General features: G+C 43.5%; 7 protein-coding genes across 9 annotated transcripts; 3 read left to right on the top strand and 4 right to left on the bottom strand.

Moving 5' to 3' along the window:
* Positions 1 to 846: 846 nt before the first annotated feature.
* Positions 847 to 7806, bottom strand: LOC306734079 (uncharacterized protein). Its single transcript, XM_079215409.1, has 10 exons — positions 7781 to 7806; positions 6835 to 6971; positions 5488 to 5644; positions 5290 to 5392; positions 4967 to 5133; positions 4703 to 4833; positions 4446 to 4587; positions 3533 to 3623; positions 2858 to 2942; positions 847 to 2772 (listed from the first exon to the last, which is right to left on the bottom strand). Exons 1-10 carry the CDS (start codon positions 7800 to 7802, stop codon positions 2674 to 2676), a joined length of 1134 nt encoding a protein of 377 aa, XP_079071535.1. The 5' UTR covers positions 7803 to 7806; the 3' UTR covers positions 847 to 2673.
* A 2212-nt stretch (positions 7807 to 10018) lies between these two features.
* dock11 (dedicator of cytokinesis 11) lies at positions 10019 to 57692 on the bottom strand (the record flags this gene model as incomplete). The annotated part of the gene is made up of 53 exons (XM_079215648.1): positions 10019 to 10416; positions 12883 to 13021; positions 13183 to 13283; positions 13815 to 14005; positions 14112 to 14322; positions 14687 to 14833; positions 15300 to 15413; positions 16096 to 16218; positions 16662 to 16768; positions 17222 to 17279; positions 18409 to 18624; positions 19421 to 19534; positions 19941 to 20123; positions 21072 to 21209; positions 21419 to 21534; positions 23318 to 23463; positions 23718 to 23765; positions 24321 to 24387; positions 24509 to 24629; positions 25227 to 25315; positions 25989 to 26064; positions 27646 to 27759; positions 28690 to 28871; positions 30572 to 30683; positions 31359 to 31442; positions 31604 to 31750; positions 32204 to 32275; positions 32523 to 32648; positions 32737 to 32806; positions 32888 to 33009; positions 33819 to 33908; positions 34668 to 34751; positions 34858 to 34970; positions 35094 to 35217; positions 36803 to 36895; positions 39022 to 39087; positions 39203 to 39387; positions 39705 to 39781; positions 40021 to 40143; positions 40301 to 40383; positions 40499 to 40621; positions 43623 to 43904; positions 45066 to 45206; positions 45417 to 45500; positions 46593 to 46672; positions 47607 to 47790; positions 48728 to 48862; positions 49155 to 49250; positions 51179 to 51245; positions 51861 to 51943; positions 52648 to 52737; positions 53222 to 53338; positions 57591 to 57692. The coding sequence occupies 53 exons, from the start codon at positions 57690 to 57692 to the stop codon at positions 10327 to 10329; spliced, it is 6246 nt and encodes a 2081-aa protein (XP_079071774.1). The 3' UTR covers positions 10019 to 10326.
* A 1771-nt stretch (positions 57693 to 59463) lies between these two features.
* On the bottom strand, positions 59464 to 63253 carry haus4 (HAUS augmin-like complex, subunit 4; the record flags this gene model as incomplete). Its single annotated transcript, XM_079215503.1, has 9 exons — positions 59464 to 59764; positions 59991 to 60059; positions 61311 to 61441; positions 61573 to 61718; positions 61806 to 61902; positions 62027 to 62167; positions 62456 to 62587; positions 62895 to 63034; positions 63187 to 63253. The coding sequence occupies 9 exons, from the start codon at positions 63251 to 63253 to the stop codon at positions 59578 to 59580; spliced, it is 1110 nt and encodes a 369-aa protein (XP_079071629.1). The 3' UTR covers positions 59464 to 59577.
* A 2874-nt stretch (positions 63254 to 66127) lies between these two features.
* On the top strand, positions 66128 to 77513 carry fxr2 (FMR1 autosomal homolog 2). 2 transcript variants are annotated; one of them, XM_079216309.1, is made up of 17 exons: positions 66128 to 66250; positions 69009 to 69061; positions 69902 to 69995; positions 70347 to 70418; positions 71764 to 71912; positions 72023 to 72116; positions 72352 to 72468; positions 72607 to 72777; positions 72885 to 72963; positions 73100 to 73257; positions 73680 to 73766; positions 75189 to 75408; positions 75522 to 75701; positions 75893 to 76081; positions 76211 to 76318; positions 76491 to 76579; positions 76706 to 77513. In XM_079216309.1, exons 1-17 carry the CDS (start codon positions 66200 to 66202, stop codon positions 76814 to 76816), a joined length of 2022 nt encoding a protein of 673 aa, XP_079072435.1. In that variant the 5' UTR covers positions 66128 to 66199; the 3' UTR covers positions 76817 to 77513. The 2 variants fall into 2 exon arrangements, with proteins under 2 accessions (XP_079072435.1, XP_079072436.1); XM_079216310.1 differs by having other exon boundaries at positions 76636 to 77513.
* A 3601-nt stretch (positions 77514 to 81114) lies between these two features.
* On the top strand, positions 81115 to 86001 carry LOC306733693 (RNA-binding protein 4.1-like). Of its 2 annotated transcripts, XR_013770953.1 has the most exons (6): positions 81115 to 81126; positions 81613 to 82039; positions 82196 to 82862; positions 84367 to 84444; positions 84696 to 84785; positions 84871 to 86001. XR_013770953.1 is itself a non-coding variant. In XM_079214974.1 (4 exons), exons 2-3 carry the CDS (start codon positions 81631 to 81633, stop codon positions 82840 to 82842), a joined length of 1056 nt encoding a protein of 351 aa, XP_079071100.1. In that variant the 5' UTR covers positions 81115 to 81126; positions 81613 to 81630; the 3' UTR covers positions 82843 to 82862; positions 83115 to 83739. The 2 variants fall into 2 exon arrangements, 1 of the variants encoding a protein (XP_079071100.1); XM_079214974.1 differs by lacking the exons at positions 84367 to 84444; positions 84696 to 84785; positions 84871 to 86001 and adding an exon at positions 83115 to 83739.
* tifa (TRAF interacting protein with forkhead associated domain) lies at positions 86002 to 87221 on the bottom strand. The gene has a single exon (XM_079214976.1). It carries the CDS (start codon positions 87160 to 87162, stop codon positions 86575 to 86577), a length of 588 nt encoding a protein of 195 aa, XP_079071102.1. The 5' UTR covers positions 87163 to 87221; the 3' UTR covers positions 86002 to 86574.
* Positions 87222 to 89844: 2623 nt separating this feature from the next.
* Positions 89845 to 93368, top strand: LOC306733694 (RNA-binding protein 4.1-like). The gene is made up of 4 exons (XM_079214975.1): positions 89845 to 89917; positions 90459 to 90877; positions 90987 to 91645; positions 92005 to 93368. The coding sequence occupies exons 2-3, from the start codon at positions 90469 to 90471 to the stop codon at positions 91622 to 91624; spliced, it is 1047 nt and encodes a 348-aa protein (XP_079071101.1). The 5' UTR covers positions 89845 to 89917; positions 90459 to 90468; the 3' UTR covers positions 91625 to 91645; positions 92005 to 93368.
* Positions 93369 to 113074: the final 19706 nt, after the last annotated feature.

Raw genomic sequence — 113074 nt, 5'->3', positions numbered from 1 at the left:
TATATATATATATATATATATATATATATATAATATATCCTCTAAATTAAAGCTGCGAGCAGCTGTGAGCAGCTGTGACTGGGCCCGGGTCGCCGACTCTCCCGGCCTCGAACATCCGCCTGGCAGGCGAACGTTCTCGGACAGACGAGCCGGCGACCCTTTGGCTTACCCCGACGTGCTTGAAGCGAGGGCCCAGTCACAGCCGCTCGCAGCTTTAATTTTAAATATATTTTTTATTCTCACAGAGGGCCTTCACATACCCCATTTGAGAACCACTGTGCTAAATAAACATATATGTAATTCATTCAATGAAATAAGGAAAATTACTCAGAGGAAAAGTTGCTTTCTTCTTAAAGGTACAGATTGGAAAAGAGCATGCATGGCTATTACCATATGCATATATGAAAGTCATATACAATATAGATATTGAAAACAAACGCAATCACTGCAAAGGTGAACCAGAGTTGATAAAACAATTTTTTACATTTACTTAAAATAACAAGTGTCACACAGTTTGAACATGATAAATAGAACATTTGTGGTAAAGTTATTGATTCAATATAGTCAATTGAATATCAAATAACAAAAGTTCCACCCAATGTCTGACTTTAAATAATATCTACATAAGACTTTCAAACTTATAAACACCAAGAAATTAGATAAAACTGTCAAATGTATGGTGAACTCTTTAAAGAAGAAGGATGTGCTTTTGGTCTTATAATTTCATATATTTTTGAAGTTTCTAGCTCCAAATTCAATATATATATATATATATATATATATATATATATATATATATATATATATATATATATATATATATATATATATAATACATGTCTGCAATATTTAATCTTTTTTTTTCAGTAAAAAAAAGGAACCTGCATTATAAATGTTGATAAATGAAAGCCAAATGGTTTGTTCATTATTAGTATTATTTGCATTCACCGTTTTATAACAGATCTATAAAGTATAATAATAATAGTATGATTCAGTAACATTAATAAAGCCATTAGCTGAAATTTTTTGGATTCAGGTGAGTCTGTGACCAAGCAAACTGATTTCCCAAAACCTGCACTACGGGTAGGATATTTCAAAAGACAGATTGTCTATTGCGTCAACCATTTCCTGATCACTAGATTATAGAAGTATGTGCTTCCCACTTATTGCTTCCTGCCCATTGTTGGATTTCCATGACATCGGTCACTTTCTTGTCATTTCTTGGATGTGTGCAGCAGCTGTCCAGGGACCACCAGCTCCTCTGAGGACAGTCCCCAGTAAACACAGGCTGCAGTCGAATAGTTCTCTTTGGTTAGGAACCTTCCTAACTGAGTGAAATGACCTGGAAGTACCTAAGTGGCTGCAATGATAAGTGCCGGTCAAATTCTCTAAACGCAAAGGAAAGGCGCTTCATGCTTCCTAACTTAGCTCCTTTAGCATAGGACCCACTGGACCAGCCTTTACGAAAGGAAAGGAGATAATGCCGACCCACAATTCCTTGCGGCGGCAACATTTAAAGTGATGCATCATTTGGCCGTTCACGAAAACAATCGATCATGACCGAGAAACAAAGATCATGTAAATAACTGTTGCTATAACTTGGAAATACTTTCAATAATCTGTTAAAACTGCTGGCAAACTATGAACGTTACGTTGCTGAAAACTGCTTTATAGTGATCAAACTGACGTATTTGATATTCTCTCTGGTGTTGAACTGCAGCTTCAGCCCTCATTCTTTTATTTTACTTCAGTTACAGAAGCTTTAATGAAAGAGTTTAACTGGATGAGCTCTTGAGTCTGAGAGTCATGTTTCTGATTATCATCTTTTGAGTCAACTATTTTGTCACATTACAATAAAACACTATCAAGTCAACACGAGTTGTGTGGTGTTTCATAAACGGTTGTCTGCATATTCTTATGATCAGATTATAATCTGCATATAAACCATACAACATAAAGGGATATGAGACATTGTTAGTGGGAGATGGTATTTAATTCAGCATGTTTGAAACTAAAGAGACAGTTTAGTAGCTTTGTACTCTGTGTGAAAAATAACTTGGTTTCACTTTCATATTCCTTCATTCATTTATATTCCAACCTCGTTAGTAAAGTAAAACCATGAAGCTAAGTGAAAGTGGAGTCGGATTCTCTAAACACCGCGGTTGTCTTTTCCTAACTCCTCATGAATTCTCCTTCCCAATATCAAAGTGCTTAGGGTTAGACATTAGGAGGTCATTTTTTGACTATTCGACTGCAGCCACAGCCTCCGCTGGCCCACTTGCACACTGCTTCCTGCTCCACTCCACCCGCCCACATGCTGGTCTTCCTCCCCCGGGATTAACAGGAGGATATCAGCACAGTGCAGGCATGGAAAACCCTTTCTTATCCCTGCTGCTACTTCCGGGTCCGCAGCCTGGTGGCCTTTTTGGTTGTTGTTTGTTTTGTGTTTGAAGGCCTTTCTAAGGTTTTAGCAGCGTACATCTGCCTGAGAGAGCAGCAGCTAGATATCCTGTTATTTTCCGACCTCTAGTGGTGGAAGTTGTTCCCTGGCTGCAGCGACACAGTCCGGTCAGCACAGTGGCCTCCTCGCCACACGGGTCAGATGTGCAACAGACGTCATAAAAACGTTCCTCGGTGGATTCCAGCTACACGGCCAGCTCGGCATGTTCCATGTCAGGAGTTCAGCGGGACGATGACGCTATCGGTTACGGAGTCGATTTTGCAGGATTCAACGGGCTCTGGCACCGGCGTGTACAGATTCCCTGTTGTGGTCTGCAAAAACAGAACGTGTCATGAGTGTTGAATGTTTCTTTTAGCGTATCCAGGTTGTTGTTTTTTGTTCCTCCTTAAAACATACCTTCAGTTCTTTGTTTCCATTCATCATCATTTCCTTGAATATCACTGAAGGATCCGGGATGACGGGGCAAAGGATGGAGCTGTGCCTGCAAAACAGACACGATGGCAGAGATCAGCAACAGCAGCGCACAATGTTTCCACCACAATGTAATATCTCGAATATGGCAACGGGCAGGTGTTTTTTAAAATTATTTTTTTCCTAGAAAAAAGTAAAACAAAAAAACGCAACATTGCTTTTCAGGATTTCATGTGGAAAAACCATTTCAAATGCAAATTATTCATGAAAATGGTCCATTTTCATGGTTCTTAAAACATGTCTGCATGGGATATTTTTCAAAAGCATAAATGACTTGCAGCCCAGTGGACATTCCTTTATGACACTTATCTCTTTATTGCGGCTCCACCCAAAACACTCCTTACATGTGTGCCTGAGGGTGAGGCAGGTTTGTTAGCGATGTGCCACACACACACACACACACACACACACACACACACACACTCACTCTCACCTCTCATAACACCCTCCAGTGCAGTGCTCCAAGGAAGTCAAGTGAGATTAAAAGTTTAATAATCTCAGTGGCATGTCTCCAACGCTGCGCTCGCTCATAAAATCGCCCACAAATGACAAATGCACTTTTTCACCGTCGGCCTGTATAGTGCCGTGTGCAAAACATACCTCCTGAAGCAGTAGCAGGACAGCAAGATGCAGACGGACAGGATGATGGGGACGACGATGGCGACCACAGTAAGCGTCACGTCTTTGTTTTCTGGTAAAAAATACAACGGTTAATCATTTCAGCGTGCGGTAAAACAACTTCTCAGCATCAGTGGTGGAATGTACAGTACTTGAATACCACTCAAAAGGTACTTTTACTTTACTTGAGCACAACCATTTTTGCACCTTGATACCTGTACTCCGCTACAGCTCAGTGTCGGTAGCTTTTCAGATTTCTATTTTCCCGTCCTGTCCAGTGAAAACCACGGAGCTTCTGATGGGTTTATTTTTAGCATATTCATTTTATTTTTTTAAGACAAATTGAAAGATAAGTGTTGATGCAGCAGTAATATTAACCCAGAACCATCACTTATAACAGTAACACACTGACAGGGAACATTTTACTACACTATGATTACTTTTACCTTTCATACTTTTAGTGTATTTTGCTGCTACGTACTTTTATTTAAGCCAGATTTGAAAGCAGGATTTATGGTGTCGTATTTTCACAGAGTGGCATGAGTACTTTTGTTTAATAAAGGATAGGAATGCTTTTTCCACCAGTGCCAAAAGTGGCTCTAATAGAATATGCAAAGCACACAAACAATAAGACAATATTAAAGTGCAGTCGGGCATGATGAGGAACATACTGGCACTTCAGTCAGATTTTCTGACAAGAGCAAGGGGAATAAAAAAAGACCTGTATGAGTTGATGTCTGTTCCATTTTTTTTTTAACAACGTGAAAAGTACCCGAAATCAGGGGATCCTACGACAAATATACTCAAATCCACCTCGATATGCCATTCAGTATTGAATGACCTGTTGTGGGTCTTGTTTTAGTGCACTTCATGCACTGAGTGGTTGGACACTTACCATAAGATACGACTTGGCCAAATTCGCTGAATATTGGCGTGATGTAGGCACTCGTCCTGACACTGGACCAGAACTCGTAGCGGCAGCTTTTATCATAGGGCAGGGGCATGGACTCTCCCTTCGTGGTGAAGTTCAGGCACACCTACAATAGCAATAGCAAGCGCACAAAAGCACAGCGTTGCGAAAGTGTGGGTCAGGTGTGGAGAAACTTTGTGAATTCTGTATTCCTGGCAAAGCGGTTGAAATGATCGACTTACTTCGGCGTCACTGCATTTCTTATAGCAGACCGTGAATATCCGACTGTGTTCTTTTAAGATCTTTGGACGCGTCCAGCTCAGTTTGAGGTTATCTCCGTCTTCTCCGATGCTCAACTTTGGTGGATCTATCACTGAAGAAGAGTAAAATGACATGTGCAAATAAATACAAATATATAAATAAAAGTATTTGAACAGCAAATGTGCTACATTTATTTTCACAGCGCATCATGATATGAATGATAAACTATTGGAGGTAAAACCTACTGCGTGCAAGTTTAAAGGTGCTCTGTCCAGCTTCAGATTTGAAAAGCATGCAGATGTCTTTGGTGATGTCGTCAGTGTTCAGGTAGCATCCATTCCTCATCGCATCGCTGTAAGGCCGCTCGCACATCTTTAAAGCCATATCGGTTTCATTGGTATGTCCACAAACCCTGCAATGACAAGACGGGCATTATATAAATTATTTTTATTATAAAGCTTCATGACTTCACCAATGCCTTTATACGGGCAGGTTAAAAACTATTAGCCCCTCAGACCAGCCACCCGTAACACTTTACTGCACATCACTGTAATCCTGTAATCCTCACCTATAGGAGAGAGTAAGAGCCTGATTCTCTTGCACCCAGGAACAGTTCATTTCATAAATTTCATTTTTCGGGTTGACGAAACATTTGATGTCCTTCACTTGGGCTGCGCAGGGCGAGAACAAAGACGGCATGTGAGCGGCAGGATTCAAATGCAACTCTGCGGGCATCGGCATGGACATCAGCTTTCTAACTTCTTACCTCTTGGCTTCATGGTTTTAATGGTTTTGGACATCTTGGTGCTCTCTTCCAGAATATCACCAGTTCTAACAGTCCAAACGAGGTAAGTCCAGCTACCAGAGCCCTTCTCTTCTGTGAGGAGGTCCACTGTGAAATTTCTCCATGTACACTGTAAAAACTGGGATTTGCATGAATTAGTATCTGCTACATAAATAATAGTAACCTTTAAATAATAATAAAAGACTATGTACCGTTTTTAATTACATTGAGCTGAATTCAAGAAATGTTGTTTAATTATTAATTACATTTTACTTCATTTTGTGTGAATAAAATCAGCTATAAATCACTGAGTAGACTTTAATTCAAAGATCAAAGATGCAGGAAATTGATGAATTTTACTCCTTTGGAGGTCTTTGTTTTTAATCAACGTAACCTTCCGCCTAACGCATTCTGCACCACATGGACATCTTCTGCCACGTGTTGAAGGGGCTGCCGTTTACCCAAAGGTAAGACCTGTTTAATTTTTGTTAGTTAACGAACAAATTATAACCAATTTGTTGCAGTAGTTGAACATTGTTTTGCGCTACTGAAAAGTTAACAAGCATGTAAACCTTACTGTGCTGTGACTTTATTTAACTTAAGTCATAAATAAGCTAACGTTAGTGATTTTCTTTTTTTTAAGTCGGTCTATGTTGTCTTTGAGCCGCTAAAGACATGGCAAAAACTGAAACGTGGTGAATTCAATGCCACAATTTCATAACTTTCCTCATTTATAATAGCATCCCGTATATTATATATATACCAGCTCATCTACTGTCACAAACCTTCCTGGCCTCAGACCAAGGTTTCCACCCCTCCCCCGCCGTAACCAGCTAACGTAACAAGCTAACCCAACTAGCTAGCGAAAAAGCAGCAGAATTTAAGAGAGCGCATTAAGGTTAATGCTAATGTAGGAACAGACATTCTTGCTCCCAAAGGTTAGTAATAAGGCATACGAGTTATATTAATATCGCTGCATTTTATTTAGTCGAGTAATATAACCTAACGTGCTGTTAAAAGCAGTTGGGATAGACCATGCGGCTTAAATGGTAAGATACATTTCTGGAGAATAGTCTCTTAATATTCTCACTCATTCATTGTTTGTGCACGCATGTCAACATTTTATAACCTTGTATATTTAATCCTATTTCCGTTTTTAGGTTTGCTTTTTTAACGTCTGCCTCTCAGGACTACAGATGAAAAATAGCCTCTTGGCCAACTCCGGCGCATTTACTGAAATGTTTCTATTAATGTGCACTGTCCCTTTATCAAATAAACCATGCACGCACGCGCGCGCGCGCGCACACACACACACACACACACACTCACATTGTCCTCCAGGCCGTGCCTGTACTTGATATGCTTGATGTCCCCCGCCCGCAGACCGCGGGGCTCCTGCCAGAAGACGTTCACAGTAAAGGCGTCGATCCACCGATACGACAGGTTCCTCGGTGGAGGAAGGCCTTCTGAAGATTTAATTAAAGATTGAATTAATGACACTGTTGAAAGAATATAATCACAACATCTGGTAAGAAACTTAAGCCGGTCCCGCGCACCGCGGTCACGCGGACTGAAATGCAGACGAAACGGACGCACTATATTTTGTTGTGCGTCTATTTCAAAGGTACTGTACTTGATTGGTGCGCTGTCACTAAGAGGACACGTTAACTATCTCATGAACACTCTTTCTATTATTATTATTATTATTATTATTATTATAATTATATACATATATATATATATATATATCGTGATATTTCTCAAATACAGTGTGATGAAGTGAGCAAATATGCTAAATGATTGTTCAACTAACTAGAGAGATTAAATGTGATGAAAATGTCTGTGTACAGGTGTCTCCACTGTCAATAACTTTCTTCTTCTTAAAAAAGAAGCGCAACCACATCTACACAGACTGAAAGTGATTTGTTTAAAAATCCGCTGTTGCGCACCGACATTTATATTTTTCATTAAAAAAAAATCGACAGAAAAGTTTGGTCTCCGGTCTAATTTTTTTAATATGTATCTTGACTCTGCATAGACGACACAGCAGCATAGAGAAACGAGAGAACACCCAGGACGAGTAAACACGGGTGATTAGTTATGAAAAAGAAAAGAACAAAGACACAATAACTGCAGGTCAGAAGGACTCAAGGTGCGTCGCTTAAAGCTGCCAATTAACCGTCTCTAACAGCTATATTATCATTAAACCCCTTTAATGTATCACACTCAATCACGGTGTAATTACGACGGGAATGCTGGGCAATGAAGTAGTTACCTGCTTTACAATGGCAAACCATTAAGACGGCGGTAAACGTCAGGAAGGCAAAAAGCTCCGCAGGAGAAGTCATGTCGTCTTCCGCGCGTTATTCTATTTTACAAAAAATATCGGGACAGCGAATGTCACAACACAGGCAAAAATAAAAGACGCTATGACGTGTTTTGTGGAGGAAACAACTAAACACAAATGGGAAGCGACCTGGACGGTCGGTCTCTCTCTCTCTTTCTCCCTCTCCCTCTCTCTCCCTCTCTCTCTCTCTCTCTCCCTCCCTCTCTCTCTCGGCTTCGCGGTGTCTACTGGGAACGGGAGTGGGCGGAGCCTCAGTGGGACTGGGAGGCCAGCTGTGGTGACAGCGAAACCAGTAGGAAATGTCCAGCCTCGTCCCAACAGCACCTGCGCGTCCCATGCAAAAGACGTCAAACCCGGCCAAACATAAAAAAAACACCCGAGCGCTCCAGAGTGCGCGCGTGGAAACGACTGTGGCCCCGCGCGAAGGCTCTCGAGATCTTTAAAGTGTCACGTTAGAGAAACCACAAGTGTCCATCCGCGTCTCCAGGAAGTCGTCAGGGCTCCAAAATGAGTCTGTCAATCGATAAACTGATTAACTGCGTCTGCTAATGGCTTCATGCAGCAGCACAGAATGAACTGATGAGGACACGAGGAGACACACACGTCTTTTTGTATTACTTTGCAACACCTTGCTATGAAAGCCCGTTTCCGCCACACATAAAAAAAGGATAAATAATTATGAGATAATAAAGTCGAAATGATGAGATAAAAGCAACTCCAGGAATGTAGTTTGACGTTAGTCATAGTATTGGGATTGGCTCACATGTCACATTATGCTCACAGCAGCAGAGGGGAAGATGTCCTCGTTTTTATCTCTCTAGTAGAGTCAAGTAAAATAAATGCTGGATCCCACACTACCCATAATGCAACACAACGTTTTCGTATGCCTAAAGTGCTGCAAACGTGACACTGGATGGAATTTAGCTTGTTTGTTTGTTGGGGAGATGGGAGCTATCGGGAGACAGATGGAGTTGTCCAGATGTCATGGAAAAGAGCATTTTAAAGATTCCTGGTTTACGTTGGCTTCAAAGTTTGTATTGAATTCCATGACAACGTCTTCAGAGGAAGATCTGGTGAAAGGTGGAGAACACCGACTGAATGGAGCTCGTGCTGAGGCTGGTTTGTCACCTGCTGTCTCCGAGGTCGAGAACGAACTGATCAGTCGACACAGCTTTTTGTTTTTTTCCCCCAACAGGTTTTATTGGAAAATGTCTTTACAAAGTCAGTTTGACAAGGAGCACAGTATACAATGCAATAAAAATGAAACAAAATGCAACTAAAGGAAAAATCTCTCGGTTCGGACACATTTGGACGGAGGAGTCCAACATGTTACAAATATAGATACAGTACGTACAAACATACAAGGATGCAGAATTCACTTTACAGCATGGCAACACGTTATGTACATTTCTCTTAAATATGATTAATCTATCTGCTAATTACAGTGTAGCACTTGTGAAATACTGTAAATACCCAGCGCGGGATGAAGGTCTTATTACTTGGAGTGAGGGAGTCTTTTTTCAGACGGCAAAGCACAAAGGCACTGGATCTTAACCTCAACGTGAGAGGAGCTCTGAAGTAAAGATCGTCCCACCGCCGTGACCGCGTCGCCTTTCCATGAGACAAGCCCGTGTAGAGAATTAGGTTCCACTGATTGTTCTAAAGCTCCGACAGGATTTTTAATCTTCCCTGGTATGACATTATTTATTACTTCTCATACGACATAGCCAAAAGATTCTTTGTTTTTTTTTACATTCACAATGTAATTGAGCCGTTTTTTGAAGTCAGACAACCCTTCTGAAGAGCAGCTTCATCACACAGCGTCGCTGCGAACCGTCTTTTCTTTAACGTTGGAGCACACTGAGAAGGTGTTTGTCATTACAACAAAACTTTGGGCCTGCAGCTCGCTTTAAGCTGCTGCTCTTTAGACGTCACTTATCTGTTTATCACAGCCCGACTGGAACGTGCAGGCCGCCTATAAACCCCCCAAAGGCTTGGTTGAGTACTGAGGGATTCTGCTCAGCCGGCTGGCTCGACTCAAGAGGCCTGGCCAAACGGAAAACACAGCGGTACAAAGAGGGCATGCTGCTGTCTTCTAAAAAGTCGACTCGACTAGCAAAAAAAAAAAGAAAGAATTATGGAGGCAGTGTGATGTCCTGCATAGATCTGAAGGGCAACGTTTAAAAGAGAAAGAGAGGGAACAGTGGGGAGACAAACTGCTTTAGCACAGTGTCTCCCAAATAACAGTCAATCCTGCAGTTTGTTGCCTAAACCTGACGTGCTGACATTTAGTTGGTGATGCGATACATTCTCCGAAATACTGCTGCTGCGGTTTGAATAGCCCGATCGGCGTCCTCGCCGCGGGTTGGTTTTGGCAAGCGAAGCTGGGCGGACGTGCAAACCTGGGAGACCCCCCCCTCATCCAGTTCAGGTCCTCAGAGGAGAAGTGGGAGCGCGTGCACACGGGACGGAGGTCAGCCCAGGTTGGCAGACGTCCCGCTGATGGCACGGAACACATGGAGGGAGTTTTGTAACAGCGAGCGCATCATATCTTCCTGGTAGATCTGGAGTCAAAGCAAAGGACAGGTCACACATGAATGCAGAGGATACACACACACCCACAAACACACACGCACACGTAAAAGGAAGTTGGCACTTGAACTTGACGGCCCATCTGAGGGCGGGACAGCTATTGAAACTATGCAGGTCACAGATCATTCGATCTGTTCGACGCCGACACTTGCAGGTTTCACTTGTCCTCATCCTTCCAAAAAACACTCCCCCAAAAATGATCAGCATTAGGATAAACAACCAACATGGCTATATATAGAAATATATGATTCAGCTGTTTAATCATCGGCTGTTCGGTCAGCAGTTGGTAAACCCACTTCAGTCTATGGCTGCCTTGTGGTGACACAGCAACATCCTGCAATTAATCTGCTGCCGATGTTAAACGGATCGATACCTAACCCTATACCTCCGATATACGCAGAATATTTAGATTCTTCTTCTATGCTTCAAACGAGAGACAGAGAGAGAAGGAGGGAGAGACAGATAGAGAGAGACAGACAGAGAGAGAGACAGAGAGAGAGACAGACAGACAGAGAGAGAGAGAGAGAGAGACAGAGAGAGACAGAGAGGTTTTGCAACTGCAACCTGACACAAGGCAGCCGCCCTGGTTTGTTTTGGAGTAACTGAGGTAGCAGTAGATCCGTTGCCAGGATGTAGTTTTTGCATGTGGGGCCGTGCAAATGTCCAGACACTGCTGTGTAATCAGACATCATTTGATTAGCGGCATTTGTCATTTGCATTGTTTTCAACAACAAATGTGATGCCAGTGGTGGCCACGATCGGGTCTAACTTTCAACCTCTGGACGCCTTGTTCTTGCAATGCATTTTAAATTGCTGAATTTACCCGACGCATTCTCTTTCATTCTCACTCGTGTATTATCAAGTAATTAATCCCCTATTTCTGCAGAATCCCCATTTTGATTGGCACGTTATTTTTTCGTGTCCAGTTGAATGCAAGTATTCAGATTACCATTTAACCATAACATATCTGGAAGAATTGAACTAAGAAGGTGCAAACTGAGAATTAATGGGTTTAAAAAAAATGAGGACAAGAAGACAAAACGGAGCCTTAAAACACTTTGTGATCACATTACCTGTTTTTCCTTAAAGCTAAATACCAGCATAATGGAGAGAAAGAGGCAGACCAGTTAGTCGAGTAATTTCAGAGCAGCAAAAGTGATATCAAATGTCAACAACACTGCTGCATTACAGCTGTAACAACACATACTGCTGATGGGAAGAGAACAAAGTACACAATGAGCAAAAGTGGTAGTATTTCCTGCATATTACAGTACATACAGACACGATCAGCCAGCTCAATACTGTTGGGATGGGTTTTAAGAGCAGATGAGTGTGTGGTGATTTCTTTTACAGGAAATGTTGAAGAGGAAATTTAGTTTTCATTTATTCCAGGATGGCAAACGGCTCCCGCAACTCATTATGAATCACTCCACATCAGGAAGTATCAGTGAGTTGTTCTATTTTTGACAGCCACAACTACATTAACGTCGCTAAAAGCTTCTTGAAGCATTAGGCCAAAGTCTTTAAGAAAATCAGGCCAACTTTTATGAAATGTAACCAAAAGCATTACAAAAAGTCAACGCCAATTTGTGTGCATGTGCAATTTGATCGGTCTCAGTTTCCACTGTTTGCATGTTACTGATTCCTCGCACGGCTCAGTAGATGATCATCTCATAAACATGTTTTTTGCATGAAGCACAGCTGAGTAGAATGCAACAGTAAAAGGTTCTAACTTTGCCAATTGTCACCCTAGTAACTTCACATATGATAACGTCCGCCCTCAGGTGCGTAAACACCGTTTGCTCCGTCAGCACTGCTGCTGTTGTTTGCACTGTGAGCTTCTAGCCACCGGCTCAGTCTAGCCATGTTGAGAGCTGTGTGGAGGCAATCCCTCAATCGTAGAAATGCTCTGAAATTTGGAATTCAGCACTTTTAAAAGGTTGCTCCACCCAAATAAAATAAAATTAATAAATAAAAAAGAAATATATATTTTGTCACTTATTGCTTGAAGTATCTATCCATACAGATGGTTCTGCTTGTATTTGTACAGATTGTGAGATAGCTTAAGAGACTTCGAAATAGCAGATCCAATGATAACTGTTTTATAGTAATCGGCTTGATTTAATTTCTGCTGAACCATGTGTCTTGATTCTGCTTTTAGACTTGAATGTTAAAAGTAGGGATTAACTGAATATGATTACATGAGACTGAAAACTGGAGCACAGTATGCTAGACCTCTAAAGCACAACATACGGCATCACCACAACAAATGATTTCACACAGACCAATGAACAAAATACTTTTTTAAAATTAAGCAGTAAGAATGGTTTTATAGTGATAATGCTCGAGTGGCCACACAGGTGGACACGGCAACGACCTTTGTGACCAACTGCACGTCCCATCAGAACTAAACGCTTGTGTAACAGGGGGGTAAGTACCTGCTCGTGGATGATGTCAGACAGCTCCTTTACCATGTCTTTGAAGTTGGCCTTCAGGCCCTCATGGTACTCAAACTGGTCTTCTTTGATAAGACGCTCATTTATGTCCAGAGCTATACTGCACGCCTGGACAAAGCACCTGCAATCATCAAAACATAAAATGACGAATTTAATAACAAACCTAAATGACTACTTATCAAATCCCTCATGAATAATTGTTGACCAGAAATGAGGAAGAAGGAGCAACACAGGAAATGCACAGAACACATTCAAATGAGAATCAGCTAGGTCAAACGGTACCTGAAAATGTCCTTGAGGTCTTTCACTTTCTTGATGCTGGACTGGTTGGATTTACTGTCATCCAAGAATGCTCTGGCGTAGGCCATGGGACCTGCATTCACCTGCACCAAAACATGCATGAGAGTGTTAAGCATTCCTAGATCTGTGCACAGATTACAGTCGGCAGTCGAACCTTTGTGCTTTGCATGACACTCAAATGCTGATCCCTGCCCAGCTTTGCACAAAAACAGCAGTTCATGTTTCCTGTTCTTACACAAATAACATGTATGGCCAAGTTTGACTAGTACACATAGAAAGTGATATGAAAGTGGGTGATTGGTACGGAAACCTGAAAGGCAAGTGAGAGAAAAAAAAACGACCCATTGATCCATTTTCTCAGTCTGATCTTAATAGTTTTCTCTCCTGTGTTTATGAGTCAACAGGTGTGGGGTGAAAACAATTTTCACCTATTTTCCCAGGTGAAAGACAACTAACCTAGATACATTATGGAGTCAAATTGTTTTCCCTGTTCTCATCATAAGAGAAAAAGAGAAAACAATTTAGATCAGACTTAGAAGGTGGATCACCAGAATTTGCCAGTGCTTTACTATTTGATTTGATCTTTCCCGTCGCTGACTGACGGGGACCTTTACCTGCACAGAGACGCAGCCCTGCAGTTTGAGCTGCAGCTGAATCATGTCCACCTCCTGGCTGGAGCAGAGCTTGGTCAACTCTGCCGTTCGCGCCTTCATCTCATCGATGGCCACGTCCACCGGCTTGAGCTCCACCTGCTTCTCCCCCACCACCTCCACGCGCTTCTTCACGTACGGGAAGGTGTTGGCAGCTGGAGGTGAAGGGGGCAGGCAAAACTAGTTCGGCTATCGCACGGCAATGTGACAGAAACGGCGAGCGAACGCATGTGAATTTGAATAATTTTAAGAGTTACGTACTTGTGAGCACACTCCTCCTCTTGCACTGCTCCTCCACCCCACCGTGCTTTTTGCCCGACAGCGTGTACGGCGCCTCGAACACGAAGCGGTTGATGTTGTGGCACTTCTCAAAATCGGTCTTCTTCTCCGGCGCCTCCTTCTCCTCAAAGTACGACTTGACGAACGTCACCTGGACGTAGGCGAACTTGGCGTCCAGGTCTCTGGGGTTCACCTGGTGGGAAAGCAGTCAACCGGATGAGATGACTGAGATGATCGAGGCTCTTGTTGAAAGTCAGTTGCTGAGCAATAATGTAAATGTCATCCAAAAGAAACCTTTATTTTCCCTTATATCGCCATGGCGAGAAAACATCCCTCTTCTACTACACACGTCATCAACCCCCACGGACTCGCAACAAAAGTATTCGGAGAAATCTATTTTCAGCTTTCAGAGACTTCTCGATGAATCCATCGAGAGCAGACTGAACATTTCCCACTTTATTGTTGGACAAATGATGTTTTCTCAAACACACAAGAGCGGAGCTGCGATACCAATTGCATTTCCATCATCTCATTCTTCCTCAACTTATGTAATGCACCTTGTTTGAGTCCTGAATGATCTTGATGTTTTCCGGCCCAAACTTTTCCCCGTAGAGTGACAGCAGCCGCTGAGAGATTTCGGACAGGCCAGTGAGTTTGGGCTCCTTGTAAATGTACTCCTTCCCGTCCTCCTCCTCGAAGAAGCCCTGCAAAAAGCACAAATGTTCACTCAATAAACATAACATAACATAACATTTGCATACCAAACCAGTTTCTGAAAGTATCTGTGTACTTCTAACGTCACTGCAGCTATTTGTTACACAACTTTATTACATCCACGATGTTGAACCTGCGGGTTCAGGTTCTATTACAAAGCTCTAAAAGCAACCTTTGCATGGTGAGTTACTGTGTTGCAGTTTTCTCTCTCTAATCTTTTCATTTTGAAACACGCCGCTGCAATCACAACAATCAGATTCAAGACATACTGAACATCTTGCTTGTTCTTTTTGCACAGCTCCAGCAGCCTAACTGTTATTTCTCGCCCGACTCCACCAAAACAAATAATTCACTATTAGTTCACGATTACTTCCTTAAAGGATTTTTTGAAGTTGTGATATCAATTGCATTTGAGCTTTCAAACAAAAGTTCCGTGAAGCTGTTTGCCGTCCTCACCTGTCCGTAAAAAGCCACTCTGAAGTATGTTCCGAGCAGCCTGCGTCCTGATTGTATCACCTCCATTATTTTGTTGTAGGCTCTGTGCAGAGTGTCGTACAGTCGACTTAGTTTCTGGGGAAAAATAATAAATAACAAAGGTGGGTTTATTTTCTGACTGTTTGTTTCCTTAAACAACTGAGCCGTGCCTGCAGGAACATGTACATGCATTGCAGTTATGCAACATCCCGACAAACAACAATGAAAGTACATTTCTATGTTCCCATTAGACAAGTATATGTCCACCAACACTAATACAGACGGGCGACCTCGTTTCTCCTCCTGGTGTAAGGAGGCTCAAGGCCCCTGTGACCCCTGACCTCCCCCACCTGGATGTTGAGCAACAAGGAAGAGCTATTTAAAACGCTCGATAACAACCAAGTTGCATTCTCAAGGGGTGACAGAGTCCAATTAAATGTAGTTAGAATGGTCGAACTGGTTTCATGTTGTGTAAGAGGTTACTTTATTTGCGCTATAGAGACGCTAACAATCCTGTGAGTGCCAGTTGAACAAGTCTAAGAAGTCCGGGAGTTTAATGATGAGTGGGAAGTTAATAAGGTAAACTTTACACACGCGTATTTATATCAAGAAAATGTTTCTCCAAACAAAAGTCTCTACATTGGGGAGGGGGCAAACGGGGCCTTCGCAAGCATGAGGACACGGATGGATCACTTTGCAAGGACAGGCAAGAAACAGTGGATGCATGTTTATGTTCGTCATGATATCGTTTGAGCTTGCGGCCATGATGCACCGGTACCTCATACTCGTGGCGCTTCTCGTAGATGGGGATGATGAGTTTGGCGATGTGCGTGATGAGCTCATAGCGTTCGGCTTTCCACAGTGCCTCCACACAGACCTCGAGATGTTCGACCAGGACTTCCTGAAAAATAGAACGAAAAAAAAAGGGTTAAAAAAGGAATAACGTATCTCTTTTTATCCACATTAACAGTACCATTAGCTCAAACAAATGTAATATAAATTCATTCTGATTTTAAACCTGGATTTCATTGAAATTGAAAATACAATGCTCAAGTGACAGTACCGATACCAAAATGATGCATTTTTACTTTACTTTGAGAAAGCAAAATTGCTTAAAGGTGATACAATTATGAAGCTGGCATTGAAGCTTGGTGCTACGGACACATTTCTTTTTTTAAATCACTACCACATTAAAGTGTTGCGTTTAGACATCTGCCCTATTTAGGATGAAAAAGTACCAAGCCAGTTCCCGTCTGTGAGGTAAAATATGGGTATCTGGATTGACTATCTATTGCTTAAGTCACTTCACAATGTCATATGCAACAAAGCAATTCCCGTGCCGACCTCAGTGTAATAGACATCTTGCATTCCGGTGTCTTCCCTCATGGCAGCTTCCTCTTCAATATTCAAGGTAATCTTCTTAAACGCTGCGAGGCCACTGGGGAACAACTCTAATCAACAGCAAAGACAAGGCACAAAAAAAATGTAATTTAATGATTAAAACCATTTGTTTTGTTTTTACTTGATATCACTGTGCTGGTATGATGGTATCGGCCTGTGGAACGTTTGCATGTTGTATCAAACAACGGTCAGTGAACTCCTGGAATGTCTTTTATCACCGGTGCAAGCAAGTCTTCCTGGAGAACCACAAAGCTTTATAAAGAGTGAGAGTGTTTTCTTGGTGAAAGTAATGTGGGTGTGTGTGTACTGTCGTTAGTCACGTCCTAATGGTGTCGGTTAAAGGGACAGTTCAACCCACAATCTAAAATCTAGATTGATTTATATAACTGGGACTTATATTAATGCTGCCCACACTGCTTGGATGTTCAATTACAATATAAGTGTGAGGCACAAATGGAGGTAAAAGCAAAACTGTGTCCAGTAGGTGTGCGGAGGGGCCTTACTTTTCCTGTTCAGGTATTCTGCAACCAGTGCAGCCACATGAACGTAGCACATGGCCGCCTGCGGAGACAAAAACAAACACCAGCAGATTTAGAGAATAATCCTAAAGCAGACCCAGAGTGGACACATGCAGCTCTACTGGAAACTTGAAGGGCAAAACCCTGTCACAGAGTCAGAGAGATCAATGTGAGATTGCAGTCAGCAACTCACTAATGTCATTACATATCACTACGGTGACTGGTTTATTGTGTTTAGCCACACCTTGTGTCTACACTGGCACCTTATCATCAGTGAAAAAACTCCCAACAGCTGCCAAGCGAAAAGTAATGCCAATAAATAAAGAAAATAAATCATAAAAGAGTAAATTAAAACAAACAGAATAATTAAATCAGATAATTAAACCAGTAAAAATAAATAAATAGACCTGAACTCAAGCTAACAGTATATCCACTGGACCCCCCCAGGTTCCATCTCTGTAAAGTAGCAATAAAGTGGTGCATGATATTTCTTTAGTGTGCACAATATAACTATGAAGTTTAATTACTTATCTTTTACTTATTACTTATCTTCTAACTCAGTCTTCTTTGTTTACACAACAACAACTAGAATGAAACATTTATTTATTGTATATAGCAACCAGAAATAAACGTATTATTGCAGCTTTACCAAAATAAAAAGGACAAACATTGACCTGACTTTTCTGTTTCGTGTTTGATATTGTAAAAACACATTGACAAAACACACCAGGTTGTTTTCATACTGCATTGTGGGCAGAGGTAAAACATGTATAAATACATATGTATTAATGTGTTTAAATCAATCAAGAATTCTTGCTGCATTTATGGAGGCACCAGGAGTGACGAGGTGGTGAGTAATGCTTCTTTTAAAACTGAAGTGGACTGACTCACTGTGTACGACTAGAATGTACTGTCGGTCACACACTCTTCAGGTGTTCGCTTTGGTGTTGCCCCTGAGCAAGGCAGTGCTCGTGTCACCAGCGCATTGTTGTAAGTGAACCAGGAAGGAGGTAAGATTGTATGCAAAAATGTGATGACAGAAACCTGGTCATGTTGGCGCGCATTATTTCCATAGAGACTTATCTAGACAAAGGCATACATGACCAGACAAAAAAGAAGAGGTCGATGAACACATGGCACGAAGCGAACATTCAAAGTCGGCCTGCCGATACCTCAGAGAAATCTCCGTTCTTGAGGTGTGCCCGGGCCATGCTGTCCAGCCAGGTTCGTCTCAGTTCCGGGGTGCTGGCGTACGACCGGGCCAGGCTGTACTGGAGGTCGAGCAGCATCTCCGGGTCTCTCTCGTGTTCCCTCATCTGGGCCGTCGCCATCAGCACTGTGCGGATCCGCTTGGTCAGACCCTTCACTTCATTGGGGAAGGCTGTGGACTGCGTCGCGCAGAGGGGAGATGACAGGCAGAGAGAAGGACAGACACAAACACACTGACTCGTGAAACCATGAATCTATTTGACAAACAAATCCGAGCTAACGCGTTGTTGGCAGGCTAAAACGATCCTGCTTATTCTCACACTAATTGGAATTCATCCAATGGCTGATTTGTTAGTCTTAGACAAAGTTATCTTTAATCACAGCACACTGTCTGTTTTGAAATACGGACAATATGAAGAATCACTGATCGCTGCTGTGCTGATCAAGTGATTGCAGCTACTTGAGGTGGGCTTAAGGGAGGACTCCCAGCATGCACGGGGGGCAGCAAACTCACATGCATGAGTCTCTAAATATGCATTGTTAGCAGTGTTTTTTTTATAAAGTCTATATATATATATCAGTCAAACCTCTACAGAGTTGGAACACTGAACCTCTCCATGGCTCTTTGTAAAAGAATCTGTCATCCATCATCTCCACCTCATACATATTTACAGTCAAAACAAAAGTATTGCAAACATATTGCCAAGCCACAAAATTAATCTCCCATCGGGACACTGCTTTTACAAATGTGACGGCAGCGGCTGGTGTAAATAAGACGCACACAGAGAGTTGGATCACCGATAGGCTTTCTGACGATTTTGGGTTGAATCCCTACTTAGCTTGGATAGCGCAGCAAAGGCTTATATAGTAATATTTCAGCCAATCATTTAAAAAATGTTTTCTCAGTTATTGGATTCAGAGCTGTTAGGGTTTCTGGTTTTTCCCCTACGCTTGTCTTGTTGACTTCTACCGTACCTTCATGGCCTTGTCGCTATTCGCAAAGTTGTTGATGATGGAGAGAGACTCCTGGAAGCGAGAGCTGCCAGTCAGCGCTACGTCGGAGATCAGCTGGCTCACAGCAATGATGATCTGGACGAAAAGTAAAAGGAGAAATAGGGTGGATGAAGAGGTGAAGAAAATGAAAGGCGGGTAAACACAGATCCACATGGTGTACGTATTGACAGAGCCCGGTGAGAGCTAATGGAAAGCTTGACGGCCTTCTGCTACTGTGTTAGCAGAGGAGCCGGAAACTCAGCACGCAGTCTGTTTAAACTGTTTAAACACTCCTAACATTCTCCACCGGCCTTATGAAAGCATCTGAAGTACTCTGAAGAGTGTGCGTGTGGGACAAAAGGCCAAAGATCAGGGTGAACAAGTATGGAGATCATGAGAGAGTTTGTTACAGACCACCAACTGTGTTGACAATATGGCAATAGTTCAGCAAGTATTAAACACGTGTGTACATGTTTCCTCTGTACAACACTCTATACTCTACCTGCAGGTGCGTGCGTAGGAAGGTCTTCCTCTTGGTGTACTCGTAGTTGTTTCTCATCAGCAGGTAGAGCAGGGCCGACACCTCGGCCCTCAGAGATCCCAGCTTGGAGACGCAGCACTTGAGCACCTCGCAACACAGAGCCTCGCAGAGCGTCACGCGGCCCTTAAACAGCACCGACGGGAACTGTCGGGACAACGCGTTAGAGTATTAAAGGGCAGAGATGGGATTAGAAAAATACTGGTAGCTTTTTTTTTTTTTTTTTTTTACTGGTTGTTTTTTATGATGGTATTTGTTTGAATATTGCAATTATTACACATTAGAATCAAAGTGCTTTAGTGAAATAATGAATGCGCACGTCTTCCTCTGAATCAATATTAGGTCATGCTTATAATGCCTCTCTGAATGTCTCCCAGTTTTACTGTAACCGAAACAGAAACATGCCAGAACAGAGCCTCTCCTGCTGCTCGCCTCTGATTCACCACACAAGCAGCATCACCACCATCGATACTGCTGATGCTATCAGAGGGTAGTACGAGGGAAGTGGGTGCTACATGACTATTCCCCTAACGAGTACGAGATTATGTCGAGTTAGACCTGAATGAAATTTGTGAAGAAAAAAAAATAATCTAAAAATACATAGGATAAAGAGCAATAAGTAATTTTTTGACAAAATATTTTGTTGTCTAAATCGGCGACATCCTCAGTTGAACCGATCATGAGACTTTTACCCCTGTAGTAAAACGGTGTCAAGAGTGTGACTCAGGGGTTTTTACTTTGGGTTTTCTAAAAACCCTGGAAAAAGAAAGTAGGAAATGTGAACGTGGGAACGAGGCAGCAGCAAAAGCAACAAACACAGGAAACTGATGTTTATTCCGTGCATCCGCTCTTTTTGTCAACGAGTCAAACAGTGACCGACAGTGTGTCCATGTTTTGGATTATATAAATAGTGAAATGAGAGAGAACGACTGTCGTTCCGACACGTAGGATGGATAAGTGATCCTGTTCGCCAATTGTGGTTGTTCGCCGGTGGCGGAAACTTGCTTTCAAACAACGGAAAGCATTGCAGCAGCTTTTCTCAAACAGAGCCAATCTCAGCCGTGCCGATTTCAATATCGCCGCGTGCCGACGTACCTTGTTGATGAAAGCCCTCAGCGCGGCGAAGACGTGTCGGAGGGCAGCTTCTGATTGGCCGACTTTAAGGAAGGTCAGGTAGATGTCAAACACCTTCTTCATCAGGGGGTTGTGACCGTCGCTGTCCAGCAGTTGGGTCTGACACACACACACACACACACACACACACAGACCCATTTCATACTAAAGCCAAGTTAATATGGAACGACTTGTAGACAAATCTAAAAAGAGGATCTTGGGGTCAGCGGCTAAGCTTAAGGTTAAGGGAATTAGTGGTTTTGGTCAGGGTCCATGAAAAGAACTTAAGTCTCAAAAAGTGACCTAAGTAAACGTGTGTGTGCACTCACCTTGAAACACTGAGTGAAAAGAGAGAGCACATCCAGGACACTCAGAGAGACCTCGGTGGAGATGTTGCCCTCCAGCAAAGCCTGATGGTGGATCTCTGCTTCTGATGGTCCCGTCCCTAGAACACACACACACACACACACACACACACACACACACACACACACACACACACACACACACACACACACACACACACACACACACACACATTATGTGATTTTAATGACACAAATAATTGTACAATAACTGGTTTAATATTCTCTTCAAGGGGACAATATGTTACTCGACATCCTACACAATTCAACTTTTCTGTCTTCCTAATTTGGCCATCATTAGCATGTAGCTTGCCAGGGTCATAAACAACTTGTGAGTCCAGCAAGGTAAAAAAAAAGAAGAAAAACACAACATGTAATCTATCTGGGACACACGGGTGGTTTTGGTGAAGTAAAGTTTCAATGTGGATTTAGAAGCCTCTGAGCTTGACACAATGCGGTCGGTGGCATTTAGTAGGTTAATAGAAAAACTCCATTGACTGCGAATCTTTCAACAAGTGCGTTCAGGAAGTTTACTATTCGCTGGTGTCCATTCAGGTGTAAACATGGTCTTGTACCTTGGCGTGAGTTTGTTTTGTCTGGGTCTAACAACAGCTCACTGTGAGTGTCTCTATTTTAGTGCTTGGTTTTCTCCAGACCCAAGTTTGGTTATGTGAGATTCACTTTGCATTTACAGTCTGGCAGGCTCTTCACTTATCTAACTGTCAGGTGTAAAGTTCCATGTTTAAACAAAGCTGTCTTCCAGGTTCCAACACCGAGACTGTGGTCGGTCCGGGCTAAACCATTAGCCTTGTTTACTTGTGGGAAAAGTGGTTGGGTAACTGCTGCTTTGCCAAAAAGCAGCGTGTTTTGACGAGAAGGAGATAGAAAAAAAAGTTGATTCAAAAGGTTTTCCTTAATTGAGTTTTTGCACTTTTTGTGTGGTATCTGGGGGATTGCTTACTGATAGGTTTGTCTATGTAACATTTCTTAAGGCTTTGTTTTACTGGTCAAAGTATTTTATAATTTACAACTAACTGGAATGAAATATATTTATATTTACAGCTGAAGAGTGTATTCATTAATTAAGTAAATAAGTGAACTAGATAACCAGATACCAAAATATTTATGGTACAGTGATGAACTAATCCACGGAGGAACTAGCAAGCGGTGACTCTTGTAGCGGTCCCTCTTGCAGCGGAGCGTGAGGAATCTGTTAGAGAAAGTGCTCCTCTGGCCCTGCAGCAGGTGGTAGAGAGGGTGGTCCAGGTTGTCCAATATGGACAAAAGTTTCTTCAACGTCCTCCTCTCCACCACCTGTTCCAGAAACTCCTGCTTGCAGCCGATATAGTAGTTATATAGTAGTTACATGGTTGTGCAAATCTGTTGATGTCCAGAATAGAGTTCTATTCGTAAATATTAAAAGGGATAGTTCTGTTTTTTAAATTTTTTTAAATGGGGTTGTATGAGATACTTATCCATAGTCAGTGTTTTACCTACAGTAGATGGAGTTTGATATTGATTTTGTGAGGCATCTTATAGGTTTTGCTTTACTCCTCTACTGGTACTCCCGTTTGTTTCACTAAACTCCATCTACTGTAGTAACACACTGACTAGGAGAAGAACCTGATACAATCCCAATTCAAAACCTTCCTTTAATGTTTGATTGGGAACTTTATTCTCAATATTGTCTTCATTGTACACTGGCTTCTAACTTCCAACTACATTGAGAGACAAATCCCTATTAGTGAGCCTTTCTAGAACGCGACAATAGAATAGCAATTCCCTTCTTAAATGGAAAGTATTGATGATCAAAATATGAAGTGTGCCCTAAAGCTTTGCATACAAACTGATGTGTGCAGTTACCGAAATTGAGAGTGAGGGAGGCTTCCATGGTGCTGAACTGGTGTAACTTAGTCTGCATGAGGCTGGCTCGGTTGCAGCGCATCGCCGGCATCGTCTGAGACTTCCTGTCGGAGGAGAACAGCTTCGACACACATATGTCCTGACTCCTGAATGAAGAAAGCGCCCAGAAAGAGAGAGAGACAGTTTTTATTTGTTTGAAACATAGATGCAAAAGAGAGGTTTTGTATGAACATAACATAAGTAACTTAACACAGCACCCATCGGAAACAATAAGCGGTATAATGATTAACCAAACCACACCAACATCTACCAAGAAACATGCAAGTGTGTGATTGGGGCGGGGTTTCAGATTCATAATATGACAGGCAAGTCAACAGTGCTGCTGGATGTTCAGCCTTACCGTCCAATGTTCCTCTTTCCGATGTAACGGAACTGAACCACGCAGGTCCTGCAGGGACAGTGAACATAGTAGAAAGATATCAGCAGGAGAAAAGGAATGTCTTGCTCAGTTTACTTTATATTTTTTCCAAGAACTGTTTTGCCTCAATATAAGGTAGCACTGCTCAGGGGGGCAACAGACAAGTTGCTAACAGTCTCATTATGAATTAATGTAATCTCATGTCATATGACATGAGATGACACCATCAGCGTTTGGATCGGTTTTAGTCGGGCTTCCACTATGTTATTCTGTCCGCCACCGGGTCGCCATCTCCTGTAAAAATGAAGGCTCAATTCACGGCACAAAGTTGAAAAACTAAATGCAGTGCTTCCTGTGAAGCGCTGCCAACTCTTTTCCAATCAAAGTCGCTAAGGCTAGCTGAAAAATTGTCTATTTCCACGTTAAATGATTCGGTTCCAGATAGCTCACTCAATTTTACCATTTTCCAAATCACTAAGAGGGACGACAGTAACGGAAGACTGTGGACTTTAACAGTATCAGTGATAAGAAAACACATGTTTTACTGCATGTGGTGAATAATTGTATTTTTTGACCACCACTTACTCGAGCAAACTGAGGAAGTTCATGATGTCTTGAGGGCCGACTTTGTTCCAGTAGGCCATGAGAGTGTCTGTGGGAAAAAAAAACAAATGACGCATGTTTTTTCTCTTCTTTTTTTATAATCAAAGTTCAGTCAAATTTGAATAAATGGTTCCTGTGGAGATGTAATTTCCTGTGTGTGATTGACTGACCCTCTGACAAAGTCTTGGCAATGTGCAGGAAGGAGAGCAGGAGGCCCTTGACCTCATACCGCCCCAGTCTGCCGATGGGAGGCACGGGGCTGCTGCTCATGGTGGAGCAACGTCTCTGCAGCTGGAACAACACAAACACACTTAATGATGAGTCAGGTGTGGCTAAGAAGTGACATAAAGTTGCATCCGTGAAAGCAAGTTATAACCATTAGACTGTTGCGTTTCAAACAACAAGCTACCATAAACCAAAGATGCTTTGTCGAAAAAGACTGTATTTACACAGACGATAAATAATCTTCTCCAGTCCGTCTACATTCGACTTCTGGGTGCATGATAAAACAGCAGCACTCTCAGCTCTGGAATCAGACCAGAGAGCATGAATAAGCCTGTGTGCTTTCCAGTATAAACCTATTAATGTGTGTCCTTCAGCATGACGGGATTGTTGTGTTGGCGATGTGTTCAAAGACAGCCGGCACTGAGGGGGGCCCTTTTCAATAGCATTATGGAGATGTTTTCTTTGTCATGAGAACATGCACTGTGGAGATTTTGACCCAAAACCCTGTGTGTACGTGGCGTGAGCTGTAGCCCATCGTTTATTAAATAATTGTACAAATAAAATAAAAAAAGGGATTGATAAATCAAAATGTTCAAACTCTCTGATCAGATCTCACTCCACTCCCGGCCCCACCGTGGTTCTGCTGGTGTAACATGTTCTCACCTCAGTGCTGTCTGGTGTTCCTGGGTCCATGAACAGAGAGTACCGGGAGTCCTCTCTCCTCACAACATGGCCATTCTGTACTGGCAGACCTGGAGCCAACACAGTGCAGTTTTAATGCCAACTGAAAGCAGCACAGAAACGCAAACACAAGCTCACTGGCAGTGACATTAGGAGATCCAGGTTGAGCTCAGTAAGAAAGGTAGGTACCGCATACCTGGCCTCCTGATGATAACATATCTGGCAGAAAAACAGATCTTAATAAAACATCTGTTAAGGGGGGTATAAAGTCTTCTGTGGCTCTGAAGAAGCTTTGAGAAGTCCCAGAACAAACCCTAGTTCTGTCACCAGGGAACAGAAATGCCTTCTGTGAAGTGTGTGAAGGACTCATACGATACACTAAAGGTCAGGGTATCTCCTTTCATCCTCAATCCGTGTCTTGTGACTAAATTGTGCTAGATTGCTGGAGAACTCTTTTGAACCTTTTCACTTTGGATTTCCTCTGTTGCTACTTTCTTCTCGTCAACGTCATCTGAAGAAACAAGTAAATGTCGCAGTACGCAATCCAAATGTCTCCATCATCCCTTACCCGAGGCACTTACCCGGCCTCGGGTAAGTACAATGATGTAGAGAGAGGGCTGCTAATGGACCGAGTCCCGTGTAACAACAATTTGGCCCGTGTGGTGATGATAATGGATGATATGTAAACAGGAAGAGACCAGATGCCATGTTTGCTGGGCAGCGTCTGCACACTTCTGAACTCACCATGGTCTCTCTCAATCGCAGTGCTGGTTCTCCTGCTGTCTGCGGACCCCGTCGATATCAGGTCATCTCTGGAGCCCTGGATAGCCACAAGATAGGAGAAGTGGAATCTGGGTTACTTGTGAAGGGATAGTTCAGATTTGTTTTTAATTGGTTGTTTTTAAATGAGGTACTTAGCCATAGTCAGTGTTTTACCTACCTACAAAACATATTTTAGAAATGACGAAAAATCAACAGCAGTTTAAGTGTATGCTATATTTAGAATAACTTATATAGCGCTTTACCTCGGCATTAGAAAGCCCTTGATGCCCTCTGATGGATGTCTGTAAGCCACAAGCTACAGAAACCACAAGGCAGCGGTAGAACAGCACCTTTCGTGTTGTGAGAGGTAATTACTGTTTGTTTAAATAAACACAAATAAAACTTAGGTCGTGTTTTTTGGAGCCAAGGAGGAACAATGACAAGTCAGCGCTCGACTTTAGACGGCAATGTTAAAAACCTCAAACAAAGCCAGAAATCTAGATTTAGTCATGGACTCAGACCTACATTTAAAAAGCACCATTGAGACAATTACAAAGTTATCCTACTACCACCTGAAGAACATCTCAAGGATTAAAGGACGAGTGTCTCAACAAGAACTCAAAAACTTCTGCATTTATCTTCAGCTACTCTCCTGGAAAAAATAAATCAATTAGACAGATGCAGCTGATTCAGAACGCTGCTGCTCGAGTTGGATACTATTGTTGGTTTATGGAGCATTACATTTGTGGTCTTATGCTACGCTACGACCCGTCCAGACCTCTCGGTTTGTCTGGGTCGGGTTCGCTTTCTATCCCAGTCCAAACTAAACACGGAGAAGCAGCGTTTTAATGCACTATATATCTACAACAAACTCCTCAAAACCTGCACGTCAGGTGCAACGTCTGTTTGTCGCTGCATTTTAATCAATATATTCTTAGGCTGCACTGTTTGACAAATTCATACCTGTCTTAATCTATTTCAGTTTGTTTTTTGTTTTATATTGTCGTGATTCATAAATCACATTCACAAAATGTGTTTCTCTTGCACTGTTTTTAATTGCCTTGTTGCTGAAATGTGCTGTATACTGTAAATAAGATGGCCTTTGCCAATAGTCTTGTGGCTTTGAAGACGCGTTAGATAACGGCTTCTGTGCACAATCAGAAAGGTAAAGGGGTGAAATTCCTGCTCCATATTTCACTCGAATAAACTGTCTGAGAAGGCTCAGACTTTATGATAAACAATACGTTTAAGTACTGACTACGTTTCAGCCTCCCCACTAAACAGTCACAGAATCCAAGGATCAGTAACTGTGAATCCTCCCACACAACTTCCAACGCAGTCATATGCTGCTCCTGTTAAACTGTCTGCTTGATTACGTTAAGAAAATCAACCATTTTTCAAGCCCTAAATTGGGAGCAAATGGCTCATCGTTATGTGCAGACGATTCAAGGCGCCTCTGTATTTCGAATCAAGGCTCCTCTTCATCTGACGAAGAGCCCGTTTAGGCCTGAATCTTTATAATTTTTCTTCATGCAATGAACACGATTGAAAGGAGAGTGTCGCCGGTTTACATTAGAAAGCAGTAACAACAGCACCCCGTAACCCTACTGTGGTAACCCAGGATTCCGAGGGGACTCACATTGAGGCCGAGCCCGGGGCTGGATGAGTACGGCTGGGCAGACAGCTGCTTCAAGTTCTGGTAGAGCAGCTCAAAGAGTGGCAGGTAGAGCAAACAGATCCTGGCCTGCTGATTCTGAAACAGTAAATATGATGAGATGAGTTTTTTTTAATACAAATGCACTGATGAAACACATGTATTATTATTACTGATGAGAAGTTATAGAGGCAGGCAAAATGGCTACACCTGTAATGAAGACCATTGTAGGTTCAAGTTAAGTACAGCCAAAAGCCAACTGTTCCCAGCTGCTATACCAATAGTCCCTGCCCGTTAAACACTGGCTGGTTTGCATAACAGACATCGGTATCGTGTGAAGGACATAAACACAGTCATACCGCAGGCTATCATATGTACAGAGGACCTGTGTCAAACATTAACAGTTTGCATGCAAATATTGAGGCTTTGATTTAAATAGGTTGCACGGTAGAGAGGAGACAATGGGTCTACTGCAGGAACATTTTCATATTCCTGTTATTCTCGTACTTTTTTCTTAGAATGAGCAAACAAACTATTTCAGACGACAGCGTAAACAAGATGAATGCCACCTGTGCGTGAAGGAGAATGGCACATTTGCATAATTAACACCCCAATTAGACCATATGGGGGGATGTATTCTGCCCCATGTGTCAGGAAGTGTTAAGAGAAGAAATAAGATAAATAAAAGCATTACACATTTGGCGGTTTTAGTCCGACTTTCAGAGATCCACAAAGGAAGATCTTTACTTTTTGCAAGCGTCAGCAGAGGATAATTAAATAACAGCAAGTTGCATAAACCTGCATGAGAAGAAGCACCAATCTGTCCCTGCAAATATCAGGACGGGCATTCTGCCTGTTGATTCCCCCCCCCCCCCCCCCCATAATACAGGAGATGAAATACGTAGTAAAGGACATTTATTAGTTGGAAAACATCACTTTTCTCTTTGTCTTCAGCGAAACGTGTTCACTTAATTCGGGTCCTTCCCGGCTCTTCTTCCTCCAATCATCGAGTGCCCTGCCCTCCCTCACCTTGAATGCTGTGTAGCGGTCATCCATGGCGTGTTTGATGAGAAGGTTCTTGAGAACGCTCACGGACAGTTGTCGGACCTCGGGCCCCTGCTGCAAGGCCTCAGCCACTTCTCTCAGCAGCAGACCCACCAGGAAGTGGTTACGGCAGTACTCCTCTGTCAGGCTGAACTCCAGACTCTGCTCTGTGGTTGGGCCAGACAGGAAGGGTCAGTTTACAAATATAGGCTGAACTGATGCTGATTCAATATGGCTTATTGGTACACGGCCTGTTACGCATTGAGGTCATGACTGGGAAAATTTCCTAATACTAAAATATGATAACCAGTCTTGTGAAATATGTTTTTAGTTGAAGATCTAACAAGTAAGACGATCTCTAAAAAAGATATGATAAATAATTATGATTGTATATTACTCAGTACATGCAAATGATCAGCATTGTTCAGTAAGCTGTAACGTTATACTGTGTCAATCATTCAAAGTGCAACGTTGAAATATGCGACAGAATCTCAAAAAACCACACAACACATTCATTCAGACGTTAACATTTCCACACCACGCCAAAAAAAGGAGGAATTAAAGAGACAGTTCATCCCAAAATCCAAAATATGTATTTTCCCTCCTACCTGTTGCGCTATCTATTTATCTAGATTGTTTGTCATCAGTTACATTATATTGGAGAGAAGGCAGAGACCTCTTTTGCAGATAAGTCCAAAACTCAGCAACTTAAACCAAAACAATCTAGACTGGTAAATAGCACTAAAGGTGAGATGAAAAACACGCAATTTTGATTTTGGGATGAACTGTCGCTTTAAGATAATATATTTCTCAATGCCCACATTGGGAAATGTATAATGTTGTACATTTCCGTGCCACCGGAAATGAGAAGTTGTGGTTTCCCCACAAACAACAGTTTCATAATAATGCTGTGTTAATATCAAAGCAGGCAAAGCAGAGCCTGGGAGTGAGCTCCCATCTAGAGCAATTATCTTCTCTAATGACGGAGACAGACTGGCGGTCTGAGAGAGAAGGAGAGGCAGAGAGAGAGAGAGAGAGAGAGAGAGAACGAGAGAGAGAACGACAGAGAGAGAGAGAGACTGAGAGAGAGAGAAAGAGAGAGAGAACCACAGTATTGTGAGAAGATGTTTACAAGTATCAAGCCACTATGAAAAGAGGGGCCGGTGGATTTCCACGACAGCAGAGCTCCTCCCCATAACAACACACAGGCTCAGGCATGTGAGGGCATTGGCCTAGCATTATCATTGTGCTGGGTGAGTGAGTGAGTGAGTGAGTGAGTGAGTGTGAATTTGATGAGGGGAAAAAAAGGGGGGGATGGAGCTGACAGGATGGCGGGGTTAGTGCAGGTCAGAGCAAGAAGGTGCAGGTCGTTTGCATACGGCAGCAAACTTGTGCGGCGTTGACGTACAGTATGGAGCGGTGAGCTTCACCTACCTACAGGGCCAAAAAGCTCCGTCGCATACGGTATAAAATCTGACCACAAGCAAAACACAAAAAACAGAGAAGGGAGGGGAGGGGTGAAAATAACGAAACCGGGAGGTGAAACTGTAAACAATCCATGCAGCATTTCCACAGCACACAGTTGTTTGCTTGTCACTTTCGCTTGTGTGTTCGCATCAATCAGCGTTGGATAAATGCGTTAAGCAGGTAGAGCAGGTGTGACTTGCCATCTGCTCTATAATAGACCTGTTTATGCATGGGCCAGACAATCAGGCAGGTTAATAGAGGGGACCAGTGTGGGTGGATGTGGGTCAGAAGGAGGGTGTTGAGGGGTTTTGGGGTTCATGTGAGAGCCAGTCAGTGGTTACATGTGGGGTAAGAAGCATAACTCAAATGGAAGGCAGGGTGTGATGTCTGACTCTCTCACCTTGTACCCGCTGCATCTTGGTGCGCCCAAAAGCCATGGGCAGGTTGAGGGGGATGAAGTGTTCGTGGTTACACACCGTCATCAGGAAATCAAATTTCATTTCAGTCAGCACCTTTAGCCAAAAAGAGGGACATGAATGAGTGAGAGACACCGACGCCGCGATGCAAATTTCTGTCAACCGCCTCGGAGCGTAAATACAATTCTCCTCATTGTTCTAATGCAATCTTTGAGTGCGCAGATGTCGCTTCTGAAACAAAGTCTGCCAGGCGTCTGCGTTGTTTTAATTTGTTAGCCAAATGAGCCTCCAGGAAGGGCGGGAGAGCGGCACGCCAGTTATGTACAAAGTATTAGATGCACAACGACACAAGCTGTCCAAAGTCCCGTATCAGCAAAATACAAAAAATATTTTTAGTTTAATATTGTCTTCTTACCAATGGTTTGTGCACTTGTTACTCTCATAATAATAATAGACTTTATTTGCACTTTTCACAAAAAAATATACAAAAAATAATAAAAGAGGATAGACATATAATGATCATAAACAATTTTAGGAAGTCATTTGAGATCTCTTGTGCTCAATTTATATTCAGTGCCAATGTGTCTGCAAACTCAGACCCTCACAATTTTCCAAACTCACAGCAGCTCTGGATTACACCGATGTTTTTAAGCAATTTCAGAACGTCTTCCCTGGGGTGTAACCTCACTGCCGCTTAAGGATAAAAAAAAAAGGAAAATCTGCACCTATTGTGGCAGCGTGCACTGATGTATATGTACACTGAGCACGTACCTTGGGATCTCTCAGACCGAAATGACACATGTAGTGGTTGACCAGGCCGAAGGCAAAGCCCCTGTTCATGACGATCAGGCACCTCTGAGGGAGAGAAAACGTGTTCAGGGAATAGACACAACAAACGCATTTCTTATACCGAGATTAAAATCACATTTTTTTTTTGTTTTGGTGACATCATGACTGTTTGTAAGCCAAGTCCCCACCGTACAGCCTTCAGTGAGTTTAATCAGATTGGTTCAGACCTTGATGAAATTGGCCAGGCTCAGGTTGATGCAGCGAGCTTCCTCTAGGATTTCCATGTGGCGGATGGTGATGTGTGGCATGATGGACAACACCAGCGACTGGAGCGCCTGGTGGAAACTGTCGGGGAAGCGCTGGGCCCGCGGCATCTGATGAGACGGTCGGTGGGACAAACATGTAATGGCAGATCGCTTGCTTTGAGGGCATCAAAAAGTCAAAATGACATCAGGATGGGACATTATGAAGACCGATTAGCATTGTGTTGATAAGCCCTCACTTTGCTTACTGCTGAACATCTGGCTTTACTGATTACAGACCTGTGGCATCCCGATGTGGAATAAACACTCGGCTCAGTGAGTCACTGAGAGTGAGAGTGTGTGTGTGTGTGTGTGTGTGTGTGTGTGTGTGTGTGTGTGTGTGTGTGTGTGGTTTGTTTAAACGTGTTGACGTAATCTGTTACACCACGTGGTATGTGTTTGCCAAATATAGACATTTGAACTTTAGGTTAGTGTCCCAACCAAAGACTCGCACTGTTAAACACAAGGAATGTGAAGGCTCCCAATTTAGTTTCCTAAAGGAAGAATAAATCACTGATTACCAACCTTGATGCGGTTGCCCTCTTGCAGGTACTGGGCCATGGATTTGGCTATGGTTTCAAAGAAGAACCAGGAGTACTACAGAAAGGGATCACAAAAGGATCAGCTTCCCAGGAACTAAATATGTTAATGTCTCGGAAAAATATGACTCAATAAATGTCACAAAGATAACATTACAGTACAAGCAGCTACATGCTTCAGGGTTTCTTCTCCTGTCACAGACTTTACTTGGACATGGTGAGCCGTCGTACAGGGAAGTATGCGGCCTGCTGTTCAATAGTGGTACTACAACGGATCCTCACGACCAAACTAGCGGATCACACACCTTGAGCAGTTTGTTGCTGGTGTTGAAATCGGCAGTTTGCTTGAGGGTGGCCGTTACAGCGGTGGCCAGCATCTCATGGGTGGTCCTTGAGTTTCCTGATGGAGGGTTGTTGGTCACAAACACATACTAAGAAGGGGGTGGAGGGGAAACACATGAATCAGTAATGTAAATCTTTAGATTTTGTATTATCCCTGTCGCAGTGTGGGCGGGTTACCTTCACAAAAGAGCGCAGGTAGTGTTCCAGGCCCTCCTCGTGGCATCTGGAGACTATATGTATGATCACACTGAAGGCACAGAAGCAGTGTTACACACGGTGAGCATCTATCATCAGCATCAAACGGCACAAACTAAGGTGAGCAACTGACCGCAGAGAGTTGACAGCAATTTCGTGGGTTTCTTTGGTTGCTGCTGTGAGCACCCCAAACAGCTGCATCAGCACCGTTGGTAGGAAGTTGATGATTACCTGAGTCTCCATGGCATGCAGGCACTGTAGGAAGAGGGCAATAGAAATACAGGAGTCATGTACAGGAAGCTCAACTTGGATTTCAGTAAACAACGAGGTCGAAACGTTTACATAAACTACGGATTCTGCTAGGTTTTCCAAAAAGCAAAACTCCGGTCACTTCAGGCAGTGAGAATAGACTGGACATACGTTAGTATGATCAATACATTGTGATGCTGAGCAAGAGCAAAGACTCAAGTAAGACTAGACGTGAGGGACTTGATCTTAAAACCAAGAAAGTAAACTCAGTCTACGTGTGAGAAAAAACCTGTACGATTCAGTAATTGATGCAACGAAATCTCAGAGAAGAATTGTGCTCTTAGTTTGACTACTACCAAAAAGCTCCCTATAAATGAGATGTCCCAGTGAATTCTCATTATCAGACATCATATCTATTCAGCATCCAAGGCACTGCAGAAAGTTATATTAGGTTTTATAACCCAGACTGTGACTGTATAGATGTATACACCGTTAGCAAGATATGGTGGTATTTATGTAGCAACTAATTAACGAACAATTAACAACTTAACATTTATTTATTTGTCTTCTACTTTTATTTTCACATTCATAGATGTATCGTCTGTTTATCAAAGCAAGCAATTCTCCTGATTTTTATGGCTTGAATCTGAACCTAAAACCTCACATTGATCACGTTTATTTCAATCTAGAACACTTTGTGTTGCAAAGAAATTTGCCATTATTGTTTTTTTAATATAATTTCCAGCAAAAATTATATATTTTATGGAGCATGTAAACTGATCTGTGCTCTAAAATGTCTGAGTGTGTTGACTCACCTTCAGGAATTTGATAAGTTCTGCTGGGTTGCCCTCCGATGTCGCCCTCATCAGCTGGCAGTGCTGGAAGAATTTGTGTAGATGCAGGTCCTGTGGGGGGAAACAGCACAATATTACTATCACACACACACACACACACACACACACACACACACACACACACACACACACACACACACACACACACACACACACACACACACACACACACACACACACAGTGTTTATACCAGCTGCCATAAAAGGACAGTTTGGATTTTATGGATTGAGGTTGTAAACCCCATCATCAGTGTATCGCCTACAGCAGATGTTTGGAGAAACAGACAGGAGAACCAGCACAGGAGCAAAGCGAGGTGCTGATGAAAACAATAGTTTGACCTCACTGAACGTAGAAGTCGCTGGTCTATCGCTGCATCGAATCGGTTATTGTGTGACTTTGGTGTTTTGAAGGGTCAGTTTGGATTCACCAAAGTCACACAATAACAAAAAGTAACTCCTGTGACTGATTTTGTCAAAAGGAGTCTTGTGTGCATATACAACTTCTTCGGCTTCCTGTAGTGAAGGACGGCCTGACAGTAAGGTCAAGCAGTAACAAATACTCCTAAATACTACTAAATATAGCGTACACTTAAACTGATGCTGCCTTTTTAAAGCTGTCTTTTGCTCCCGTCCACAGCAGCACATTACTTTGCTCCTGTCTGTTCTTCCAAACCAGGGGTGTGCTCACCGCCATCGACTATGGACAAGCAACTCATACAACCCCAATTAAAAAATAATCGGAACTATAATAATGCATCCTGGACATGTATGTAGGTGTTCAAAGACTTAATGAAGAATGAAGTGTTGTACCTGAGCATATATCGTTGATGCCACGTGGGTCCTCACTTTGAACAGAGTCTTGGCATTTTCCACCCACTTGATATCTGGCTGGGACTGTTGAGGTACACACAAATAGGAAGCATTTAGGGGTTTACTCCAGGAATGTACGTTGATGACTCAGCATTAGTGGGAGTCTTGGTTTAGGGGAATAGGACTGTACCTTCCTGGTGTCCTGACACAGGTATCCAGGAGGCAAGGTGGCTGCCACAGGCAGCTGGAGCTCCACCGACTGCATCCTCCCGTCTTTTAGCAAAGGCATCCAAGAGTAACCCACTGGAACACAGGAAAGCACCGGCGTTGGGCTTACTGGGCCTCATTCCTCCGTATACATAGCATAGCATAATATAACACGGCCAAACATTCTAAATGAGAGAGACGTCCTCCCAGCGCACTCACCCAGCGTCTCGACTCCCTCACGCCTCTTGCCACCGGCCTTGCTGCTTGACTCACAGCTGATATGGTAAAAGGTGAAGAGGATGTGGTGTTTCTCATGAACGTGGACCGGCAGCTCAATCTTCACCTGGATGGACACAGTGAAACAGCTCACTTTAAAGTTGAAGAAAGCAGCAACATTTCATTCTTCTTATCGTTTTCAGAATAGGAACATACTGATACCAATAATGGATTTAATATAGCTATGATACAGAGTACCGCATGTAATAACATACACAAGTGTCACTTGTTTTCCGTATACTTCCGTATTGTTTATTTAGAAAACAGTATCTTCATATTTCACACTCTTTCAGGGATAGTGGAAAAATTGTGTTTTTGTTGCTGGTCATTTCAATGGTATAACAACTGCGTATAAGGGACATTGTAGGTAAAAGAGCCAGGGGAGGGAGATATTACTCTATTTCTAAGATTAAAGTCTTTAATTTACGAGAACATTTTAATATTCTCTGAAATTAATTTAAGATAAATAAAATGTTGTTTTTAAATGTTAGAAAGCACATCACTGCACTCTGAAAGGTTGGATCAATTTTATCCCACCATCCCTTGCCGTGTATTATGCTGCAGTGGATGACCTAATCATACTATACTTTGATTTTGCCCAAAGTCATCATAAGCATCTGGAATTTGATTCAGGGGTTCAGTTGTTTCGCATAAATGTACCACGTTAATCTTGGGAGTTTTTGAATTATTAGCCTTCCAACCATTCTCAGTTCCATTATTTATTTATTTTTACCATCTACAATTGTCTCCCACATGTGATACAGAATTTGTGAATCCCTTAATTTCTTTTAAAATAAACTCATCCACCAGGGGGCAGCACCAGCAAGGACATGAATTTTCTCTGCATTCTGCTCCTGCTGATTTTTTTACAGGAAGTGACACATGCATTTTCCACTACTACAGATCTGGTAACCAACAATCTGCTTAAGAATGTCTTGAATGAATATTATGACTCTCCAGTATATGACAGGAGAATGAATCATTCAGATGGTGCGTTAAATTGTCTGTCTCGGGAGACCTCCACGAGATAGTGACAGCCTTTAAGGCCGTCTGCGTGTGGACTATAATTATGAAAATAACAATAATACATTTTACAGAGCACTTGTCCGCGTATTCAAAGATGCTTTGGAGGATAAAAAGATCAAGGCCAAACATGTGAAAAGATAAAGATCCCCGTTGTCCTGTTGGAGCACAGATTCTACATGATGTGACTGGAGGCTCGAGCATGTGGAGGTAAATCCCAGTGAGCATGCCTCAGTGTGTGTGCATGCGTACCTCCTAAAATCCTAATCCGTTTGATATCAGGACCATATGGACCCCCTCTGCTCCACCTCCCACATGGTATCCTGACTGTACCTCTGTCGCTGAGCTCCGGGCTTCATGTGTGTGTGGAGGGGTCTGTGACTGTTTGACCAGCCGGGTGTGAGTTCACAGCTCTACCCTGAGACTATGGGATTATCTCAGCGCTGCCTGAGGAATTTCAGAGTTTGGGTCGATAGTTTCTTCATTGTTGCACTTCTAATTTCCTTTTCATATCTAATTCAATATTGATAACCTGATGAATGAGTGCTTCCGTTTCTAGTAAAAAAGTAGTATGCTCAATGTAACCAATATGAGATTGCATCTGAGCCGGTCGGGGAAACCCTTCTCACCTCGTCGTAGAACTCGGGGCTCTGGTTGTGGTGCAGGACGGCTGCGTAGGCGGCGCTGGTGAAGAGGGAGTCTCCCGGCTTGCCGTAGATGCACTGGAAGGCAAGCAGGCACAAAACAGTCATCAAGCTGTGGCCCCTTTGAGGTTGTTTGTTTGGAGAAAAGACCGATGCATACGAGGGGCTCGTATGCATCGGTATGCATCAAACCAACGGGTTTAAACAAAGAGAAAGCATGGCATCTGACTCGACAAGAGACTCTAAACACATTTAGAAAGCACTGTTTACCTTATTATTGTAATGAGGGGACAGTGCCCTGCCTCCACTGTTGAATGATGATGACAGAAAACCAACCACCAGACCAATTACAGCGCTTTGACTTAAGTACTTTTCTTTCCAAATGGCAACTAGAGCCATTAACAGATGGAAATGTGGAATTTTTATTTCTATATTTGTATGAATGCACCCTCAAACTCTAGGAGAGACATTGCACAAGCAAAGCTCTGTTTTGTATCAAAGCAGCAGCCACTGCAGGAAGAGGTTCTGTGAGAAATATAAACCTGTGAATGCAGGTCGTGCTTCAGCGAGTCCGGACATTTCTAACGAGGGGCGACAGAAGAGAAGAAAAAGACCTGTTCCGTTGCCTGCTTTTGATACCGTAATTAGGATGCTAACAGTTGTAGTCATCTCTAATGAACAATAACGAGCAGTGCTGGTCAGAGGAAAGACAGCGTTCTGGGGCCAATAGCTTCAAATGAGACTGATTGGCGCGGGGAGGATGAGAGAGGCTCCACAGAGAAAGCGAGGACAAGGGTCAAATATTTAGCTTGGCGGGGAGGGGGGTCGCCGGATTACACAGATTTCAGCAAAGATCTGTTGTTGCAGTCACAAGGTACGGCAGGGCTGCAGGCGGAACGCATTCAAGGGGCCCATACAGCAGCAAGTACAGGTGGGGGGGGGCTGATGGGAGTCCTGATTACGTGAATCAGGATGAGGGTGGAGGCGTGGCTGGAGAAGCTGCCTTCGATCTTATCTGTCTCAGCGGCCGTCCGGTTGATACCTGCGCCGTATCAGACAGGACCAAAGAACAAGCGTTTGTCTGAGAGGCTGCACAGACTGAGCTTCAGGTCGACCCGAAAAAAGAATCAAACCTGAGATCATGACGACTATTTAGGACAGTTCAGAGGCAGCGGATGGCCAATGTGTTGTCAAAATCACAGCCTCTGGTGAAACCCCCCATCTTCTGGAACATCCACGTACCCGCTCCTCAAAGCTCCAAAAGAATTTCCTCACAGTCAGAGCAGAGCGTCTGTCTGATTAAAATCTCCTGAGAGGTGCGGGTGCGCTGATCGCGCGACTTCAGCCATTGTTTGAGACCAGATTGCAGTATCTGAGGTAGGACATGCACGTCTGGACGGACTCAATCACGGCTATCAAGTGCAAATGTTTTGGCGGTAGAAGTGAAAAAGATTTTTTTTCTGGAAAAGTGTAAAAGAGAAACAATCCACTGCACTCTGATGACTGTTTCCACCCGCAAATAATTGACATGTGTGGCCAGAGAGACGTAGCGGGGAGGAAGAGGAGGGAGAAAAACAGTGACCAGTCATTATCTCCTCCTGCCAGCTATAATAACCAGGTTGTGTAGGCGCTTCCTCTCTCCTTCCCTGGCCTCTCAGATGCACTCCGACTTCCACTTTGCAAAAAGCAGTAAAACAAATCACATTTGAGGCCACTGCTATCGATCAAATCTCACATCAGACATTCTGCCAGTTTTCATGACCTTTACACCGGGCTCCAGTGCACCAGTCTGTTGAAAATAAACTGCATGCTCGTCTTCCTCCTCCCCGACCACCTATTTATTCATCCATCTTCTGCGTACTCGTCCTTTGTTCGGTCTAAAGTTTATCTGGGCCGTATTATCTGCAAGATCATGTATATTGTCCCAAGGATGCTTTCTGACAGAAATATAATAAACTTAAATAATACACTCCTGGGAAAAAACAATGTCTGCTGTTTTTCAGAATTAAAGAGATAAAATATAGACAAATAAATATGGAATTAATATTCCATGTTTATTTATATAAATAAATAAATATGGAATTCATATTTTTTTTTTATAAAACAATTGAAGTGCCCTGAAATAAAAAAAAATCTACACTGACTCTTATATATATATTATTATTTTTTTTTATATATTTTTTTTTTTTCTTCATACAACTCACCTTTAAAAGGGGTGCACCTTCTTCATCTGAATCTCTGAACTGGATGCAGACTGCAATGTTTCTCGCCTGGTGAGGAGGAAACAGGACATCAGTCAGACAATGCACACAGCAGAGCAAATACTCTGGTTGCTGAGAGACTTTCATATGAACTTTTTATCCAGCTTCACAGAGTCACACACACCTTGGTGAAGGTCTTCTGGTTGTCGTATTTGAGCTGCAGCGGGCAGATGTAGAGCTGGTTCTTGTAGGTGGTGAAGGGGTAGTTGTACTTGGCCTCGTCGGGGAGAAACTCCTCGACCTCTACCGACACCCGTTCACAGCCATCCTCGAAGGGCTTGACGGGAACGTAAGAGGAAGTCACCGTATCTGTAGGGGAGAGAACGCTCGAGTTAGAGGACCAGACCTCCACCGCTGTGTTCCCGGTTCTCGAGCCAACACTAAACTCAAACGGCAGTGCGTAAATTTGTGAGCCAAGTACAGTGCAAATACCCAAACACACATACTGATATTGATTACAGCTGAGTCCTGCACGCTATCTTAACTAAACCGTGTGGCTTTATTTTGAAAAGATGCTTCGATGTCCTTTGAGAAGAAAATAAATGTCCATGTTGCGTGTGTTTAAAGGCCGGCACTCGACTAGACAAATGTTAGGATACTGGGAGTGTTTAGAAGTGACAACATACTAGAGAAGTCAGGTGGGACACACTCAATGGTGACATTCAGCTGTCCTGGGATGGTCTGAAGCTTGCTCTTCTCAGGTCTGTTGAGGAAAAAGAGATTCAAATCAAGAACAAGATGCAGTTAAGTCTGAATCAAGGATCCTTCTACATTTACAAAGTGCTCTTTATTTAAGGGGCGACCTCCAAATTTGTATTCTAATGTATTGCAATGCCATTTGAAGCGCAGACGTAAAAAGGCATAAATGTGCAAGGGAATGAGTGTTCTTAGCTACAGTACCTAAGTGCTGGCTAAACTAGCAGAAGAGTGTTGATAACTCACTTCTTGATGTCGGCCAGCTGCTTGATGATGTCGTCAGTGGAGACTTTGCTGCTGTCCTGGCGGTAGAGGGGAGAAAACTTCCCGTCCATGTCCAGGCTGCCCTGGGCGTCTTTGAACACCTGCCTGAAGAACCCATCACACAGCGCATGCACACAAATGGACTTTAAGGTTTTAAAAACCCAATGCATAAACTCATCATAATGATGTCTCCCATGCATTTGTACTAGGTCGTTTCAAGGACTGGGTGATATATTTGACTCATGGGTTATTCTCGTCTTACTTGGCAGCCCAGGCAAACGGCATCCTGTACTGGCCCAAGCGCTGGCATGTCTGCTTGACGGCTTTGAGCACCTTCTGAGCCGTCTGCGGAGACACAAAAAATCAAAATGGAGCAGAAAAGGCAACGACAGGGTGGTAAACTGGTGTGTTTGTGTTTTTAAATGAGGTGAAAAGCTTAAGATGGGGGGAGGCAGTGGACCTTGTTGATGTCGGAGGTCTTGATGTACGGCTCAGCACAGTGCGTGATGCCGTTCTGCAACACCTTCTCCACGCGGGCCACCAGGAAGATGTCTGCATGGGGGTTGGTCACTGAAAAGATTCCCTGGAGGAGAGAGAGAGGGAGGAGGATAATTAGAGCAGGGACTCCATGACGTGGTGCACGACAAGATCTGTGGTCGCATCGGCAGACCAACGATCATCATCAGCAATTCAAACTCGAAAGTCTTTTTTTGGTTCACAAATCCATCTGCCGCATCTCTACGAGTGCGGGGGGAAGTGGCTGCTGGTTCTACAGGAAAACCACATGGGGCTCACGTCTATGTTTGGTCTTTTGAGCTTATAGTGTCAGTTTACACAACAATCTTGAGTGGACCGAAATTACATTCGGCCAAACCGTGCTGCTCATATGAGCTCATATGAGTCTGAGGTGCTGCAACCTCCAAGGAGGCCTCTGCGAACATGAGCGGAAATCTAAACAGAAGCAGCAGGACACCAAATTTTGGAAATCACAAACATTTCTGCACGAAACTGAGCGCCTGCACCGTCTCATAGACTAATGCAGCATTACAATCAAAATAGATGGAGACTGCACGTGAAAAATAAACATCTTCGGGGGAGTGGCGCAGTACCAGTCAGACAGACACACTTCCTGGTTGCACTCCAAGCCGTAACACGGTCCCGTCCGCCCCTCAGTCCCTTCATATCATTTCAACACAACCACACAGCTTCTTCTGGTTTCAATCTTGCACATTTGTTGCCGCGCATTTAGCATGTAAAAAAAAAAGCTCCTTAATTCAACATCATACTTCCGAGAATAGCTCGCGAACGGTGTCCCAGCTAAACAACCCCTCCCTCCCGCCAAAACATTCGCACTTAGATGCATTGGATTTGTGAATTATGTAATGAACTGGAACAGCGGCTGTAGAGGAGTGTTGTAAGAGGGGGAGGCTCTGTCCTTGGACCGCACCCAATGCACCTAAATTAAACTGTGGTCTTCCGAGCTATAACAGCACACTAATCACAGAGGTGGAGGCCACTCCGCTCGTATGCACGTGTTTGTATGTGTGTGTTCTGCTGGTGCAGTACTTTCACAGATGGCGGTTGACAGAACTCAACATTACGTCCATGAATTAGACTTGGAACACCTCTTGTATTTTAGGTCTGCAGCTTCCCAACTGTGTCTGGCCTGCTACAGTCTCTGTTACACACATACGGCAGATCAGTCAGCAGTAAAATCTGCCATCTTTTATGTCATCGTTTTGAAATCAGTAGATGAATATAATTCTATAATTCTTGCATATGAATGGAAATGAGCAGTGGCACAACAATACACTGAACCATCTTCTTTGGCTCAATAAAATATCAGAAATAAGAAAAACAGCAAAATATATAATGTTTATGCTCTAAATACTTGTTCAACTTCTCACCTCTATGTTGTTTTCTCTTTTCCAACTTCTCTTATCACCGAATTAGAAAGTGAGTATGAGTGTGAGTGTGAGTGTGTGTGAGTGTGTGAGTGTGTGTGTGTTTTCTGGTCTCACAGCACCTGCAGGACTTTGCCCGAACCAAGAGTAACACTCACTCATGGCCATTATCGTTTCCAAAATAAACTCTCTATTAAAAACACAGCAAGGAGAAAGCGAGGCGATATAAAACACCGAGCACTGGGCTGATGTAAAACTGGCAGACCAAAGGGATTCTGAAAATCACCCGCAAGTGTGAGCTGATTGAGCTAAACTGAGGCCCTGTGGATCCTTTTCAAGTTTTTACAGACTGGACATGAACTACGCACCGTCTGGAGACAAACTCACCATCTGGAAAAAACACTATAGTATAACTATAGTATGAAAAATGAAAATACAGCCCAGGAAAAGGTAGAAGTCAATATGAAGAACACTGTCAGTGCGCATTTGGATATAGCGCTGCGTCATCACAGGGTCAGGACGCAAGACGAGGACGGGGAAATGCAGCATGGTCTGTCACCTCGCTGAGCTGCGCAAGGGCATTTTTTAAAGAACGTCAAGACCGAGGACGGCCTTCAACAGCAACCTGGCTTAGAAAATGTAAAGTTGTGAATAATGTTCCACTGCTGATCATTTAGTTTGAAAATCCTCAGTTCTGCTTCAGAAGAGGTACTGAAAGGTCTTCTGAGGACACACACCACACAGAGGAGTTTCCTATAAATACAACCTTTCCAGCCACAGTGCATAGAGGTTCTCTCTGGTGTCTCGCAAGTTGTCAGTTTATTGGAGTCTTTGAATGGACAAAGAGGTAATACATTCATATCCTTTTCTATTATCAAGTACTTTCAGCTGCATTTGTTATGTGGAAGGGTATTCTTGCAAGGTGTTGTTGTTTTTTAGGCAAATTGCAGAGAGGTTTGTCTTCAGTAACACCACAAACAGCAAGAAACAACACTGAGATGAATAGCTACAAAGACAAGGTCATTGACGTCTGATTCCCAGTAGCTTGATTAAAACAACGCAGAGAAAGATGCCAAAGCTCTTTTTCAGGCCTAATTGCCTTCGAACACAAGAGAACAGAGACTTAAGAATCAGTCAAACACACATCACAAAACCTCTAATCTGACAGGATGACCAGGCTGCCAAAACTCGGCCTAATAGGCCAGCTCCATCGGCAGAGTCCATGTGACTTTAGTTTGTAATTGTACAAACCAATCCCAGAAATAACACACAGCAAACTTCTCGGTATTGTTTAGACCACAGAAAACCTCAAAGTAGCTCGCCTTTGAGTACTGGGTGTCTGCGGCGACACGGTTTGGATCTCTGGGAAGTGCGATCCAAAAACACACCTGCAATTACCGCTTATCGCCACAAGTGCCGCTAAAGAAAACGAAGCGGAGATCGTCGAGGTTGGAACTTTAACAATTTGTATTAGCAAAGTTACCATCATCTTTTACATCACTTTTATAATCTTGTTTTGAATTAAACCAGCTTCCAAAAAAATGAAAATCACAAAAAGGACGGCCCATTGTTTTTCACACCTTGATCTGTCTGCATGACACAGTGACTCATCTTTCACACCCGCTTCTGACTGGCCGCTCACTATCAGTGAGTCGTTTCCATTCTGAGCCATGTTCCTACCTGAGTGGGGAAGCGCAGCAGGGCCTCCGACACCCTCTGGAGAACCGGCAGGCCGTTCCCTTTCGCCGAGTCTCCGTTCACCATGACGCCACCTCCCGCTCCTCCCTCCCTCAGTCCTCCTCCTTCTCCGCCTTCTGAGTCGGACGAAGGGGAGAGCTGGCCCGAGGCGTCGGTCAGCATCTCCCTGACGCAGGGCGGGTTGAGGTCGACGTGGAAGTCGGCCGAGATCTTACAGCTCTTGGAGACGTCAAAGAGGGCGAGGCTGATGAAGAACGGTTCCACCTGGAGGTCCAGCAGAGATGGTTCAGGGCTTGTTGTGTATAATATCACTGGATTCATTTCTCATCACATTTCACGCACCTTATATTTGGATGCACTAACTTGTTTTAGTATGGCTTTTATTACAGGCACAAATGTTTATGTAATTTGGGACAGAAAATTGAGCCAAACTATTTGAGAATTAATATCATATAATCATATTGCCTTTCTGTTTATCGGACTCTTAAAACAAATATTAGTTGATCCCTAATTTGGAAGCAAACGTTGGCTCCACAGTCGTGCCACCCACACACTTTTAAATGACTGTGCACTTAAGCCAGGATGGATGGTTCCTGCATGTTGGTCGAGCCCGACTCCATCCAATAAACATTAAATCTATCAGAGGCCGTGGAAGGAATGGAGGGAGGAAGGGAGAGAGAGAGAGCGCTGCTTTTAAACCACAAGTATGAGTCGGTTCCTTTCTCGTACCAGCCTCTCTAATGCACCAGCAAGCAACTCAATGTTTTATGACTACAGCGAGCCGTCTGACAAAGCTGGTGCTCACACATGCTCTAAACTGCTGTCTCATGCCGCCAGCGACTCTTTACATAAACCCTGTTGAAGACATTTCCATCAAGCTCAGGTGATTCTTGCCTAGAAGAACAAAAATGGGAAACACTACAGCAACATCAGTGAGTGGAATTGCTTGATGCAAACTGATTTCATCATAAACGAAATGTATTACAACAATATCTTGTGTTATCTTTTGGCCTGGAGACTGCCGTTGCTTCCAGACAAGCCACCATGAATTATGAAGGTGTGCTTTCTGGGTCAGCAAAGGAGAATCGTGTGTTGGGATTAGTGACGCTAAAGTGCATACAGACAAAATTACAGGATATGTATTTTCACAATTTGAAAAAATACATTTCAAAAACATTTTTTAAGCAGTTAAGTCTCTGCGTGCCTATTTACTTTTTTGTCTGTCTGTCTGTACGGATAAGTTCCTCATACAACCCCACCTGGAAATATTCCAACTACAATATCCGTTTAAAGTTTATCATGTGGTAGTGATACATGGCAAAAACATAGAAAGTAGTAAAGCCAAGTATTAGCAGAATCATATTAGAAGAATATCAACTTGAAAAAATTGATAATCTCTAATGTGGAAGTAAGGCGACAACATACATTCGTGAGGACGCCGTCGCCTTTCTCGCTAACGCAGCCCTGAAGACTGAAGGTCAGATCGTGGCAGCTGACCATGATGCGACGGCCAAAACGCTCCTCAAACGGCTTCACATCTGGCTCGATGCCTGAGAAGTCCAGCCTCTGGATATCGGACAGGAGAGGAGGAGAGGAAGCATGAAGGCAGGAGATAAAACAACAAGAGAAAGATTGATCCAGTGGTGAGGAGAGAAGGAGGAGGACAAAGGAGAAAGGAACGTGGTGGAAAAGGGATGAGGGATCAAATAGTCTGAATCAATAGTGAAATAAATAAATCATAGGATAAGCAGGTGTTAAAAGAAGCATCTCATATACCTGTGTCTCAGGATCCAGAGAGAAAAGCTTTTGTCTGCCTTCATTCCTGTTGAGTTTATTGAACTGGTCAGTCTCCCTGGCGTACTGCAAACACACAGAGACAGTCAATTAATGTATTAGGTATCAATGTTTGCTGATGCTTTATATAACAGTGTGAGCTCGCTTGTAGAGAAGAGGCCCTGTACTGCTGACGAGAGTTACCTCTTAGTGTCGACTCTGCTGGTAAACCAACAGAAATACAGACACAGAGTGAGACAGAAGACGAGCATCAACGGACCCAGACAAAAGGATAAGAAGGGCATCTAATGGAGACAAACATATCAAACCCCTCAGGTCACGTAAGAGCCCTAATCCATCTCCTTCCCCACTTTTCCTCCCCCTTTCTTCCTGTTCTCACTGTGACCAGCCCCGCAGACCAACTCCAGTGATCTTGTGCATGGAGAGGGAAAAGCTGCGCTGGAGTGGCCCAGAGCAAACAGCAGTGCAACAGTGGCACAGAGGGCTTTGTTGTCTGCGTACAGATCTGGGTTCATAGACATATGAAAACAGCTCGGTCTCTGTAGAATAAACACGGCTCTTCTCAGGCTGAGGAAACAGACTCAAACTAAAGACATTCATGAACAAGAGAATATAAATGTGGTCTGGTACGAAAGCTCAGATTCATTTTTGAGATGGGATTTATTTTATCTTGCCATCTTTTTTTTCATTTTCTTTTTACAACTAAGACATGAAAGAATGCCCACAAGGATGTAGACAACCACGTCTAATACAAACAATGTAGGGCTGTACCGTCATTGTTTTTTAACTTTCAAAGCTTCTATTAAGGTTTTTGAATGACGCTTAATATGTCTGTTGTCATTTTATGACATCATCACCCTAAATAAAATTGGAAATTATATATTTTTTGTAACAGTGGTTATATATATGTTGTTTATGTTGCTATTAGATTGCTGCTCGACCGCTGCATTAATACAGGTTTGTGCCTCCCTTTGTGAGCGGCAAGGAGAGCATCGAATCCACATTCGCATTCCAATGTCAATGTTATGAATGAAGCTTCGAAGCTTCAAACTATTCGGTACGTCCTGAAAAGATTAGACACTTGAGATGTGATTACCGTTTCTGTATGTCTATTTGTATATCTATATCATGGACCATCCATCCATCCTTTGTTCATACCTTCATAAGTTCAGGCTGTAAGCTCCTCCCCAGGCTCTCCAGCAGGCTCTCACCTTTACCTTGACTGGTAGTGTCGTCATCTGATGGAACGGGACAGTGAGCACACATGAGTAAAGGTCATCAGGATGCACAGAGACCCAGTCCGACAACACACAGATGATCACACATTGTTTCCCTCATGGCTTCCTATGTGACTATCTGCAAGGTTTGCTTCCCAGACGGACAAAACTAATATCTTACAGTCTACTGGCCTAATTGAAATGAGGCTATTCACTATTCTGCTGAGTCCCGGGGGACGTGTGATGGACTGAGTGAACCCTGAGTGGCCCTCCATCTTTCTGGACGGCCTCCCGGTCCTTCATCAGCATCTCTGACCGAGCTAGGCCTATTGGGTTTCACTAGAACATTCTGCAGAGAGAGTATATTATTATATAAGAAAAAAGGGTCCGTGGACGCTGGCAAGACAAAAACAAACTGCATAAAGCAGCTGGTATTCTTCCACAGCGCAGGACAAAAAACAAGTTCAACAATTCACCATAGACTGACCCCTAAAGAAACACATACTTGAGAGAATTTGGGAGAGGAAAATATTCTGATATACTTATACCGGTACAGCTGACTATATTCTCCTCAGAATTTACTGCTGATGTGGAAGCTTCCATCTTTCTTCTGGTAGCAACTTTGTGTATTATTAGGCCTATTTATTGCCTGTGTATCATTGTAATCTGGAAGCCATTAAAATGCCATAACACAGGGCTCAGACTTCTGACTGCTTTGGATTCCCTCCACTGCCAGGGAGAGGGATTACTCTAACCCTGGCTACCACTAAAACAGACTCAGAGGTTATGCACAAACATGCTATTATTATTATCATAGCTAACTGGACCATGACAATACAGCAACTTTTCAATAAGACTGTAAATAATAGGTTGGCTGAAAGATGATCTGGAGATATACATACATACGCACACACAAAGTATGTTAGTTTTCCGATGCAGGTACGGTATAACTCACCCAGGGAACAGTCCAGCGTCTCTGCACCGTTCCTCCTGTCCTGGCTGGCCTCGGTGGTGCTCTGCAGAGCCTGTCTCAGCGTGATCACCCACTCCTCCATCTCTCCTTCGCTGTCTGCAGCCAGGAAGTGGCTGTAGCGGTCTTGCATTTTCAGCTCAAAGCCATTGCGGCGCATCTTAGGGCTCTAAAGGAGGAAATATTATATTGTATATACTTTTCATTTTTATTTGACTTTCTTTCACAAACACTAACAATGAAGAGAAAAAAAAGAGAAAGAATTTCTCCTGAAGGTTGATGTCATTTGAACAATTTATTGTATTTTTCTTTCTGACCAAAAGCACACACCATACTCCACAAGCTTCACTAGCCAGAATGAGTCTACTCACTCTTCCCATTCATCAACTTCTGAATGCTTTCATCAAGCTGAAAGCTTCCTGGCAACCTCTCCTCTTAGCGCAGACCTGAATGAGGTACCAGCCTGTGCCATGAGCCAGCAGCAGCAGCAGCCCCTCATAATCTGCTAGAACAGGACTTTCATGCCCAAATCAATGGAATGCAGCAAATCCATCCAATCAAAGTGACTAAAAGGCCCTGGAGCGTCGCGAGACGAGGAAACACACTGACTTTCACGAGGATGAAAGCTTGTGCCAAAACCCCCCCCGGAAAACTCAGAGGGAGACAGACCAAAAGGAGTTCAATTAAACAGGCAGCATGGTAGAATGAAATCTTAAAGGGATAGTTCAGATTATTTGAAGCGGGGTTAAATGGTTGTCGGCACGTCCCCCCCACCAGCACGGGAGCGAAGCAAGGTTCTTCTTCTAAAAATATGTATTATTCTAAACATAACATACACTAAACGTATATGTATGTATGTATGTATGTATGTATGTATGTATGTATGTATGTATGTATGTATATATATATATATATGCTTCCCCCGTCCACAGCTGTACATTACTTTGCTCCCGTACTCCTGACTATGAATTAGTACCTCATACAACCTCACTTCAAAAAAATCCAAACTATCCCTTTAAGAGTTGGTCAAACTGAGCTTTTGCCTTAATCTCAACTGTGCATTTGATGTTTCTTTGTTTGTTTGTTTGTTTTCCAGCCCTGTATACCTGAACAACGTCTATACAGGAGTCCAGGTAGATGGATCCTTTGGTCTCCTTGCAGTTCTTCTCATCCTTGTAGGAGTTGAGGATGTAGGAGCCGTCGGGGAGTTGAGACAAGTAGAAGTACCTCCTTTTGAACACCTGTAATTCCCAGTAGCAGAAAGCAAGTCAGGGGAACAGGTTCTTAACACCTTTTGACAAAATGGGTTTTTGCCTACATTTAAGTTAAGATTACAAAATGATTGCTGTTGGTGTAGCTGATGTAACAATTGTTAATTATAATATACTGTATAGTACAATAAGATGAGTAGCCACCGAGTAGAGCAAAGAGTCATCATGTCCCTGTGGTGAAGCCTACGTTTTTGCTGTTGTTGTTTCGTTTGTTGCTGTTGTGTTGTATGAATAACAGACAGGACGTCTGGTGGTGACTCACCCTCATGGAGACAGACAGGCTGCTGTTGATGTTGGCTTTCTGAAGCCAGCCCTGCTTCATGATGCCTCCCCTCTGGGAGCACATCGATGATGTGTCCTGGCAGACACAGACACAGGAAATCAATCTTGACAGACTTTATCATGCAGGTTAATTCGGGTTACATTTTAAAGAGTTAGTTCGGATTGCTGTTCATTGCTTTGCACCCGTGCTGGTGCTCCTGTCTGTTTCTCCAAACTCCATCTAATGTAGGTGATACACTGACTGTGGAGAAGTAGTTCATACAACCCCGCTATCCCTTTAAACATCACAATAGTCACTGTGCTTGTCGACAGTATACAACCTCTACAGCTCCTTTTTTGACATTCTTTATAACATTTAGTTCCACATCTGTATGAAACATTATTCTATTCTGGTAGTGAGATATTTTCACTAATCACAGCTTCAGGGTAATAACATATTTCAGGCAGTGAAAAACGGCATCAACTCTAATCACACTGTTCGGCCAAATCAATTCATCAGGAGAATTTCTTTGGTTTCCCATAAAAAGGGGTCGATCACAACTCAGCCTCAGTCCTGTCACTGAAGCCTTTCCCTCTCATAACTACCATGGGACCTTTCATCAGCAGCCGAGGAAACACCCATGCGTCATGATGTTGAGTGAGAAAGGGTGCTGGTGTGTTTACACGTGTTTGCACGCCTGTGACGAGCTTAATCACACTGAAGTGGCATTTTGTCCTCCAACAAAGTGTACGCGCCTTCATCTTTCTCCCCAGCCTTGTCCTGTAATCTAATTGGCTGGCTGTTCCCCTCCCACAGCTCGCTCAAGTCCAGACTTCCATTAGACCGCCACGCCCTGCTCCATATCAGTGTAGTGGGGAATGAAGAGAGAAGGAAATGTAGGGTTTTGAATGCAGCCCTCGGGCTGGCTCCTCCCCCAATCAGTGCCAATATATAAAAAGGCACCTGTTGTCATGGCCTCACTCCCTTTTGGCCCCTGTCCTGGCCCTGTGGTGGATCACAGTTCACCTGTTTCTGTTATAGCTGTTTTGCCAAACCTGTTTTGGCCGTGATAACTTTGTTCTACATGTTTTGGCTTTTAGTGTCAGTTTTCATTTTTTCATTTTTATAAAACAAGTCTCTGGCCAAATATCAGTAATGAATCTGTGTCCTTAAATAAACTCTAAAACTATATCTTAGGGTTGTTAAAACTTATATTTCTCGGGGTGTAAGTCCCTAGGTGGCGTTGTCGGTTCCCCTCTTATTCCGCCTTCCCCTAAGGCCCCGTAACATCAGCAATGGTGCTGTCACTTCATGCCTAATGTCCCCGACATTAATACGGATGTATTGTTGTGGCCGGATATAAAAAAGGACATGGAGAAGCAAACATTTCTACAAGATAAGATAAGGCAAATGTATTGTTTGCCTTATCATAAGTGTAATTATGTGCATGTGGGCTTTCTCTTTTTGTTCTTAAATCGTCTCGCTACTAGCCAGCCAAGACATCACAACAAGAGATGAAAATGGCTACAATAGAATTATCTGTTTCTAGAAGTAATAGAGCCATCTCCTCCCTGCCCTCCCCCGTCCTGGCTGGCGGCAGCATTTATTTTCCTTCAATGAATCCCATTCCCTGTCTAAGTTTATCCGCATCCGGCCCGAGGGAGGATCGATGGGGGCTATTTATAGGACATATACGGCTCCTGGTTTCACTGCCCAGCACTTAAGTCTCTGAGGGGGGGTCACATTGCTGGGTGGACTGAAGGACGGAGGGAGTCTTCCAGCACAATCACCGGTTCAATGCACGTCCAAGCTGGACGTCACATTTCTGTCACGTCTCCGTGATTCAAAAAGATGAAGGGGGTAATTTACATTTCCGAGCAGGGTTTATAGCACATCCCCAGAAGCTTTGCACGTGGGCATCGGTGCAATCTGTCCATAAAGCCAGCGACTCAATAGCAGACCACTCATGCCCGCTGTGGTGATCAATGTCTGCGATCTAATGGCGCTCAGGCCCGGCTACTCACCTCGTCTTTGGCATCTTCATCGATCTCGAACACGTGAGCTGGCAGCTTGTCCGTCTTCAGGCCTTTGCTTTTGGAAAAAATAAAAACAGTGAGTGAGGGTCAGCAGTCTTCAGTAACTCAACCCCCTTTCCCTTCTGTAGTTCCTCTGTGGTGAGGTCTGCCATCTCGCTACGTCTGTCCTCTTTGTAAAACGTGCAACAAATCTCTGCTTTGCTCTGTTTGTCCTGTGTTGGGCAAATAAAGTAAATCTTGTTTCACCTCGTCTGTTATTGTTGTTAGTTTTCTTGGACGTTTGAGGGTATTCGCAAAGTCTAAATGTCTCTTTCTCCTCAATTTACTGTTACAGTGCAGTTTGCAGTGATACAAATAATGTCCTTAGGAGGCTTCATCACCATTTAACTGTGACTTCAAAACATCTGGGCTGCACCTGTTGTGTTGCAGAGGAAAAATATGGCAGAACTCTGTGCAGTTATGTTAGTTTGCATGCATTCTGCTGAAGCACCAGAGCTGCACTAAATATACGGAAACAGCGACTTGTTGCATGCCGTCACCCGGCGGACCCACGTAAACGAGCAGAGCAAATCCCTTGTACACGCTACAGATTTGGCAGCAAAGACCTCCGATGTTGTTTTGCCCTAAAAGTCTGTCTCTCTCCCCCCCGCCCCCCCCGGTTCTTCCTTACCTCGGCAACATGCGGAAGTCACCGGAGTAAGCCTCATACTTGTAGTTGATCACGTGCCAGTCGGTGTTGTACATCTTGATGCACTGCCAAACAGATCAACAGAGAGCTGGATTAGGAGGCAGCAGATCCACACAAATATGACAAGCATGCTACAGCAGCACGGGGACCTGACCGAGCACAGCTCCACGACATTTATCAACTCACAACGAGTCTGCAAAGTGGCAGGAGAGCTGACGTCTGCTTGCCATTACTCAAGATGGTTCTCATTGTGCATATTACCGCTTATTGCACGCAAAGAATCCTCTATTAAGTCAGCTGAAAAGGATCTCTGTTCAGTAGATGCTGAGTCCGTTTTCACAATTCCTCAGTTGGTTCCATGCTGTATCACGATCATGACAGCTGGCCCACGAACACAGATCCAGAGACTGGCGGAGCAGCAGAGTTTACCCATGCATCATGCCAGAGGAGTCTGTTTTTCATTGCGAAACAACAACGTGTGTTCACTACCGGCCCCTGTGCATGCTGCGTTTCTTCGTGAGCCCACTTTAAGCTGAATGTCATGAAAAGAGCTGGCGGTAGAGTCTTCAAGAAATCGAGTTGTACTCGATGCATTTCATGTTGGCTTTTTATTGAGCAGATTGTAATGACTAAAATTGAATAAAAAAAACATATGACTGAGAAGATTTCATGTCGGCTTCTGAATCCTGTCATTTTTTTGCACTCCAAAAGCCCCTTTTTGTATCTATTTATTTGTAGTCCTACACATGGAACAGCTGGGTTGTCGTACCTCTTTGGCAAACAGACTCCTGGCCTCCCGCTCAGCGTTCTGAGGCACCGAGGGAACGATGGTCCTCCTCTGCCGCGAGATCTGAGACTCCTGTGTGAGACGCACACACACACAAGAACAAATAAACAACATTATAGTGACGGTTCTTTTTTTTTTCATCAAAAAAGTAACACAACGGTTCGCCACAAACAACAGGCAAGGAGAAAGTGAATGAGAGGAAGCAGGAGGCGCAGATATGAAGAAACAGATGAAGGGGAAAAATATGAACTAGACATGGAGCGAGACGTGCCTCAAATCGACACCAGTAAGTACAGAGCAAAAGGTGGATCGTGTTTGACCCGTAAATAATTGAGCCGGCTGTGTCGGGGATGACCAGTGATTGATGATGGGGAAACTTTTCTTTAAAAAGTGATATTTTACTGCTCGTTGCTCCCATTTGGGTCGGACAGTTTTTCCAAGAAAAAAAATAAAGAAAGCCCAGAGTATGAGATAAGATAAGATAGATAATCCTTTACTAGTCCCGCATTGGGGAAATTGGACGCGGCAGGAAATGAGCGGGGAGGAGAGGACTCACCGAGACATCGTCCACAGGGCAGAGCAGCAGGTCTCGGTGGGGGTCACTGTGGATCTGGGCCTTCCTCTGAAACACCACAGCTTCATAGTCCAGTGGTTCAATAATCTTTGGCTGCTCCTGAGAGGGATGAGGACAGACAGAACACAAACACACACATGTGACTTAAAGGAAACAAATCTTTCATTTTGAGCTCACGCTCGGCTCATTGTGTCCATTCTATTACCGTGTGCTCTCACGAGCTCCACGTGACCTTGTAAAAAAAGATGTTGAAAAAGGAGAACCAACACACAAGAAAAGACAGAAGGGGGATCGGACAAATGCTGATACTTGACTTGATAGTTAAGAGCTGTCACATACAGTGCTTGGTGCACATCACATGGCATGCCTAAACATCATAACTTCCTGTTTTGAGTTTCATAGAGAAGTGGATGATATGAAATCAGCCTTTTGCCAGTATGTCTTAAAGGGGCCGACGGGCTAAAACCTAGCACTCCACAACTAGGTCAAGATGTGATCACAAGTGTGAAACTCAGACCACTTGGAAAGATCCACAATTAATTCCAAGAAAGTGCCCTTTTAAGCTCGAACTAAGCAGCAATGACAGTGATGAACGGCTTAGCTAATAAGCCGCCGTGGAGTGACACCAGGTAGAGGAAGTGTATGGTCTGATCGGCGTCCGTGCTACATTTCCGAGCCACAGCCCTCAGAGGCTGCAGGCGATGCGTGCACAGCAGCCGGCATGCTGCGTGAGTGAACAAGCACCAGTGAGGAGAGGAAAACCCTGAAAGGGGGCGTGGGGTGCAGCTGAGACGCAGAGCCGCGCTTTCCTACTGTACCACAGTTGGAGTGGGCAATAAAGCAATAAAGTAAATGCAGGAGCTTGGCTGCTCCTTTTCTTTTTTCTTCTTTTTTTCCTACCGCTTGCTGGTCTGCACTTCCTTCACCTCAAAAACTAGCACAAGACATGTCAATGTGCAGTTTTTCAGACATACTGAACAACAAGCTCTTCCACAGTGATCTCTTTTTTACAACTTAAAAAGGACCACATATTATGAATCACCTTCTCACTGCAACTTAGCTTCAAACTTGTTTTTATTAAACTTAATTACTGACCTCAGCATTATGAGCAGTGGGCTGCTGTTTCTCCCTCAAGGACACGAGACAGTAGGAGCCGAGTTTGTCCAGCTTTAATTCAGAGGTTTTAAGCAAACAATTGAATTCCCCCCGTCTGACATTACGACATGTTGTGTGTATCAGCTCGTTACGACTCCTCAGCAAAGCTATATGAGGTTTACACCGAGACAAATCTTCCAACCCAAGGCTCCACATTTCCTGAGAATTTGGAAAAATAAAGCTCTGTGGTTTTGAACACTGTTTGGCTATACAGCCAAAGAGTTGAGCGAGGTTTTAAAGGGGTTAAGATCTCCTTGAATATCCCGGTATCTAAAGGAAAGAAAGTTCTCCCTTTCCGTGTTCTCTAACCAATAATTTGGCCTGTGACATTAGCTGGTTACAAGTACGTGTCCTCTGCAGATTTGTTTTCCACCAGACCCCGACTTTCTCGGCTGTCTGCATGAAACCTGCGATTATTCTTTTTTTTCTCCTTTTCTTTACCACTAATCTAAATAAAAACTTCCCAACCCCAATGATACTTTGAAAAGTACAACATGTAGCATTTGCAGATTCCTTTCTGCGTTATGTCGCATCACTTTTATCTGTTACATCAAGGCCGACCACCGAATGAACAAGCAGCGACCCGAGCAGCAGTAAAACACAAAAGCTGCGAGTCTGTTGAAAGCATTACGCACGCTTCCTGTCATGTGCAACAAGCTGAACCGCAGCGCTGTAAGTCAGAGGCAACCGGCAGCACACAGTGGCTCCACGGCAACGCTGATCATGTTACATAGAGAGAGAGAGGGATGCAGGGAGGGGAAGCAAGCAAAGAGAGAAGGAAAGACAGAGAGAGAGAGAAAGTTGTGCTTTCATAGAAGAGGAAAGAAGCTGAAGAATCACAGGCAGGCAGCTGTGAGGCCACCGTGTCCCTGATTGGGAAACAGAGAGATGCTCAAACATGAACGGACGTGGCCTCACATCTGGGCGGAACTGTGTGACGCAAGCCACCAACCAGGCTGAAGTACACTCCAACACCAGTCACCGAGTGCAAAGCAAGACTCACAGCGTTGCTTCCAGGGGACAAAGACGATGAGGATGATGACGATGTTGGCAACTAAGGGCGCATTTCCAGATGTCTGCGTCCCATTTACAGTTCAGCAGAAGGAAAGCGCTCACGACTCCAACGTAAACAGAGGGATTTGATCACGTTGGCTGAGGAAGTTTAGATTTGAACACAACGCATGAGCGTGCACACACACTTTTATTTATTTATTTATATTTCTCGTTGCATGCACATTTAATGTATGGATAGATAAGGGATTTAAACCCCTGATTCAAAGCTAATTAATGGAATTAAAGTTTCAGTTATACAACACAGGTACAGCAACACAATACAGAGGGTTTTTATATAGTTCACTGGTTTACCTTTACATTCACATTATGCAGTTATAAGCAAATAACTGATTAGAAGTGTGTCGCTGTCCAAGGAAAACCATGTATCAATCAAAACTTTTCATAAATCATGGAGGATGTTGCTCCTGTGTCCTCTACTATACCCTATGACAACAGGGCATTCCTCTATAATGGTTCCTGTGCATCTTGTTTCTGTCATTTCCCCACTAGAACTGAAAGCACTTCCACCAAATTGAGAAGAAAAGACCCATGTGGATCTGACGACATTAACAATGGCTCTGTCGAGGAACCACTGCAACGTTATGAGTCACACCTGTTTTTGACGAGTCAAAACACCTGGCGAGAAAACGGTCACTCCACTCTTCCCCCCCCTTTAGTCATGTGCTCAATCATCTGCCATCTTCTTTTATAAAGAGTTGATTTTACTCTCTGCTTGGAAACGTGAAACCAGGAAGACAGGAAGGGAAGACCTAGAACCTAGAAAATAACAGGACTGACTTCATACCGATGTTCAGAATGAACACACAAAACACAGTCACACAGGAAGCATGGTCACAGCATGCCTGAGGGAATCCCCCCGCGCACACACACACACACACGCACACACACACACACATACACACACACACACACACACAAAACAACGTTTGTTCTCAGTTACCAAGCCAACCGTTTTTTATGCCATAAAACATGCAGCCAAAACCTGCTCCTCTAAAACAGAAGAAAAAAAACACATTAGAGCACACGTGGCCACAAACACAAACACACGCACACACTCCCACTTCTGTTGCAGGAATCAAAACCATATCACATGATTATTACACCAGGGACCTGTTTACATCACACTCCTCAGGATGCTCATCATAAGACTACAGGCCTAATACCAAGGGAACAAGAGTGGGTCTCTTATACAGACTTATCCAGCTCCAGTTTTGGGTTTGTGCTTGTGTCACACAGTGAGAAAAATAAAGAAGGAGAAGAAAGAAGAAGAAGATACAAATAAACTTATCTGCACTGACGTCCCTGGAAGTCTCACTGACATGGCAATAAGTTCACACACACACACGCACGCGCACGCAAACACGCACACGCTCGCTGTGTCAGCAGGATCCTCTGTGCTACTCATCTCTCAAACCACTGCGCCTAAATCAGCCACCAGCACTGCTATTGATTAAAAATAGGGGTGGAGGCCATTAAACAAAACGTCCATTAAAAAAAACTAATTAGCAACAGACATGCATGCGCTGCCGTCTTTTGCACAATGTGGCCATTTCCAGCAGCAGAGACACAGAGGCTCTGTCAGGAGGACGGGGAAGCCATGCTGCACTGTCCTTCTGGCGCTGCTCCTCGTCCGCCAGCACACAAAAGGAGCCGCACATGACTGGGAAAAATAATAAATAAAAACATGTGTCCCTGTGCTCAATGTCATACTATTCGACTTAACGCCGACAGTTTTTGTTTAAAGCAGAGCCAGCATATAGGAGTCAAATTATCTGCATTCAGCAGTCTTTTACCCAGAATGTAGCGTTGAAAAAAAAAACTGTTTCAGTGCTTTCGGGAGACTGTAACGTTACCGGAGCCTCGCGCACACGTTAACGCCGGGGGACGCGCAGCGAATTGAAACTGGGAGGATAAATCATGAAAGTCTGACAAACGTGGACACAAACTATGATATGAACGGTAGCAACGTAGATAACAATTAAAAATGGACATTTCCCTCCAACCCCCCAATGAGAACGGAGAAGAGTACCAGTTGGCTAACCGTTCCCCGTTAGTAACGGTATCCCCTGTTAGCTAACATGACCGCCGGTCCACAGACAGCGGGAAAAGCTCTGCTCACCACAAGGTCCACGGAGCTCTTCACAGCCTCCGACACGCTCTGCCTGACTTCCGCGGCCGTCCCGGGTTTGCTTAACCTCTTTGTGAATTTCCGCACCTCAGCCATCGCGCGCCACTGGTTAAAATCCCGGCGTGAATGCGAGCATGCCGCGGTACTGGCGCCCAGATGCGGGGTTGAGTCGGTTGGAGGTGAACCAGCCAGCGGTTCGCGTCGCGAGGCGGGGCGGTTGCTGATGAGAGGAGAGGAGAGCAGAGAGGGCTGAACACGGCGAGATGCTTCACGCGCACCTACTTCCGTTTCTCCTTAGAGGGGCAGACAGAACCAGAGACCGGCAATGTGGCGGAGACAACGTAGTGGGCGTTAACCTGACGGAGTCAACCACCATCGAAATGTTAAACACAACTGGATGGATAAATACAAATACAAATCATAATTTTAAAAAAAACGTATTGGGAGCATAGACACGTGCGATTTCTAATAACTGTGACAAAGTTAAAATGGATATGCTAGTGACAAAAGAATCATTATAAACTTCGCTTCTCAACTGTTGTGTCATGTAGGAAGTCAGCTCATTTGAAAGTTTTTAATTATACATATTATTTGTAATTGTTTTAATGTGGCTCGGGTGCTTCATGCTGTGAACCGGTTTGAGTCTTTGTTTTTTTTAGAAAGTTTTTTAGAAAGTAGATTGTATAAAGTAAAGAATAGAAACGCAATAAGGACGTCTGAGTTCATCATGTCGAGTCGGAAATATGACATGACATCTGTCAAAAAGTAAAGTATACTGCCATCTTGTGGACTAAACTGAGCATTTCTTTGCGATTCATTACAATTGTTTCCTCACATTCTCACAGAAGGTTGCTTGATGAAAACACTGAAACTGAAAGACGTAGAAAGAAGTCTCGAGGCAAACTGGGCAGGACAAATGGTTGTGCTAATCTACTATAAGGATTATCTATTGCACAATAATCAATTACTAACTTTGCCTCTTCCCCGAGTCTTTGTGCTTTCTCGCCTCCCAGGTTTCCATGGATTGTGGCTTTATCTGGACCCGCGTCCTGACTGACACACACAGCTACTATTATTATTTTGTATTATTAGTTGCATTGCTATTAGTATTGCAAATACAATTACTGCTTGTATTGTCATTATTATTCCACTACTGCTGTTATTGTTGGTAGTTTTTCATCATTTCTACTACTCATATGAACATTTTCTGTCATATGCATTGAATGCGTTGTAACTCAGTTATGTTGTTAATTCTGTACACATGACATCTATTGTACTTCCATTCATCCTGATCCTCCTCTGTTACACTGAAGGTTTCTTCCCCTTTGATCCCATTAAAGTTTTTATTGGGGGGAGTTTTTCCTGATCCGATGTAAGGTCCCGGGACAGAGGATGTGGTATATATTTTAAAGCCCTCTAGGGCAAATGTGTGATTTGGGACGATATAAAATAAATTGAATTGAATTAGATGGCATTGTATCTTATAAAAGGACAAAGCAAAAGCAGCATCAAATCGCTCAATTTAGGCTATAAAATATATGCCAAGACACATGCAAAAAAGAAAAGGCAAAAGATGAGCGTTACATGAGTGCCATCATATCTGAGAGGATATATGAATATATAGGACATCACTGATATTCAGACTCCTGCTGATGTGCTATTTTAGTTTATTCACAGGTTTTATACCCCAACATATATCGGAATGCTCACCAAACCTTTCAAACGTTTGACCATGTATCAATACCCGAGGTGAGGTGTTCAATGAAAAACAAAGACAGCAGAAATGCAGATTACCACGGTGACATTTTAAGAAAACAGAATTTATTCTTGGGAGCTGTAACGGGAGTTAGCCCGCCCACTCACTACTGTACATGCTACATAGTTCCTTACGGCCAGAAGTCCGAGCAGTTTGTGCGTCAAGTGTCCAAAAAAAAAGCCAAAAGGGAACGCCTGGCTGTTGTCTCAGCACCAGACATGACCTTCACTTTTCCTTGCACCGGGTGAACTCCTTCAGAGCCCAGTTATTCATGTCTATCTCCTGCCGTAATCTGCAGTACTCCTCGGCCAAGGCCTCAAACTCTTTGCCCAAGATCTCAAAGGAGGCCAGTTTCAACTCGACCGAATGCTTCTCCACCTGACAGGCCTTCAGCTCCGACTCCAGCTTCTCTCTGAAACAAGAGACACGACGACGACGACAGACTGTCAGTGTCAGCCGTAACGTAGTTTCTATAGGAGCTAGATACCAGGAGGTCACAGTTCAAATATTCAAAGAGCATTTCAATGTTGAACACTAGTGAGAAACGGATCAGATCAGGATTCCGTCTACTACGTCACTGTATTGCCTTTGGGAGTGTGGAGAGGAGCGATATGAATAATGGACAAAAAGCCTCTTGCCTTATTTTTCTGTGAGCAGATATTGAGTCCACTGTGTACGTGTCCAGCTGAATCTCCACCATCTCAGTCCTGTGAAAGAAGAAGAGAAAAACATATATGATAACAACAACAGAATTCATGATACTGACGATCTAAGAATTGGAGTTTATTGTACTGGTACAGGGGTCAGCAACCTTTCCTATCCAAAGAGCCATTTTGGATAGGAAAAAATGGCTATTTGATATCACAGCTTATGAAGTTGTACATATAGTCATATTATATATACAAAAACGTTAGTTTGTTGTATTTATGAAATTATAGAACAAGAATAAAGACCATTATTGGAATTGCATTGCTATTTTACCTGTTTATAACTATCAAACTCTTATAAAGAGGAGAGAAAAAAATACGGTCATGTGTCGGCTACACTTAGGTAAATTAAAAACACAACTATGCAGACCTTGACTATCTATATTTGTGGCTCATGTGGTAGAGGGTTCGTCCTGTAATCACAAGGTAGCAGGTTTGATTCCTGTCCTCTTCACGTGAGGTTTCCATTTTAAAACGCATATCTTTTGCTACGTTACACTGAGCGTCTTCACAACGCCGGACTTTTAGAGCACCGCAAACGGAGGAGTCTTTACTAACGGACGCCTTACCGTCTCATGAGCTGCCACAAAACTAGCAGCAGTAGTTGAGTTTGGAGACGTGATCCACTTCCTGAAAGTATATCTACTTTGCTCAGTTTGCTGCAGCAGTTGAGGAATCGCTCTTCTCAGCTTATCTCCAGCTTGATACTTATCAGCCAATGCTGTGTGTTTGTTCTGGAAGTATCTTTCAACATTAAATGTTTTGTTGTTTGATAATTTATCGCCACATATAAAGCAGGTAAGCCAGGATCATTGGCAGTGAAAGCAAATGAATACGCCCATGCAGAATTAAACTCTATTTTTCTCCGTGACTTTTTGTATTTATCCGTTGATAGTTTAGCGAGGGCGGGGCTCTGTGAGTCATGAGTAGTCACCTGCAGGGGAAGGTGCTTGACAGCGACGTGATAGGATGTGACGCACATTTTAGTTATAAAAATATTGTAACATTTTTTCTTATTTTCAGTGACCCAATATCACCTCAAACTCCAAGATAAGAGGAGTTCCTTTTGAAAGATATCCCACTGGGCAAAAAAATAAAACAAATAAAAGAGGGGCTAAAGAGTCGCATACGGCTCTGGAGCCGCGGGTTGCCGACCCCTGTACTACTATGTCTTTCTAGATAAAGGCACCAGTAAGTACAACGTAATATCCAAAATGTATAGAAGCAGGCAAAGAGTTGGAAACTCCTTACTTGATCTTCTGCAGGACTAAGTCACATTTCCCCTCAAAGTAGTCCAATTTCTTCCGGTCCAGATCGGTCTGGATCCTCAGCCTGTGGTCCAAGATGAGAGACTGGAGAAGCTGAATGCACTTAATCAGTTCCTGGACAAGAAAATATTTCATTCTTGAGACAATATTCAATAATTTAAACCCTGCATATATATATGTAATAATCTGCCAAAAACAACAGGAGATTGTGTCAGTGAACTACGCGCCCTTGAGAGAGCACTCACTAAGAGGTAGAGTTGAGTCTGTCTCTGCAGCAGAACAGAGTTTTCCCGGCAGGTCTCCTTCAGACTCTCTGCTCTCCTCTTCTCTTTGTCCAGCTGGGCCGACAGATGAGACAACTTGCTGTTCTTCAGGCCCTCACTCTCGCTCTCTAGAAAGTCAACGCAGAACAGTGACGCGATGCAACAGGCACATGCGGCGAGAGAGAGTGACAATATTTAGTGAGGGGATACTGTACCCCATTCAGGTTGATAGTAAGAGAGGAGGCTCAGGCATTTCTTCTTCAGATGTTTCTCCAGCTCTCTGGGAAGACCCTGCTTCATTCTTTGAACATTCTGGTGACGATAAATACACAAATGCTGGTAAACTGGTAAACAAACTACATTCGTTCCTGAAGCATCTCTTTGCTGAAGATGATCCTCAATATGTAGGTGAAATGTCTGTGCTTTTCTGACTCGCCTTCTCCGATGGCATGAGCTCCAGAATCTGTTCAGGGGTCAGACCCAGAATGGAAGGCTGGTCCTGGTTAGTAGTGCTACTCGGATCCAGCTGCCTGACACACTGTGCAACCAGCAGACACTTCTCCATTGTCTCACAGAACTACACACACACACACACACACACACACACACACACACACACACACACACACACACACACACACACACACACACACACACACACACACACACACACAGTGTGAGTGCATCACATTACATGGTAGATCTCTGGATACTGAGGTGTGAATGCTTCGAGCCGTGACCCGTAGCTGCAATTTTGGTGATGCAGTGTGCAAAGCGAGTTGCATAGGATAGTTTTTAATGACCAGAAATATGCGGCCCACGATTCACTGACGGCCGACTGTGCAAAGGAGTATTCGACGTGTACCATGCTCTGGTCGGGGGGCACAGTGGCATGCTGCTTCCGGATACAGTGGTCCTGGATCATCTCCTGCAGCCCTTTGTGGAGGCTCTCGGAGCGCAGCCAGTGTCGCCTCTGGCTCTGCAGCTTCTGCTCAGCCTGGAATAAAGCATATGTAAGTGCTCTCTCACTCCCACGCACAGACAAAAGCTAACACACTCGCACCCGTGCGGGAGGAGACGGGTTCCATCTCTGCGATTGCAATTCTTACTGGTAACCAGTGGGGGTCGGTAAGTCTTTGACTACTTAATGTGAAATTAAATATGAAAACCGTGTCTTCATGAAGTGCCCAACATGAAGGTAGCTCTAACTTCAGCTTAATTTGAATGACATCCATTCTGCAAAGCAAGAAGCCTGTATGTCAGTAGACATGGAAGGCAATATTATTGGAGTTTTTAAATTGTACCTTTTCCAGCTCTGTTTTCAACGGGACCGTGAGTCCAGTTTGGTCCAAGTGTTGTGACAGGGTGGCCAGGAGTTTACAGAACTGGGGGTTCTGGGTCAGATCCTCCTCTGTGACGTCACAGAGGGGGAAGGAGACGAGAACTGGGGGGCAAAACAATCACTTGGGTTTTAGCAATGAAGCAAGGAAATACATCTCTAATCTTATTATGAATTAAGTTTCAAGCCACAAAGTGCATTTCCTCAGAGAGTTACGAGTCTCAGCGGCAGCTAACGTTTTCAACTTGTTTTCTTACCCTGTTGATGCAAGCAGTCCCCCTTCCCAAGAGAGGACACGTGTGTGGACTCGGGACCAGCGGACATCTCTCAGCTGATCTGCGTTCCTTATTAACCAAGCAACTTAACGGGTTTTACTTACTGAAGACGTTGTTTCGCTAGCTCGTAAACGCAACATGAAATGCGTACTTCCTGAATCAAGTTGCGCGCGCTTGAAGGACGGGTTTCCCATTGGTTAAATGAGCCACGTGGTCAGGACAACCCTTCTGCCTCCCTGCGAGAACTGCGGGCTACTCGCGGGAGCGCGCACTGCGAAAGCGAAAATTATATTTCAATTATTTTTAAGGTAAAGTACCGTTTGAAAACAGTGTAATCTTCAGTGTATTTAATAATAATAAAATATGTAGGTTGTCTTGAAATAAAAAAACTCGGCATAACATGTTGCAAAATACAAGCTCATCATCAGACTGCATCTTCAGAGTAAAGCTTCATGTCAAAATCAGTCAAACAACATGATCTGTTAAGCATTACCTTGTTATCTGTCACAGCAGTTAAAATGTCAAGATAATTCCCAGGGTGTGTTGTACCTTTGGCATTGTTCAGCTACTTGACTCTAGCAGTGTGGAGTTGTACCTGAAACTTTGGTTCAGTTTGGTGAGTGCTCCAAATCCTTCCACCAGATGGACTAAGGAGACTCCTTTTCCACCAAAGAGTGCGTCATCTCAAGCGGGACACTCATGCCCACCGGCTACACCAGCCGTGCCTATATCATATTATTCATGGTGCGAATTAATTTAATCAATTAACACAATTATATTTCTTGACTTGTGCTTGTTCTGGGATAGGGTCGTTCTGATAGTGAAAAGTCACTCTGCTGTTCTCATCCAGATTGTGTAAATTCAGTCCACTGTGTCTTAATCCAAACGTGGATTTTCAGATGGAAAATCTAAGTCCTGATATCTTATTACTGTTCCAAAATAAAACTGAAGAATGTTAAAAAAACAAAAAAAGCTTTTCCTAATGATGTGGTAGTGTGGAATTTGTGATTAATGGGCTCTGGGAAAATAAATATGTTACCTGAATCACACCCTTCCGTCTTTTGGTGTCTCTCATCATGATTTAACGCTGTTCATGATTCTCTATGTCCTCAAATATAATTTTTGATCTGATATTTTCTTGCCCATGGCTCTGGCCATCAGCTGCCAACAGCATGGCCAATTGTTGCTGTCCTGTTGGCATGTTCAAGAGGCAAGTCTGGAGTTAACCAGGGGATTAGTGAGGTAGAGGGATAACATGGGGCTCTCAATCAAAGTCATCTTATGACTTATTATTATCAGCACTTGAAAGTTGATTAGAAGAGATTTCATGATACGCCTAGCCATTTATTGGGTTTTGGCTGCTGCGCACAAAGACAATCACTTTCCTGCTTTTGTATGTTGTTCTTTGTAATGTGCTGTTGTGTGACCACAGTGAGTTGTTTAAATGAATGGAGACATACAGAGGTGGAAAGGGGATTTAAAAAAACACAGTTAAGACAAAACACATGCCTCCAAAGTAGAGTTTACAGTTTTGTTTTTTTCTACCCTTTTTTTAATCTATTCTTTCACTTTTTGCAAAGTTATATCAGCTGTTTCTTGAAGACTAGATAGATATAAAACAATGAATTGAGCAGGTCATCATTACATTTTGTCCCATCCATATTGAATCTGGTTCTCCGACTGTGAGTATTCCTGTACAGTGTGGTTTCCGTGACCTCTGGCCTCCTCTATGTGCTTCTCTCAACTGTTTCCTCACAATGCTCCTGGCCCAGGTCTGGTCTTCTTGTTCCTCATTCCTGGTGCTTAGGAATCCTCACTCACTAACTCTGCCCATACAGTTTCATACTTTACTTTACTTTATTACTTTTCATGTACATACAAATAATTTGACTTAGGAGCATAAACATAAAAAACATAACTCAGTGCTGCGTTTTCCCTTTTCCCTAGTCTGAACATTTTGAGCATATGAAGTGATTGATGCTTGGTTTATTACATGTGTAGTAACTTCGCTGTAATGCTGTTTACACAATGGCTGGTGGTTCTCACTCATCAATGAGTGGGCAAAATTAGTTATGTGAGCCAGTGAATTTGAATAAAATGATAATTGACACGGAGCAAAACCAATGGATTGTGTTAGGATGCAACTCTCTAGATTGTATTGGTCACGTTTATGGACCAGCCCTTATTTCCTAAACCAATTAATGAAAGCGAGTGTTGACTGCGATAGCCTTTGACCAATCACGGCTCCGGGCTCCCCGATGGGCGGGTTTTAGCCGTGGAGGGGTGGGGTGTTTGAGGTCATTCAGTCCCACTCTGATTCACTCTATCGGCGTGTGTTTGTGGGGACGGGTAGTTGGAGTAGGAGTCGCCGGGCGGCTGTGCATCTCAAACGCTTTTTTGGGAAAGAAACGCCAATGAAAATTGCACCGCAGGCTGAAGAAACGACCCCCCGCTGACGACTTCTGTGAATTTTTTTCAACGTAACGACTGCGCCACACGCACAACCAACAAACGCAACCGGGCTATCCAATGCTAGCCAGCTAGCATCCCTGAAAACTGACGGGATCAAGGTGTTGATAGCTAGCCTCCCAGCTAATTATCCATCAGCTAGCATCCTCCTGCCGTAGCATCATTAGCTTGCTTTTCCTCCTCGCGCACGTCGAGGCTTCACCAGTGCTCGTGGCGGTGCCTTTTGGCTCCCGGGCACCAAATCCCCCTTTCAGACAAAAAACGGACAACGGAGCCACTCAACTAGCCGCTGCTGGAGACGGCGTCTGCGTTGCATTAGTTGGCACCATCACACCCATCATCTCCCCAACCCTTCACCTCTGCCCCTCTCCCTCCACCCGAAACACTGGAAATCCACAAGCGGCCGGAGAGCGCCGAAGGGCCGGCCAAGATGGTAACGTTACCGGATGGGGTGGTATCGTTACCGGACTCGCCGGGAGTCCTCACGGCGACAGACAAGCTCAGCTGTGGGGAACTACCGACGAGTATGGACGGGCTGGCCGTGGAAGTTCGCGGCTCGAATGGGGCCTTCTACAAGGTAACCTGGTCACAGTCGTAGTTTATAGTTGTCCCAGTTAAAAGTTTAGTTTCGGGAAGAGCTGTGAGGTTGGGTCTGCCCGAGCCCAGGCCTAGCTTAGCTTGAACTGTTTGACTGATATTAGCTTCGGCCCGGTTTTGACTAACAAGGATGGATTGGCGTTCCCATTAAGGTTGGCCATTGTGGGGTGGGTAGCTAGCTTCAGCTAGCTGTGAAGCTACTGCACTTGACATCACCATGTATGGCCTATATTTAGTTGTTTTTACCGATGTCAATATGCATAGAAGCCACAACATAGGAACCGGGTTCCTGTGGTTTTGACATGGCATGCAGCGTTTCTCACAGCATGTTGCTTTGTCTGGAAATGTGGTATTCAAGCATTTAAAAATGAAGTGAGCCGCTGATCAGACAGCTGTTGTGCAGTCCCTGTTTCCAAGTATGAGGACATGCTATATCAAAGCTCACAAAGGCTACCTAATCTGTTTGGTCCCTTACCCCACGCTCCAGCTACACAACTGAATCTTGGGGGACGCTTTGTGTGTATTGCTCTGCCAAAGAAGAAGTGGAGTCTCAGTTTCTGTTTCAATTCTGCCTCATTTTCGAAAGGAATTATAGTTTTATATCTAGACACATGACTTCGAGTCTTTATTGCTGCTGTGTCACAGCATGTTATTACATTTCACATTAAGATGGCAAATCGTTGACTACGAGTTTAATTATATACGCTCATATTATTTAAAGGCATCAAAAGTTTGTGTTAGTCAAATCATACGGATTTGGGTCTTGATGAACATTGTAGGTTCTCATGTAATTTAGGATTTCATTGAATATGCAAACCCCATTAGTCCTCCCCCTGCTTTATAGTCTCAACCTTTTGTGGCATATCTTATTGTAATACTCTTAGTTTTAGTTGCACTGTTATTTCTCCATGTGCTCTTCTGTCTTTTGGGTGCTCAGATAGACGAGCAACCACATGGCGGTTTAGAGATGAGCCTATATTTACTCCCCTCATGGTGCTTCACCTGTCGTTCTGTTTTACAGGCTGACAGTTTGGCTCTGGCATGAATGAACTCTCCCACTCCTCCCTATTATCTCACAGCTCTCATTTTGTGGATGTAAAATGAGACGGACATTTAACTGTTTGTGACATTCTAAATGTCACATTACAGTAAATAATATGTTGTTTTTGATGGGAGAGAGCCGAGAAAAATCTTTGCCATTTTCCTGTTGTGACCGACACATAAGTTTGCTTTATGAATCACTTAATTCACCTTGGTGTCAGAGTGAGTAATTTTTTAAATGTATTTTTACGATGGATCATGATCACTTTTATGAATCAATAAAGCATATTTATTTACATTTTTATCATAAGCAGGAAAAGCAAATGTGTTTATCTAAACTTTTTTGTTTTTGTTTTAAGAGAAGGTTGTGGGCGAGTACGGTTGCAAACCTGCCTCCTCTGCTCTGAAAGGTCCAACTCACCACGTGGACCTGCATGTGGCTACTGGTCTGAGGATGAGGGGAACTCATTACGAAGCTCACTGGAACCCCTTCTCTGCCCCCACCTTTCCACCAGTCATGTCACGTTAGAGGGCTTGCCTGCCCTTTGACGTGGTAGTATTTGGTGGAAGCAATACTCAACCTGGCATAACGTGCACATCTAGCTGGCTCCTAATGTGACATGTGAAATTGGAGGATGAGCCCTTTTTCAGTCCGACCTGTTGTCGTTGCTGGCTTCTTCTCGAGGACCGTTCATGTAGATTCAGAGCCATGTTTTGACCCTTGCCTGGGACCGTTTTAAGACAGCAGTTGGTGGTGATTGATAATCAGAGTTGTGGTAAAGAATCAACTTCTTAAAGGGTGTAGAAAAACACACACTTCACTTCCCCCATCATCCAGGCTGAAGCTCCTAGCCAGCTCTTGCAATGCAAAGGCAGCACCTTCACGGCAGGTGAATCCACAGCCAGGCATGCTTTTGAGATACTGCCTGACCACTCTGTCCCCTATAAGGCAGTGTCACACTGAGGGACAGGCCACACCCACCACTTTCCTCCCGGCTCGTTGTTGCCGGGTGGTTGGGGGTTGTCGGTCAAAGTTTAGGGCAGGCTGTGACAGATCTGTGGATGGACAAGTAACGCGTTTCAGTGATCTCTCTAGTAATGGTTGTCTCTAAGCTACCGGATAGTATGTCCATATAGGCTAGGCTGAGTGAGTGCCCTCAGGAACATGTCGCTTGAAAAACTATAATATTCCCACTTTGAACACAAATGCACATGCATGCATTTCAATAAAGAGAGAAAGAGAAAGGGAGAGAGAGAGAGAGAGAGAGAGAGAGAGAGAGAGAGAGAGAGAGAGAGAGAGAGAGAAAGAGAGGAAAAAAAAAAAAGAGAGAGAGAGAGAGAGGAGAGAGAGAGAGAGAGAGAGAGAGAGAGAGAGAGAGAGAGAGAGAGAGAGAGAGAGAGAGAGAGAGAGAGAGAGAGAACTTTCCAGGCTATTGGTGCTGTCAGGAGGAGTCGGTGTTCATCGTCACTTTATCCAGCACTGAATTCACAGCCAGAGAATTGGCTTTGTGATGAAATATCTTGGCTTCCAAAAAAGCCCCAGATAACCTTTTTCAGTCACAGTATTGGCATGGCTTACAAGTCAGCTGTCTTAGGTTGTTTACATGCAAAATCAAACGCTCGCAGCCCCACCCCTCATCACTGTCTGTCTCGAGCGTTCCCGGCAATAACATTCTGCCTCTCTGCTTTTCTCTTAGGGTTACATCAAAGATGTCCACGAAGACTCACTCACAATTGTTTTTGAAAACAAGTAAGTTTCCGCTTTCTGTTCACCTCTCCTGTACGTCTGCTTTATGATAAATAGGCCTAGGTGGAATGAAGCCTGAACGGTAGTAATTGAGAGTTACGATAGCTGCCCCGAGCTTCACCCACGCATTCAAAATTGTCCTCTTCAGCACCTGTGCTTGGCATGCAGCTGTCCATACATGTCTCTAACTTTTTCTTTTTTCTTTTTTAACCTCCTGCTCTGATCCCTCCTGCCCTTGCCAGTCTGATAGCATGTACTCATAGCCCCACCTACTGTCCCTTTCCACTACCCATCCCCCTGGTCCCTCTTTATCTCAGCTTGTAGAGCAGGGTGCCCCTAAAAATAGTGACCCACGGTATGCAGGGTGGGAGGGGTGGCTTGCTGTTTTTGGGACCATTCCCCTCCTCCCCTTTCTCCTTTTACTTTCTCTGAGCACATGGCGTAGTTGGAGTAGCATATTGAATATAATGAATAATAAGGCGCTTAATGAAAATTTAGCTTTTTAAATTTTTTTAAATATCAATACTGACTGAGCTGTTCATTTACTGAACATGTTTACACTATTTTTGAGCATTTTTGAAGTTGTAATGTAAAGTGCACGACACAATAAACAGTCACAGTTTTAAATGACCTAGTTCCATTCTTATTTTCATTATTTCTGTTTGTGTTCTGCGCAGCAGAGTGGGAAATGCACCCATGTCATTACAATCCCAATGTGACATGAGGTTAGAAAGAGCTGGAGCTGGACAGCGTGAACAACGTAGCAGTATTACGTTTTGTTTCCAGGGGTTGTTGATAAGCTGACGAGTGTTTTTGTTTTGTCTCCGTGTCGTCTTGCTGTAGCTGGCAGCCAGAGAGACAGTTGCCCTTCAGCGACGTGCGGTTGCCTCCTCCAGCCGAATACAATAAGGAGATTGGTGAAGGAGAGGAGGTGGAGGTAAGGCCCGCCGTGTTCATCCACCTGAGTTTCACTAACTCCATGATTCAAGGCCTCGGTGTCTTTGCACCTCACCAGGAGGATCATTATTGGCTAGTATTGACTTTCGACTGAATTTTCCTGACTGAAAGTTACGCACTTGAGTCTTTGCAATATTCAACAATTTGACCTCACATATTCTCCATGTCACACAACGGTAGGTAGTTGTACAATATGTATCCATCCGGTCTGCTTCTGCAGCCGAGGCCAATTCAGTGTCATCACATCTTGCTTCCCACTACAAACTGTTTTGAAGTTACTGGGTGGAATATTTAGTAGTTGTTGCCTAATTCACTAAGTATCTCCTCACAGGTTTACTCGAGGGCCAACGAACAGGAGCCTTGTGGCTGGTGGCTGGCCCGAGTCCGTATGATGAAGGGAGAGGTAAGTGGTTCCATGAAGCAAGAATCAAAACCATTTAAAGAATAGATTTGAAAAGGAGGAGATGGGAAAATAACTCAAACTGTGAACTCTACTTTGTTTGTGTCTTGGTGATGTTTTTGGATCCCCTTTCCACCTCTATATGTCTCAATTAATTTAAACAATGCTCTATGGTCACACAACAGCACATTACAGAGAACAACATGATTGCAGAGCAGTTTTTTTTTTTTTTAACTGTCTAGTTTGCCTGAAGTTCTCAGTGCCTTGAATGTGGTGGAGGAATTTTTCGGTCCTGAGTTTTAGTTCCTGGGGCTTAAATAAATCCTGGAGCTATTTAGTTCAAATTGACTAACATTAATATTGTCAGTGATGAGATCCAACTGGGTTAGCGTCCTCTGTATCTCAATATTGAATATGTAGCTACTTTCTCTTCACCATCAGTGTTTTGTTGTATTGCCAGCAACTCTTTATTGAGCCGAGTACTGCTGTCTTGAGAGTGAATACAGGCCTGTTGTAACTGCAGGGTAATGAGCTCAAAGAGCCAGTATGCCCTGATCTGGTCTGACATTGTGCCTTCAAATTACATTTCCCATACACCCAGTGCTTTTTCTTCACACCGAATGACGAAATAGATTTGCGACCAACCAGCTCGGTCCGACAGGCACCGTTGACGTATTTTATTTTCATGTTTTTAATAATCGAGAACCAGAACTGGCTCTTGGTCACCACAAGCACGAGCGGCAGGTTGAATAGTGGGTCAGTGGGATATGGCAGAGGACCGCATTGTAGTGCTGCTGTGCCAGGGGGAGTTGCTGCTGGTGGAGGGCTGTTATTTGGAGCAGTCTGATATGAGTCTGCAGGAATGTCTAGCATTGACTGATGGCTTTAATTCTGTCCTTTTGAGCATGGAGTGTGCAGTGTTCATCTCACTCTCTGGGTTCCCCCTTTTTTCTTTCTCTGCACTTCTTTTTTCTCTCTCTCTGCATCTCACTCTAGTACACCTTGTCCGTTTCATCTTGTGTTTTCTCAAAAACTGGGAAAAGGGTGTCGTGTCGCTTCATTTAATAGATGAATGGATGCATTTTTGATGTGAAATATTGTTTCTTAATTCAGCGGACATCCATTAATTATTTTTATTTGAGACCGGACGTCAATGAATCTTAAACGTCACAGCTGAGTCAGAGTTTTTATATGGATTGAATTCAGCAGTGCTGCTCAGTGTGTATCTTGGCATGCGTTTATTTTTCCCTCCCAACTCTCATTGGTTATCTGGGCTGTCCAACATTTGTGTCTTGACATGTCTGCCTTCACTATAAAAAAATCGGTATCTTTTGTGTGCCGTTTTCAGTTCTATGTCATAGAATACGCGGCGTGCGACGCCACATACAACGAGATCGTTACAGCGGAGCGCATCAGGCCCCTCAACCCCAACAGCCCTTCCTCTCGAAGCTCCTTCCACAAGGTCCCCATCCCCGTCCCAGAAGACCTGAGGGACATGTGAGTGTCAAGTTTACACCCTGAAGATAGATTAATTTGAATTAACGTGAGTGTTGCACTAAGCTTAATAACGAGGCTGACTTTCCTGCGGATTGTTTTCTTATCGACAGCTGTGAAAATGAAAACATTCACAAAGAGTTCCGGAAAGCAATCGGAGCCAACTGCATCTTCTACAGTACCCAAACACACGAACTCATTGTGCTGGTTAGTAGTCGGAATACACACTTCAGCTGGGTCTCACCTCCTTGTTGCATATCTTCTCTCCTCTTCCAGCCTCTTATTTTCTAGACTAAAGTAATACAATGACAAAATTCTGAGAGCACATTTTTTACAACTTTGTGCTTCTGTAAGAATACACTCATATTCACAAACACAGACTAAACAATTGTTGAATTGTAACTTTACCTCCCCCTTTTTTCTTTTTTTTTGTCATCTTCAGTCTACAAATGAAACCACAGTAAAGCGTGCATCTCTTCTGAGCGAAATGCATTTCCGCAGCATCCGTACCAAGCTTATGCTAATGTCCCGCAACGAAGAAGCCACCAAACATTTGGAGGTAAACCTACTTTAAAATTTGATGCACGCACTTAATTTAGCCTGTAAGTGTGGATGTTTGTCATTTAAAAATGACAGACCCTAGCCAACCACAGTTTATATATTTGCACACAAACCACAAATGTGTTTCACCTTGCAGACAAGTAAGCAGTTAGCCTCAGCATACCAGGAGGAGGTGAAGGTCAGGGAGGACCTGATGGGCCTAGCCATCGGCTCCCATGGTGCCAACATCCAACAGGCAAGGAAGGTGGCTGGTGTCACAGCGATAGAGTTGGAGGAGGAAAGCTGCACATTTAGGATCTACGGAGAGGTACGCCCCTTAATGAGCTTATGTGCTGTTGTATGTCGGTTCTAGTCCCAAGGTTTGGATAGATGTACTGTAGTGAAATGTGGTCTAATGGTTGTGTTGTGTTACAGAGCCCAGAGGCAGTAAAGCAGGCTAGAGAGTTTCTAGAATTCAAAGAAGACTTCTTTCAGGTACCCAGGAACCTCGTCGGTGAGTGAGCTACATTCCTGAAGGAAGCATATTTGTACCACTTGACGCATTCCATATCACTACACATGTACACTCGCTTAACCTCCCAACGTTCTATTTCTTCCCCTTTCTCTCTCCCTCGCTCTCTCTCGCGCAGGCAAAGTCATCGGCAAGAGTGGCAAAGTCATTCAGGAGATTGTGGACAAGTCGGGCGTGGTCCGTGTGCGGATTGAGGGAGACAACGATAAAAAGCTTCCCCGGGAGGAGGGAGGCCGGCAGGGTGCAAGCAGGGACGACACTGCCAACAGCAAAGAGGTGAATGGGCCGTGCTCTCCCAGGAGCAAAGCGTATTGACTATAAAAGTCCCATGTGCTGTCTGCTGTTCCATTCTGCTGCTTCGTCTCTTTTGTTTTGTCACTAGCACTTGTGTTTTCATTGCTTTCAATAACCACTGCCCACTGCAAAGCACATGCCAGTTATGGTGGCTGTGTGTGGGCTGTCTGTCGTCTCCGATGGGTTGATATGTTTCTGTTCAGTGTGCTTCCTGTGATGTTCAAGTATCCTAATCATTTCCAAAAAAATTCTAATTCCACTTAAAATGTTATTTCCTACTTTTGTTTCCTACTGTGATCATTTTTGTCCCCCCAATAATGGGCCTCAGCATTTAAAGTGATGAGTATCTGTTTTTTTAATTAGAAACCCAACTCCTTATCTCCCCCTCGGTGTTTTTTTAACAGGGCCTGGTTCCCTTCGTGTTTGTGGGAACTAAAGAGAACATCAGCAATGCTCAGGCTCTGTTGGAGTACCATGTGTCCTACCTCCAGGTTGGTAAATCCTCCATGGTCCCCAGTAGATAGCAGCACTAGTCTTTTTCTCTGTTCTTGTCATTAAAAAAAAAAGAACTGCATGTTTTATAGCACTTGTCTTCTGTACTTCTGCTCAGAATATCTGGAGACTCTAGTAGAGGAACAATGTTTTTTTTTAGACTGTCACTCACCTGTTCCCCCAACACCACATGAGGAAAGCTGCTGAGAGCACCTCGTTTTGTCCTTACCTCATGTGCTTTTATTAATAGCCCCTCTCTCTGGGATGGGGCGACGGGTACACATGAGTTTAGATTACCAGCTATCTGGACCCTCAGCTTCCAAAAATAACACCAGACCCCCTTGCCCTGCTTCACTTCCTTCACGCCTCCCATGAGGCTCAGCTGTCGTTGGTGGAGGCAGCTGTCACACTGTGAAGTGAGACCCCCTCCTCCAAATCATCCACCATAGAAACGGCTGTCATTGCACTGCTGCCATTAGAGGCCAAAGTCCAGCTTCCCTCATCAATGAAGATGGCAATATGCAACTTTACTGGACATTTTTTGTATACTTTAAAAATATTTTAAACATTAAAAACTGACACCTTGCAATAGTGGTTCAGAGGCTCCCCAGCTAAATGATATTAAGTAGCTAGAGAATTGTTTGAATGACTATTCAAACTGATAATTATCGCTCATCGTTATCGGTTTCCCTGGTCAACCACTGTTTGCCCCATTTTTAGGGTTCCCGAGGCAACTCTTAGCAATCGGTTCCATGTGTTATAAGTCTGGTCCAAAGAGATTAAAAAGTGAGGGGACAATGTCCATCCATACAGAACATTACGCATTACTGCCACTTAGTGGTAGAGTAATGTAATAACATGCACAAAGCCTGCCCAGACACACAGCACATGATTTTAAGACCGGGGCTTGGTCCCGACTCAGTAAATCAGTCAACCAAGTAAAATGTCAGCAACAATATCTGTTATTGTTGTGAGTAGAAAGCCCTGTAATACTGCAATTGACTTTTTGTAGATTTCATTATTTTTTTAATATAAAAAGTATCCTTGACTGCATCAAGTTGTTGCAATACTTTTTTTTTTTTTGTCCCAACGCTACCAGCTCACCAGATTTTTAAATGGCAGCGCGCATCCTTTGTTTGAAGTTAAATCTGATCATGTCTGTTTCTCAGATACTCTACATACTCTACAAAACCTTTGGCATTATTTTGACAGAGTGCAGAGTGGAACTGGACCAGGTCACCTGGTCATTCAAAGTGGCTCGGGAATCTTATGCTGACTTAATGTTGGAAGAGGCTATATGTCATACATGTGATTGGGGCCATTGGGAACTCACTTAGTATGGTGATTTATGTAGTAACTTTTCATTCTACTAAATTTGGATTAATTCATGCCTGCCCTGTTGTTTCGCTCCCGTCCCGTAGGAAGTGGAGCAGCTGCGCCTTGAGCGTCTCCAGATTGACGAGCAGCTCCGTCAGATTGGGGTTGGATATCGTGCCCCCGCTAATCGAACCGGCGGCCCCGGCGTTGAACGGGAGAAAGGCTACTTGACTGATGAGAGCACCAACTCACTTCACACCTCTCGCACCTATGGGGGCCGCGGCAGAGGCCGTAGGGCCTCCAACAGCCAGTACTCTGGATATGGTGAGACTGAAGGAGACACATCTGAGTGGTTGTATAGAATGGAAGCCACGTCTGTCGTGTAAAAAGTAATTTGCCATTGTTTTTTTTACATGCATCGTCTCCGCTTGATCCAGGCACAAACTCTGAATTGTCCAATGCTTCTGAGTCAGAGGACGTTAGCGAGCGAGAGCAGCGGCCCCGTGGCATTGGTGGAGACGAGAGAGGCTCCCGACGAGGCGGCAGGGGCCGAGGCACTAACTCAGGACGAGGCCGTGGGGGCCCGGGGGCCAAGCCTTCCAATTCCATCAGCTCGGGTAGGGAGAGCCCATGTGTTTCACCTTTAGTCCACTTAGGATGTGATATAACCTCATCATAATTAAAAAATACTAATAAGATGAGAAACTGGTAGGGAAGTCTTGTGCCTTGTGATTGTGTTGAATCTACCGTACATAAATACAAACGAGAGAAGATTGGTTGCAATACTACTTTTCTGTGGCTCATTCAGTACTGAGGGATCCAGACAGTAACCCATACTCCCTGCTGGAGGGTGAGGGAGAGCTGGCTGACGCAGACACCAGTGAAGGAGGAGAACGCCGCAGACGCTCCCGCCGCCGCCGCAACGACCAGGAGCCCAGTGTGATGGATGCTGCCACGGAGTCGGACGGCCAGGCCGCCCCCAGTGAGAATGGACTGGGTGAGAAGAAGCTCACTTAATAATTTCCTTTGAAACGGAAATGCACATTGTACGTCTCTGCCCTTAATACCGGAACGATTGTTCATGCAAGCAGACGGTAACCCCTTATTTTCCTCATTTGACCGTCAGATGATGAGGCGCGACCACAGCGCCGCAACAGAAGCCGCCGCCGTCGTAATCGTGGCAACCGCCCAGAGGGAGGTTCGGCCAGCCGCGACAGACAGCCAGCTGAAAGTGGTGAGTCACCAGGTTTCACGAGTAAACATTTTCCTCTTCAGAAGGAACGGGGTTAGATTGCTCTCTATTGGACGGCTTGATTGCGGCAGTTGCTGAGAGCCTTTCTTCAAGCAATACCATTTTGAGTCTCTGTGTATCAATTGTTCTAGCTAACAGATCTTAATGTTTCCAGTGACTGTTGCTGACTACATTTCCCGTGCTGAGTCCCAGAGCAGACAGAACCTGCCACAGAAGGAAAACCATGCTGGCCCTGAGCCCAAGGTACAGACAGGAGCGCACACATTGACCTCGGCCTCAGTTTTATTGACATAAATCAGAGACTCACCTTTTCCCACCTTCACCCCCCTACCTCCCCTCACTCCCCTACCCCCCCTCCCCCACCCACAGGAGAACGGGACCAGCGCCACCAAGGATGAGCAAACGCCCTCCAAGGGTTCCCCCAGCAAGGGCATGACCTCGGCCAGCGAGACCCTGACCTTGGTCAACGGGGTCTCGTAAAGAGACGGCCCTGCCCCTCGCGAACCCAAGTCTAGAGCAAGACTCCATGGCAAACTCTGTCCCTGCTTGCATTAACTTAAACCTTAAACCGATGAGTGAAAAAGTACCTGACAAAATACCTGAATTCATACTATGAGAGTGAAAAAGTACAAAAAAACGACAAACGCATCTACTTAAAAACACACGTTAACGGTGTATGCTATCCTATCTATCAGTACTTAGTGCTTATTTAAAAAATACAAAAAAACAACTAGCTTGCCAAAAAAGAGCTGGTGGATATGACTTGATTTTTAAAAATACTGAAATACGAGAAACAGGACGAGACTTTTTTTTTTGTTTTTTTTGTTTTTTGAAACGGTTGTCTTTATTTGTGTATTTTTTGTTGATTTCGTTCATTGTTTATCACTGGTTTGGACTTTGCGGTCGCTCTCTCAACCAAAACAGACGCGTCTCTTAACAGTGTTCAAGTGCAGACTAGAGAAATGTAAGCTGTAGGGAGCGGCGCACAAGCAGACAGTCCAATAGCTTATGTGACGCGATGTCCGCACACTGAACCTGGGTGGAGACAGACAGATTGGGATATTGATAGACATTGTGCCTTGAATTTGAAAAAAAAATAAATAAAAAAAAATACTTGAGTTTTTTTTCATTTAAGTTTGTTTTTGTTTCCCAAGAGGAAGAAATAAGGGCGACATATTCTAGCAGTTTTTTTGGAGGGGGGGAGGGAGGGAAGGTTCTGAGAAGGAGAACAGACCTGTGAGGAGTAAAGTGAGTGACTAGAGGACATAGAAGAGGAGGAGGGAGTGGCGAGCCAACGTGAGGCAAAAGGAAGTCTGGTGCCAAACAAAATTCAAGGCGCATATCCTCATTCCGCGTAGAATGGACAGCGTAGGGGGGAGGGGTCAGAGAGAGCGCATGCTTACGTACGCACGCGTGTGTGTGTACACAGTTGCGATATTTGGCAAACCACTGAACAAAACTGGGAGAGGTGTGGTAACAAAACGTGAGGCAGCCCTGGGCGGGGTCGCACGGCGAGGCATCTCTACTTATCGACAGGCCTGAGGGGCGTCTTCCTCCTCCCGACCCGTTATGGGTCTTCTGAGGGTCCAGGGTGGCTCCCACCACAGCCTTGTAAAACTAAGACAGACTAAAACCAGACGAGCGGCAGACGTGAACTATAGATTTAGACTTAAAAAGAGAACTGTACCGTGCCTCTTCCTCTGTGTCGGAGGGGGGGCGGCGGTGCTAGCTTCCAGCCACACTAGTGTCTTGATAAACCACTGCAGCGCACAGCTCCGGATGCACACGAGGGTGACCACCTTTCTGGGACGGGTGCTGCTAGTGGGGTGGGGATGGAGGGCCTGGACTGTGGGGATTGGGACAGCTTCAAATGACACGAGAGCCACGAGAGCCACGAGAGCCACGAGACACACAGGGGCCCCACACTCGCGGGATAGATGCGGGCGTACACACAGCGGGCGCGTGCAAGCCGACGCGGTCGCCCCGCATGGCGCCAAGTAGAGGTCGGGCAACGGAGAAAACCTCATAGGGCGAGCGAGGCGTCGTTCTTTGTACCTGGCGGTTTGGGTTGGCAGACGGGGGAGTACGAGAGGAAGTCGAAAACCTCAGTGGCTCTCTGCTCATGTTGTTACTGTTGTCTTGGTTTACCGCTCTCAAGTTTCTTTTGTTGCTATTTCCACATCTTAGGAAAAAAAATAAAAAACCTGAAATAAAAAACTGAAGTGAAATCAACCTCTTCTCTGGAGACGAACTTTGATTTCTATGTCTTGTGAGTTTGCAGTCTATTTTTCTAACGTGCATGGCATTTAGTTAACGAGTAGTAGGTGGTGCCTGTCCCGTGCATGAGGAAAGGGTGTTATTATTCTGACTTACCAAGCCATTGTTTCATTCACTAGAATTGCTGCTAATGTACACATTGAATGTCCAACTAACGTAGAAACTCTATCTTGAAGAGAGAGAGAAACTATTTGTGACTTCAAAAACATTTCGCCCCACCTCCCATTCCCACCTCATCTGCCCAGAAGGCCCATGTTTTTAATCGGTGGACACCAGTCAGGAAGGGAGACCCGTTCCTTTTGCTCACAAGTTGTCAGGAGTCTCACAAAGTATTAACATTTTACGAGGGCAACGTTGTGCATGACAAGCGAGCGTCCACATGACCAAAGGTTTTCGAGAGACAGGTGAATGGGAGTGTGGTTGAGGACGGTGACTCAGATGCTGCTGTCGTACATTTCTGCTCGCCTGTATGTCGTGTTTTTATTAAAGGATGAACGAGCACTCAAGTATTTGTACCTTGGTTCAGTTGCGTGTGTGTGAGTGTGAGAGAGAGTGGAGGACAAAGCCCCTATCTGGTGTGTTTGTGTTTACCTTTATACCTCATTGTGTGAGTACTGTATATCCTTGTATCTGTACCCCTTTGCGTCCTGTTGAAAGGTGTGTGTGTGTGTGTGTGTGTGTGTGTGTGTGTGTGTGTGTGTGTGTGTGTGTGTGTGTGTGTGTGTGTGTGTGTGTGTGGAAGCTGGTTGTACAGTCGACGCCTCACTCTGTCAGATTTTTGTCTCTGGTTTTCTCACTCATGTTCTGATGGCAATAAAGGACTTTTCATTGTTTGGTATACATCTTTTCTGAACAGTTTGTTCTTTTTAATACAGGCCCGACCTCTTTACACCGCAGCCAGAACTAGAGTTGGTTAGACCGACTCGCTAGTACGAATTATACTGCAGTTTTTTTTAATGCGTCACTGGCGTCAAATGTGTCTCAAGCTATTGTCAGCCATCTCGACTGTTGTTGGATCCACAAAGACACTGGACCTGAGACGTCTTTTCCTCTTGGGTCAATGCTTGATCCTGTAAAAGCACAGGCACCTGTACAGCATCAGAAGTATTTTTGCTTTTTTTTTTTTTTTTACCAAAAAGTTAAAACATTCATTCCTTTCTAATCAGAAACAAGTACAGGAACATTTGTTAACATGAGTGACACTCAAACACAAAAGGAGAGCAGCAGCAGTGAGGGACCCCAGTAAGAGGACTGTGAGACCCTGTGGACAGCAACTGTTGGCTGGTCACGGCCTTTTGGCAGTATGGTAAGCCATTTGTTGAATTTTAAAAAAAACAAAAGGGTGAAACTTCTGGACATCTGACCCCTCACTCCCTGTGGTTCTGTTTGTATTCCCAGTATAATCACACATACCGTTCATCCTTACCTTTTGTTACTGTGGAGCTGGAGGTGAACTTGTTTATGTGGACTCAAAAGGGAAGTCTCATCTTTCGGGAATACTTTTTAATTCTGCTTTTGGGATTAATCGGAGAGGTCCCACTAGGAGTGACGAATCCCAGAGGACTTGTCCCTCCTGAAGTCTCCAGACAGCAAGGCAAGTTTATTTGTATAGCACAAGTGGCGTTTGAGGAGGATGCATGGATGAAATTTGCAGCATTGTCTGACAGTTAATACCTAATCACTGCCAGTCTGCTTTGCTGGAGTCTGACTCAAAATTGCTTGACTACTCCACGAAAAAGCATGTATGTGTCGACTTCAAGCGTTGTTTATTTGCCTAATCTTAGAATATCACAAATCACAGGTAATTTCTTCCTATGTCTTTTCACTGATATATACTTGGTGTGTTTGTAATTTCCCATCTTACTGATTTTTATCTTGCACATGTGGAATGTGCCTGACTCAGTTCAGATGAGCTATTGCTTCACATGGACGTTGTGGACCAAACAAGGGGCATCCAGAGTAAGATAATACAATGTATGTCCTATAGTGACAGAAATCCAGTTATACTTTTAAGTGTCATCCCGATTGTGATTCACTTCCTTCAACAGCGGGCTTTTTATTGATTGTATGGTGTAAAAGGTACGTTGTCCCTGATTCTTCACTGACTCAAGTCCTCGTGCATCTTAAATACAGTAGATATGTATGTAACGTGACCAAAAGATAAAGAAAATAAGCAAACTGCGTCTCTCAAATTATAGATTCACATGTGATGTGACCGCAAAACATGAAAAAAAAATATGAAAAAGAAGAATGACGTATGCACAAATGTAGTTATTAAAGTTGTAAATTGGAAACATGTTGAAAACAAACTTTTCGAGCGAGCCGCCATGATGAAACGCCTTATCCGCATAAAAGGCCCTTCGTGTCTTCAGCCAATCACGGCGCGTGGGCTTTGAGTGACACGTCAGCGCACCAATCAGAGCCCTACTTGTGCGCTCATCGCCAGCTGGTAATCCACTGGGTCGCATCCTGGCCAGTTTCGACTTCGTTGTGGCGCCGAACAGAAGCGAGATGTGAGTAGTTTCGTATTTACGCCTAGTTATATTCGTTGCGTTTGCTTTTATTACCGCTGTGGCTTCACACGCATTTCCACCGTACCTGCACGAAGTATCGGCGGCCGAACAGAATTTAAATTGGTTATAGTCGCACGAGACAAAATGGCTAACTGAGCTAATGCTAGCGCGCTATTACAAACCATTCAAATGAAACGACCCCGGCTCGCGGCTCTCTGACCAGGAAGTGCAAACATGGAAGCTTCTTCAACTTAAGCTTATTATTTATGTTTGTAATACGTTAGCTGTAATTGAAAGTCGATAAGTTTGATAAGGTTATTCTAGTTTATTGTTTTCCCCGGTTGCCCCCGGCAGTCGTCTCGATTACACGCTGTCTATTTCCTGGTTATGACGTTATGGATTCACCATTCGCCCTCTCACCGGTTACTTTCCCCTGTTGACGTTACGTTGCTGGCCTGTGTTTCATTCTGTTTATCCCTTTTACAGAAGTACACTGGAGCAACCATGGTCAAGATTTTTATTGGCAACCTGTCCCAGGACACTGGGAAGGAGGATGTCGAAGCTCTGTTTACCCCGTTTGGCACCGTGACGGAGAGCGCCAAGTTTAAGAATTATGCTTTTGTCCACATGGACGACCGAAAGTCGGCCACCAAGGCCATCCGCGAGCTCCATCTCTACAAGCTGGACGGCCGGCCCATCAATGTGGAGCCCAGCAGAGGAAAGAACCCGGGCCCTGTGAAGCTCCACATCGCCAATGTGGAGAAGGGTTTCGACAATGAGCTCCGTGAGCTGTTCGAAGAGTACGGCTCAGTCAAGGAGTGCTCCATTGTCAAGAACTTTGCCTTCATACATATGGCCAATTGTGACGAGGCCATGGACGCCATAAAGGGTCTGGACAACACAGAATTTCAAGGTAGGTCAATTTGATATCTTATCCATGAATGAACGGATTGGAAGTTGTTTTTTCAGCGGGGGGGGGGGGTAGGTTGTCCATACTGTTCGTAGGTTGTCCATACTGTTCGTAGTCTGCCTTTCTAGATCTGAAGGACATTGATTTTCTCTCTCCCAGGCAAGCGCATACATGTTCAGGTCTCAAAAAGCAGACCTAGGGGGGGGCCCGACGAGGAGGAGGACTATCCGCATCCGCATTCACATCCGCCTCCACCAAACAGAGGTGGCTATTATCCTCCACGCTTCCCAGGGGAGCGACCCGAGCCTCCATTCAGAGAGCGCATGTCCGCTTATGCTCCGCCGCCGCTGCCTCCACCTCCCCCGCCCCCAAGACGGGCGCCGTATTCCGACCGTGGCTACGGCGAGCGAGAAGCCTATGGGATGGTCGACTACTATGAGAAATACAGAGCCCGGCCTTATGGTGCAGGGTTTGATGACAGGCGCTCCGGCATCAACCCCCCTCCTCCGCCTCCTCCCTCTGCACTGGTTAGGGAACGCCTCGGAATGGGGGCCCCCAACCCCTACGAGCGTGCGCCGCCCGCTCCGCCCGCATACATGACCAGGGACCGCAGCCCCATCAGACGAGCCCCCCCGCCGCCTGCGATGTCGGCTGGTAACGGGTACCCCTACGAGCGCTCCCGTCTCTCCCCACTGTCCAGGGCTCCGATGTACGCGGCCCCGATGTACGCGGCCCCCCGGCCCAGGGACCCCTACTCGGATGGGTCACAGGCACCGCCGCCACCACCGCGATACGCAGGCTATTAGGCCCACGAGAGTAACTCAAGGTGAGAACGGAGAGTGGATGATTCCTGATATGATTAATCGCATTAATAAGAAGTAGACCTGGTGACTTATCTAAATATATACCCAAATCAATTCGATGAGCTGCATTCCTTAATTGCAATAGAATCACGTTTGAACCCATCAGCCAGTGCTCTCAAGTCCTAATATATTGTTGCTTTAGCATCAAAGATCAGTCTTGCGCGACTCCTGACTAAAACCCGCTCCTTGACATGTGTGGTGTGCTCTCTTTCCAGGTTTAGAATATGACAAGGTCGTCGTCGTCTGCTGATGTACGTGGCGCTATACATCCCCCTCGTCTATGGCGGATTGCGTTGCGTTCGCCTGAGACTTACTGGAAGATACTGTATTGCAGACAGCCCCATACTTTAAAATATATGATTCCATGTCTACAGTTCACACATTTCTCTGAGCTGTTCATGCTTCTTCTGTTCCTCTTGCTTGTTTTACTGTTCAAAAAGTGTTGTGCAGAATAGGATGCTGGCTTAGGTGCTAAGTGTATTTCAACGAGACGCAGTACTGTTAGTGGTCAAAATCCTCCTGCGCTTCGATCTTTCTAAATTAATTTGGCCTCTAGGGAAACTGACATAATTTCATAACAAGGAAAGTCCTTTTAAAATGATTAAATATAGTCTTTGTGGATTAATGTGCTAAAGCCAAGGTTGATCTCAAAATACGTTATAAATTATTCAGTGAAGAGGCATGACAGGTCCATAGTTCCAGTGTGGTTTTGTTCTTTTTAAACTTTGTGTTCTCTTTTCTTGCGAAAATAGAATCTATAGCACCATTATGTATGATTTTATTTACTTTACAAGTTGCTTTTCATTTGAAGGGTTTTTAATAAACAAATCAAACCAAAAACTCCGTTTTAACTGTGAAATTATTCCTCGTTGCGGTAGGCCTTTTTTGTGTGTCTTACTCGGCAGGTAGCCGCCATTCACCAGACCAGATATACTTCGTAATACCCGGCCGTTAAATCTCACGTGCTTCACACCCTTCAGAGTTCATCCTCTTGACACATGGTGGGAGACTTTCGCCGGCCCCAGTCAACCCCAGTGAGACTTCTGGGGAAAACATGTGCAAAGTGGGGGGGGGGGAAACCAATTTCTTTTTTTTTGCGGTTCCCTCGACGTTTACTACGGTAAAATCCATCGCTACTTTCTTGAGTCGTTGATTTTGATTCTCACGTCCCCTCTGTTGCCCTCCGAAAGTGTCTCTGCGCGGCGTCCTCTGCAGTCCGTTGCCTTCCTTGTGTCAAGCCAATACGTTATTTTCTTCTCTCTTCCCCTCCCCACCCCCAGAAGTGGAAACAAAATCAAATGTGCTTTGCGGCGACTCATGCGAACATTTATTCTCCATTCTTTTTGCATCTTCCATTTCCTCTGTCGCGTTCACACTACACTTAAGTCGGTTATTGTCTTCTCATATATGTTGTATACCACAAATTGCATGCAGTGTTGGTATTCTTAGTATTTTTGCTCTTTGTAGGTTGTTAGACTCAGTGCAGGAGAGGCCAGCTCATGGTAAGTCCTCCCTGGAAGACGGGCAGCATCCAGTAGACTCGAGGTAGGCACAGTTTAAACTCTTACCCCTTAACACCACGTACTAATATGATGCCTCCCTCTTGGGCTTTTGCATTCAAACTGCAGTGTTCCCAGAAAACTTGTGAAACCTTGACTTTTTTTTTAATACTCTGGCACAGGAAAAAATGACCAAATAAACCTTTTTTTTTTAGTTTTATGTTGTTGATGAATGACCCTCTGTATGAGGTAATGACGTGACGAGTGGGACCGCTGACGCTGTCTCTTTGTCTCCAGGCCGCTCTCTGCTCTGCCGACTGACTATCTTGGAGGGAATCCTCTGAACGTCACAGGAATGAGATGGATGAGACGTCCCGGTAGTTCAAGGTGACGCGAGTTCACTGTGAAGTCCACAACAGAACTGTTGATTCTGTGGGCAGTCAGTGAACGTGTCTTTTGGTTTTGTTTACAGGAAGTGGCTTTTGACCCTCGGTGACAGTTTGGTGGATCTGGAGGGTACGTCGTGGAAAAACCTGCACTGTCATCATATTATTCTCTGCAGTTGATGATATCTCAAACTGACAGGGGTCCCTCTACCGACCTGATGGAAATTTGATGTGGCTAAACCATATTAGTCTCCTGGAATTCATTGCATGGCCATCTTTTATATAGTCTATAAACTATGATCCTAAAACTCCGTACGTTGGGTTACTGTATGAAAGCAATTTCATACAAATGTTTGTAGCATTTTTTTATACATAAATTGTCATTTAAGATGGATAAAACATTGTATGCATAGTGTTATTTAGTAAAAGTTCGAACATGATAAACCAGAGAAAATAAACCTGTTTACTTGTTTTAGTCAGACACTCTTGCTTTCCTTTTTCTTTTTTCCTAAAATAATCTAGCAACATGGTTAAACTTTCCCCGTTTTTGATATACTGAAACGTTGATAGTACAAACGGTAGTCTACATTTTGTTACATTGTTCTAACTGTTTTATGATTTTTATTTTTTTTTAAGATTTGGCAATGTCCTTCTCGCTGATAAAACAGTTTCTCCCTTCCCGGCTGGATAATTCCTATTGTTAAAACAAGATGTCGCAACCTGGCAACTGAAATGAAATCCTTCCACATCTGCCAAAGAATGAGTAGTTACTTTCCCGCTTCCTTTTTTGGGGGGGGGTTTGCTTTAACGGTTATTTGAGTTCAAATGAAGCTGGGGGGGGGTACTTGCAGGAAGGCTGCTCCTTCCTGTAAGCACCCTCCCTTCTTGCTGGACTCCAGTTGAGGGACATCATATCCGGAGTGTGACCTCTGACTTGAGGACCAGGACTCCTATTGGGTCCTGCCAGACCGGACGAGCAACTACACGTCTGAACCAGTCCGGCCTCACGCCGTCCCCGATGCCGGCTGCTGTTTACTGCAAATATCTAAAGAGCTCACATCGCTGCCCTGATGTAAATGAAATGCAAGCAGATAGAAGATTCTATAGCAAGACTGGGCTTTGTTCTGAGAGTCTTAAAAATAAAACAATCCTGTCTACGCAGCTTGCTCTGAAATAAGTGGTGGAGGGGTAATTAAGTACTCAAGTGTTGTACTTAATTACATTGTTATAGTACTTGTACTTTAGTATGTCCACGCAATGTTACACCACTACAGAGATAAACTTGCATTTGACTCCTACATTTATTAGAAAGCTGTAGTCTCATACATAATATTATAACACTGCAATCAGATGAGTATACCAGTAATAATATATTTAAAGATTGTATGGGGATAGCTTTGCTTAAAAGAATACTTCATGAGATTGAACATGCGCATGCTTCCAAAGGTCAAGAAGGGAACTTTTGTTTCAATCAAATCTGCACATACCTGTTCCTGAAATGTGAGATGTCCAAATATGTGGCTCATGAAGTGTTTGACAACTTGTTTTTAGCATGTGCTCAAGTTGAAAAAGTAGAAAATAAACATCTTTGAAAGTTACAGCCTTTAAAGCTTTAAAATGTGCTGCTTTTTGATCTATAGACATGGAGTAATATATAAATATATATACAGTATATAAGCAAAAATAAAGCTGTGATTTCACATTACAAAGAGGGATTCATCCGAGCCTGCATGCTGTAACTAACAGAACAACCACACAGTGCAAGTTGATGACAAAGTAAAAAAGTCTCATCATGAACGGTACATGGCCGTCTCATCCGTCTCGAGGGGGTCCTCTCGCAGTTCTCCTGGGACACTGTCCATCCGTCTCGAGCCTGCCTCCATGACAGGCGTCATACTGGGCCCGCACGTGCACGTCTCCCTGGACGGGGGCGTCGCCAGCACCTCGAGCTCAACCTCGAAGCTCCCCTTGGCCTCGCCGGACTCCCGGACGATCAGCATCTCGTACTCCCCGAACCGGACCAGGGCCTTGTCCGGGAGCTCCGCCCTCTCCAGGTAGCCCAGCGCGGTGCTGTTCACCGACAGCCGGCCCCGCTGACTCAAGTTCTGGATGGCGAACAGCGTGTCCGGGCTGCGCGGCGTGCGGTAGGCGTGCAGGGCCAGCTGCTTGCGGGACACCCGCGCGTCGGCCAGGGCGAGGGCGCAGACCTGGGCGTCCCGTCCCAGCCGGAGAGGGTCCTCCGCCGAGTGTCTGCTCTTGGTCCCCAGAGGGAGCAGCTCGTAAAGGCCCTTACAACTCTGCTGGGGGTGGTAAAGCTGGACTCGGAGGCAAGTCAGGAGGTCCTCCTCTGTCTCCATCGTCTGGGACACAATATTCATCGCGGAAGAAGAACAATGAAGATCCTGATGAAATCAGCGGAGGACGGATTGACCTGTTGACCTTTGGTGAGGGAAGACTGCAGGGATGAAATAAACACTAATTAGTCCAGTGAGATGACGTATCGTATCAATCCAAACTAAAGTAAAGTAACACATGATCCACTGCTGTTATAGATGCACGTGTCTTACCTGAGTGTTGAGACTCCACTTGAATTAGAAGGTGCTTTGACTCGATGACACCCACCTGAGGATCACCCAGACTAACTAACCGTGCTGCTGCTTCCGGGAGACACTTCCTTTTCTTCTGCTCTTTTTGTTTTCAAGCTTCTCCTCTGGGTTTCGTCACTCCCACAAGAACCAGCGCGATGCTGCTTTCAAGTGCGAATTAGGGGTGAACGAAATCATTGTTGAAAACACTGACACACAAGCACGCATAACTGTGATTTATGTGGACCACCGGCTCAACTCACAATTGTGTTTGACCGGTGAAACATTTGAAACAATTCAGCCAAACGTAAGTGCAGAAAAACGTGTAACCAGTTCACTGATTAACAGACCATTAATTTAGAGCTGACTTATCTGTTTTGTATCAATTCACCTGAATACACTTACGGTGCAGATGCTCGGACTTAGAGTGAGCTAATGTGCAGATGCCTCATTGAATTGTTGGATATTAGACATTTGTCATTCTCAGGGGTTTAATAGGCTAATCGTTGATTACAATGCTCGTTTTTTTAGGGCACTAATCGCAAACACTGTTGTTGTCTAACATACCATTTTAAGACCGGTTCTTGAACGTAGCTTTACAACAGAAATGATGTAACTTGAAAAAGAAAGGAAGAGACACTAAAGTTTCAGTCGATACCTAGCGGGAACAATACGCTCTGCTATAAAACTACGGTTACATATTAAAACAGGACGGTTGATTAGGAGAAGTGATTTCTAAATTCCATTCCTTTAGTGCCAAGTAAATACATGAAGCAGTACAAAGTACGAGACAGAGTGAATTATTAACAACATTTATTTTATAATTCGGACAATAAACTAAGGCATTAACTACATGTTTTGTTGGCTCGTTTTTAACTTTATATTGCATACAGAATTAGGGAGACTTCTATGTGACTTATAGTCACACAATGTGTTATTTAAACCCATAGCACGGTACAGGCCTGGACTGGGACAAAAATTCGGCCCTGGACTTTTTGGTCCAGACTGACCCACCACAATCCGCGCGCAGATACTGTGCCAACTCGGTCCGTTGATGTACTGTACATATAATCACACAAGCCCTTAATAACACTACTATACTGAAATGGGTCATTGTCTCCTTGTCTCTTATTTGATGTAATTTAATCTGAAAATGTCCATAAATAAGTGTTAAAAAAAAAAGAAAAGCATGGACAATAAACCATAAACACTGACAGAAAAAAATAGGTAAAGCACATTTGAACAAATTGGAGCTTAAAGAAAGTATTTTGATACTTAAAACACTTTAACTCTGGTGACCTGATTTATAATTATAAAAAATGTGAAAAAGCAGATCTGCATGCTCAAACCACAGCACCATAAAATAGTGGTTAATTAATCAGGATAGTATATCATTTTCCAACACTTTAGAACTAGATTTACACCACACGCTATCTATTATGTCAAGTAAAGTTCAGAGACAACGTTTCTGAACATTTAGTGAATGAGTGTTTATCCACAACATCAACATGCTAGCTAGCACACTCACCTGCTATCACCACCACCACCAATCTCCTCCTCCCCCTCCTGTATGTTGTAACTTGTTTTATTACATGATTTACTCTTATTGTGAAGAGCATAGAAACAGGAAGTGCTTTTACTTTGAAGGCAGAAAGTACAATGATACGTGCTTGTTGACGCTAACTAATGTTGATGTTACATGTGGAAAATATATACATGTCGGGTGCAAGAACTTGTTCTCAATGCTTTAACAGTTGTAATACTGCAGTTCACCAGTAAAGTGAGTCCGTTCATACAGACGTGTCTTGTCCTCATTAGAAGCTCCACGTCATGTCACTGTGCCACCATGGCAGCGGGAGCCTCACTTTCACTGTCCGACGACACCTGAGAGGGACCCGGCGCGTCCGGCGCAGCCAAAGCCTCTCTTCTCTCTCACAGATTGCTAATGATGTGTCATTAGCTCATCATTAAAGGTGATTGGACGAGGGTGGTCTGGAAAATGCGTGGGCGGGACTACTGGGCCTATCATAGGGCCACTGGGCCTCTTATGCGTCTTTACATACAAAAAAAAAAAAAAAGGTCAGCCATTGCCGGCCCATTACTGACCGGCCCACCGGGAAAACTCCCGGTACTCCCTATGGCCAATCCACCACTGGCACGGTATCATAGCATAAAACAAGACAGCTACAGTAGTTAATCTTGTATTGACATTATCCATAAAAAAGACAATGGGTGGCGGTGTTTTTATGGGTTGGCTGTGATCCGCATAAATACGACGAAACAGACGAAGAAGAAGGAGAGCCCCGCCCCATTCCCTCGCGATTGGCTTACCGTGATGTATTTACCCTGAACCTAACCAATCACACGCCTCGATCTAAAAGCTACCCAATCCAGCCGAGGAAGGCATCGAGTCCTCTCCAATCGGAGGCCGAATAGTGTTTTATAGCTGTCGGGTAGGATATTGCACAGCGGAGAAAAAGATAAGCAGAAGTCGACTCGGTTTAAGGAAAGCGGTTTGAATTCTTTGTCGAGACCCCTCGATATAAAGGTAAACTTAAATGCAAACGCCTGTCTATTGATGTATACAATTCGCTGCAATAAAAAATCCCGCAACACATCCTAGCGTTTGAATATGTGTTACTCGGCTCATCGCTATTCGGTTGCGCTCGTGTGGACAGCGGTGCTTTGTGTGTTAGCGTGGACTCACTGCCGAGCTAAAGCTAGCACGAGCAGACTGGCTTCACCAAGACCAGGGATTGTATTAGTGTGGGAATTCCACACGTTGGTATTATAGTAATACATATAAAAGAGACGTTTCGATATCATAATAAGTTCACGGTAGATAAATTGTGTAAAAAATCAGTAAATTAAGGCGAGTTACCTGCAGCGTCAGTTAAAGTGACGTCCGCCATTTTGCAATGAACAGGCCCGTTTAATTCACACGATACCTGATCAGAAAAAAAAATATCTAGGTTAGTCATAGAGTTAACTGTTACTTATTTATCGTGGGTGCAATCTTTATTCACATGTTTTTTTCTCTCTCTCTCCATCTCTACACATTCAATTTTCTCCAATTTGCTCTGAAATAGATCTTTAACAATGGTGAAGATTTTCGTGGGGAACCTGCCCCGTGAGTCGGACCAGGAGGAAATCAAGGCTCTTTTTACCGAGCACGGCACGGTCACAGAATGTGCCATCATCAAGAACTACGCCTTCATCCACATGGACGACCGCAAAGCTGCCACCAAAGCCATTAAGACTTTGCACCTCTACAAGCTTCACGGCACACCAATCAACGTGGAGGCCAGCCACGGGAAGAACCAGGGCTCCGTCAAACTGCATGTCGCTAACGTAGAAAAGGGTGTTGATGACGAGCTCCGCGCTCTCTTCGAAGAGTACGGCTCAGTTACAGAGTGCGCTATAGTCAAGAATTTTGCTTTTGTACACATGTCCAACTCCGACGAGGCCATGGATGCCATCAAGGGACTGGACAATACTGAATTTCAAGGTAAGAAAGGATCATGAAGTAAAATGAGTAAAGCTGTTGTTATGATCCTTTTGACTTATTAAACCATTTCCCCCTTTTTATCTGTATTTTTTTTTTTGTTTGTATTTAGGCAAACGCATCCACGTCCAGATTTCTAAGAGCCGTCCCAGACACGATGAACGGGAAGACTACCCCCCTCCTCCTCCTCCGCCAGACAGAGGTGGCTATTGGCCCCCTCGCTACCCAGGAGAGAGGCATGAGCCTCCACCACCCAGCTACATGAGAGGCCGCCTCGGCCATATGCCCCCAGGTTATCCCGCCCCTCCTCTGCCACCCCCTCCGCCTAGACGAGCAGTTTATCCTGAACGTCCCTACGAGGGTGACAGGGAAAGATACGGCGTGGTAGATTACTATGAGAAGTACAGAGCACGTCCGTACGGCATGGGCGCCTACGAGGATCAACGTGCCGGCGCACCTCCTCCTCCGCCTCCCCCCTCAGCCGTTGTCCGAGACCGTCTTATGCCCTCGTCGCTCGATCCGTATGAGCGTCGTCCCCTCCCACCACCGCCGTCCTCGTACTACGCCCGAGATCGCAGTCCTCTACGGAGGGCGCCCCCCGCGCCAATGCCCCCCGCTAATAATGGCTACTCCTACGAGCGCTCCCGACTCTCTCCGGTTTCCCGAGTCCCTGCATACGGAGTTCCACGCGCCAGGGACCCCTACGCAGAACGGCTGCCTCCGCCACCACCTGCACGCTACGCTTATTAAGCAAGGCCCAGGCATGTGAAGGTGAGAATAGGTCTGAGGTAGACTGGTGTTCATATCTTCTCTGACACTGCCATTCGTAAAGGCAGAGGCAGCGTGTCCTTCCCGCTCCAGCTGTTGTGGGGAGAAAACAAGGTTTGAAAAAGCATGCGTCCGAAGTGCTCTTCAACACGTTAACGCGCTGCCAATGCACATCTGTGCACTCCCCTGGAATTCAGCTAAAAGTGATAAGAGTGGCATACTCCGAAAAAAATAAATATAAAGTGTTCTCTAACTGAACAGGACTCGATACAGAACTCCACATGCAGATAATTCAGATGGAACAGCGTGCTTTGTATCAACAGTTGCAGACAGTTCATGTGTGTCATTTGCTCTTTTTTCAGGATCGTCGTCAACTGCGTCGCCGCTCGCTGCCTCCTGATGCACGTGACACTATCCTCTCCCTGTCTGTGGCTGAGCGCGTTGCGTTCCACTGCGATGCTCACAGGAGGAAACCGAAATACCGACGTCCACGTCTGTTTTTTGTTTTTATTAATTTGGGACAGTTTTAACTCGTTTCCTCCACCCCCCTCTGGTTGTTTTAGTTTGTCATTGTGCTGTAGTATTTTTTTTTTTTTAATTTTATATATATACTTACTTGACGTCTGAATTAGGCGTTTTTTTTTTATTTTGTACATTTCCGTTTGGGAGAATTAGTGTTCTGATGTTGTGTGTGTGATCATAGGACGCTGATCCCTTCAGCTGCAGCCTAGGCGATACTTGTGACTCTAGATTTAACTGAACTAAATAATGTTTGATATTAAATCCAATCTGCACGTTGGTTCCATAATGTTCCGCTTTCCCATCGAAAACCAAACCGCCATGTGGCGTTGCTGTGAAACTTCAAACTGCTAAGACGTATGGGTTTGACAAATGTAGAACGTAACCGTTCATAGGACGGTTACCGCAAAGCGTTCACATGTACTTGTCCATTGTCGAACTTGGTTTTAATAAACGGATTTGTGCAGTAATGTTGTTCACAGATGTGCCCAAACTCATGCCCAGCGCTAAAAACAAACAAAAACTCTCATCAGTGTAACCGCTTGCATTGCTTCGAACACTAAACATCTTCGAAAAGATAACCGCCTGTATAAAATCATTATTCGTTTATTTGTGTTATCCCGTAAAACAAACAAACAAACAAAATCGTTCCGCTGAATTAAAAATGATCTCTCCTGGTCTGGAATGCTGCAGCTCGCCTCATTCCCCAGCGTACCCGCTTAACGTTTCCCCTTTTTAGTGCCAAAAGTGAGACTTCACATTAGGGGTTAGGTGAAGGGGGGCGCATCACACTCCTGCCATTCTCCACCAGGTGAGCTTGCATAACTGGGACTAGCTTATCTCGACTCTGGGGTGAGATGACATCAAAGGCTGCTGGAGACCTTCAGAGTGACCAGGTAAGTCGAGGGCCTTCAGGACTACTGAAGCACAAAGTACTACAGACGGCACACGCTCGTATTTACCCTTTCTAGGTAGTCATTGTTGACACACAACTCAGCTGTCCATCTCTTTATAGCTAAGAGTTTGAGTGAACAGACCTGGGCAAAAAAAGTAAATTATGCATGTTTGTCTTGCAGACATAGATTTATAAACTGTTGTAAAACATATCAATTAAAGATGCAATTATTATATACATTGATTTTACACCCAAAACTTCACTGGATGACATATTTACAGTACTTTGCATTGAGTTGCTGTTTTGGAAGTTGACCTGTATGAATAAACTGTTTCAATCACTAGCACAGTGTCCCTGTTCACTACTGTACTGCCAATTTATACTGGGGTTTTCCCAGTTAGCATCTTGCTACTGCTGTAATGCTTTGCGTTACTTGTGATTTTCCTTTTAGAAAATACTTGGTTCGTCCTACCCACAGTTTATTATTTGGACCAGAAACATTTAGCATGAGGGTGGCCCATAATACTCATACTTCTATCACTTACTCACCCTGAAACAGATGCCTAAGCTTTCCACAGCTATTATAGTAGTTAGTTTTTTCTTGGATCCAAAACCATTTTAGTTTGGGCCTTCTAATGGGCCTTCTATCTAGATAGATCTATCTATATATATCTTTTATTTAACATTTTTTAAATATATATGGTGTTTTGTCTAGGCCGAGGTTTGACTCATTTTACTTTCATTATATTTAATCTACAGATGCAGTGAACTCTCACAACAGTTTATTCTAGCTTGATAAGAGCATTAATGTGTGGCTTTATTAATTTACCTCATGGGCATAGCCAGCACCCCACAAACTGGATTACATGAAGTTTATAGAGTGCTGATGTAGAGTTGTGAGGTTTGTTGTCCAAAACAACATGATTGTTTATTGAGTGAGGGTGTGTTAAAGCGATCACCTCATTGAAGAATGTATTGCTCAAAAGATCAATAGGTCTTGCAGGTTCTGATTAACCACAGGAGGACTAGAAGGCCAGTGTTGTCGAATACTGTATCCCCCTAGACCTGAACCAGCCCTTATTCCTAACCCTATAGCCACCGAGGAGGGACACTATTCTATAAGGTACAGATTCAACATTACACCGGTTTTCCCACACAAAGCATTACAATGTTACAACGCATCAGTTCCACTGCCATGTGTTGGAATTTGAGAGAAAACTCTTAAGACTGGAAGGGATCGTATCACCTTCTGACAATCAAACATTAATAGGGTAAACACGTATTTACCAACGTGGAACTTCACAGTTGATAACTTGCACTGAGAGAATACATTTTTGTATTGCTAGTTTTCTGAAATGTTATCTTGACATATATACGCATGATGCATTATCTTCTAAAATAGGTGCTAATTTGCATCCACTTCCCGAGCCAAACTGAAGGTGAGATACAGCCGGGTTCTGCATTATAGTTTCATGTTGTTGACATATTAGAGTTAAAGGTTTTTACTCTTTTCATCACTTCATAAATCAGGAAAGACAACAGTCTTCAGCCATGGCATTTTCTTTTGTGCCATATTTGTAGGAATAAAATATTCTAAACTATGAATTATATGAACTATGAACCCAACTAACAAAATTTAAAAAAATCTAAGCAGTGATCACTGGATTTTTTTTTTCATTATCAGTAAAAACCTTCAGAATATAGATAGGAATGAAACTGGAGAGTTTAGAGTATGCCAATGCTACATGAAGATTTATTGCTCAGAGTACAAGAAAATAACAAATTTACACAATAGATATAACCATAAAACCTTCCATGTTGACTTTTTACATTAAGACAATTCCTTTTTGTATGACAAGTTTTCTTTGAATGTATGTTTAAACATTAAAAAAATGGATTATCTAATGCTAACCTTTGGTGAATTTAGAAGACATATACAGACACATATAGACAAATAATAAAAATATAAATGTATTTTGGATATTTTCTTTCCACTAGTCTGAAAGAAGACAACGCCCAAAATGTCAATATTGACCAGAGCATGAAAAACAAAGTATGTCCCCTCATAAAAGAAAAGAAAGAAAAATAAATAATAAATCTTAATCTGGTATTCCATAATCTGGCTTGATCCGACAGTTAATATGCAACAGTTATTCATAAAGTGTTGTGGGGGCTTACATACAACGCAGCAAGGAAAAAGACCCTGGGCCAAACCGAGAGCTCAGCGAGGTCGACGATGTTGACCATACGAGGACGGACATAAAGATGAGTATCAGCGGCGGCAGACCCAGACCCCTCATACCTCACACCGTGACCACAGCGACGCACTATATGTGTGTGTGTGAGTGTGTACATACAGTGTGTAGAGGCTGATCTAAACCAAGGCCCGACGCTTCTTGCGTGCGCTGTCTTTTTCTGTCAAACAAATGCTGTGTTCCTGTTTGAGATATGGAATTTAATAACTGGATTTTCTTTCTTTTTATGGTTGAAATGGCAGCTACGCTTCACTGTTTGTAGATCGCCATCTAACTGTCACCAGACTGTCACATTAAGATAATCTAGACACGTGTGAGTATTAATACTCGGCATGAATGAGAGTATTCAGAATCTCTGACTGAAAGTCTTTTGCGGTCTATGATGATGTTTATTAATAAAACATCTGGTCCAGGTGCTTCCTGAGTCTATCTGGTGGCAGAATAAATAGCATCAGTCTCCTCTTCCTTCTCTGCTGCAGGCTGCTGGTTTCATTTGGTTTTCGGATGAAAAGTCACAGTTGCGTAGTTCAGCTCGTCTGAGCTCCGGCTCTGTGCATAAGTGTGTGAGAAAAAAAGAGACAGTGTCATAACTATGTGGAGTAACTGCAGCACCTGCTGATGTACAAAGATAAAACCTGTGAGAAACAAACGTAATGAAAGTCACCGTTGTCCGTTGTGGATTCTGTTCATCAGCAAGAGCTAAATGACAGAAACAATCCGTTTGGTCAGCTGTCTCAAACGGCGAAATAGGAAGGATATGAAAATACAATGAGGTAAAGAACAATTATACCTTTCTGAAGCTTTTTCACTTTAACAGACAGACCAATGATGACCGAGACCAGGAGAACAGTCAGGCCAGCCAGGATCAAACTTGCCAGCTTTGTCAGTCCATCAAATGCTAAAGTGGAAAACTCAAATCCAAGTCATGAATTTCACCAAGATTTAAAAGACCACATCAATCAAAAACAGACAAAACCTTACGACAATCTTACCGTGAACCTCTAAATATGTCGCATTAAAAATAACCGGATTTCTGCTGAGATAATGTCCACAGAAATACAGTCCAGAGTCGGATGCATTCACTTGTTTGATTGTGAGGAAAACAGCAGAGATGTTGGATCTCATTTCAAATTTTCCATTTTCGAAGTCATTAAAGAACTTCGGCGGCTCAAGAGGATCGTAGATGAAAGCGATGGAGCGGGGCTGCGACCTCTTGACCACTCTGAACCATAATATCTGACTCAAAGAACTTGAAAAGTTGGAGCACAGCAGTGTGACTTCTCCACCAGCCTGGACCTCCACAGTCTGACTCTCTGATCCTGAGACACACATCCAGCCTGAAACACACAGACACAACAAGAGATCTACTCTATGTTAACGGACCATGAACATTTCCTTTAAATAAACATTGAACTTTTAAAAGTGAAGAGTCTAAATTCCAGTGGGTTAACATTATTAATGTTGTAAATGCAGTCATACTCACTGAAGCTGCAGAGACTTAAACCCGTTATCAAGGTGAAGTTCCTCATGGTGCGTGTGACTGAAGCTCTGCTTCAAGAGTCTGCTTTCAACGTGAGGAGGCGGGGATTGTTTTTTTTTTTTTTTTTGTCACTTACATTTTTTATTCATTTAAATATATTAACATTAAAAATACATACACAAATTAGGTTTGTTAGACAATAATAAAGTACAGAAAAAAAAACAGCAGACAAACAAAACAAAACAAAAACACACACACAAAAAATGCACTCACCCCGGCACTCCTTTATTATCTTTTACATGTACATTTGCATAAACAGCTCTGCATTTATTCCTGCATTTTCCTGAACACACAAATCCCGCCCACAAGTACTTGACCACTCCTCTAATTTGTTATAAAAGCCATTAGGTTTTTCCATGCTTGGTCAGTTTGGATTGAACTGTTCTTTACCCTGGCAATCATATTCAAATGCAGCCGTCTCTGTCATGAGTTTGAGCCAGTCTGAGAGCGTGGGCGTATGTGGGCTCTTCCAGTTTCGCAGGATAAGCCTTTCTGCCACCATGAAACCTGGTGCGTGTTTAACATAAAGACCCAAAGAGATAAAAGACAAAAGACATAAAGACCATCCGACTCAGGCATCTGATGAATGGAGGATACATGTTTGTGTCTGTATGGGAAACAACTTTCCCACCTTTTACAAGTAAGAAACGTCACATTCTCTGTCTGTGTTAACTATAGATTCAGACTTGAGTCCATAGATAGTGATAAACTCCATCTAGTGCAGTAAACCACTGCAATCAACTCAGCAGACACTCAGATCTCTGTGGTCAAATCAGCTGCAGAAGCAGAGTCAAACACAAACATAATCAGGGAGGAGATACGTTTCTGGTCAAACGTAATTGAGAATGCGTTTTAGTTCTGGGGGAACGTCATTTTTAGGAGACAGGGTTGAAGCAAACAAGACCATTAAAGAGAAGATTGGCTATTTCTTCAAAGTTATTCTCAGTGCCACCGGGTCGGAATCAGCGCAAATTGAGTGAAATCATGCAGGTTCACCAGAAACTCCCTCAGCTCAGATTCCCCCGGGACTCTCGGCCGCAACCAGATCACAACGGAGGCCCAGACTGTATTGCTGGTCCCACTGGAGGGGAGGGAGGCACGGGAGAGCCAGAGCCTGGACTTAGTGGGTCAGACTGTCAGACTCACGCTGCAGTCAAATGACAGCTTTTCTAGAGGGATTCTGATTCTCTGAAACACTACCACTTACGTCCACGGGGACCGCCAAAATCAACACAAAATGAGAGTTCCTCATAGTAGCTTTAACATCACTGACATCATGGTGCTGCTACCGTGACCTCCAATTGCTGCCAGTCTGCCTTCGGCTGATACATAAACTGGAATTTAAAAGGGGCCTAAAACAAATTGATTCAAACAAAGTTGGCAGCTGACGGATACAAAAATGCATTCAACATTCTTGCTGAAACTAATAAAGGTGTCTTGAAATGTTACAAAATGACAGGCGCCTAAAACAAACATGAGCTGGAGACAAAACACATTTAATTTAATTAATATTATTTGTGGCCTAAGCAGGGGCATTGTTAGGCCTATTTTTAGCTCCTCCCTTTCTTTAAATCCTAGTCACAGTCTTGTGGTTGAGACTTCACAGATATGATGACACAGACTCTACTGACATCTAGTTTAGGAATTATGACATATTGTTGGAGAATGCTGGCATTTAACAGCAGTTCTCTGTGATACACACCTGTTGAGTCTGTTGAATTACTCAGAGCTGGCAACACAGAGAGCTTAATATAGTCGTTGTCCTAACCCTAAGATCCTCCCAGTTTCTGGTGGAAGATGACGAACCACTTCAACTATCTGAGACGTTAAAGGGAGGTCAGAGACTTTCTAGTGGGTTGGTGGTTTTGCCCGTCCTGGCTCTCTGTCCCGGTCTCCGGCTCCTGCTCACTCCCCAGACCTGCCATCCTCGGACCGTCCACTAGATGTCCTCAGACTCTCTTGTCAGTCCTGGTCACACTACGTCCCCGCTCACCTGCACACCTGTTCCCACTCTCTTCAGACGAGTTTATGACCGGCCCTTTTCCACACATTCGTTGTCAGTTCGCCCCGGTGACTGTGAGTGTCACATCTGTGCGTTTGCTGCATTTGGGTCCAAGTTGGTTTAAACAAATGAGCTTTGAACATCATTATGATTATGATTATGGAGCTGACCAACAAATCAAGTACTAGAAGGACAGTATGGGTATTGGAACACACAGTATGTAAACCTCCATTAAACCACTGAACTGGTTCTGTCTGCCTGCTTTGTCTGCATTTGGTTCCAACACGTTTTTTTTTAGTTGGGACAGCTTCAGTGTTTCAGAAAAATAAAAATAAATGGTCCAACAACACATTTACAACAGGGGGTCACATCTCCACATCTAAAAAATATTCACTTTCGGCTAATTGGAAACTCTAAATTATCAAGGAATTAATAGGGATTTTTTTATCATATATTCCAAACAGCCATTTTTCCATCAATCAGACATCTAATAAAATGATCTGACCTTGAAATAATAAGGCCACACATGTTGCATTTCAAGTCATGATTTTGTTTGTAATGCTAGTTTAAATATGTGTGGGGTAAGAAAGGAGGATAATCTTCAAATCATAGTTAGAATTTTTTATTTACGACTTTATAGACCAACAATGGTGTGTTTTAGGATGATTAGTGGCAGATTCCAATCAGTGTGTTTTTGCTACAATCTTAGCTAAACATACACATCCCACAAAGAGTGCAGTCCAGATCCAATTCTGGAACCGGTAAGACACAGATTGTTGAGCTGTTTCCTTTAAGAATGACACCGCAAAATACCTCTAACAGATGAAATGGTTGCAGCTCAACGTGTGAATGTAGCAAACAGTAGAGGAGATGATGTATGACGCACCGAGCAACAGAGCGACCTCAGGGGGAAGCAAGATGTTATTTCTCCTCAGCCTCCTGCATTTTCCACGCACCGCCAGAACCGTCGCAGATTCAATTTAAATGCAAAGCAACGGAGGCAAAGGTATTTGTATTTGCCATTTACAATACTTCTGCCTCAGCCATCACTGAGGCCTTTCTCCTTGTGGGCAGCGCTCCACAGATCACACTGATCATTCTAGGATAGATCACTCCTTTGCACTTGTCCCTCTTCGCAGGTTCTTCGTCTTATTTTTCCTCCTGCTGTCATTTTTTTTTCTTCTCTTCTGTAATTTAACTTTGCCCCCAAAGGAAATCTGTGTATTTTCCCCTGATCTCTTATTCTGTTTAAATTGATTGTAATTAATCTCATGGGAACAGATCTGTCCTTACATGGCATTGTCCAATAGTAAAACTGTACTGTGGAATACTTAGAGCTATTCATCGTCCAGATAATGGGCTGGTCTGATTCAGTGATGGCAAACATTTTATAGAATCATGAAAGGGTTTCTTCCTCTTATACCCAAAATCAAATCAAATAAATGTTCTATGTTTCTGCCTCTCTGATTCAATATATACATTCATACAATTGCATAACATGATGGTGACTATAAAGAAGAAGTACTGGTATCTGTTTCAGTTATGATTTTAACTAAACTGAAGCTGATCAATAAAATGATCAATGTTACATCATAAAAGAAGTTCCAAATGGTATTTTAGGTTAACGACAGGAGCTGGTTCTGTAATAAACAATTATATTCTACAGTAAAAAAACATGTAATCTTCATCACTGAGGGGTTTAAGGATATTTTTAATGTTAGCATTATTCACCAGTAATTTCTATTTCCCTCATTGTGTGAGTTTACTGATAACGAGTTAATCACTCACACTTTTCTGTTACTTAAGTTGTCTTACTGACCGCTACGTTGATGAAACTCAGTAAACAGAATCTATGTATAAACACTTTTAAAATGCAAAATGTCTCTCTAAATAACTGCTTGTGGTCGGGGCTTTATAAATAATGTGGAATAGGCTCAAGTATGAATTTAAGTTTAGGACCATTTCTTATCTACTAAAAGTTAATTAAATGTAAGTGAATTGTGTTGAGCAGCTCATATCCAACATAAAAACCCTGAAAGTCAACACTATAAGGAAGCATTCAGAGAAATACTTTCATCAAAGTCATCTCTACGGCTCACTAATTAAAAAGCTGCAAACATGAAGCCATGGTGAGATATATTAGTGAGCCTTTAAAGGTCAAAGGTCAAAATCTGGTTTAAACTTGCAGTGTGGACTCTCAGGTATTTTTTAACGAGCAGGAAATGAACAGCAGCGTTCACTTCAGTGATGAAGAAATATATAATTTTTAGATTCTATCATATTCCTGTATATTTAAATTAAAAGTTGTTCTTGTTCTGCGCGAGGCTGATGTGAGACTGTGAGTGCTTTGGGACGGCGGAGGGGCTCACGTCAGCACCCGCTGCTCGCTGAGGAGAGTAACTCCAGAACGACTGCGCCCACCCCGCCCAGGTGGTGCTGTAGATGATTACATCATCAAAGTAGGCGGCAGCCTACGTTGTAGACGTTCTCCTCACCCAAGATAGAAGACACACACAACTTTTATTAGTCTTGACCTTAGACGTTAGAGGTTGTTGGTAAATGTAATGCTATAAATATTGTCTGGACCGGCATCTGCTGAAAAACAGCTCGCAAGCTACAAATCCAGAGATAACGGTCAACATCGTTATGGTGAGAGAATAAAATGCTCTGTGTGTGGCTGCAAATCAAATCCAGAGGGGAGCTTCCGAACAACAACATTTGAGCAAATATGCGGTTGCGGTTCTGCTTTCCTCGCAGGTTTAAAGTTAGTTACTTCCTTGAACCACAGGCAGACACCTTTTTAAAGGTGTCACATCCGCAAGTGTGGGCCCACCATATATAAAAAAAGCCTTTGAGACTTTGGTGCTAGACTTCTTTCACTCTGAATGTCCTGTGCAATGCCAGGCTTCAGACCAAGAATCACTAGTCTGACCCTTTCAGCTTGCTTCCTGCCTCTAGGACGTGGTCCAGGGCCAAACTTAGCAGATGCTGACCAGCGATAGGGCACTTGCAGGTAAAGACAAAGTTAATGAGCTGTGGTGCCTTCCTTCCCTCCAGTGGCCCACTGGAGTGAAGGGGTCTCCAGCAGCGTGGTGTCGGTGTCGGCTCCTGGCCGGAGACGGAGACACTGTTGCAGGGCGCTGAGCTCTCCTCCTCCCGCCGGAGATTTCGACTGCAAGACAAAGGTCGCAGCGAAGCCCGATTTAGTCCTGTCTGCACCCAAGTCTTCATGTCAACAAGTGATGCGTACCTCACTCCCTCCTTTACTGTTGCAGACCTCTATCTAACTCCCGCTTTAAGAGACTCGGCCCAGCAAAACCCTGAACATATCGAGAGATGCTTCTGCGAATGAATGAACATGCTCTTTATTGCAAAATGAGTGGTCATTCCTCTCACCAGCAAGCCATGCAAACGCTCCAAAGTATATTCATGTGATACACTAGTTCCACCCGCCTCCAGAGTCTTATCTGGCGGCAGCATAAATCACATGTGGCTCCGGCGCTCTTCTTTTTGCTTTTGGTCGAAAAGTCACTGCTGCGTAGTTTAGGTCATCAGAGCCCAGATTCTGTGAGAAGAGCATCTTAATGTGGTGACTTGACATGATTTTAATTTCCACAATATAGCCGACAGATACTGGACATTTTAGACCAATACCCATTTTGATATTTGGCCAATATTCACTAATAAAAACATAGGATGAACAAATGCTGGTTATAAGACTCCCTTAAAGCTGCTCTTTAGTTTAAAGGACAACCCTGAGGACAGTTTTGGTCTGAAGGACTACATTTGTTGGTCTTATCACAAACTATATAAAGGAGACAGTTAATAAAATGCTTCAAACATAATTTTAGCATTTCTGCAATGCCAATTCTTGTTACTTATGGGCCCATACAACTATATACATACAAATACACCATTATTTTAGCGACATTACATTACATTTAATTTATCTGATGCTTTTATCCAAAGCGACTTACATTTATCCTATACACCGTAGACACAGCAACAGGAACAAGCTAATATTAGCTTTGATCAGGCTCATTCGAAAATAATATAATATAAAGTATTGTATTCACCTCTCTTTGATCTGGATTCCGTTCTTCCTCATTAGCTAAGAAACAGAAACAAAAAATCATATTTCATTGTCTTTGGTGAACCAAGACTTTAGAATTCTTCCAGCGTTGACATAGCTTAAAAATACAATTTTACAGTTGCAGCAGAAGCTAACGAGGAGTACCTGTCTGAGGTTTCCTGTTTCTAACAACCAGACCAATGATGACCACGACCAGGAGAACGGTCAGGCCGGCCAGGATCACACTCGCCAGCTTTGCCGTTCTGTCAGACGCTTCAACAAAGATCATTCAGTTAGACTCTACTTTCCCTTTAAGACTTGAGACCTGGCTACAATCAAAACGGGCCAAACTGAATTTAGCTCAACTTTTTTACCGTTAAACGTTTAATAATCTGCACAATGATAAAACTCTTTCGGGGAATCTTACCTTCACACTTGCTGTCCCCGTCATCATGTGGCTCACCTTTTAATGGAATATAGAGATCAGTTTCTAACTTTGGCCGGTTTACACCAAATTTTGATTGTGATTGCGTAAATTATCAACATTTTCACTTATTATTAAATAACATTATTAAATATTTTTGCAAGATAAACAGTCAAAAGAGACTTTAAAACTACCTTACCTTCAACATTTAAATGTATCACATTAAAGGTAAAATGCCCAGTTGCATAAAATCCACAGAAATACAGTCCAGCGTCAGAAAAATCCACTGGTAGTGGTGATGTTGGTCCTCATTTCAAATTTTCCATTTTGAAATCCCAGACAGGACAAAACGTCAACAGAGTTGAACATAACAGAGACACTCTGAATGTCCTTGGACTGGCTGGCCTTGGATCTGTTCACCACTCTGAACCAGAATGCTAGGTTCATATGTGGAAATGTTGGCAGACAGCAGTGTGACTTCTCCACCAGCCTGGACCTCCACAGTCAGACTCTATGAACCTGAGACACACATCCAGCCTGAAACACACAGACACAACAAGAGATCTACTCTCCGTTAAACAAAAGGACCATGAACATTTCCTTTAAATAAACTTTTGAACAAGTGAATCGTCTCAAATCCGGTGGGTTAAAGTTAGCAGCGTTATAAATGCAGTTGTACTCATTGAAGCTGCAGAGACTTAAAGCCGTTATCAAGGTGAAGTTCTTCATGGTGTGTGACTGAAGCTCTGCAACATCCACAACTGAACTGTGTTCAGAGAGGCTGCTTTCAACGTGAGGAGGCGGGACGTGTTTTTTAGTTTCCCATCCTGCTGCTCAAACTGACCACATTAATGCTTTCAGGAAAATAGTGTTAACACAAACACACAGCCTCATGAGTACGACACAAAGTTATCTTTCACTAAAAGTCGTGACATCACAAGTATTATTCACACAATCTCATCAGCTGTATCTTGATGCTCTTTGAGGAATTAACAGCCAATAGCTAAGTTAACATGTTAATGCCTGGCAGTATTTATATGGCTGATGTTATTTCCCACTAAAGGAAAAACGTATGTGTCAAGCCCAGTGATGGCTGATGGATTTTTTTTGGGGTAGGGCTAGCCAATCAATTTCAGCAAACATCCTAGTATGATTCAATGTAAAAAAAGGTATCAAAAACGCATCACTACTTTGCAGTTTTTATCATTTACATAATTTATTCCAACACTGACATAATAAGGACATCTTATTCATACAATTCAGTATATTAATATATATATCATATAATAATATTCAGTATAAAATGATATATAAATACGCGCCGTCCTGAACCCTCCAAGTGCCGACTACTTCGCCCAGACGTCAGAATTCCGACCAAAACAAACCCCTCTCGTCACTTCCTCCCGGTCCCTTTAAGCACGGTGGAACCAGTTCTGGTTCTAGACTTTTTTTTCTTTTCCCCTGTGTTTGAGTCGTCGTAGGAACCCCAAATTAATTCCAATACTTGTGTTTATTGTATGTATTTGTTCAGCAAAGTCTTGGGAAAAAAATGTATATCTGCAAAAAAAAACACTTTTAAAAGATATTTTGATCAAAACTATGAACATCCAGCACGATATGAGCAAGATTTCCCAAAAATGCCTCCTTGAACGGTCACCGAGTTTTTCTAACTGTATTATGGTGCCCTAAAAACAGCCCACATACTAATAAGACAGCTTTTTCACAAATCATACTATAACACAGCATTTGGGTGTTCAAAGGAGTTTCAATCAAAAAACTGTGTCGTTCAGTTCAAAAATTGAGTTTACGTAAATACTTAAACTTAACGGTTACTTGAATTATGTTTCACACCAGATGTATCTTCTCACAAGGGTTGCGATATTGAAGCAATTTAAATGAAGTTAAATAACGATGTGGTTCCGGAGATAATATGTTGTTGTTTTTTGTCTGATAATAGGCGATATGATTGCTGGCTAATATGTATGTTGTCCACCGATATATGGTATACATTAAATACGGTGTGTGCTTTTTAACAAGTAACTAGCGTGCACTGTGGGGTCGTCATATTAGCGCGGGGCCCGTCATCATAGCATGCACCGGGGCCCGATTTAAGTACCTTATGCCACTGCATTACACACACCCTCCGATAACCCTGGGTGAGTTTGTACCTTTCCGTTGAGACTTCACTGTTGCTATTATTGCCTGCTGGTTACCATCTACATGTCTTTCTAAAACATTGACCCACAGATTGTATTTTCTTTTCCATTTATGACAAATGTTGTTTCTTTTTTCTCTTTAGACATACATATTTCATTTCATTTTCACCTCAGTCTTGTTCAGACACCTCTTTTTTTCTGTCAAACATCTGACGTATACCTCACTCATTCCTTCACTCTGTCCAAAAGGCAAGGTGATAGAAAGAGTTTACCAAATGAAGGGAGCAATAAAGAAGCAACAAGACGAGGGTTGTATCCAAAGCCCGTTATTCAGGAAAGCACAAATAATGCGATTGCGATGAAAATCGATATTTCTTCTCCCCGAAGTTGCTTGTTAATATTCTGGATAAAAACAAGTCATGATGGACATGTCTCTCCGTCTGTCTTGTTTCTACAAATTAATTAATATCATTGTCGATGGCCACAAGATGAAATGCCCGTTCTATTTGCAACATACAACTAACCAGTCGTTTAATTCACTGCACTTTATGGAAAAGCGATCGCTACATTCTGTAGTATCTTGAGTGTGTATTTGCAACATTCCTCCCGTAACACATTTGCTGAGTCCCTGAATGTCCAGGTTTGGTGAGAAGGCTATCCAGGAATGTGATACAGAATGTGTGATTGTCCGGGATCAGGGCTGCATCATCAGTCCAGACGCTGCACATGAGCTTAACATAAACAATACAACGATTGACCAATCGTAAGTCGTAGCTTGTACGCTATAGATAGATGTCAATCTTAATTAGCAGTGAAGTGACACAAACAATGAGTCTTGCACTTAAGCCGCTGTTAATACAATTTGATTGACAAGCAGGAAGTTTCTTAACATCATATTGGTAAGAGGATGTGCTAAAGCAAAATAAACAAAACAGCACCTTTCTGGAGTTGCACCATTCTGAGAACAATGTAAATGATGACCTCATTGAGAACAACAGTCATGGCGGTGGTTCTATGCTACTACTACTACTACTACTACTAATGCGATAATGCTATTCCCTGAAGACATCTATTCTAATTGGGTAAATGTTCTTCTGTTGCCACATTTACTTGGCATTTTTGGGGATCCTTGATTTGCAGTTGGAGCAGCCCAGTTTATGAATGCATGGATTCAAAGGTAGCAGATTTGTCAGCTCAACAGAGACGTGCGGTCAGAGGCAGGTGAGGCATAGCCTTTTTACTTGTTGATGGCAGGTGAGGCTCGATACCAGATGCTACTGGGTTACCGCTTAGAAGGGTTTTTCCGGAGCAACATCAAATGTTGTGGACCAAACTCTACACTGAACGCAGATTAAATTAAAATAGATCTTCACACAAATACAGGACGGGGAACTCGTCGCAGTATCTTTTATTCCAAACAGGCTTATAGAGACATTCCTTTGTTCCGATTGTCCCCTGGATCCCCCTTTTAACGTTGATCACATGGTTTTTCACTGGTTTGCTGTCGCTCTGATTTGTTGATGATGCTGTTTGCTGTAATGCACACTCCATGCTGATACATTGAAGACAGTCCTGCTCTGTTCCTGTGAGTTTCTCTCTTTACTCTACTTTGATGAGGCTCCTGCTGTATCACGTCTTCCAGACCGTTTCTGTTGAGAAAGACTCTGAAAGGAGCTGTTTGGGAATCCCCACATGAAAGGGGAGAAGCTCATGTGCTAATGTGGGGATCCTAGACAGTCATTTGAGGGCCCTAACAGTGTACATTGTGCTTTGAGTGGGGTCCAGTTCACAACTGCTGGATCCCCAGGGACTCAAGTGAAAACATTGACACGTCACTACAAACATGGTCACATGGCTCTCAACATTTTGTATGATTTGATTGAAGAGGAGACCGACCACGAAATGCCTCCCAACAAACCTGTATCTGTTAAGCAGTGAAGCACATTTGTATGACTCTCAGCTAAATGAGGAAGACGCTGTCATCTGGCAAGTGTGAGGCTCCTCAAGGCACTTTTTCTGCAAGCAGGATGTTGATGATGTCGCACAGGTGAACAAGCAAAATGAGTGTGAGAAAATTGGTTAGTGTCGTCGGCAAAGAAAGGGACAGTTTGAGAAAAGATTGAGATTCTGCCTTATTCTAAAAGTCTGTTCATATTTTTAGAGAAAGTATTAACGCTTTTGTTTGCTTGTGGTTTTATTGCACAGAGCTGAAGACCAGTCTTCCTGTGACTTTCGCTGATACACGAAGCGTTCACCGCAGTGGAAAATGATGGGGGTGGTGTGTGTGTGTGTGTGTGTGTGTGTGTGTGTGTGTGTGTGTGTGTGTGTGTGTGTGTGTGGAAGGGGGGGGGGGGGGGGGGGGGATGTGTGTGGGGTGGGGGTGGAGGCAAAAAAATACAAAAGCTTTCTCTTTGTATTTTTCATATACGCATTCACTTCGTCAGTTTACAATAGAGTCTAAAAGGTCAGCATGTCCAGTCAAATTGAGAAAAATACAGTCTACCGCAATCAGAAGAAAATAATACAATTACTTAAATATTTAATCTTTTTTTTTAAACAAAATTACATCTTACACAAAGTGATTCCCATACGCTGATTACCCTACATATCTACTGTAGCAGAAACGTATGCAGTCGCTGGATATAAATCAGTATGGACGCCGTTTTAGATGAAGGTAAAGACATGAGCAGCAGTTATGCACTAGGGAAGTGATGGCACCTTTTTTATTTTTGGTCTTTGAAAACAGCAAGTGATTTGTATTTCTTTTGACATTCTTCCATTCTTTACAAATACAAAGGCTTTTATTTCAAAACAAGCAGCTCAGTTTGCAGTTTTCTCCTCTTTATAGCTTTGACTTTTGACTGAGTTGTGCTCAGACCACACTCTGCTGTCTCTTCCTGTGAAGTGATGATTCGTATCTCACTCTCCGTATGAGTAAGTCAGCGAGATACCTTTTTTGCAGAGAGCATGAGAGAAAGACAAGGAAGAGAATGCAAACTGACCGTGAGTACAGGAAGTAGATAAACATGAAAAAGCATCAGCTCTACAGAGTCTTCCTGAAGCTGGCAGCATAAATAACGTGAGTCTCCACTTCTCTTTCGGATGCCGGCTTCCTGCTTCTTATTGACTTTGGAAGGAACCTCCGTTCTGCAGAGTTCAGCTCCTCACAGCTCAGATCCTGTCAATCAATAAAGTATTTAGAGTCAAAATCTGTAAATACTTGTTCACTCCAACATTACAATAACTAATACTTTACCGCGCTGCCAGGATCCTGAAGAGAGTCCGGAAATATGAACACATAAAACCCATTCTGCACTCACTACACTGGCTCCCTGTCTCATTCCGGATTGACTACAAAGTCCTACTACTCCCCTATAAATGCATAAATGGACATGCACCTCCCTACCTACAATAACTCATTACTCCCCAAACCTCCACCCGCACCCTCAGACAAACCGCTCGCTCCTCCGGGTCCCCAACACCAAACTCCGCACCATGGGCGACCGGGCCTTTTGCTCGGCAGCGCAGCGCCTCTGGAACAGTCTCCCGGGCAACTCAGACACTGAACTCTTTTAAGACTGACCTAAAAACCTTTTTACTCAGGAAGGCATTTTTTACCTTGTGTTGATTCATTGTCAGCTATTTTTTATTTTTTTTTAATAGGGGTTGCTTTAACTATGTTTTAACTATGTTTTTATTTGTTTTTCTATATATGTTGGTTCTGTGGCACTTTGAGTTTCTTTTGAAAGAAAAGTGTGTTCAAAAATGTAATCTATTACTATTATTATTGTTATGCAGCAGGATAAAAAGACACGTTCGGATTACTACAGTGAAAAAAAGCCATGAGGAGATATTGAGTTTGGGGTTCCTCCCTCAAGAAAAATTGAAGGGTTTTGATTTAAAACTATAATTTGGACTGTTGTTATTACTTTGGATACACCCCAAGACTTCCTATCGTTAAATCATTGTTATATTATTTACACATTGTCTGAACATTTAATACCTCTGGCAATGTTTGCCCTATAAAATGATATTCTGTAAATCAAAAGATGATATTCAGAAAACTTTTAAATAATATTTGTTCATGATTTTCTATAGCACCGTGGTTGGCTCTTCCAGATAAAACATTTTTTATTTGTATGTTCTTATTGCGTATGAGGCGTGGCGCAAAAATGCTGGTGCTGAGCCACTATGAGTCGCCATTATGAATAAAACAAGAGCCTGATAGGGAAACCTCAGGAAACAGTACTGGTAAGACGTGCAGAAATAGTCCTAATCATTTTAATTTGAGGTAAAAGAGGACTATTTTTCATTTGATGCCATCTGCAGCAGCTTGGGACAAAGGTCACTAACAGACTGGTCATGTGTTAAAATGCTGATTTAAAACAACAACATACAGTTTAGTTAAGGTAATAGTTTAGTTCACCTTGTTTCTTTCTGGCTGCGGTTTGTCATTCACAGCTAAAAAGCAAAAAACAAAAGTGTTATTAGTTAACTATTACTGATATATACATATAGATTGCTTTGGATTTATCCATTGTGTGCAACACAACATAAATCTATTGCACCTGTCTGAAGTTTTCTGATTTTAACGGCCAGAACAATGACGACTATAGCGAGGAACACAGACAGACCGATCAGGATCACACACATTAGGTTTGTCATTCCATCAGGATCCTCTGTAAGAAAAATCATATGAGACAGTTTTCAAAGACACGGTTAAAATATAATTACTGGCTGTGATGATTTGCACAGTGCAAAAGGAGAACCTTACTTTCAATCTCAGAATCCATTTCACCGTCAGATTCACTGTTACCTAACAAAAAAACATGGTGATGTATGATAAATATCACACATTGTTTTTTGTCTTTTTCCAAACAATATATTTGAGATGTACTGTAAATATGATGAGGAAAAGGCTTAAATACAATCTTACCTTGAACGATCAAATGTGTTGCATGGGTAATGACTGTGTGTGCGCCTATGTAGAATCCACAGAAATACCGTCCACAGTCAGATAAATTCACTTGCTTGATTTTAAGAAAGACAGTAAAGTTGTCGGAGCTCATTTCAAATCCATGTTGAAATTCAACACAGAACAAAGTTTCGCCTTCAGACCCGTACATTGAAGAGATGCAGCTGAGCTCGGTTCCGTTGGTCAGTCTGAACCACTGTGTCAGAGTTGGAGTGCTGGACATGTTTCTGCACGTCAGTGTGACTTCTTCACCAGGCTGGACCTCCACAGTCAGAGACTTAGACTCAGAGACAGAGATCCAGCCTGAAACAGACAGCAGAGACAACAAGAGATTTACTTATCAGCTATGAAACCTCAAAACACCTAAATTAGATAAATACCACCAATACCACCAAGTACAAAATAAATATTTGGGTTTCTGGATAACCTAGAGATTAAAATATTAGTTGATACTCAGGATAATTCAATATCGGTACTTACTGAGGCTGCTGAGAAGCAAGACGGTTATTAGGTTGAAGCTCTCCATTGTGCATTTACCCGTGCAACAGCAAGGGCACTTTATATCCCTGTAGAGGGGCTTTCATTTGAAAGGGGCGGGGTATTGAATAGTTCATGTAAGGAAACTCAAATCTTTCATCATCAAATATCTGTACCAGAGGCAATTTGAGCAGTCTGATGCGGCATAAATCACATGCAAGTGTGTTCTCATTCAGACATATTGAAGTATGCAGTTAAACGTCAAAGTGCATAGAAAGCAAATCAATGTGGCCCACCCTGCTGCCCATTGCCATCTCTTCAGTCCACATGGAGCAACCCTGTCTCCTAAAAATTACGTTCCCCCAGAACTAATATGCATTCCCAATTACGTTTGATCCGAAACGTATCTCCTCCCTGATTATGTTTGTGTTTGACGTATTACACATACGTTCATAATCGTGTGTTTGTGTTATTGTTTTCTTGCTTTATTTAAGCATATTTAAATTTTTAAACTCTGCGGAGAAAAAAGAAAAGAGGGGCGGGGTGAGGCCAGTGACGGCCGGCCATGCCGGCCGAGCCGGCCACACCGGGAGCCTGAGAGTCGATCGCACCGGGAGCCGAAGACCGTTTGCCCGCCGCCGTCGGTAAAATACTAACTGATATGAATGTGTTCAGAACATTTCTGACCACATCCACACATCTTAACTGTACTGGTCTTACAGAAATGTTGTAATATGTCAAATACAACGTACTGTTACAGTTAAGATGTTTGGATGTGGTCAGAAATGTTCTGAACACATTCATATCAGTTAATATTTTGAAAACCGGACGCTGGGTCCCGTGACTCCTTCCGCCCGTTTGAATATTTTTCACGTCAGATTCTGCACTTGATGTGACCACAGAGATCCGAGTGTCTGCTGATGATCTCAGTGGTTTACTGCACTAGATGGAGTTTATCACACACTTTGGGCTGCATTCACAAACTACCCGACTCAGAGAAGACCGGAGCCGGCGCGAAGGAGGCTGTTACCGACGGCCTGACGGCGACGGCAAGCGTCTGAAGACCGAGCCCCGGTGCAAGCGGTCTGAAGACCGGCCCGTTACCGGCCCGTTACCGGCCTAACAATGGCGGGCAAACGGTCTTCGGCTCCAGGTGCGGCCGACTCTCGGGCTCCCGGTGCGGCCGGTGTGGCTAGCGCGGCCGGCCGTCACTGGTCTCACCCCTCCCCTTTTTTATTTTTTCTCCGCAGAGTTTAAAAATATAAATATGCTTAAATAAAGCAAGAAAACAATAACACAAACACACGATTATAAACGTATTTGTAATACGTCAAACACAAACATAATCAGGGAGAAGATACGTTTCTGATCAAACGTAATTGGGAATGCATATTAGTTCTGGGGGAACGCAATTTTTAGGAGACAGGGTTGCACATTTTTATGCACATTTGGAAGTATCACATTAGAAGCCCTGTGTGGAAACAACAAAATTCAAGTTTTGCTTGAGGTGTTTTTTGGCCTTTGTGGAAAAAGACTTGATGTGCTTGAGGTGTTTCCATATCTCATTTGAGATATGGAAACACCTTACTTCTTCTACTACTACTACTACTTTACTGGCGAATTAGAGACATGCGTAACTCATAGTCCATGCCGCCGACTTCTAACCAAACTAGTTAATTCACTCAAAACCAGTAAATGTAAATGTCACTTTCATATATATTTTTCAACACTTAAAAAGTTCTCTTGAAATTTGCTGGACAATTGAATGGAATCATGACTATTACCTTTCATTTAGGTGATGCTTTTATCCAAAGCGACTTACATTTTTGCTCTATACACAGCAACGGGGAGCAATTCAGGGTTAAGTGTTTTGCTCAAGGACACATTGACGTGGACTAGCAGAGCTGGGGTTTGAACCACCGACCCTCTGAATGAAAGACAGGCATGCTGAGCCACAGTCGCCCCCATTTACATCAACAAAACATTTTATGCGGTCCATGTAAACAGGATATTGCTTTTGAATAGTCCGAATTAGGCCTTTTTTTTATGTAGCATTTTCAGATTAGGATTAGGACGGGGTATGCCGACATCTTTGGACATGTATACAGCACATTCGG

This window comes from Taurulus bubalis, assembly GCF_910589615.1.
Source record: "Taurulus bubalis genome assembly, chromosome: 3".
Taxonomy (NCBI): domain Eukaryota; kingdom Metazoa; phylum Chordata; class Actinopteri; order Perciformes; family Cottidae; genus Taurulus; species Taurulus bubalis.
Note: the sequence above shows the minus strand (reverse complement) of the source record. Positions and strands in the feature narration are given on the sequence as shown.

Coding starts and splice junctions, on each gene's coding strand:
- fxr2 (XM_079216309.1), top strand. CDS start 66,200: ATGGACGGGCTGGCCGTGGAAGTTCGCGGCTCGAATGGGGCCTTCTAC. Junction 72,778..72,884: donor CATTTAGGATCTACGGAGAG/GTACGCCCCTTA, acceptor GTTGTGTTACAG/AGCCCAGAGGCAGTAAAGCA. Junction 73,258..73,679: donor ACACTGCCAACAGCAAAGAG/GTGAATGGGCCG, acceptor TTTTTTTAACAG/GGCCTGGTTCCCTTCGTGTT.
- LOC306734079 (XM_079215409.1), bottom strand. CDS start 7,802: ATGGTTTGCCATTGTAAAGCAG. Junction 2,943..3,532: donor TCCTGCTACTGCTTCAGGAG/GTATGTTTTGCA, acceptor TCTGTTTTGCAG/GCACAGCTCCATCCTTTGCC. Junction 2,773..2,857: donor ATGGAAACAAAGAACTGAAG/GTATGTTTTAAG, acceptor CTGTTTTTGCAG/ACCACAACAGGGAATCTGTA.
- LOC306733693 (XM_079214974.1), top strand. CDS start 81,631: ATGGTCAAGATTTTTATTGGCAACCTGTCCCAGGACACTGGGAAGGAG. Junction 82,040..82,195: donor GGACAACACAGAATTTCAAG/GTAGGTCAATTT, acceptor TCTCTCTCCCAG/GCAAGCGCATACATGTTCAG.
- LOC306733694 (XM_079214975.1), top strand. CDS start 90,469: ATGGTGAAGATTTTCGTGGGGAACCTGCCCCGTGAGTCGGACCAGGAG. Junction 90,878..90,986: donor GGACAATACTGAATTTCAAG/GTAAGAAAGGAT, acceptor GTTTGTATTTAG/GCAAACGCATCCACGTCCAG.
- tifa (XM_079214976.1), bottom strand. CDS start 87,162: ATGAATATTGTGTCCCAGACGATGGAGACAGAGGAGGACCTCCTGACT.